Consider the following 109234-nt stretch of genomic DNA (forward strand, 5'->3'; position numbering starts at 1 on the left):
CGCAGAAAATTTTTGAAACCTATTAGACTATTTCTCAATATTCTTGGTGTTTCCTATTTGTTGATCAATAAAAAGATTATGATCTGAAAATTTTTTTGAGCACACACACACACACACATATATATATATATATATACATCTGTGTGTATGTTTGTGTATGCTCTGTGTGTTTATATAAACTTGAATTTTCTATAAGCAGATTATATATAAATTTATTAAATATAAATATATATAGATATTAAAAATTTGTAATATAAATGTGTGTTTTCATGTGTGTAATTTGTGTGTTATATATATATATATATATATATATATATATATATATATATATATATATATATATATATATATATATATTTATATATACATGTATGTATGTATGTATGTATAAAAAAAAAAAAAAAAGAAATAGGTATACAATATAGGTATTGCGCATATAAATAAATATAGATATAAATATAGGTATAGATATATATTTATATTTATATAGATGTATCTTATTATTGGTTAAGTTACGGTTTTTCTAAAAGTTACTTTTTTGAAATTTTTAATTAATTTTGTTGTATAATAGTATTAAAGTTTTATAAATGTATGTGGTATTAAAATTCAAGATTAAAAATAACAAATATAGATTCAGATTCTTTATTTAAAAAATAATGTTTTGAATATTTTTTGTTTTCATTTTTGGATTTTCTGTTCTCTTGTAGTGTATTAAATTTTGACAAAGAATTTGCTTTTTTATCTTCTTCTTTCTTTTTTTTTTTATGTCAACATCCATCCCTACATCATTTAGTTTATTTTTCATGTTTAAAAATATCAAAATTTTTATCTTAGGTTGATGAAAAATTTCAATAACATTAGTGATAGATTTACTAACCGGTTGAGCTTGCTTTAGTAAAAGGCAGTTGATTTTATTCTTGAGAGTTAGATTTTTAAACTATTAACTTAATTCCTATTTTCATATCCATAAATATTGTCCCATGGTTAAGAATGCACAAACCTTACAACAATTTTCAACTCATGCAACAAAAGTTTCAAAGATATCTCACCTAGTTATCCTGCTGCATAAAGTTGCATGAAACATGAGAATTGGAGCTTTTGTTATATAGAAAAAAATTATTTTCTAAAGTGTTTTTTTATCAATTTGAGCTTTAAGAACACTTTAAAATATAAAATAGCAATTAAATTCAACTAAAAATAATAAATTAAAATAAAACAAAAGAATTTTTTGTTGACTTGACTGTCATCTTGATTTCAATATGGAATGTATTGGAAAAATCAGTTCAAATTAAATCAAAAAACACTATATTTTTAAGAAACAAATCATAAAACTATTACCAAGCAATGCAGACCCTTTTTTGTTGGATCAATTGTTTTCCATTTAGCTTACAGTGACCCAGATGAAACTTAAAATGGCAAAAAGTCAGAAAAAAGAAAGATAAATTCTTTTTGTTTTTAGATTTGAAATGTGGAAGTAAACAACTATTTGGTATAAAATCAATTTTAAAAAATTCCCTCTTATGTTGATGTGTAATTTTAAATATATATATATATATAAAGAGATAAATACCATAACATGATATTTCCAGTCATCTTTTCTTGTAAACAATCTTATTTACCACCACCTTACAATAATTTGATACTTTTGTTATAGTACTGAGTGGTTATATTAAATTTAGGTTATATAGATTTTCTTTAGATTTAAAAAATTAAAATATGAATGCCCAATTTTAATATAAATACTATCCTAAAAAAATGTTCCACATTCATTTTGAAAATGAAACATAGCTATAATTAAATAAATCATACAGTATTTACTGCAAACTCCTTTAAGAATAATTTTTAATAGATTTACGTATGGTTTTGTAAAATGCAACACCCCCATCACTTTTCGTTAAGAAAACAGTTTTCGGATGTTGGTGTAATAATAAGCAATTTAATATTTACATTCATTTTGAAAATTAAAGAACCCCCTTACGTCTTATTACAACATTTGGTGATAAAGTAATTTAGCTTAGAAAGTGAAGTGATAAAGTTGAATCTATTTTTTAAAAGTCGAGTCTAAAACCAAATAATGAAGCACTGGCTGAACTCTCCTTTTAAAACTTGTTAAAATTTTTGATAATAAATTAGGTGAGCTAAATAGGATTGTGCATATTTTTACTTTAAAAGTATGGTGAATCATAAAGTTACTAGAATTATAATTTTAATTGATTTAAGTGAAGGTTCTAAAGTTGTAAATTCTTTCAAGATGCAGTCTTTCACAACTGCGTCTATTCAATCAGCAAATTCGGCGGACGGTCAAGGCTTGTTGGTTTTTAATTTGAAAGCGTTGCTCGGTGCCGGTGGATTATTAATCGTCGTTAATCACCGCAATATAGACATCAACCATGGCACAGTGGGCCAGAATTCACTTTTACTGGACAAAATTCGTAACTAATTTAATATTAGAGCTATATTCACTAAAATTAGTATGAGTACTAATATGATGTCTGTGCTTTTTATGAAGGTAATATTTTTTTATTTCGTTGCTATGGATACCTTTATTTTGCTTAGCAACAACCTATTTTGTTATCTGCAGATATTTTATAAGTGCTATATTCACTAAATTTTGGCATGAGTACCAAAATGAGATCACACTTCTTACAAAAGTGATAATTTTTTAAATTTAGTTGCTATGGATACTTATATTGCTTAGTTACTGGATACTCTCCTTAGTTACAAAGTAGTAAATTGATATTTGAATATTTTATCGGATTTTTGACCCACCTATATTGAATAACAATTGAGTATTTAGGTAAATAATGTTTTAGGAATAATAAAAGCAAAAAATAGTGCAAGAAAACATTGTCAATTTTAAATTGCATCAAAAAATTATAAAACAATAATATCGTTTGAACCTTCCCATCAATCATTGTAAGTTCAATAATACAATTCACTTCAATAGAAGATCTGCAAACCTCTAATAAAATCATACCCAAGCTTTCTATCTCACTTTTAATGTACTGATCTTCTTCAATCACAGATTCCTTGGATTCCATTTTGTATGCAAATCTTATGGGTCTACAATAGGCTGTGGAGGACGACTTTTGATTTCTCCAAATAGGCACCTTTTCGTTGCTGTTGTTAAATCCAGTCAAATCCAATGGTACTAGACAAGTAATAAATAATGATTCTTCACGCTTTAAATCTCTGTTAATGTCGGGTTCTGATAAAACTTGTTTATAAATGCTTTAGCCAGTAGCACCATCAAAACTAGCCTTACACGTTAGTGTCATTGTTTTTATTGTTTTGTCGTTCAATATCAAGTGCCTTAGCACAGGTGCCCGAACTGCACAGATTCTTATCAAAGTATGAATTATTAAATCTTTTAAAGGAACTGAAGCTGAATAGTCCTCCACTGTTATGTTTGCAGGATTACATTTTAATTTTGCATCTCTGACATCATTGTAAGCAGGGTAGATGTTATATTCTTTCTCCAAGGCTCCACTTCTAATTAATTGATAGGAAGCTTTTGTCAGACTTGCATCATATATTAAAGCCAGTGCTTCGTCTGCTGAATATTTAGTTGCTTTATCTGTATTTGAAATATTTAAAATGTTTTTGGCAGCAATAACAATAAATTCATCTCTAAATTTTTTATTAGCAGCAAAAAATAATTCATTGGATGAATGAGATTCAATTAAACAAGATACACGCCGTTTTTTAGTTTTATTAGAACTATTATCAAATGCAACTGGTTTTCGAACACGTCTTCTTGCAGTTGGTTCATTGTCTTTTTTTCTGACAATTAAATATTCATTAAGCCAGTTTACAAACTTCTTTTCAAAATTTTTGACAGTATAGTTTGCAGATTTCCACTTTTTTTTATACAAGTAAACAAATCGTTGAACAGCATGTCTAAAATCAACGTCTTTAAAATCAGCAAATTTTGGCTGAATAAATTTTAATATATCTTCAGTAATATTTTGTTTTGAAATACTAAGATTGTTTTTTTGGAGAAAATTATGAATGTCTAAGTTTAATAAAACCATATCTAAATAATTATTGTAACAAGTATTTTGTATTTAAAAGTTTAATGTTATAATATATATGCCGCCTGGACTACTAATATTTGTTAATAATTAAGTTACTACAAGTGTTAGTAATTAAAATTAAAAGTAATTAAATTACTGTTAGTGTTAGTAATTAAATTACTAACAACTACCAAAAATATGTTGCTGCTATGCTATGCAAAGTAAGGTATCCATACTAACCAAAAAAAATAATCTCATAAGAATTGTGAATCTCATTTTAATACATACCCCCAATATTGTGTACTTAGCGCAAGAAAAATACTTTTAAAACAACGTTAATGTAAAAATGAGTTGTTGCTATGCAAAATTTAGTACCATAGCAACTAAGTTAAAACATATATAAAATCTGAAAGGGGATTTAAGGGGACGAGCAATCAATTAAAACTCGATTGAAGCATCATATAAATCAAATAAATATAGGACAGCACATGGCAAATTGTGGTAATTATTAGTTATAGTGCGGCAAAAAAAAAATTTCGTAAGGAATTTTTTTTTTTAATCTGTGATTTTCAAAGTATAACTGAGATAGCATGCTATGACAAATTTATTTCACACATTGGTTTTTCTTATCTCTTAATACTCTAGAATAACATGTACTAATTTTTTGTTTCAAAAACGTAGATGTAACTGAAATATAACACAACGTTGATGTCACCGTTAATTACTTATTTATAATTTTTTTTTTTTTTTTTAATTTCAATATTCAAATGCTTAGAGTCCTGGTAACTAAGGGATTTAATATAAATAAGTTATCAATAAATTTCTCCTCATATATATAGATACTAAAATTAAATAAGTTTTCAAGATTAGACAACTAAAATTTTTCCCATTTTGTCCACCTACTGGCCCACTGTGCATGGTAAAAAAATATCGCAGTAATCACTCTGTGAATAAAATGAAATATTATTTTAATTTTAACTGAGAGTCGTTTCGAGGCTATCCCAGTTCAAACAATCATGCACTCTTTAGTTCTTGAGGACTTTATTTCTGTGGCGGTGAACACAACCACAGATTGCTACTCAAATTTCCTATGTACATCCAAAAAGACAATTTCAATCATTCACTAAACTACCGACGTTAAGATAACTGAAGAGTCAGTAAGCATCATGTAGTCGGACTGGCAGAGGACCGCTTATTAGTCAGTCTGAATTACAAATGGGTGAAGCTACCCAACTTAGCAGATGAAATTATTTTAAAAAATCTTAAAAAAGTAAGAGGAAAGTTTCACAATCGCATTCATCAGCCTCATTTTTCCCATGATCCCGCAATTGTTATCACCAAACACCTGAGTACATATTCAGGAACGAATCCCCCTAAAACGCAGTCTTACTCATTCCTTAGATGAACGTTTAAACCCTTATTAAAATACATTAACTTAATGATTTGATTTAATTAACATATCTTAAATAGTTTTTTTGAGTTCGGATAGAGGTGACAGATTTCAGATGACTGTGGCAGATGTTTGAAGGACCGTTGCCGATGCTGTGTACAACTCAGATGTTGCTAAACACATCCACCACTATGGACGGCTGCTAACTCGTATGCATAATCGAAGCCGCCGCACAGTGACTCAAAACAGCAAAAAAATGGTAATAAACCCCTCACAACTTTTCTATAAATTAAGTGCCCTTTTTTAAATAATATTAAATTGCAATAATTTTTTATTTCAAAAGTATAAATAATTGTTTCATAAAACTTTTGTTTTGTATTTTATAGTTAAAAGAAGTAAAAAAATTTGATATTATTTTCAAAGAAATCTGAAAAATGTGAGATTTTTATTTAACTAAAATAGAGTATTTTTAATTTAAATAAAAGTGTATATTTTTTTTAAAGATAATCTTTTGGCTCTATATATTTCAAATTTACTCAAAAGAAAAAAAAGTCTGATTTTTTTGTTTAAATTTAACCCTTTAGCGCCCACCATTGCTTAAAATTTTCAAAAAACTCCAAAAACTTCAAAAAGCAATTGTTTTAGGGCCTAGATTATGAATTAAAAAATAAAATTTTAAAATTTCACTAGCAAACCCAATTTTGTCATTGTAGCATATGTGATACATATAAATTCAGATAGCATTTTGTGTTTCAAAAAGAGGAAACTCTCTTAAATACTTCTAAAACTTACATGTGTTATTAATTTAAAATAAAATAAACAAATAAGCTTTAATATTCGTAAAAAAACAGGAAAAAACTCTCTTTGAAAATACCTTGTCTGACAGCAATCATCCGATTTTTAAAAAGACAATTTTGATGTGTTTTTAAGTCTTGATTATCTAATTATATTAACCTAGCTAAATCAGATCAACAAAAATATGTTGTAAATATGCTACAAAAGGTGTTTTTGAGATCACTGTGTTGACAGGATGGCCATAAAAGGTTTCTGAAGTTATGTAGCAGATCTGCTACACGGGCGCTAAAGGGTTAAAGACTTTTCTAAAAAAAAGGTTGCAAGAAATTGTATTTTTTCTGTTTATATATCAGCTAAAAAAATGTTCCACCGAGTTCCAAAAATATATACATTTTTTCTAGTTAATTAACATTTCTACTTTAAAATTATAAAGGGATTACTGCGGTCTCCTGCGGTATTGGAAGTTATTAAAGAAATAAAAATGTTGATAAACACTTTAAAACCTCGTTTTCCGCCATTTTTAAAAGTATTTATTTGATAAGTACAACATGTTTGAAAAAGCTTAACTGAACAACTTTAGTATTTCCTGTAATATAAAGTTAACTTAGTAATATAGTGTTATTACAGGATGTAACAATGTGACAATTGTTAAAGCCATTACAAAATAAAATTTTAAACAGTGTAAAGTAAAAAAATACATAATGTAATTTAAAATGTTTCTGATTTATTAGTTTTATTATATTGATGGTTCTTAAAAACAATAACAATGAAAAGATTAGATCTTATCCCAAAGATGCGTGAACTAGGAGTGGATAAATTAAGATTATGGAAGGATTTACTTAATGAAATAAAAAATACTGAAGAAGTTCGCAAAGAAAACTTAAAGTAAATTATGATACATTTATACAAAAAGAAAATCGTTGGCTTCAAAGAAATCTTATGAACAATAAAAATAGTCATTTTGGTTCTGGAAGGCCCCATAAGCAATTGAGTGTTCTTGGAGAGCAAAGCAAAAGAAAAAAAAATTAAAAGAACTAGCCACTAAACATCATGAAGCTCTATTTTTAGCTTCTGCAAAAAGTGCAAATGCTGCTGGAGAAAAAAAAAAGCTTCTTTTTTAAAAAACAATATGTCTGATGTTTTAGAGATAGAAAAAGTTGATAAAACTTTGGATAAAACCTTTCCCATCATTATGAGTGTAGAGGAAGCTCTTGCATTAAAAATGAACACTGATCTCAGCGATAAACAATATCAAATGATCAGAAACTCAGCTCTTGTTCACAATGTACATATTTATCCTACCTTGCACGATATTTTGGTGGAAAAATTGAAATGTTATCCTGAGAATATACATTTTTCTGAAATTTCTGCAAAGTGTACTCTTCAAAGCATGTTAGATCACACTGTGAGTAGAATAACTGAAATGATTGATATGCCTTATTGTGGTCAAGGTAACGAAATATTTGGAGTTTTATATGGAAAGATTGGTTTTGATGGAGCATCAAGCCAAAGTGTTTATAAACAGAAATACTTTGAGACAAGCATCACAAGTATAGAACTTAAGAGTGAAGAAAATCTTTTTAGTACAGCTTTTGTGCCTTTATTGCTCAAAGTAAAAGATGGCGAAATTTGGAAAAATGCAAATCCTTCAAGTTGTCACTTTTGTAGACCTCTTCATCTACAATATAAAAAAGAGAGTCCAATTTTATCCAGAGAAGAAGAATCAGATCTAAAAAATCAAATAAATACCTTAAAGACGTTTTGCAAAGTTTTTGATATTGCAGGAAGAAAGGTGACCTTTAATATCAGCTATAGAGTTGATCTTACAATGTTTGATAATAAAGTAGTTAATGCACTTACAGAGACAAAATCCACTCAATCCTGCAATGTTTGCAATGCTAAACCCAACGAAACGAACAATATTGGTTTATTAAAAGCAAAAACTGAGAATGAGTCAGCCTTGGGGCTTGGAATTTCAGCTTTGCATTGCTGGATAAAATGCTTGGAATTTATTCTTCATTTGAGTTATAAAATTGAAATTAAAAAGTATAAGCCAAAAACAATTGAGGAAAAATTATCTGTAGACTTAAAAAAAAAACAGATTCAGGTACTCTTCAGAGAACGGTTAAGCTTATATGTTGACATGCCTAAAACTGGGTCTGGAAATACCAATGACGGCAATACTGCCAGAAGAGCATTTAAAAATAGTAAAGCTCTTTCTGAAATTACTAAAGTTGATTGTGATATAATTGAAAGATTGCATAATATTCTCATAACCATATCTTGTGGATATTCTATTAACATCAATGAATTAGATTTATACTGCACTGAAACAGCTAAACGTATAGTGAGTTTGTACAACTGGTATGTTATGCCTCCCACTGTACATAAACTGCTGCTTCATAGTTCTTCCATATCACATAAATTACCTTTGCCAGTCGGGGTATATTCGGAAGATGCACTGGAGAGTTTAAATAAACAGATAAGAAATTCTAGACTTAAGCACACGGCAAAAATTTCAAGGTTAAAGACAATGATGAATCAGATGCACTACCTTCTACTAAGATCAGATCCAAAAGTATCAAGCATATCTTTTAGAAAACATAAGAGCTATCGAGGAAAACCGTTACCAGATGAAGTTATTAAATTAATTGTAATGTAAATAATAAAATGAATGTAATAAATAGTTTTTTTTTCTCTATGTATCAACCTCCTTTAAAAACCATTTTTATAAAAATATCAAGTAGAGTAATATATCAAGATAATGTGTTTGTCTTGAAGATTCTAAAACTTGAAAAAAAAAATTTTTGTACGCGTATAGTCACCTTAAACGCGCGTATACGCGCATAAGCGCGCGTTATACGCGCATAAGCGCGCGTTATACGCGTCGAAGCTACGCATAAAAAAAAAATTATTAATAAATTTTAAATCTTTGACCCAAAAATTATTATTTTGATATATAACATTATTGATTTACAATTTATGTCAAATTTCATTTAATTTTTACCGTTTTTTGATCGTTCTGAGTCACTGTGCGCCGTTTTCAACAAGTAGCAAAAATTTATCGTAAGCATAATCGAAGCCATAAAAACCATAACATGAATTCCATCGTGACGGAATCACCGATTTGAGCTTATTTTCCACATTTATGTTATAAAAATAAAAAAACTGTAATGTGCATATTGTTATTCCATATGATATATGTGTTTGTCACACATTGGCCTGAAATACTAATACCAAAAAACTATAAATACATAATAATCATATAATATTAATATAATAATATGCGTGACGGAATCACCAATTTATGGACAAGCATTTTATGGTATATTATTATAGTAACACATTTCTGCTCTCCTATTTAAATTTGCTTAACTTCACAAGTGTATGTGTGTGTTAAAATACATACCATTTGCAAATAATTAGAAACAATCATAAATTATTTAATAGATAATACTATATTTATATTAAAGTATGTGTGACGGAATCACATAAATGGTGTGACGGAATCACCTATTAGCCATACTAACAAACACCTACTGTCTACTCACTGTAATATTTCAAAAGGCGAGTCAATAACATGACTACAGAACAGTTAACCATTCTTAATCAAATTAGACAATTAGCATTCATTCAATTAATTAATTAACTATTTTATTTATTAACTATTTAAGCTTTAGGAATAATACTGACAGCATCCACAGTCGGTGGCGTAGAACCAGCATCCACAGTCGGTGGCGTAGAAATAAAATCCATGCTAGGTGTTATAGAAGTTAAAGCTGGAGTGATAGTTTCTGTTGTAGTTTTAATCATAACATGCTGTTTTACATTCACAGCATTTGTGTACATCTTACACTTAACGCTGTTCTGTTGCGGAATAACACAATGAACAGTTTGTGTACCTGGAACAGCCGGTACATCACCCCACAAAATATCAGCATTCAGCTCATTGCATTTGGTTTCAATTTTATTAGGTGAAATGACAGTAACATTTATATTGCTCTGTACAGATTTAACAGCAGCAGAAAATGATAAAGCATCTCGTATTACAAACTTTCTGGATAACACTTGACGATGGGCAATTCGCTTCGCATTGCCACCTAGCGCATCATTTGGCCCTTTGCCATGACTGGTTGCAAAGTAATTCCACTGTAGCTGTAGATCAGAAACTTCCTTCAATTTTTTAGACAGAATAAATACAAATTTACTTTTGTACTGACTACTTGGTCCATCGGTCCATATCTGCACAGTATCAACTGTGGGTAAAGACAGCTTGATAAACTCGAGAATTTTCGCAGTATATGCGGTGACGGAATGTTTTTCATGATCACGACAGTCTGAAACAAATATTTTTGAAATTATTTCAGAGCGATGCCAAATCATAATCGTGTATACAGTTATTTGTTTTTTTTTCCAGTGTACTGACTGGATCTCGTCCTGAAAAGTCGCAGTATAGTTTTCTGCGAAATCCATCTGCAAGATACAAGATGTACTGTCAGGCAACTGTGCGTCAGCTTTCTGTGATTCGTAAGATATCGCTTGTTGACGTTTTATGTAAACATGTTGTAGAAAGGCAATAAGCTGAGATGAGATCAAATCAATTGCATCTTGAACACTACCTTCCTGCAACTCTTTTACTAAATAACTATCATTGTCCTGATTCCACTGATACCAGGTCACTGAATCATCAGTATTCTCAAGTTTACTGGTGAAATTTTCAGTAAAAAGTCGAAAATCTTTGCACATACCGCATTTGTTAAACATGCAAGCTTCTTGCTGTGAATTACATACACAATTTGATACAAATTCATTTGAATACGTCGGAAATATTTGTGGATATTGACGATGTAAACAGTCCAGTAACAAAATAATGTTGCTATGGTATTTGCATCCGCATACGTTTTGTGGCATATCACTGGTTAAAAGTACGTTCTCTGGACGCATCGAGGCAAACTTGGATTTTTTGATAATGTAATTTGGAAATTCAGATTTAAAAGTCTGGTATGCTTCAGCAACAGTCATTACAAGATGACGTTTTTGCATTTTAATTTTGCCGCTATTTGAATAAACTGTAACGACGTCTGCCTTTCCGGGCATTACTCGTGATATACTATCATTATTATAAAAGTTAGTAACGCATGAGTAATCTGCTGTTGTCATTAATGAAGGACCCTTTACTTCAATATTCAAAATATCACTGGCCAATTTTCGAACTACGGCTGCTTTTTTTCGAGGACTTTTGGGAAGAGCGTTTTCCACTCTCCTTCTTGCTTTTCCAAAGGACGATAACGATTTGTAAGGAAGTTCATTTTCGATTGCAGTAAAAGGTGTAGCCAAGGAATGAGATTTATTAACACGCCATTTACGAGTGGCCAGCTTTGCTCGCTTTTTAAAACCAGCTGCCTTTTCGTCGTCCATTTCTGAGCGCCGTCTCTTCTTTCGTAAACAATCGTTTGCTCTAGCGGCTTCGAGCATAGTAGAGTTTTCTTTAACTTTTGCACGGTGTATTCGCTGTCTTTCGACAGCACTCTTTGGTGGCATAATGTTTTAATTAATAATTAATAAATTATATCTACAATAGAAAATTGATGCGGCATAGTTGTAAAGAACAATCCTAATAGTAGATATATTTATTGGCAAATAATATAAAGGTAAAACATTAGAAAACTCCGTACAAATTAAGCATGTAATATTGAAATTAAAAGTGTGTGATTCCGTCACGATATTGCGTGATTCCGTCACGCACATTAAACATTTATTCGAATAAACAATATATCCAATATTCATACAATTTATTCCAAATTTTAAATATTAAGATAATGTGTAGTTATTTACTTTGATGTTTGCCAGAAACAATAATAAAATAAAGTTTTGTAATTATTTCGTGACGGAATCACAGAAAATCAATGAAATACAATATCGATTTAAATTCAATTAAATTATTAAATTTACCTAATAGTTTCTAAAAGCTAATTTTACATATTTACTGTACAACATTTCTTCTTTAAAATGATACCATTCTTACCTGTTGATGTATTTTATAACATTAAATAATTAAAGATATATTGTTGTTGCATTTTCCACAAAAAATTCCCAGGCAATTTGTAAACATACCTCGGCTTCACTAATTACCATAAACATTAATTAGCGAACTTATTTATTCATTTATTTAATATTTTCTTGTGATTAGATACATATTAAAGCTAATTACGCCATAAATATACTGTAAAAAATTAGTTTATAAAATCAAGTTAAGGTTACGATTAGGCTGTGACAATTCCCGTTTTCCGGGAAACGAAAGCGGGAATTTTCGGGAACGGGATTCATTTCCCGGACTTGGAAAAAAACGGGAACGGGAATTCCCGTTCCCGTATTTTAAAAAGCGGGAACGGGAAAATCCCGTTCCTGTTCCCGTTTTTCACCTGGAACGTCTAATATTTCCTGTATTACTTTTCCTGGTATTTTTCCTGGTTTTTTTTCCTGCTTTTTTTTTTCCTGCTTTTTTTTTTCTTTTTTTTTCCTGGTTATATAATTTGTTTTTGTTTTTTTGTGGTTTATTTTGGTTTAGGTGTTTGTTTGTTTTTGGATTCTTTTTTATTTTTTTTTTTTATTTTTTTTATTTTTTATTTTTTAAATTTATTAACTTAACAACAGAAGATTTAGGAAATTACAAAGAATAAATCATGATACTACAAAAAAGAATAAGAATAAAGAAGAATAAAAAATAGTAATAGAATAGAAAAAAAAGAAAAAATAGAAGTATGGAACTGTTCAAGCAAAACCTGGCCAGTCAGTGACGCCTAACCTGTCCAACTCTCTGAAATTCTCCTTCATATAGACTAACATTTCAATGTTTCCTATATTAAGGTTGGTCCTTCGTTCGGAGATGTTCCCAGCAGTGGAGAATACTCGTTCAGAGGTTGCCGATGCGGCAGGGACACATAGGATTTTCCTTGCAAACCTTGACATAAATGGAAACTTCTAACGATTAGTCTTCCACCACTCCAGGACATTGGAATTACGAGGGACAACTGGTTCCTTAACATAGACATCTACCTCACAATTGACCTCTACCATCATAGTTGACTCTGGACCACGTTTTGTGGGGTTGGGTCCATAAGACTCACGCAACATTGCAGCCATTGGATCATCCTCATCCTCATCTATCACCAAAGGGGGTGTTGGAGTGCCAGTTGGGGAACTTCCATCACCATGAGTCAACATAAGGAGTCCTTGAACAACTAAATCCCGTGTGGCGTTGTACTTGTCGTACTTCTTGAGAGCAACACCTTTGTACCTTGGATCCATAAAATGTGCGACAGCATACTCAACTGTGTTTACACCACAGTCGGGGAACCTCGCATCCAACTCAGCCTTCAACGCCCAACCTACTTCACCTACTATCTCATTTGGCGGGGAGCGGGTCAAAGTGTTCAATTTTGCAGAAATTGAAATAAGTTCAGGAATGACGACGTGGAGTGTGGGACCTTTATCAGAACTAGCAAGATCAGAGAAACACTGAAAAAGTTGGAGGACATTGGCAAGGGCAGAAATGACTAGCTTATCACCCATTGATGGAAGAAATTCGTCCAAAGAAGTGTCATTCTCCGCCATTGTTTGCAACGAATCATAAAGATCAAGAACTGACTCAAGTTGTCTGAGGTCAGAATTCCAACGAGTGACAACACGCTGCACAAGTGTGGTACGATTGCAATTAGCTGCTATTGCAATTCGTTTGAGGACAGCAGTAGCCTTGGCGGAATGTGAAAAATGACCAACCGAACGAGACACCTTCTTACTTATTATGGACCAACCTTTGCATTTCTCTAGTGCTTTGGTGACGATGAGATGAATAATGTGGTCGACACATCGGAGGCCAGTGTTGATTTCAGGACAAATATTAACCGCTTTAACCACCGGAGCACCACCATCTGTAATGGCCCACCTAAACACATTCCTACCAAACTCAAAGCTGTCTATGATAACCGAAAGTTTTGAACAAATATTTTCAGCTGTATGTGACTCTGGGAAGGACTCGAGACGAAGCATGAAACGTTTCATAGCAAAATGTTTGTCAATGTAGTGCAGCGTCAGACTTTGAAAGGAAGCATTTGTCTTTGAAGTCCAGATGTCGCTCGTGAACCCAACACCGTCCATATCAGGCTTGTCCTGGTTAATTAGTGTTAAAACCTTCTTCTTCATGAAAGCATATAACCTAGGAATATATTTACGGGACACCTGACGGGCTGATACTGGATTGTACTGACCCTTGGTTGCCTGTCGCATCATTCGAAGAAAAGAGGGATGATCGACAATCCTAAAAGATTGATCACTTTCGACAACAAACCTAGTAACCTCCGTAACAAGACGCACATTTTCAAAATGATCAACAGGCCACTGAGGACGCATACCAAGCTTAGGAACCTTTGGAGAAGGAGCACCAGCAGGAGTGCTAGAAGGTCGCTTTCGCGCAGGAGTACCCCTACCTCTTGAAGGACCGGGTTGAGGATTTTCAATATCGGAGTCGTCATCAGAAGGATCATTTATTAGAAGACTAAGAGACTCAGTATTCTCTCTCTCGTAATCCATATACAACCTCGGGTGAAGAGAACGAAGATGTCGAATCAAAGCAGTCGTACTGAAGAAGTTAGTCTTTAAAACTTTATCACACTCAGAACACTTTGCCTCACTCTCATCGATCTTGATGAAGTAGTTCCAAATAAGAGATCGCTTACCCATCTTAGACAAAAAAGAAGATAATAGCAACCAAATAAAGCAAAAAAAGGACAGCAATGAAGATAACAACCAAAGAAAGCAAAGCAATGAAGATATCAACCAAAAAAAGCAAAGAAAAGATAGAAAATTAGAAATAAACAGTAAACTTACTTGCACACACAGGGGAGCTTTAATAAAAGCTATGTACCTCAAAAAAAAAAAGGAAAAAAGGTTAATTCTAACTAATAACTTATATTCAAAGGAAAATAAGGTAATTAACAAGAAAGATATCAAAGATACTAAGAAAGTTAGTAAAGAAAAGACGCAAGTTAGCAAAGAAAAGAAGAAATTAGCAAAGAAAAGAAGAAATTAGTAAAGAAAAGACGAAAGTTAGTAAAGAAAAGACGAAAGTTAGTAAAGAAAAGAAGAAGTTAGTAAAGAAAAGAAAAAAGTTAATAAAGAAAAGAAGAAATTAGTAAAGAAACGAAGAAATTAGTAAAGAAACGAAGAAAGTTAGTAAAGAAACGAAGAAAGTTAGTAAAGGAAAGAAGAAAGTTAGTAAAGAAAAGACGAAAGTTAGTAAAGAAAAGAAGAAGTTAGTAAAGAAAAGAAAAAAGTTAATAAAGAAAAGAAGAAATTAGTAAAGAAACGAAGAAATTAGTAAAGAAACGAAGAAAGTTAGTAAGGAAAAGAAGAAAGTTAGCAAAGAAAAGAAGAAAGTTAGCAAAGAAACGAAGACAGTAAACTACTTAAAAAAATTATAATTAGGCCTTAAACCTAATTATAATTTTAAATTATTATAATATTTATATATATTTACCTTATAGTTATAGTAGTTTGTTCCTAGTATTAGTACCAAATTTATAACATAAATCTTAAAATCTTAAAATAAACGGGAATATATGCGCGCGAATCATAAAATAGCGGGAATCGCGTAAAAAAGCGGGAAACTTGGTAAAAAGCGGGAAACTTGGTAAAAAGCGGGAAACTTGTAAAAATATGGCTTTTCCCGTATTTCTTATATTATATTATAATATATAAATATATATATGAATTAGAATTATATTTCATTATATTTTATTACTTTTTTAATAATTTTAAAAAGAGCATTTTAGTTTGTTCAATTATTCCCAGTGGGTTGGTCTTTTGACATTTCTTCAAAATTCAAAGTGGAAATTAAAGTCTACACTTGGATATAATGCCCATGGGGCTAATTTCCACTTTGAATTTTGAAGAAATGTCAAAAGACAAACCCAATGGAAATAACTGAACAAACTAAAATGTTCTTTTTAAAGATTTTTAAAAATGTAATAAAATAAATATATATTTTTAAAATGATGATGATAATGATAATGAAAATATTATATATTATATATTATAATATAATAATTACGGGAAAACCCCGTAACATCGAATGACGTACGGGAACGAGAACGGGAATTTCCTGTTCCCGTATTTTATTTATAACGGGAACAGGATCCCGTTCCCGTATTTTAAATACCAAAAGCAGGAACAGGATCCCGCTCCCGTAGTTCCCGTAAATACGGGAACTTGGCGCACTCTAGTTACGATTTTCGTGGAATTCATCATTAATGTTTTTAATTGAAATAGTCTGGTGTACAATTTAACCAAGGAAATTAGAAGTTATTTGGAGAAAAAAAAAAAAAAAACCTTCAAGTATGAGCATCAACAAACGAAAATTACCAAGGTAATACTAATGTATATGTTTGTGTGTTTTTTCCGTTCAATTCCTAAATACATCCGTAATTGGATTCATGAACCCCCTAATTACAGAAGAAAATAAGCAGCATTTTTTTAAATGAAAGTATTAGGAAATTTTTCAAGTCCGTTCCATTCGTTCAGTTACTTAATTTTGAGTGATTTTTGTCCTTAATTAGAGATTTCTATTATATACATATATATATATATATATATATATATATATATATATATATATATATATATATATATATATATATATATATATATATATATATATATAATTTATTTACCCATGCTATATGTTTATAACTTTTATCTTAAGCAATAAGTTAAAAGTTTAAAATTAAAAGTGAAGAACAGTTTCATTCCCTTTTGTTTATAATCGCCAAAAAGAGTGGAGAACCGGGGTATCGATCCCCGTACCTCTCACATGCTAAGCGAGCGCTCTACCATTTGAGCTAGTTCCCCCATGCAAATCAAGGAAAGTTTACTTAAAAATTTTTAATTTATTTTTTAATTATTTTTTTTTTTTAATGGAAAATTTTTATGATTCTTCATAATAATTCGAAACTCAATATTTTCTAATAAAGTTTCTAAAATAACGATAGCAAAACTGCAAATACCGCGAGGATCATCAACATATTAGAAAAATAACTGGTAATATTGATAAAAACAGTTGGCGAACTGCATATCACTCTTTACCCTCTTCGGCGCACTGAAAGAGCATATCACTGAAAAGCAAGTGAAACACTATCGTCCTTTTAGCTCGTCTAAAACATCTTGATCTCCTAATATGTGGTTGCTGCCTGTTTTAGAACAGCTTTGAGTCAAAATTTAAAACAAAATATTAAACTTAACTTACCATTACCATACCATTAACATATCATCAGCAATGGCAATAAAATGCAATGCTTTCTTAACCACTTTTACCGTTCAGCTTTATATCATCTTTATTATTTTAATTAAGCTTTAAATGCAAGAAAAAACTATAATTGTTTAGTTTCACACCGGTTTTTACAAATTTTTTGACTGCCACAAAATAACATATATTACACATATATATAACTTTTACTACGTAATATTCTTTTGGAGGTCGTCATCTTTTCCCACAAATGGGGATGATAATCTCGAGATAACTGTCTAAAGAAACAATTTTTTAATGAACTTTTTTTTCTGTTTGTTTCAGTTTATTTTGTTACATAGTGATCCATTATAACATTACGTCATCGTCTGATAAAATTATTTTTTGTATGACAGTTATAGAGTAAGAATTCGATATTTTTTAAAAAGTGCGTCATCTTTACCCTTTCCTTCCTCCCCCCCTCCCCTCCCCCCTCCCCCCTCCCTTCTTTCCCAAATTAAATTTTTTACTTAAAGTTGAAGTAAGTCGTTGGGAAAATATGAAAGAGAAACACCTGATGTAGGTGATTGGTGATTGGCTGATCGAATATTTTCATATCTTAGGATGATTTTACTGTAAGTACATCTTTTTTACAGTACGCATTACAACTGTCTAATGCATACTATAAATACTCATGGTTCTCGTATTGAGAAAAATAACGCTTTTTTATATTTTTTGCTTATTGAAAAAATGATAATTCGGTATTTCTTTCATAAAAGTTAAGCGAAAGGAGACGGACTTTAATCACGCACCGCACGAAAGTTTTTGGAAGAGTGAGGCTTTCTAAGAATAAAATTGAATAACTTATGACGAATAAATTAAAACGAAACTAAAAAATGCTTCAAACTTTTTCATTGACCATTTCATTTTTTTTTCATCGGATCTAACCCGCTCTTTTTTTTAGGGTTGAGAACACTCTTTTTAAGTCTGAGATAATTACGCACCATACGGGCAACGCTTGCATTTCGTTTATAAGTATACGTTTGGTAAAGAACTATAAAAAGATTGTTAAGAAATCGGATAAAATCGGAAAAATTGTTACATAATTGGTTATGCTGAATTTTTAGTAATATATTTTCATAGCATTGTCTATGCCACGTTGTTTTATTGCATAAACTAATCATCATTAAGTGAATAAAGTTTACATATCGCGAGGTTAGAATCATTTTGTTCTATCTTCAAGTTTAAGCGTTGGGAGAAAGTTTTTAATTTTTTAAAAACTTTCTCCCAACGTAAAAATTTTTTAAATTTTAGCTTTTATTTTTAAAAAAATAATAACTTATGCTTTAAATAATTTATGTTTAAACAAATTATTTAGAAAAAAATTAATAAAATAATGCGTATTTTTAAAGTTATTATTACTAACTAAAATTAATAACTCATTTTCTCCCAACTTTTAAAATTGGAGATAGAACAAAATAATTCTAACCTCGCGAAATGAAAAAACAGATAAATGACTAGCACACCCGCCATTTTATATTCTATGACATAAAGAGCTACGACATAAATACCTAGAAAGTTTATTTTATTATTATAAAGTTTAGTTTTTATTATTTATTTTATTATATGCTTCAATCTTGATAAAAGACTGTCGGTAACAAAGCGTTTACAAAAAAAACTGCAGCGTGCCTATTCTTCTATCCAGAAGAAAACGTTTTATTTTAAGCAGCTATAGCGTTGTGCATTATACGCCGTAAGCTCCTTAAAAACTACCCCCTCCTTGGTTGCTATAGTGATCCTTGCTATTTTCTCACCTTTGTTTGCAGTTCCTTATTTCAAGCTATCAAAAATATAACCGAAGATTTTGTAAGCGAAAAAATAACTTTTAACGAGATTGTTTTCATTCTTCAGGGGGAAAAAAAATTGTTATATTGAATACTAAAATAGATAATTAATCAAATTTATTCAACTTTTTTGCTGAATAGTTACATAAGTTCAAATCAAATATCGGAAATAATAATCGTGATAATGATTGGCTGATTTTTATACGCTGCGTGCAGCGTGTTTCCAGACGCTCAAATGAAATTCCACCCACTATTAAAGCTTTAAGCGGTTTAAAAAAGTATTAGAAAAAAAAACTTCTTTTGAATAGAGCCTGCATAAATCTGTAAACTTTGTAATAAATGACGCTCGAAGCAATTTTCAAAACATCTGGCTTCCATATTCCATGTTGGAGGACGTTTTCCCTATATTTTTTATGTTGGAGGACGTTTTCCCTATATTTTTTATTCTTTTATCTTCCTCAAAAAAAGAAGTCGTGCTGTAAGTTAACATTACATCATCAATAGCCGCAAAAAGTTTCAAATACCTAAGGAAGAATTTTAAAGAAAAAAAAATTAGGTTTAAATATGAAAAATAAACTATTGATGTTTATACAACCTATGATAGTAAAATAAAATGATTTGGAGAATGTTTTTGTAGAAGAATTTGTGAAGTCTTTAAATGGTTCTCCAAAGTTTATGATTAGTTTATCGAGTGGCCGAGTTATTTGTAGTATTTTAACCTATCTTTTATTTTTAATTTAAGTTTTGAAAATCTGAACACAGTTCTGTCAAAGATACTACAAACATAACCTGGCAATAATTTAAAATAATGCTGCTATTTATTTCGACTAACACCTGTAGTAATGCCGTTTTTAAAAATATTTTAAAAAATTCGAGAGATGCGGGATGAGTAAAAGCAATTCGAGAAATATGCAATGATACTGGAAATTCACTGCGGACAAGTAGAATAGAAAATCTTTAAAATTTTGATTTTCCTCACGTGCCAAGCGTTCCGGGGAAAATCGAAGTAATTTCATATGCAACCAAGTAAAATACAAGGGGAATACTCGATTATGATAAACCTCTCCAACACGTAAATTTGATGAAGCTGAAAAGAAATTTTATTTGAATAAGAGAAGACATATTGGTCCAGAATTGATTATAAAAATTGTGTCTGCTTTGTGTTGTTATATTTCAAACTAATGGACTTACCGTGTGAGGTCCTGTGCGACGGGGAGTGAAAGTTGGTTTAAATTTTCAGTTTGAGTAATTATAAGCGGAGCACGTGCAATCAGAGAGTGGTTTACATAAAGAGCAACTTTATTCTACATTTGAGTTATGCAAGGCCATCTTGCAACTTAACGCTACGTCGAACACAAAGTTGTATATGAAGTATTGAGCAAATTACACTTTCGAAGCCTGATAACTGATTTGAAGTCTCTATCACTGACCATTCAAAACTACTCGATAATTTTTGTCCTATTTTTGAAATTAAATTTGGAGTTTTGAAAATAATTCGTTATCAAAATGATGTTCTTAAGCTCGACCGCGGATGACGTTACAACAAAAACGATTTTTGGGAATCAGAGGGTATTGTTAATGAAATGATTGGTCTTCAGAACTTACCTTTTAATTAGGCTTCTTTGCTTAAAAATATCGTTTGAACCTCCATCTTGAATTCATCGAACATCTCAAGGTGCAATGACTTTTCAATTAAATTTTTTCACATGCACTTAGTTGTCGAGTCATTCCATCAAGTTTTTGGTTTCGTATTGTACTTTAAAAAATTACAAAATTTAAAGTTTAAAATTTTGTTAGAATATTTTTTTAAATTAATTCTTATGGACAAGCAGAAATAAAAGTAATTTCTATTAATAATGACTAAAAATGCTTTTAATTTACTTATTAATCCAAAAAACGATAATTGTAAAATAAATAAATAAAAAACACCAAAACTTGCTCATACTTTATTTGGTTATTTTCTCAACATGCATAGAAAAAATTTCGAATGGGAAAATTTTCGGTTTTTATTCAAAACGAAGTTTAAAAAAATATTACTTATATAATATTTATTATAGCAATTTTTAGCTACAAAAATGTAATTTATTATGATTAATTGGTGTTAATTAAATTGTGATTTTATCAATCATTTGCGTTAAACTTCTTTTAAAATTTTGCGTTGAAGCAAAAGCCAAACAAAAGTGTAAAAGTAGAATTTCTACGTTTTCGAAGGCTAAAGGAGATGTCTGTTATCTAAACGCACGACTATCTACGATTTCTACTCGTGATTAGCTTTATTATAGCTTTGTATATTTACCACAACTTTCTACTAGATTTTAATTATGTATCATAAAGCGTAAAAAACTATCAAGAAATACCAAATGTGGTATTTTTTGATAATTTAAATAAAAAAAGAGGTCAAAGCAGTTGAAAACCATCATCTAATAAATTCTGGGATAATGAAGATAAACGTGATGATTATGAAATTGATAATGGCGATAAAGAAGAAAACGTTTCTGACAGCCTTTTCAGGAGCAATTCTTTTAAATTTTCATGATTTCACGAAAAAAACATTAACATTTGCTGTAATTCTAATAATTTTACATTCTACCCAATTCTACCCCTTTCAAAGTCAAATCTTTCAAGAAAGGGATTGAAGAATTTATTTAATGGAAAGATGCAAGCACATGAAAATATATTTGCATAACAAAGTTCAATTCAAAAGGTAGTTCATGCTTTCAAAGAAATGATAATTTTCTTTCGCGTATACACTCCAATAGTAGAGCAATAATATTAATTACAAACTTGACGCACTTGCGTTTTTTTGATATTTCTGACAACTAAACAAAAAAGCAAAAAACAAATCTTAAAAATCTTTTGGAGCTATGTTAACAATACTCATGGTAACAGTAGTTTGACATCTAATAAATTCTTCAAAAGTAAAAAACTTTCAAACTTCAAACGTTACAGAAAATATTTTATAAAAAAAGGTTGATGATTAAAAATAATTTTAAAGTTACTCGGTTGTAATTTTATGCCCGGTTGTAATTTGATACCCGGTTGTAATTTTGTACCCGGTTGTAACTTTTTGTTTTGCTTTGTTTACTTTTTTACTTGCAGATCGTTGTCAACGGATTTTCGAACGTTTGCTTTGATTGTTGCGGTTTTTGTTTACAGTACTCTTAAATCTATTGACTTTTTTCCCATTACATTGTCAGTGCTCATTACTATCTCTGTTTTTGTATCTGCTGATGAGAATAGAGAATCGTTTTTTTTTGAGCCAATGACGCACGACGTGTGGTTTTTAGGCGCTAAGTTCGTGTACGTAAGAAATAAGGCTTTTTTTACGCTTTTCCAGAATTTCGCATCTTGTCTGGCATAAATAAAAACGTTGTAAATCCCATTGCTGATCTGAAGCAGGCGAAACCAGTTATTTAAACGGTGAACGATAGTTTCACTATAAAAGAATAAAAGCGCTGCATAAACAAACGTAACATCAAAATTTTGTGGACCAAGTCAGTGCACAAAAATGTGTGCTGAACAAAAACTAAAAGCAAAAAGATACTTCTCACCTTCCTCTAATACCGTAATTGCCAGGCATCCAAGAAATCGTGTACAGCAGATGTAACGCGTCACGTGGTACGACTGACAAAATGAAAACAATAGCAATTGTAACAATCATTTTCATCACCTTTAAGTCTTTCATTGGCTGTTTATTCGGACATTTTTGTAAAAGCGCTGTTTTATTACAACGGCAAAGCTTTAGATACACTGCAACTGTAGTTGACGAAAATACAAGAACAAAAAGGATTATCTTCATTAACGTGAGCACAATTAGCGGGTACGCGTAAGAAGGCGAGTTTACAGGTAGAACAGTGCAGATTCCGCTCTTGTTAACATAAAGTGCGTTAGCATAATACGATTCCCATAAAAAGGAGACGAGTACAGTTACAAATATAGATACGTGTATGCTTTTTCTTTGAAAACGACTTTTCAGAGGAAAAAGAATAAGTCTGCATCTATCGATTGCCATTACAAGTATAATTCCAGCAGATATAGTGGTAAAAACACGAAACAGGTAGGGGAATATTTTGCAACCAACCCATCCAAAGTCCCACCGTTTCCAGCAAACTAAAGTCCAATAAATAAAAACTGACGGGCCAAAAAACGAGCATAACGCATCAAATACTGCAAGATAACAAATTAGCAACTGTGTGATGGTTCCTTTCTTCCATTTCGACCGAAATATAGCTAAAACCAAGATGTTACCCCCAAGTCCAATAAGTATCACTGTGATATATCCAGCAATCAATAGAATGTCGATAGGTTTTAAATTACACTCTTGTGCTCTTGGCTTGGTAAAATTTGATCCCTGAAACGTCATTGGTTGCGGAACGGTAAGCAGGTTCATAACGTGTTTATCTTTCTACTAACTTAATGCAAATAAATTAAAATTTTAATAAAAACGTTGACATAATTATATTTAAGATTTCAATCAAATGCTGATCAATACATGTCGGCTGAAAAAAAGTTGTAAATTGATTTTTTGCTAGAAGTCATGTTTTAGAACCGTTTTTATACCAATGATATATTAAAGATACTAGAAGTCTAACTTCGATCCGAAAGTTGAAGCCGTGGAAGCCATTTCTAATTCGGGCAAAAAGCTTATCTACCTATATGACATTTTAAAAGTTAAGATTAAAATTTTAACATTGAATTCATAAGCTTCGTATGGTTGTTCTAAAAGATACATGAAAGGAAGTGACATTTTTTCACTGATTTCCAGTTTTTAACTAAGAATTTTTCATAAGGTGGACTATCGCATTAAAACGTGAGAAGTCTACTACATTAAAGCACTCGGTTTTTTGCAGAAATTATTTTTTACTTATTTAAGCCATTATTAAAACGAGTTTTCGAATGATCTTTAATTTATTGAGAAATTTAGATGCTCTCAACATTCACTTTTACTTTTATTTCACACGTTGGATATAGCACTTGCCCTTATTACAAATGGCGGATTAAATTTGCAAACAAAAAAAGCGGCTTCACTTTTCGTCCATTAAAATCCCGCAGTTAGACATTTAGTATATATAATATATCATTGTTTTATACAGTGGTTTCTAAAATGTTGGCGCATTGGCGTTTTTTGCTTTTATCTTGTTTTTTGAAAGATCATAAAAAAGAAGCCATATTTGATAAAGAAATTTGTCACCAACACTAGTGAATTACTTTTCCCTTATGCAGGATTAAAGTCATCGAGAACAGTCTTTTTCGTCAAGAAAGTGAAAATCCAAGGTTAAGTTTTCGTGAACTTAAAACTTTAAATGGAATTCAAAAAAAAAAAGAGAGAGCTTCTTCAACATCAGAAATTTTTTCTTATGAAAAAATTGGTGCGTACATACAGCCGTTAGAAAACCAACGACGACGGGTCCAGGTTAAGGTAGTGTAAGGAGCAAGTAGCTTACAACGATGAACTTTAAAGCGATAAGCAGGTAAAAGTAATGTTCTTATCAAGAGATTTAAATCCAAAAAGCATTATAAGTGATTTGTTCGTACCTTATTTTGTAAAGTTGAAAAGTGGTGTTGGACTTAAAGGTTGTTTTAAACTTAGTGGAATAGGCTTGTGTAAAACTTATACAAGCAAAATCAAATAATACATCTACAGAGAAACGCTCGAAAACAGCAAAGTTCCATCAGCAGACATGCTGATTAAAAGGAACGAAACCAAAAAAATGGTAGTTTCAAAAAGATACAGCTTACACACAGTTTGAATGGAAAAAATTAAAAAAAAATTTAATACTAACTTGTTTATAAGATTTGAAACCAATCGAATCTATTAAAGCTTAGGTGGGTATATAATTAGCTAAGATCTGAATAAGTAATTTAAAAAAAGAACTAAATACCATTTGGAGTAGGGTTCCAACCAAACTTTGCAACAATCCTGTTAAGTCAATGCAAAAAAAGATTCCATACCTTGCAACTAAGCACGTGGATGATGTTTTAAATGCTTTTGAAGTTTGTTGTTGTTCCAATTTTAACTTATCGCAATTTTTTAATTGACATTTATCTTATCGTGTTCGATATCATTATCTTATCGTGTGCGATATCATTATCTTATCGTGTTCGATATCATTTTAAAGTATTTTTTTTTTTGAAAGACCCTGATGCAAGATTTTTTAAAAATTATTTCTTGAAATTTGAAAGATTAGGGCATTACTTTCTTTATCTTTTATTTTATGCTACTTTAAAAAAAAAAGAATTTTAATACACCTATTTTTTGAAATCACTGTATATGCATGTGTGTGTGTATAGATGTGTGTGTATATATATATATATATATATATATATATATATATATATATATATATATATATATATGTATATATATATATATATATATACACACGCACACATATATGATTGAGATATGCACAAGCAATTTACATGTAATTCATGTTATTGATTTATAACGAATTAGTGCAATTTTTTTCTTGTCTTTTCAACATTTCACCAATATAAAGTAGTTTGCGTCATTTGTCCAACAACTGATACAAAAGCATATGTTGTCATTCTCGTGTGTTTTTGTTAATTTTGTTAAACGAGACCATTTTTTTGCTTTGAGGTTATTTTTATTTAAAATTGCTCTTTCTTAATAAAAGATAATTCCCCAATAAAGTAATATAGTTATTTCTACCTGGCAAAGCGAAAATATTTTACGATTCAATGTGCATTAATTCTTCAAATATCACGTGTTACTGCAGGAATAGTAGTCATACACTGGAATATTATTGCAAAAATAAATTGCACCAACGGGTGAACATGTTTATCAAACTTTCAAAATGAATTTGAAACTGAGTTGATGTCAGCTGCTTATTATTGATTGCAGGAATTTTTTTAATTTTTGTCGCCATTTTCTTTAAACATTTGTCAACAACGGTGAACCCCTTTTTTGCTTTTTTCAAGAAAGTTGAACAAAAACTCAAAGCAAGCTTTTACTTTTTACAGCAATGTAAATTCAAATTTAATTCCAACTTAATCCAAAAATTTATTATAAAACAACTCACATTTAATTCTTTATAATTCAATTACTGGTCAAATGAGACAAAAAAGAAAATTGATAAATTAAATTTCCTTTATGCATTATGGAATAATATACTGCTAGTTCTCGCCAATCATATTGTGGATTCCATAGAGATATTGTTTAATAAAGACGGATTACTATTTTTAACTGATAAGGAATCTTTCCATGGCTGACCTCCTGATGATATTACTCGTCATAAGCGTTAATCCATCGCTATAAATCAACCTAAAACTGTGTGTCGAAGATCCAGAATTCAATGCGTGATCCAGAAAGAGCTATTTAAAATAAACCTGGAAATATACATATATTTTTTTTGTACATTAAAATAAACATTAATTGTTGTTTAAGCACGCAGTTACTTTTCAGATATGTAATAATAAATTTGATTTACTTTAACCTAATAGGTTATCTTTTGTAAACACTGTTAGCGTTATTTTCATGTATTGTTTTATGATAAATGCACGTTTTTTCCCCTAAACTTTTAATTTTTTAAGTTTATTTTGATGCACTAATCAAATTATTTTTCATATATATTACAGTTATTTCTCATATATATATATATATATATATATATATATATATATATATATATATATATATATATATATATATATATATATATATATATATATATATATATTCCTATTAGAGTTATTTCTCATATATGTACTATTAAAGTTAAATTAAAATCGTAGAATTGAAGAAGATAAAAATTAATAATTGCTCGGGATAAAATAATATCATCGTATTAAGCCTGTTGAATCAAACCTCAATAAATATTTGGTATTTTTTCGTTTAAATGGTTCACCCAAGAAACAAAATCTTTCACCTTACAAGCTATCTTTTTATCTATTAGATCATCATGTTGCAGCAAGCTTATTCAAGTCTTAGTTTTTAATTTAAAGTTACTTATTAAAACTGTTTTTAACAAATGCAAAAACTTATTTGTTAATAGGAAAATAATTTTGTATAAAAGATAAATAACAGTTTCTTAAATTAAAAATATTTCAAACAACAAAAAAAAGAACAAAAAATAATTTAATCTGTTTTTTAAAATAAAATATTTCTGTAAATTTTTCGTAAATTACACAAGTATTTTCTTCCAAATTTGGAAGTTAGATTGATTCCAGGAAGATGCATTTTCGACTGCTGATTGTCAATATTATTTGTTTTGATATTATGTTTGTTTTTTAAATTATATTTCATTCGCAATTGGCACGCTCTCAAAGATTTCATGGCCCATCCCGAAAGTTTTCTTACTGAGAAAAGATCCTGAATATGGTTTCTGTTGTTTTGAAAAAACATCCGTTAAAAGAATCGAGTTAGTTAAATCTTAATCTTAGCTCCTGAATCGACATCGTGTTTGCTCAATAGATTAGTGTTTGTATGTTATAAGATAACTGGTTAAATTTATCAAATTTCCTCAGCCTCATTTTCAGGGAAATCTTCTCCTGCTTTTGTAAACAATCGCGCTGAGAACGAGGCCGAGGATTATCAACAAAATGAAATTTAAAAAACTGGAGTAAAAAAAAAATGATAACTTACTTTTAGGTCATTCAAGTTTTCTCTCTTTTTTATTTATGATAGTAAAGACGTATTTTTCTCTCATATATATATATACGATAGATATAAAACCATTATTTTTCATGCATCTATTAAAACTGAACTTGAATCAAAAAATTTGTATTGAATTTCAAATACCTCGAGAGGTTGGGAAGTTTAAAATCATGCGATTAGATATTGCTCTTCAATGTAAAAATATTTCTTATGAAAACGTTTTTATGAAAAAAAAGACAGACATGTCTTATCGAAGAAACCATGGTTTTATTGTCGCAAATATATAAGCCACTCCAGCCATCGTTTTCGTGATATCCTTACATAGTGGATAACAATTATGAGCTTTTAAAAAGATTTGATTATTCTTTTTCTTTGGTAGCCGAATATGTAAAGCAATTTACTTGAATAAAGAAAAAAAGATTTAACGTATACAATATGTTTTTCACACCAACCATATCACAACTGCTTTTTCGGTTTTTTATCAGAATAAGACAAATTTACGGATTTGCATTGAGGTTAATTGCTTCGAACAAGAATCCATTGAAAGCAATCTGATTTTATCAACTGTTTACAGAAAATCAGAGAACAACGCAGCTCCTTATGTAAGTTTGGTAGAAAAGGTTCTAAAATTTTATCTAATTATCTTATAACTGTTGGGATTTAATCTCATTTAATCTCATTAGAACTGACCGAATTATTGTTTATTAAAAACTGGTGGCCAGAGCAGTGCTAACAGACGGTTGTTTAGACTGAAGTATGTAAAAAAACGCTTTAAAGATCCAGAGGTATTAGGCATTTAAAACAACGTATTTAAATTTTTTACTTCGTTTGTCATCACAATTACTTCATTTGAGAAGAAACTCAATTTTTATGTTTAAACACAAAAGATATTCGAGCTTTATTATCTTTATCTTTACTTTCCTTTATCTTTGAAGCAAAAACGGTTTATGAGAAAATTAAATCAACCACTTGAGACATTAATTTGTTTGGATTAAAAAAAAAAGCATTTGAAACACAATTTATTTTTTACATAATACAGTGATTTGTGCCGCTCGTTTTGCTAACAATGGTATTGTAAGCCAATAAACTTAAGTAAATTTGATAAAATTTAAGAACAAATGTTAACAAAAACTTCGTAATTAAACTGTGCAGTTTGTGACCTAGTGTTCGTTGAGTCAGAAAATAATTTTTTTACAGGATAATTTAATTCGTAAAACTGCCCACAAATATCTCGCATGCTTGCAATAATACCTTACAAATATATGTCATTTTTAAACGCTCGAAATGCATCAATGCATGCTCATGAACGAATTTTTAAAAATAAACCAAAGGAAAATATAATTTAGGGAAAATTTTCGTATCGCGGCACCGTTGCTGCGTGCATCACTCATCCAATACTGAATGTGTCATACGTTCAAAATCCAACAGCAACCCTGAAACCATTTTTTTATCCACTTTCTTATTACAAACTTTAAAAAAGGAACGAAAAAAAAAATCAAATTGCACATCAAATTCAATTGGGCCATAAGCGCAAAAAGTTTCATCACGGCAAACAAACAAAAAACATTTTTAAGCTGGTATAAAATTACTCGCAAAAAAAAATTACTCTATTTTTATTATAAATAAATTATATCATAATAAAAAAATTATAATTTAATTATATTAATATAAATATTTACTTTAATAGTTTAAAAAAAAACTTTTAATTATTACGTTTCAAAAACAAAGTTCATTAAATTTTGCTCTCAATGTTTGATCGACAGTAAGGGATAATAAAACTACACGTAAGATATAGCACGATAAAGGTATAGTACGGTAAAGATAATAACTCATTATATGACTCCGAGATAAGACACGGTAGATAATGTCGTCACTGTAAAATATGACACTGGCGATGGTTTAAATTTTAAATTTGTTTATCAGCGTATATATTTTTTTTTTATTGAAATATTTTCACTTTCTTATTGAATGCGATTCCCAAACAATTTCGCCTTTGACTTTAATATAAAACCACAGTCTGCATTTGATAATAAACAGTTTTAATTGATATTGCATAAGCTGTAATTATTACAATACAAATGTAACGATAATTGTTAAACTAAGTCTTACCAAGGTGAATAACAAAAATATTTTATGAAAAAAAGTCAACTTTTGATATACATTTCTCATCTACGACACTTTCAACTTAAAATTAGAAGAATAGTAAATGCATTTGTAGAAGAAGAAAAGCCATTATTGTAGAGGAGTCATTACAGTAGAACAGCCATTATAACAGAAGTGCCATTGTAGTAGATGAGTCATTACAGTATAGGAGCTATTATAGTAAAAGGAGCTTAAGTTCTACAAGAATAGCATCTTTGAAACTCTGTCATGAAATTTAAGCGCTGCTTTGACTGATTTTACTTTTAATCAAGGTAAATTTGACCCCTGTATATTCTGTTTCATTCCAATTTTGCGTTATCGTAACTCTCCTGGTTTCTTCAGAATAAAAGCTTTTCCGCTGATCAAAGTGCGAAATCTGACTTTCGAACGTTCCCAAAGATTTGAACCTGCAATGCAACATCATCTTCAAACTTTTCCAAAAATTGTCATACATTTTACCGTAAATAAATACGTTGTAAATTCCATTACTGATTTGAAGCAGGCGAAGCCAGTGGTTTATGTGACCAACGCTAAAAATACAAAAAGAAAAATACTAAAACATATGACACGTGTAATGACATCACCCATTTATTTCAGCATTTGGTTAGGACCAGTTTTATTTTCGGAGCTTGGTTTTCGAAACGTCGACCGATAAGAGTAATCAGAACGAAACGATCGGTAACTCGATATTTCAAAACCAGATCGTTCCTATGTTTCATTCCCATATTTAATTCAAATTAAAATTTTGAAAAGTAATACGGTAAGAGTTAAAAGAAAACGCAGGGTTTAAATGTCTTTTTATTTTTATTTTTTTTCCTACGATAAAAAATTAAATTAGAAAAAAAAAAAATTATTATTCACACACGGTCCGCAAAAAGTTCTACTCCAGCGTAAAATTGTTTGAGACTCTTTTTTCAAAGTTGCAAATCACAAAAGTCAATTGAATAGCAATTTGATTTAGAAGTTATGAATTATTTAGAGAGCTCAAACCTTCAGTACGAATCTTTGTTCAGCACGAATCTTCGTAAAGAGTTTAAGAACTTCCTCAGTATAGATTTGCAAAAGGTTGCCATGATACCTTGATGTCTGAGATCTCGGACCCTTAAATCTCTTTGTCAAATTTTCCAATAGCGAAAATACAAAATAATAATTAAGACGGAAACAAAAAAACAGTTGTTTCACTTTATAATCTATTCAAACTAATGATACTGCATCTGATGGGCATTTTAATAGTGACATAGCAAGGGACTGGGAACTAACTTGAGTATTTTTCATTCTTTTCTAAACTATTGTGCAAAGGATTATCAACTCCTATCCGTAACTCACTCGAACCCAAACTTTATTACGCAATCAATTTGTAAGTTGAGGAAAAAACTTTTTTCGACGAAGAAAAGTGAAGCATCTGGTAAGTAGTCTGGTAAGTAGTCCGTTAGAAATAACTCAGCAAGAAACCTTACTAAAAACTATTTCAGATGGTTAGCAAATTACTCATCTTCCTGGAAAAAAGAACAAAGAATTTAAGACCTGATTACAGGATGTTTGTGACTTCACTAATCAGAGAGTTCACCAGTTCTTAAAGTGTAAAACTGAAAACGAAACTTATTCCCTCTGCTTCATCCATTACAAAGACGCTTCTGTTAAAAGGTCGAACAACTTTGATCGAACCTGCTAAGCAATTACTAATCAACACCAAATCATTGGGAATCAAATTAATTGATAATCATGTCAAGTTTAGATGTAAGAACAATCAAAATTATAAGGTTAATGAAGGAACTGATGAGGAGTATGAGCACAAGTCAATCGAGTTTGAATGTTCCAAATTTAAAAAGAGGTGCACATATTTTAGCCAATCAGAATAGTTCATGTTTTTTTTTTTGATTTTTTCTAGTTTGTAACATATCGCGAGGTTAGAATTATTTTGTTCTATCTCCAATTTTAAAAGTTAGGAGAAAATGAGTTATTAATTTTAGCTAATAATAATAACTTTTAAAATACGCATTATTTTTTGATTTTTTTTTCTAAATAAATTGCTTAAACATAAATTATTTAAAGATAAGTTATTATTTCTTTAAAAATAAAAGCTAAAACTTTAAACAATTTTTACTTTTAGAAAAAATCAAAAACTTTCTCCCAACGTTTAAACTTGGAGATAGAACAAAATAATTCTAACCTCGCGATATTTCAAATAGGTTAGGAATTCTTTCTTGGACAATTCTTTTTGAGCTTAAGATAAAGCTTCCAAACATCTAATAAGCATGAAAAAAGATGGTGGTGAAAGATTCTGATTGATTTAATGAGACAAGCCAATGTCAAGCTGTGCCTCTGCAGGGGTTTCCAGTGGAGCTTGAAACGTTGTGACAGACCGTCCGCATTCTTCATCCGAAATTTTTTAAAACCCTCCTCTTTGTACAATAAAACAATGAGAAAATTATAAAGTGGATATCTCAATCGAGAAGATATATCTTGAAAGTGAAGAATACGAAAAGAACAAAATAACTAAATAAAAATCATTTAAAAAAAAGGTTTGAATAGAAAAAAAACAAAAAACAAATTAAAAAAATATTTGATGTTTAGTCTTTCAAGAATAAAAATTTTTATAAAAAAACTCTAATATAAAATTCGGGTTATAAAAAAAATGTTGATGTTCCGACAAATATTTTGAAATTACCGATAGTTTACTATTAATAAAATCCTGAACGTTCGATGTTAATGACCGAAAAGTCCGATAGTTTCATTCCGGTTCTTCCAAACCTCTAAAGACCGAGCCTTCCAATTTTTTTACATATTTGAAATATACTACAGTTTGTAAGAACTATATAAAGGATTTATTTAAGAATTTTATATATATATTTACATAATTCTTACATAAAAGAAATTACAAAAGATTAATAAACTTACTTCCCCATGCCATTTTCTGTGAGCCAAGAAATTGTGAAAGATAAATGCAAAATATCACGTGGTACAACAGATAAAACAAACACGACGGCCATAGTTACCAACATTTTCATGACGTTTTTGTTTTTACTAGGGGTCTTTGAAGTGCTGCTTCTTAGAAGTGCCATCCTGTCACAGTTATGAAGTTTAACATACACGGCTATCGTTGTTGTTGAAAAAACCGTAATAAAAATTAATGCTCTGGCTGTTACCAGTGCGATAAGCGGGTAGGCAAAAGATACTGTATTAACTGGAACAACGGTGCAAACCCCTGCTGAGTTTATAATAAGTCCCTTTGCATAATATGCTTCCCAAATAATCGAAATTACAAGCGTTGCAAAGACAGCAACGTGTATGGTGGTTCTTCGAAAACGTCTTTTCAAAGGGAAGACAATTGACCGACATCTGTCGATTGCCATAATAAGAATAATACCAATTGATATGTTAGTAATTACTCGTGTAAAGAGCGGAAATATTTTACAACCAATCAATCCAAAATCCCATCGTCTATGGCACGTTGAAATCCAGTATATAAAAATCAAAGGTCCAAAAAATGAGCCTAACGCATCGAATATAGCAAGGTAAAAAATAAGCAAATCAATTATTGGTCCTTTCTTCCATTTGAACTGAAATATAATCAGAACCAAAATATTGCCAGCTACTCCAATGATAAGGACAGCAATATACCCAACAAGTAAAAAAATATCAGCCTGCAGCAACTGACATTTTAAAACCGATGTCGAATTTGAAACGTGTGATATCCTATTGATTGGTGCAGCTGTACTTGACAGAGGGTATGTAGACATTTTGGTATTTCTACTTTAATTTTTTGTTTTAGAATTCTTTGTGCTTCTTAATAAACAAAAAAATAAATACATGATACCAATTACAAACATATAGTTCATATATGTATTTGTGTGTGTGTATATATATATATATAACAACAACAACAATAATAATCATAGCAACAACACAACAACAACAACAACAACTACAACAGCAATAACAAAAGTATGATAACAATAATTTTAAAAGTTTGTGGTTTGTTGATTGCTCGGTTCTCTCACCATTGCTTGAAATACCTAAATAAATTAACAAATTATTGCGAATCTTTGTAAAAAGTGTTAATCAAACCTAAATATTGATAATTTTGTTTTGATACGTATACTATCCGCCCGTCTTTTAAGATTTCTAAAAAATTGAATTATCTTTGTTTTGTTGTGAACCATTTTAAAAGCCATTTTTACTTAAGCAAAGGGCGGGAATAATAAAGGATGTGATTTATATCTTAATCCCCCTTCTTATAAATAGAACTAAAACTCCAACAAAAAAAATTATTTTTATCAATCAAGATTTGAAAGTGACGTCAGCTGGAAGGATTGCTACTCATGTTAAATCATTCTTTTTGGGGCGTTCAGGACCATCTTGTCATTTTTTTAAATGCACTTGAATCTAAAAATAAGGTGTAAATGTTAAAAATCCTTTACAATGTAGAATGATAGTATTGGAAACGAAGAAGTAAAAGAAAAGAAAAAAAAATGCTTTTTATCTTTTTTCATTACACATTTCAGTCATTGGGCAAAATCTTCTGAGTTGTGATGATGAGCGAGAATGATATCCTCTGTATTTGAGGATGAAAACAATAGCAGATAATTTGTTTGCTTCCCCAATACTGATTGTTACTTAGAATCATGCGGTTGATCACATTCTTCGTTTTTCTCAATTTTAGATAATTGTAAACTAAACCAAAAAACCACTTCGCGATTGTCACGTTTAATTTAATTTTTAAATTTATTCATCCTTTGAGATAAAAAATAATAAAAAGCTTCATAGTTTGCACTTGCAAATGATGAACAATTATTCTTTATATATATATATATATATATATATATATATATATATATATATATATATATATATATATATATATATATATATATATATATATATATATATATATATATATATATAGAGAGAGAGAGAGAGAGAGAGAGAGAGAGAGAGAGAGAGAGAGAGAAAGAGAAACACGCACACATATTTAAATATATATGAAGAATGAAGTTATAGTTTGGGTAGGTATTTTGACAGCATGATGCCTTTAACATCATGCCGGTGATAAAGTTGGTTGATTGTTAACCATTATGACAGTTAATAAAGGTTTAACGTCTAATGAAAAGTAGATATCCTGAATGATCATCTTCAAGGATTTCACAAAAAGGAGCTAATTGATCAGAATTTTGCTGCGAAATTTTCCTGCACAATAACTAGCAACCTTCAAAAGTCTTTCACATTTTTTTGGATTTCTCGTTTTTTAATTCTGAAACATAAATTTTAGTCTACAAATTATCAAACAATAAAAGGTTTTACAAAACTTTACGTAAATCTCAAAACGATAAAGGAAGAAAAGAGTAAATGTTGACCATTGTTCCACCTGCAAACACCCCAACATTCATCAATTTAATTGCCACTTATTTGAGTTTCTAGTTTGCGGAAAACAAAAAAATATTGTCAAGCAAATGAAACTGAGTATTCAAGGCCGACATAAAATTACGTCAATAAAATTGCTTCATGAAAAAACGTTGTGAGTACGTTAATTGAAACGGAAAACAGCGAATAATAACAAACCTAATTGTAAATAATATATTTTTCAATAATTATTTTAAATGCTTTCGTGATTATAATTCTCTATTACTGATAAAAAAAAAAAAAAGTTTACTCTAAATATCTTCCTACCGATTGATTGAAGGTTTTATTGTTTTTTTATAAGTATATGAAAATTTAAGAAAAGTTTATGGGAATTTATGAAAAATGATGAAAACTTTATATATATATATAAAAATAATTAATCATTCTTTCGATTTTAAAACATACTCTAAATTTTTAATCAATGATTTATTTTGAGATTAAACTTATGGATAACAAGTTTAGTCTTAGAATTCCTAATTTTTGTTCCAATTAGTCACGTGCTTAGTTACGCTATTGGCCGTATTTTTATTGAAGCCATCCACTCAAAAGAAATAAAATGATAATAACTAAACAAATATATAAAGAAAATAAATGTTAAAAAGAAATAGATATGTTATACTACTTACCCACTTTGACAATGCCGAGTTCAACGGTTTTCACTCGACCTTGAAAAGCCTCATTGCGTACACATGTTCTTTAGTTAAGTGAAAAGCACGAATCGTTTTAATGAACAAAGATGGTCGTCAATGGTGCTTACAATACCGAGGAAAATTCTTCAAAGTTTTTTTTAGGTGTATTGTTAAAAGCTTCATTATTATAAGTAAAATTTAGCTCTGTAAATATTTAAGCTGATAAGTGCTATATTTATATACTCTTATTTGTGCTTGTGAAGTCTCTATATTAAAACAGAAAAAATATGAGACATTCGGTGTCTAAATTATTTAATAGCCTATTTTACCATAGCTGCAAAGCAATTTAAAAAAAACAAAATATATTTCCAATTCATTTTTTTCATCAACTTTTCATTAAAGGAAAATTTACAGTGTTAATTTTTTTTGATGGAAGAATTGCCCGAATAGAAATTTTATCAAGGTCTCAAAATTGTGCACAGCGAGCGAGAATCGGATGAGTAACCTCTTACATCATATTAACATAACAATAAAACAGCGTTTGCATTAATTAATTTTTTTTTATTGGTAAAATACCGAACGAAATGAACGAAGAACGAAATAACGATACCGTGGTTTTTTAAAAGTTTACAACTAACTGTGCTTCGTGTTTTTTTTACTCATGACGTAACGTATGACGTCATAGTAAGACCTATATGAACAAAAAAGAATAGGCAGGAAAAATGTTAACACCCAATTAAATTTTAACCTAACTGATCTGGAAAATTAAAAATCAATACTAATTATAACAATAATAGAAAAAGTAATAATAGTAAACAGTAATAATAATAATAATAATAATAATAATAATAATAATAATAATAATAATAATAATAATAATAATAACAACAATAACAATAATGATAATAATAATAATAATAATAATAATAATAATAATAATAATAATAATAATAATAATAATAATAATAATAATAATAATAATAATAATAATAATAATAATAATAATGATAATATAAAGGTCTACGATGCAAAACAAGTTCCGAAGATTGTTCGAACGTCTAAAAAAAAAAGAAACTTGTTTTACCTTAGACAATTGTAAGTTTTAGAGTATAAAATTATAAGTCGCAATATACTAAAAAATTTAGTTTATTATCATTTTTTTACTCTAAGACAGCCACAACAAATAATCTTACCAACACCTTGGCTGTTTGGATTTCATGCAAGGTACTGGTCAATTAGAATGAATTTGAATCTGAATTTAGATGAGATATTTCTTCTATTCCCATAAGCACTTTAAAAAACATGTTTTTTTCTTTTTAAAGCAAAGTGTAAAATGAATTCACATCAGCTTGTTATGAAACAAAGCTTCAAATGCTTTACGGCATCACTGCAGTTCAATAAAGATGGTTAACTGAAAAGCTTCTTATATGGAAATTTAAAAAAAGTCGCCAAGTTCAAAAAGCGTTGTTATTTTTCATTCTGTTTTTAATAAAATTGCTCTTAGATGATTGATTTGATTGATTTGATCATTAAGGTAGCTCTTTAAACCTATGACGAGGGGGTGTTAAAAACTAGGGGTGGGCTTAAAAAGGAGATCGAGCATCAGGTTTATTTAAGGGACATTATATAAAAACAACAGCACACAGATGATCAGCAAACAATCTTGTAAATCAACAATCAATAATGTATATAAACTTTTTACATAAAAAAAAATGGTTTGATTGCCAGTAAATGCGGTTTAAACATTGTAAAAATGAATTCTTTGACATACCATTAAACTTATAGTCCAACCTCTGTCTACAACCGTTTGGCAGAGATGACGTCAGGAAGGTTTTTCGGTTTTTAAAAAAAACCAATAAATTTATGAGGAGAAAAAGATAAAGAAATGATACAAAGCAATCAGTTGTTCATAAATCTCTTACCTCGAATCAACCTAATAAAATAAACCTAATTTTAGATGTGAAGACAAAGTATTTACATATCAAGTGACGCTAATACAAAGAGAAAGCAAAATTTAAAAAAAAAAAACAACCCAAAACAAGTTGAATTTTGGCTGATCTTGTCCGAATATAAAACTTTGATTTTTTAATTAAAGTTGTGTGATCAAAAAACAACAACAGCAACAACAACAACAAAACAATACTTTTTAAAAAGTGAAAAATAGTTATAAAGAAATATTCAGGATAGTAGAGGGATTCAGCATTCCTTAAAGAAGAAAGGCAGCGGGGGTGGGCGTTCTAAAATTATATAACTTTGATCATTTATGGAACTTTGACAACTAAAAAACTTTTTTTTTGAAAAAACGTTTTTCTAAGCTTTCTTAAGAAATGTGGGGAAAAAATTGAATTGCTGTAGCTGAGTGCTGCATCACTGAATTTTTATCTTTTTTGATAAAATAGTCTTTTTAAAAAATCATCAGCTAAGGACGATTCTAGCTAAGACGCTAAGATCGCTTAACACAAGAGTGCGCTTTAAATCCGCCGATGTTGCTCATCCCTTTCTTACTAACATTCCCGGACAAAGGTACTTTAGAAACGTTCAGGATTACGTCAACCTACATTTTTAAGTCGTTAATTTTTTTTATATACCTATGGGATTAATCTTTTTTGCTGTTGTTTTAATTCGATTCGCTCGTTTCTTTCTAAAAACTAAAAACGGATTGAAATTCAAATCGTCCGTAATAAATAAATAATTTTCTAGTATTCTTTTATTAGAGCTTCAGGTTATGACATATGGTTTTTTAAAACACACAGATTGTTTCTATAATTGTGCTGTTACCTTCTGTTGAAAGAGAAATACGCAAAGAACAGGTTTCAATAAAAGAGCGTTTGTTTTTATTTCTAATAAAGATTTGCGCTAAAATATCCACGAGCAAACCTTCCTAAATAAATATTAGCCGCAATAAAAAAAGAAGGAAAGGCTCTGTGACTTGTATTCGTGGTGCTAGAAGAATCAATCAGTTAGAACGTAAACGTTTCGTAGAAATTAAAAAAAAAAAAAAAAAAAAAAAATCAGATCGATTTGAAAAACTATAAACAGTTGAGTTTAAAACAAGAAATATTTTTAAGAAACTTTTAATATCTTGAATAAGTATGTCGATGCCGGCTGGCTAATATTAAAAAAAAAAATAGTAAGACATTCGAACAATGCTCGGAGCTTGTTTTTCATCATAGAATTTTCTATGGCACGTTTTTTTAATTTATTGTTAATTTGAGGTTAAAATTGCAGAGAACTGTCATCATAATATCTTGCATAATATACAAGCTATAATATATAATTTTGTTTGAAAAAGAAATTGATGATAATTTATTTAATTGGCACGCTTTTAGAACAACCTTGTTGCTCATGGTTACATTGGTTACTAAATAATTTTAGTAACAATTAATTTCAAAAACTTGCAGTTTTTTGTTAAAAAATATGATTCTCAGAAAAAAAAAAAAAAAAAATTAAACAAAACGCAGGGGTTTAAGCTTTTTTAAAAACCCAACATTTTAAAACAAAATACGGGGTTAATCCAGCATGCCTCATTTCAGAAAGGACGACAAAAATAGTCTTTACGAAAAAAAACTGCGAAGACAAACGCTGTGGATTGAAAAAAAGATGTTGCACCGTTGACGGTAAGCGTCTTTTTAATAGTACCCTATGTATTGGATTTGTGATAACATCTAAGAAAAATTTCTGTGTGTTTACATTCCAAGTTTCGAACTACAGATGCTGTAATGTCATTAACCTAGTACCCGACTTTTGTTTTTCTTCTTAGAATGATCACTGTAAAAAATGCTTAAATTTACCTCCCTGAAGACATACTTTTTTAATAAAAAGAAAAAAAAAAGAAAAGAATTTCTCAAAATTTAAGGCTAAAAACTGTTTATTATTCTTTAATTTTTGAGTAACTAAATAATATTGCATTTGTGTGAATTATTAATTTAAAATCATGTTACAATCAAAATACTACAATGCAGTTCGAAAGCTTAAAATTTTGCGCTAGAAGCCACAAACGCCAAAAATCTTTACATTCAACAAAAACACGTCGCGTGCATTTTTTTAGGTTTTTAGAGATAAAAGTTCGGCTTTTGATCGTCTTATTAAGAAACTGACCACCACGACCGTATCGTAAATTAAATATTCATCAAAACCATTTATCATCCGAATCCAACATGAGCAAAGCTTCATAAAAATTTGTTTTTTATGTCCGAATACAAATAACACTAGGAACCTTTTAAAATCTATAGGCTCTACAAAAAAAAGTCCGATGAGGGGGTTAATCTATAGATAAGGGGGTTAATCTATAGACTATTAATAGATTTGTTTTCAATTTAGAAAAGGATGAACTTGTCCAGTTTTAAAATTCATAAAAACAAGAAATATTTTGCTTATTAAGGACAAAAGCCAACATTTTAATATTTAATTTTTTTAAATATATTTTTTATATACATAATATATGTAACCTTTTCTCTTATCATCTTGATATCATTTTGTTGTTTTCCTGTTTTTTTTTTTTTTTGTTTTGTTTTTTATTTTTAAACATTATGATAGGTATCCTATAATTAGACTCTTTTACCTCCTTCAGAATCCTGTCGCAGATAAAAAAAATAATAAAGTTTAAAATTTCTTTTCCTGTTTTTTTTTCTTTTTCAGCCATAACATTGTAACAGAGAATCTTTTCATGAAGCAGCTCGATGACGCTAAAAAATATTTATAATAGGATTGTTTGCAAATACACAATACTAGAGGTCAGACTGTTGCATAAAGTCTCGTCACATCTTGTTCGTCTCGTTTAAGTTGTCGAGACTAAATCACGATATAAACAAGATGAAAAACGATATAATTAAGACTGTTAAAGTCACGTTTTTGTGAGTATACAATTCAGCATTTTTTACTCATTAATATAAATTATATTATTGCTAAGCTATATTGTAAGATAACATTATTGCTAAGTTATATATCGTTACTTTGAAAATGTAAATGCGACTAAGTTTTATGAGAAGAATTCAAACGATAATCTGGAGCATTCAGTTTATTGAAAAAAAAAATAGTTCAAAAACTCTATTAAAAAAAATTGTTTAGAAGAATTTTTTGATGAAAAATATATAAAAAAAAAAAAAAATAAGTTTAAAAAAATGATAATAAAAAAAAAAAAAAAAAATACTATCCGAGACTTGAGATAGAAATAAGATTAAGCAAAAAAAACTCGTGAAAAATTAATTTTAGTAGAGACCGTCACGTTTATTTAGTCGAGTCAGACACTGTTGGTATCTTCCATCTCGATATTGTTAATGTTGAAAGCTTGTCTAGTTACACTTTTTGTTTTAAGAGACAATTTGATTAAGCGAGACGAGAAAAGTCTCTCACGAGAATCTGGTCTCACGTCATTTTTCTTTTACACATTTTTGAGAAAATACTTCAAATCACCTAATAAAGTATTTTATACTCCTCAATTATACCTTTGGTTTAAAAGTTTATTTTATATATATATATATATATATATATATATATATATATATATATATATATATATATATATATATATATATATATATATATATATATATATATATATATATATATATATATATATATATTGTGTTATATATATATATGAAAAAGTCAATTTTTCACCTTCAAAAAGATTAACAGCGATTATCTTACTCTACGTGAAAAGTTTCACAATCTTTAAAGGATATTTAGAGGTCCCTCAAGTCTCCAAATTTTCATGAAAATCTTTAAGTTCATACAAGTTACTGGCCGCATTGGCTAGTTTTGGTAAAATCAGTTATTCTTACAGTAATTATATAAAAGTTTCAAATCTCATGTGACCATGCAGCCACTAAAAATCACAAGTTTATAGACATTTAACACTTTTTTAATTTTTAGAATACCTATACATAGATTTTGGATAAAATCTGTTGCAGGCATAAAGCTTAGTAAGTTATAAATTAAAATTGATATTTATGATAGTTTGGCTAAATGCCTACAAAAGCAAGCATACGAAAATCCAACATGATACTTGCTTCAGTAGCCAATGAAGTGGCTCCATATTCAACATCAGCTGTCGTGCTCTCAAAAAGTACAGGTCATCATCACAGAAAGAAACGTTTTCTGAAACTGGCACATTAATTACAAAAGAAAGTTAGCAGCTAATTAGCAAATTAGTAGTACAATGGGATGGAAAACCTTCGCAAAAAATGTTCCTGGTGACATTGGCATCAGTATTGACCGACTCTAATTACTTCGTTAAATGATGGTAATACAAAGCTCATGGGGTTTCAAAAATGACCTCTGGTAACAGGTAAAGCTACTGCTGATGTGGTTTTTAATCTTCTGAAATCATGGCAATTGGAGACAATCATGGTACCACTCTCTGCAACACAGGCAGAATGATTGGACTCTCTTCTTGAATCATTTATCAACCGAAATTTGCTGTGGATGGCCTGCTAGCACCATTGTCTGAGGTGGTATTGAGGGATGCTTTTAGTGTCTGCCAAGGGTGCACTTTTACTGAACCAGATGTTCTCATGGTTAAAAAATTCCGTGATAAAAGGTCCAAAATAAGCCAATATAAACAAAAAGAACGTCAGACTCTATTGATGAACGAGTCAAAAAAGCTGAAAGAATTCATTGCAGACTACTGTCAGCTAAATTAAAAAAGAAAAGACCATTGTGAGTTTTTGTCTCTGTTTTTAGACCAGAAGCAAAGAACGTAATCCGAAAGCTTTGTAGAGCACTATTGATAACTTTGCATAGTGAATGCCATCTGCTCGCTGATGATGAAATTGCTCTATGCTGCCATTGAAATGTACTAGAATTACTGCTCATAAATTAAAATTAACTACAAAGTTTAACTGATTTGTTGTGTGTTTTTATTCAGTCATGGTTTACTTGTAGAATTGTCACAGATGCTCCAATAAATAACATTCCGCTGACCCAGCAATTTCGTGAATAAAATACCAGCCAATGCAGAAGACTGGCCTAAAGATGATAACGAGGCATTTGTGGTATATTGCAGCCCGGAATTGGAAAATTTTCCTTTGTTTTCACCGCATCTTCAAGTGAGAAAACACAACTTCTAATACATTCTCCGTTTGATTGAGGAGAATATTTGTTAAAGTCATTGCCTTACAGTTCTGCAGAAGTGACCAATTCTTCACACTATGAGTCTTAATGATAAATTCCTAGATGTTCCCGTTAAATCGTTGCCTGAAAAACCATCATTGAAGAAGGCCTAAGGTTTTTGTAAAGAACCTGGCTAGTGATTGTACAGAGTGTGACATAGGGTTGATGCAGACATTCAATGAAACGATTACAAAAAATGAATCTCAGAAACAATATCTGCTGCATGTTGTAAAGCAACTGTTTAGTCATGTCTTGCAGATTGAATTATCATCACACACTGATTAAATTTTTGGCTTAAAAATGATACAAACTTGGTACAGATTATCTAAATACTTTAATTGATTTTGATACTTTAATTGGTTCTGAAATTTTTAAAATAACATCAGGTGATCACGAAGAAACTTTTCGCCAAACTTGAGTTCAATGTTTTCCTTTTGAATGATCTATTTATCAATTTTAAGGAAAGATTACAACAAATAAGTACAAGCCCACTATCTACTTAATACTTACTCAGTTGATAGAAAAATTAGTGTCAACGATGTCGTAAGCAGTGGCGTATCTAGGGTAGGGCAGGCAGGGCACGTGCCATGGGCGCCAACCTAAAAGGGGCGCAAAAGAGGCTAAGCATAAAGTGAGAATATACCGAAGAAATTGATTTTGACAGTGTTATTAAGAAATTTGCAGCAATTAAAGCTAGAAAAAAAAAGTTGTAATATATGTTACATAAAGAAATTGTTTTTTTATAACGAATAATGAAGTTTTATTAAAAGTTTGTGTCATCATTTATTAAAAAGATGAAGTTTATGTGGGGGAGGAGGGGCGCGAGATCGGTGATTGCCCAGGGCGCTATTTACCCTAGGTACGCCACTGGTCGTAAGTATCTGGCCGCCAAGACTAAGTAAACATTCAACGGGAGTACCTGATGACATGCATATAGTTTAGAGAAAAGCAGTGATTTTCCGTAGGGTAGTTAGACAGAAAACCTAATTGCGCGATGATTCAGTCAAAAAGGCCATCTTAGAAAAATCTGGAGCAGCCATTTATGTTTTCTTTGGAAAACAAAACCTGCCTTAAACAGCCTTCTTCTATTTCATTTGAATTAATTCACATCAAGTTTTCAATAAAATGGAAATAATTTCTTTGTGTTTATATGTCTAAAGGAAACTGAAGTTCTTTAAAAAATGCGAAACAAGATTATAACTGTTTTTTGCGGTTAATGCACAATGAGAAGGAATTGTTTGCGTTATACTAGGTTCATCTTCTTCTGTTCCGCAATTTACAAAAAATCTTTTTAAGTAATTAACTTGCTTTTTCAAAAATAATGCGCTATTTGCTGTGTAGTAATATTTAACTATTTGTTGAAATAATAATTTGTTTAAAAAAATATTTATTCAAATAATTATTTATTTAAATAAATAATTATCAAAAAATTTAGAACTTTGTTTTGAAAATCGTGACGATTTTCGAAATTCTGATATACAGATGCGGGATTTATAAAAAAAATGTTGATCCCCTTCGACTTTCTTTGTTTCTTGTAACAGACATTACGGAAACTGAGGGGCAAAAACAAACAAACAAAAAAGGCTTTAACTGTTTTTGAAGTATCATAATAAATGCAAGTTTACATATTTATCTTTGTATGACGTTTAATATTGGTCATGCTTAATATATCAAAAGTAAGTATATATGTCTATAAGTATATATGTTTATAAGTATATATAAGATTCGTTGCTGGAGTCAAATAAAGCATGTTTATCGCTAAGGCACATTTTTTGGTGAATATTGCAAAAATAGCAGGCATTACATCTTTAAAAATAATGAATCTTAACCAAAACTGAACAAACAATAATCGCAATAGAGAAGTTTTTGAAATAAATTACGAAAATATGTTTAACGCTGTGAAAAAGCAAAGTTACAAGCATCAAACAATATCGTATACAAACTTATATCATATATGTGAGTACTTACTGCGTAAATAAGCTTTATGCATTAATGTGCATTGTTGTTTTTAACTTCCAGAATTTGCAAGCAATCTTTAATACATTTGTATTAACTCAACTTTATTGACACAATATATTTTAACATTACTGACATGTACCTTGGTTAAGTGTTGAATAAAGTGTTTGTATTTCTTGAATTGCATTGAAAAGAGATGATAAATTTTATTGAAGAGAAATGATCATATTTATTCTTGATCAAAGCTCTTCAAAAAATTCTTATATTAGGTAATCAAAAGGATCTATAATCTATTCATCTTTTCTTTCGTAGCATTTTCCAAAGAGAACAAGAGATATTAATATTAGGCCAGATAAGAGCATTTTTAAGTATTAAAAGACGGGGGCTCAATTTATTAAATGCGAAGAGGATGAGGGGGGGGGGGGCCTAAATTTGTTGTTCCTGCCAAAGACAATTGTTTTTTCGTTGAATGTGTCGAACGTTTTTGTTCAACTGCTCCTTCCCATACCTTTATCAATTTCTATTACCTTAAACAAAAGTATACTCCTTTCTAAAAAATGGCTGAAATGTACCCCTCAGGTCTCATTATTAGAAATAAACCCGTTTAGCTCTGCAACTAGATCAAGGTAATATTTTCTTAACTTATCGAGGTTCAAAATGAGAAAAGATTTTAGTAAGGTAATATTCGTGACTCAGTGACATATTTCAACCTAAGGTAAAGAAGAATAATTTTTTCACTAGTTACGCCTTCTTGCTGGGTTTAGAAGCGATTTTTTTTTCTTCCTCATTTTAAAGTTTTAATTTTTGCTTCCATTTTTAGGTGATCAGTTTTAATGAGTACCGCAGATGTTATCTTCGTAATAAACTACATGGCAGCAATCAAAAGACAAATACTAATATTATGTCGGAACTGAATGATTCTTCAACTCGCTGAAAAATTAAGTTGATTGCATTTTGTGGTTTTCGATTGAAGGTTCCAAAACTAAGGCAAATTATTGTTCTTTTCAAAGAATAAAGAAAAAACAGAAAATCGATTTAACTCCCATCCTTTAATTTCCATCTAACAACTTCACTTTTAATGGTTCACAAAATTGCTTTAAGTAAAATTTTGGCTTGAAAAGTTGTTTTCAGGATTCAGATTTGACGATCAATCTAATTGTTGACGGTCATCTTTTAATGTTTGACCTTTAAAAAAAGTTTCTCCAATATTTTCCTGAATTTTGGAGAATTTTTTTTTATTAATACAACTTTTAATATGCTGCTTAAACGTTAAAAAATTTCGTAAAGTTTTCTTCGCCACGCAAGCGTATTACTTGCGCCATCATGACACCGTCTACGGGGTTATTCAAGTAAAAAATGCTTTTGGAAAAGATCTCTTTGTAGCAATTATTTAAAATATCTTTTGATAATAATTTTTTTTAAAAATAATTTCGAATTTAAGGTTATTTAAAAGACTTTCATTGCTACTTTATTAGACTCTTTTAAAATAAATTCTTTTAGCAGTTGGCAAGTTTTGGAGCGTTAAAATATTGTTAATGATGGATGGATGAAAGCGCAACGTTTTAAATCCGATTAAAAAAATTGAACTTGAAATTTCATATTAAAATGTCGCATTCAAAACTGATTGATATCTTCAAATCTCAGCCATAGATACTGAAACTTAGATTTGAAGTCTGATTCTAATTTTTAAGTTTAATTCTTGATTTCGGACAGCTTTCTGCTGTCCGACGATAATTTTAGAACAAAACTAAAGGTCATTAAAAAGTTAATTTAATAATTAAAATTATATTTATATAATATTTTTCAATAATAATCATCCTCGGTAGTATAGTGGTAAGTATCCCCGCCTGTCACGCGGGAGACCGGGGTTCGATTCCCCGCCGGGGAGCTTGTTCTCTTTTAATACTATTCATTTTTTACCTCTTACTCATATTTATATCATGGTTTGAGAAATTGATAAAAATACAATATAAATTCTCCAAAGTTAATCTCTGAGGGGTTAATATGAAAAAATGTTTTAACGAAGGTTTTTCTTTAACGAATTTAAATTTCAAAAGTTAAATGCCGCAGTAATTCCAAACTTACCACACTCCTTCTCAGGTTTTAAGATTTTTTTTTTGCCAGGTGTCAAAAAAGCTGCATTAAATTGGATTTTACCTGTAAACACCAATTTCTCTGGTGTTTTTAATAGTGTATTTAAATACTTCAATAAACCTCCTCTCTTTATACATTTACATTACGTCTCATTTTTCTACATGTTTTTGAATTATCATACCCCCATTTTCTGTCAGATGCTTACTTCCTCCCGAGTATTTATTTACCTTTTATCTTTGACTTTTGTTTTGAGGTAAAAACCAATTATTTTTGTCAAGCCCCAGTGGGCACCAACGTGATAATGACGTCGGAAATTTACGTCGAATTGCGATGTTAAATCAACATCAAAGAGACATAAGACTCATGGTTTTATCAAAACCCTTCGCACCAACATGAAAATGGGCATCGACGCCCTTTTCATGTTAGTGCGATATTGGTTTTAGGTTGGCATCAAAAATTAAAATTGCATTACATCGCATGTTAACGTCGATCCCCATCGCTAATTCGATATCGCGTTCGATTTCGCCCAAACGTTCTTCCAATGTCACCGTGCCAACTTGGCCAGAGAATGCCTTTTTCTTAATTTACTTTTTACAGGCTAATTTGAATTTGATTCAAACTACTGGTATCTGAGTATGGTACCAGACTTGTGTTAACGAAGCTATTGTTGACTTGTTCTAAAGAAATGTTATCCTCTCCTTGGAGCACAGTTGGACATTGCATTAACAAAAGTGATCGTGATCCATAACAAAAGATGTCATTTAATGTGGTGATCCATAACAAAAGATGTAATGTACCTCTGCTTTTAGTTTTTGTAATGTTAAATCCACCATAAGCTTCCACGTGGTGTTCCAAGATTTGTTCCAAGATTTGTTTCACTCAACCAACAATAACCGTTAGTTGAGTAAAACAAATCTTGGAACATCACGTTGGATCTTGGAACATCGTCAAACATCACATCACCACTATGTATTATTCGTCATTAAGATATTTCTAACGTAATTAAATATCTTAATGAGAAATAATACATAGTGGTGAGTACCTAAAAAAAATGTTTTTTTTTGCGTTTACTACTTAGCTGGAATGCACTCGAAATTTTGTATTCAAAATCTTAACAGCGCAACTTTTAAGAGAAAGAGGAATGGCAATAATATAAAGGTAATGATTGTACTTGTTGCTTTTACTGTATATACGGGTATTTTGGTTTACGTGCTTTTTTTTGTCTTAGAAATCCAATATCTTCATTTTGGCAGCAATTTTCTTAACTTATGAACTATTTTGGACTAAGGTATTTTTCTCTCTTTAAATTAGCAACAAATATCTTATTTGTAACTGCTTTAAAGACAAGATCAGTGTTTGCAATGTCCGTTGCGCAAGTTAAGTGCACGTAAATTTCTTTAGCTTTATTGCGATTTCTATCTAAGTATTTTTTCCTAATGTAGTGCCACTTCGTATTCATTTTCTCCTGTGTACTCTGGAAAGTATTGCATCAAGGAAGAGTGTTGGTACTTAAGTTCAAAAAAGTCTTTTTATTAAGAAGAATAACTGAAATACTAATAAAATGATCGTTATTTATAATTGAATCAAACTTTCAACCACTCCATTTCTTATATCGTCCTCAGCAAGACGCAAATCATAACAACTGAGGGCAGCAAAGTAACACCTGATGACTAAAAAATGAGACAACTTTAAAATTGTTATTATAGCCATAGTTACATAGCTATTAAACTTAATTTAAAATAAATTTATAAACAATTATATGATATTTAAAAAAATATATTTATTGGTTTTCAATAACATCATTAAAAGCAATTCGACCTAGACAAACTGAAGTCATTGAGGCATAACGTTTTGCCACTTCCGGATCCATTTTGTTAAGACAATTCACGATACGCCGTTTGAGTTGAGGAATGGTTCTTGCTTGCCAATTAGCCTCGTAGGCTAAGCGTTTCAACTGACCCCAAAAGTCCTCAATCGGTCGAGCTTCTGGTACATTGGGTGAATTTTTTACCTTTGGCAGGTATTTGATGTTATTGGCATCGAGAAAAGAAACCACTTCATTTGCATAGTGCGAGCTAGCTAAATCTGGCCAGAACAAGTATTCTTCATTTTTATAATATTCATCAATGAAGGGTATTAACCGCTTGCGGAGACATCCGATGTATGCTTGTTTGTTGATTGCCTGGCTACTTTAAAAAAACATTGGTTTTGAAGTCCCTTTGGGCAATATAATCAAAGAGACTAGCACCTTTTCCTCGTACTTTTTCTTTCTTTTGAATTTGACGTCGCTAGTTGTAGATGACACGTTGCTAGAATAGAAGCCATCGTTGCCAGCCAATGTTGTATTCGCATATGTGAAATATGATTCGTCATCCAAGACAAAATCAAAATTCCTAAAATTGCGATATATATGCCGACACAAAAGTTTGATTCGAGCTAGTTGGCTTTCGCTTCGATGTGGAATCTTTTTCTTCTTGTAATATCTAATATTTGTCTTGTTTTTAAGAATTTTAGATATATACGATTGGTCACAATCGAATCTTCGAGCTACTTGACGTTGTGAAACACCGTGATGATGATCAAATGCTTTTTTCAATTGGTCTATTGCTTTTTGTCCATTTTTTTCGCCTTTGGACCGCTACCTTTTTTTCGTTGATAGCCTAAATTTTTATCTACATTATTTCGTTGATAGCCTAAATTTTTTCGATGCTCCTTCATCTAGAAAGTGTTTTACTGTGAAGATTTTCGGCTTTTCCACATGCTAATTTCTAAATTGGCAAATGCGTTTTCTTAGGTCTTCTTGCAAACTTGTTTTATACGGAGCCATTTTATTTAATATTTTAAAACTATAATATAATTTTAATAGAGTATTAAATTCCCTATAAGTATACTAATATATTTCAATTGCATGATTATGAATAGCATACATATATTGATTTAAATTTTGTCTCATTTTTCAGTCATCAGGTGTTATATAGTTGGGTTTAAATAATATTATATATATATATATATATATATATATATATATATATATATATATATATATATATATATATATATATATATATATATATATATATATATATATATATATATAGCTGAAGTCCAAATGTTAGTTGTTAAAGCCAAAGCTTGAGTTTCTCCTCATTAACAACTTTTTCTCCATCAAGCTTGAGTTTCTCCTCATTAACAACTTTTTTAACATGATCACTAATATATTCATATAATTGAAGAATTAGAGTACGAGAAAGTGATCTTGAAGAAACATAGTTACACTTTTCTTTCGTTACTTGTTTCATTATTGAAAAGAAGATTTCGCTATCTATCATGGAGAATGGCAAGTTGTAAGTGATGACTCACTTTGCCACTTTAGTCACTAACTTAGTATTTTTAATATGATAATTTGCCCATGGTATTGCAACACGAGCTTGACTTGTTTTTAGAATTTTCGCTACTCGAGGATAAGCAGAGGCAGATGATGTAGAAGGTTAAGTATATGACCCAGGGACGGCAACAACTTTAGCTCTTTTTAGTCTACTAATGAATTCGTCATCTAAAGATTCATTTTCTGAAACATGACCCTTGGCAGAACTTCTATTTGTTTATTAAGTCTCTAGAATGCCAAGAAAGGATTTCACCTAAGATAATTAAGAAGAAAAAGATGTGCTTACCTGGATTTGGAACTAGTTCTTTATCACACTCATTACACTGGCATGATTAACAACAGTTCTTTCAAAAAAACTCCCATACATTTTTGATTTTTATGGGCATGATAAAGTTTGAGGCCTGAAAAAGAGAATTAATTTTGTTAAATGCTGTCAAAATATTGGCACGAACGAATATTATTCAAAAATAACATTCATATTTTCAGACACCCCATCTAGTTAACAAAAAAGACTATGACGTGACAATTGCAAAATGTTTACACAATATTATTTTTGTAAGTTTTTTTACAGTAAACTCAACGTAAAAAAGCAGAGATCAAAAAATTTTGTTTTAAAAAATCATCACCTGAAAAAACAACAAGTTTACTCTGAATAATTGTTTGTAGATTAAGTGTTGAACTGTTGTTAGTTCTAAATCTAAACCTATGCTATAAATGTCTTGCGCAATCTAATAATTTAATTTTAAATTCCCTTTATACAGTTTAATTATTAATCATTTAACTGTGCCAAGGGAATTTTATTTTTACTAGTGAAAAAAACAATTACTTTTTAGAAGTTTTAAAATGCAACAGTTTTTTATTACTAGAAATAATTCCCTCGGCACAGCTAACATTATTAACAAGTTAACTTTAATAAGAGAATTCGAATTTCAATTATTAAATCTCAAGGTCGTAACTGACGTTATTTTCGAACCATTTATCAGGTAAGAATTGTTATTAACAATATATGCGTACATTCGAAAGAATGATTACATTCTTTCGAACGAATGATTATTCGAGGAATGTTTGTTCAAAAAATACTCGTACTAGCTAATTTTTTTTTTCAAATTTCTTTAACGACTACTCGAAGGCCCACATTCCTTAAAAAGAATAGTTTACAACAAATATAATCAAATAGCTTGTATCTAAAAAAAACTCATCTACGCACATTTTTTAGAATATTTAATAACCTATAAAAACATGTTTAAATAGTCAGTAATCTAAACAGAAGATTGTTACATCATTCCTTAAATAACATTGTTAAACAACATATAGACTCAATCCTTCAAATTCACTCTATTCCAAACTTAAAGAAACCAACTATAAAATTTAATAACAACTGCTAAACTTTCATAACAACTGCATAATCAAGATGATAATATCTTTCTTTAAAAGGAAAAAAAATTAAAAACGCTTCGATGACCTAAGGCTCAAGTCTTTTCAGGAGAGAGAAAAATTCTATGAGAATATTCCTAAACATAAATATCACAAAAACAGTAAAAATTTATTTGAAAAATTCAAAAAATCTTCATGAATTTATTATGCGAAAAAATTAGAACAAAACATGCGTCGTCATAAAAAGGATTTATTTTACAGGTAAACAAAAATATATTTGAGAGATGGTTAACTAATTTATGAAAATACAAATTTAGCTGCAAATTAAGAGTAGAAATCATTGATGCGTTTCGAGAACGATTCACTTTAAAATATCTTCCAAACTCTTCAAAATGAAAAAAGAGCAGAAATTGATAAAATCAGCGTGCATGTTTTTTTTTAGTGTCCAATTTTTTTTTCAGCGTCCAATTTTTTTTCGAAACCATTGAATTTTCCTTTTATCAAGTTTATAAAATACGATAGAGTGATGAAAAATTTGGCGCATCGCGTTGATGTTTAGGTTTGGTAATGACTCACCGAACTCAAACTACAGGCCTATATCTGTACTTCCTTGTTTTTTCAAAAGATGTTGAGCGTAAAATCTACAAATAGACTTTATAAACACGTAACAGATAATGATTACTGTATAGCAAAGAACTCGAATTTTAAAAACAGCACTCCCCCAACTACAGTATTTGAACTGATAAATGACATAACTAATGAGATCTAGATGCAATATTTGAAGATTGATACAGTTCATAAAATCTTTCAAGGGCGATTTTAAAGATTCACTTTCTACATACTCATGCCACAAATTGGCAATTCTATCAAGGCTGGAGAGGGGGAGGGGTTATATTTTGCTAATATAAGTCATAAAATCACATGTCAATATCTTCGTTATCATATTCATCGTTGTCAATAGCCATTTCTGTTGGTTATAAATAACCTCATTGGGGACTTATTCAGAATAGGGGATTATATAAGAAATTAAGTTTTAGAGGCAAAAAGTTTTTTCGATAGACTACAAGAGATTTGAAGATGAGACAACTTGCATTGGATTCTAAATTCTCTACATGTTTATAGTAAGCTAAGATCAATTATATATACTAAGTGTTCAACTCGGGGAATTTTATTGGACGAAAAGTGAAGCCTCTTTTTTTGTTAGCAAATTTAATCCGCCATTTGTAATAAGGGAAAGAGCTATATCCAACGTGCGAAATAAAAGTAAAGTCATCAATATTGGATTATTTAACATCTTTTTACTCCCCGGTCACACTCACCAATCACTTTGCTAACTAACACAAAAACTGGCATAGTGGGAAGACAGCTGACAGCCTCGCACTTTTTCTTTAAACTCTCTTTAGAATAAAAAAGAAATTAAAAGTAAAAAGATAATAAATTGAAATAATAAATGGACTGTATTTTTCTTTTGGTCTGTTTTTAAACTTTCTCTTTTATCTCTTTTTTGCTTTCTTCTTTTTAATTCTTCTCCAGTTCTAAAATCTACCTCTCCATATCTTGAATATTTTTCTGTTATCGTTTTCCCGTTTGATTAACTTTGCTATATTATTTAATTTTTTTTTTTATAAACAGCAAAATATCTCGCCGAACCACATCGCTAAAGCAGAGTCTCATGAAATTTTTTAATTATTCCCCCTCGTGAAATAGTGGTATTTCCTGTTATCTTATTGAGGACATTAGCGTATGGATGTAAACTCGGTTGAAATGACTCATTTGTTGCGGTTTCTTTTCGCGAAGTTGAATGTTTTTCGGTAGAATCTGCTAAGACTAAAATCTCTGAATCCGTTAACCGATCAACTGAAAAATATCTATGTATAGTTACCTCGAGCGAGTGAAATGTCCATTCATCAATCGATGATAAGTTGATATCATCTTCGCTCATTCCATCAAATGGATCATCGAGTGTATCTTGTACTCCCTGCAAAGCCGAGAAAAAAAAAGTTACCAAAACCGAAATAAAATAAGGCGCCCATTCACTTTCGTTTTTTTCCCCTACAAGGTTAAAGTACGGAGATAAAATCGTCGGAAGAAAAAATATTAGAACTTTGTTGAAAGAACGAATTGAACGAGGAGACCGATACTCACGAACGACTCGGAGACGCTCGAATGATAGACAAATTGACATTAGCACCAAATAAACTCGGGCTACGAGAGGAGAGTTTAGTGGCAACTTGCTTGTTCGAACGTTCTCTATAAGTTGATTAGCATCGCTTAAATCCTCATACATTGCTCTTAAGATAATTTTGCGCCTAGAAATCTTTTTCGTTATTAGATATTCTCTCATATGAAAAAGCATACTCTTCAGTTTTTGGTGAACAGCTTGCAACCATATTTTATCTAAATTTGAATCGACTCTCCAATCTCTCATGCTAAAGAACCAAGACATTCCTGCAGACTTAAAATTTGCTATATCATCCAAAACCTTTTCCCTTCTTTGAAAGTCAGCATTGATGGAAAAAGCGAGGGGGAAAACTATCGGAGATACAAACAGATTTACATCAACATCAAAAGTTAATTCAAATCGGCTTGATAAATAAACAGAAACAACCGCTATAGCGATTTGGACAATAACCATGAAATTCAGATTTTGAGCGAAACTTTTCAAAGTGTCCATGGTGAACGTATACTGCAAAACCCCCCGATAATAAAAACTGCGATTACTTAACAGTTTGAGTTTTCTCTTTTCGGACCACTCTAAAATTTCTTTTCGTTCTTCATTTTGTGGAATGTCCCAAAAAAGAGATCCAGCAAGTCCAGCCTTTCGTTTAGCCATATTTTTCCTCTAATGCGTATAATATATTGATATTACAATTGCTTTTGGTTTTAACCCGCTGATTTAAAGCGAAACAAATCTTTAATGTAAAAAAAAAAAAAAATAACATGAAAAACTTTAAATTCAGATCGAAGCATTCATAAGAAAGGATCTGACATATTCTAGCAACAGTTCTTACAAATTAAATGGAGATTTCAATTGAATGGGTTAAAACAATAAAAATGAAAGAAATGTTAAAGAAATATTACAAGTTCAGAATTTATTAATACAAGGACTTAACTGTTCTGATAGAGATACTTTTTGTAAAACATGACACCACAACCTAACACCGTTATATATACATATCATACATCATATATATCATATCATCAGATATAATATGGTATGTGTGTATTATATATGTATACACACACCATAAATGTATAAATTTTTTGAGTATATATACTTGTTTATAAATATACATCCAAAAAAAAAAGACTTTCAAATTCAAGAACATCGTTTTAAATCAAAATAAGGACTCAAGTTTACTAATGAAGCTTCCTTCATGCTGCATCAAAACTGTTTTTTTTTCGTTGATGATTGTAGAAATTTTATCTCGGTCCAGACACAAACTTTAGGTTATCAAGATAAAAACAACCTCTTTGTTAGGCAACATCGACACGCTGTTTTTATTTGCTTTTTTTTTAAAAAAAAAAAAAAACATTTTTTATAAAACATTTTGATTTATTTTGTGTACTAATAATATTTTCAGATAAAAGTAACAAAGTACACGAGTGATGACGATATGCTGCAATTTACATGTTGGAATTTGATTTCTTAAAAAAATATCGGAGTATCAAATTACATCGGAAATTGTTTGTCGGTTCGTGTATAACTTAATTGTCGGCTTTATGGTTGAACTAAAAGTTCGATCATGTTTTAATGTAAATTCATAATGAAAAAAAGTTATTTATCCATTATGCATCATTGTTGCATAATTAACCCATATTTCGAAAATAACGATGAAAAAAAAAAAAATCATTAACCCTTTCGCTGGGTTGTTGTATAACAACAAAACTCAGCCTCCCCAATTCAAATGGTGCGTTCTAACCGATTGAAAACAATATTTTATAAAGGAGAGTTGAGAAAGGCTGTAGAAAAAATCTACTTTAACATTTCATAGTACCACTGTCATCTTGTAGATGATTTTTTATGAGTTATGTTAGTTATGGAAAAATAATTGGTGCATGAAAGTATTTTAAAAAGCAACAACAGCTTTACCAGGACCGATAAATTTGTAAAACAGCAATGAAAAACAATTATTTGACATGAAATAAGTTTTATTTTCCAATATAATCTCCCTTTACAAACAATTGTCAAACGCTTTTTCAATTCTTTAATATTTGCTGTCATGAAATGCATCCTTGTCTTGTGATAACGCGAGTTAGAAAAGAATCAGGGGCGGTGTCATTAAAAATGTCTTTATGTAAATATATATTATTTATGCCATATATATATGTGTGTGTAAATGTAAATATATATTATTTATGCCATATATATATGTGTGTGTGTATATATATATATATATATATATATATATATATATATATATATATATATATATATATATACGAAAAAATTAACAAAAATAAATGTAAATTTACAATCTAAAAAAGCGATCAACACACAAATAATTCGATTTTCCAGTTTTAAACAAGCAAGTATTTTCTAAAGGTCCTGAAACACATTTTCAACTCTTAGTCGATTCTGGTGAACAGGATAGTACAAAAGACGAAACATCTGATAGAGATGGCGTATTCTGAGGGATCTTATTCTTCTTCCGTTTAGGTGGAGCTGCTAGACGTCCTTTCGATTCTTTCTAAAAGTAACAGACAACTTATGACACGTTTCGTTTTCTTAAATTATCATCGTCACCTTACAACAACACCATCAACTATTTGAGAAAAAAATAAGACGAACTTCTTTTGAAGTTTAGAGTAAACGTACTTTTCCGTATCTATCGCCTAACGTAAGCACTAACTTTCTGATATAGATTCTGGCTTCGTCGAGCTGCGCTTCTATTTTCTCTCTTCGTATGCGTTCGAATTCAAGATAATCATTCAACTTCTTAATAACTCTAAACGGAAGATGTTTAAACCGTAAACTTAATACCCATAAAATAACAGCATCGACAGCTCTTTTTTAATGCAAATGCTTTTTATAAGGTAATATTTCATACAGGTCCTTTTCCTCCAATGCAGCTCGTAACATCTCCTCTGTTGATAAACTTAATTTTGTAGAAGTGCTCACTTTTTTCACTTGATTTTCAGACCCAATAAAAGTATCTTCTTTTAGAAACGAAAAAAATCTCATTTAGCATTTAGCATCAATTCATGATATAAAAAAAAGAGCAACCAACTTAAGAATATAATGACATTTGTTAAAAAATATCAAACCACCTTTATTACCCTCATCGTTTAGGAATGAAAAATTATTTTCTTGCGATTTCAAAAATAATAAGTTACATCAACCTTCAACTTTATACTCCTCGCCATCGCTGGTCGCAGTTGGATGATTTGATGAATCATTGGGAAAGATTGGCAACGAAACATCTTTTTCCCTTGAATCTTAAAACGAAAAAAAACAAAAACAAAAGAAAAACAAAACTATCAGTTTTAATGATCTAAATCGCCGGTAAATTGGAGATTTTCTAAATGAGAGCTTACTTTTAAGTTGCTCTGAAGCAGCTTTGCTATAATCTAAAAAGAACATACACAAAAGAAAAAACGAAACAAAAGAAAAAACCATGAACGAAATTTGTAGTTAATTTCATTCATGGTATTTTAGCAAACACGAACACCAATATCTCAGAGCTGCAAGTAACAGCTTTGACTTAGGAGGTGATTACAGTGAGCAAAAATATTTAATGGACTAAGAACTTTTTTAGTATTTTCTTTTTAAATATGGTAAAAGTTATGTTCATACTTTTGTTGTTTAAAAAGTTTGTTGAAATCATAAAGATTAGCATAATATTTTACTAATTTTATTTGCAACCTTTTAAATTTAGTAACACATCATATTAGGGACTTTGTTTTGATTTAGACCGAAATCATTCGGTTTTGATTTTACTATGTTTTTAGTCTCTTTTGGGTCAATTCGGTCCCAAGCTTTCGAGATCGTATCTTTCAGATGTTCTTTCTTTCAAAACCACTTAACTCCGATCTTACAGTCCGAGTTGCCTATAAATTCTGAATGGGATTTAAGCCTGGCAAATGTGTTGGCCATTCCATTACTTCTACAGTATTTGAACCATTTGTGTTTTTTCTTTGCTGTATGCTTAGGATTATTATCTTCTTGGAAGATAAAGTTGTTGCCTAATCTTAACATTCTGGCTGAAGGTTTAAGATTTTTTTTCCAAAATGTCTGTGTACACTGCGGCGTTCATGATGCTATCATAAAAGTTATTTTTCCAACTCTTCGCCATGATGTAGCACCCCAAACCATATTTCTGACACCAAACTTAACAAATTTAGCAAATACTAGTCTTCGGTTCATATGTTTTTTAGTTAAAAAATGTTTCTTACAAACAAGTCATCTTTGAAATCATTCATCTCTGATTCTGTTTTGAATAGTCAGTAGAGTGACTTTGATATAATGATCTTTTTCAACCTTCTCTGCTATCTTTCCTGAATTAGATAAATCAACTTTCTTGAAGATTCGATGCGGTTTTCTTTTACTTGAATAATGTTTTTATCAATTGATTCAGTAATCTTTCTTTTACAACCTTTTTCAGTAATAGCAGTTGTACCAAATAAATTATAACTCCTGTTAAACTGTACATTTCTCGGTAAGCTTTCCTGAATTAAATGAATCCACTGTGTTTTTCCTGAATTAGATAAATCAACTGTCAAATTTCTTTAATAAATTATGGCTTTAATAAAATTGATAGGTTAAGAATTATGGCATGTGGCCATAATTTTAAACCTATCAAATATCTATTCTTATATAACCTACCTATCAATGACTTCATTTACATATTTTTTTATTTATCATTATTTTATATGTTTAAGCAGATGAAACGTCAATTACAAAACTTTCAAAAACTTCCCTAAATCGAATAAACTAAAATTTTTCTTGGTTCAATATTTTTTTGTTTACATTGAATGCAAATATAAATTTCAAATTGTTCTAGAACAATAGAAGATTGACAGAAACATACCCGCACACAGTTATACATCATCATCATCATCATCATCATCATCATCATCATCATCATCATCATCATCATCATCATCATCATCATCATCATCATCATCATCATCATCCTCATCCTCATCCTCATCCTCATCCTCATCCTCATCCTCATCCTCATCTTCATCCTCATCCTCATCCTCATCCTCATCCTCATCATCCTCATCATACTCATCCTCATTATCATCATCATCATCATCATCATCATCATCATCATCATCATCATCATCATCATCATCATCATCATCATCCTCATCTTTATTCTCATCATCCCCATCATCATCCTCATCATCCTCATCTTCATCCTCATCATCCTCATCATACTCATCCTCATCATCCTCATCATCATCATCGTATAATATTATTGTAAAACAACTCATGAAAAATTGGAGTATATAATTTTATAATCTCAAATAAAAACTTACTTATCAAATATTCAACACAACTATGATTCAAATTTTGTATAGAAACCATTTTTGGTGTCTGACCCTTTAATAAATAAACAAAAGCAAAAATGTAATTGAGAAAAACCTCTTTAAAAAAAAACTTCTCTTTTGATTTAATATGAGAATCTGTCTTTGCCAGTAATGCTCTCCTAATATAATATACATACAATACTCTCTTGTTATATACAGAAAGTTCATTTCAATATGCATTAATGAAAACTTTATACCTTGTCATTAGGATTCTGGAGGAGTGCTAAAAAAGTATAGACTATACTTTCATTTGCAGCATCACAGAGAACCTTTAGGCAATCAAGTTGACCTTCACTGCAGCACAAATGAACTTTATTTAAAAATAATTAGTAGGCATAATTATGTGATTATTGATAATCTATTAAGAGTAACATATGATAACAGAAAATCTGGACAAACCTTGTAGCTTCAATACATGTCTAATAATGTTTTATAATTTTATAATCCTACCTATTATGTTGCTAATTTGATCCTCTACAATATACCATAGCCTTTATTTTTTCAGAACTTACTTAAACATGTCTAAAAGCTTTATTAACCATGAATTCATGAAGACCTTGAGGCACATGAGAGTCACACACATTAAGAGTTGTCTGGTAAATGTGGCAAACTCTTTCAGCCTGAAGAGCAGTCATCTGTCGGCCACACTTTTGGAGGCAGAGCATACAGACACACTTTCTATTCTGCTCACGTCAGCTGCTCATGACATCTTAAGTTAGTGGATTGTAGCTGTGTACCTAGACAAATTCAGGCATAATATGAAAATGAAGAATATGATTGACAAATATTAGGATTTCTGGCAATGTTATTTCATTAGACTCAAGTAGGTGTATTTCAAATAAATAAAATATTGCTACAAGTAGAGCTACATTTTTACCTAAATCACTTCTAATACTTCAGCCTAACAATTTGCATATTATAAAAAATGAAAAACAAAATTATTTTCCACATACAACAATTTTCAAGTGAAAGGCTTGAAAATTTTGGATATTTCTGCAAACGCTTTGACCCCCTAAACCAAAAGTGTTGGTAAGAACATGAAAATCCTTATTTTATAAAGTTATTGGTATATTCAAATAGAGCACATGAAAACTACCATAACTTTTGTTATACTGCAGGGATTGGGATACTGCGGGGATTGGGATAAAATTTTACCCAAATCTTGGTATTGGCATAGGGTAAATTACCACCAAATTTTATTGGTCTATGATTAATGGTATGGATTTTATAGCAGACGTACCTAAAAGATTTCAAAACTTGCACCAGGTAACCCTGGAATGTGTACACTATCACCCCAAATAGGTGGCATTCTTGGGCCAGCTACATTGGCAATATCGGATTCCATGATAACAGCAGCTTAGTTGAGAATTTTAAAGTGCCGAAAATTGGTTGCACGTTTTGGGAAAAAAATTGTGATCATTGACAAAAAGTCATATTTTTCTTTAAGCAATATCAACTTTCTGGCAATCAGGATATCATACTTCTGTCCCCAATGCAATGTAGGCATTGGGGACAGAAGTATATATCCTGCGTTGCCAGAAAGTTGATATTGAGATCAAGCTCAAAAGAAAAAGCAAATATGAGCCAAAATTATTAGTTTAGATAGCCTTTTCTGAGAAAGGAGTCACAAAGAATTACATTGCTCCTTTGGACCAAGCAGTCAACAAGGATGTGTACATTTCTAAATGTCTGGTAAATCTAAAGAAGTTCATCAGCAACGTTCAAAAAAACCAAAACTGCATAGATTGGCTTGGGGCGAGTACTTTTACAAGAGCTGACCATGTTTGGTGAAATGGACTGATAAATATTTTTTTTTTTTATTTTGTAAAATACAAGTTTCATGTTATTATGGTTTTTAATTTAATAAAATTGATAACTTTGTTCAAGAGATATTTATTTTCAAAGTTTTTTCCAGATTTTTAGTTATCATATATTATTTCGTATACTTCACTATAATTTAACAACTCACCTAGATTGTTTCCATCTCGATCAACAGCTTCTATGTCACAACCCCATTTTATAAGTACCTAAAAGATTAAATGAATATAAAATTATAACAAGCAAAAAACAAATGATGATTACTAACTATTACTTTAAAGTGTTAAAATAACAAATAAATTATAAACCAACACCTTTAAACAATCCAGAGTTCCGTGGTGAACTGAAGTGTGTGCTGCTGTCCAGCCCATATGATCTCTTAACTCTATATTCTGAAGAAAAAAGGCTTTGTATAGATAAGTCAAATAATTATCTCGAGTGCAATTGAAAACAAATAATTAAATCAACATTTAAAACAATAATAGCATCTTCAATCAATAAAGACTTCTTACTTGTCCTTGTCTTAGATACTCTTCTAAAACAGCTGAATGACCATGGGAACAAGCCAAATGAGCAATTGTTTTGTCTAGTTAAAACAAACTCATTTTTGGTTATCACTGATTTGAGTTTTTTTGCGATAATAAGAGCTATAAATTTACTCTAAAGATTTTTATTCTATATTTATTAAATATTCAGTGGCTTGAAAAATATTAGAATCAACTTCAAACTTTAGTGATTTCTTATGTCCTACATTTTTTAGTTTTTAATTAAAAGTTAAAAACTAAAAAGCATAATATATAACACAGTGCATGTGTTTACTAGGGGGGGGGGGGGTCATTTTAAGGAAATTTTAAAAACTCAAGTACATACTCAACTTAAGTTTTAGTAAATATGTTAAAGCTTACTCAAAATTTTTTTCAGGTTGATCAGATGACTTTTATGTCTCCCTCAAGAGCAAAAATTAAAAATATGTCCTTTAAAATAGAAAAAATAAGTTAAATTTGGGGTGTTTGAGGGTGATCAAAATGAAAAAAAAAAAATTTTTCTGGTTCATTTGTTATAAATATTTTCATTTTAAAAGGGTACATCCTCAGGTTTTTTGCTTATTTTCAGGAAAAACAATATTCATGAGAGGAAAAAAAAGAAACATTTTTGTTATGCAAAAAGGTTAAGTAAATTTGTTAATTATGCTTTTGCATACCTAAAACTCTTTTAGATGGACAGCTGGCAAAAGGCTAACCTGCTTTAAAAAGCTTCCTGAAAATTGAATAAAGCTTTGGGTTTTTAGACAACCTATTTAATAAATAAAAAGGGCCACTGCAATTACTTTAATTGTTGAACAAAAGTTTAAGTTTAAGGTATTATAGACTTTTGCCTAAAAACCTATCATGATAAACAGCTCCAGTTTTCCTTAATTTGAAATTGTTAAATGGGGATAAAAACTTCATGGTTATTTCAGCTAACTCTGTCTGCCATTCCTCACATTGCACTTTTTAATAACATAGGCCTGACAGTAATCCAAAGTATGTGCAGTAGGTTTACAATTAAATGATCTATGATGCCAATCTGCTGCTTCAAAATCTGTATCAAGATTAGCACTGGTGCCATTAGAACTGAATTCTAGTTCTGAGTTGACTTCAATTTCTTTAGGTCCATCTGATGGTCTTGTACTCTTCTACACACCTTCAGAAACCTAAAGGTAATTTGTTTTAACAAATAAAATGTGTATATACACATAATTTGTATGTATATTATTTATATAATGTATATTACTCATACTATATTTTAATGCAGTAGTAAAATAAACCCACCTTCTTCCAGGACTTTCTGTCTTCTAATCCCAAAGAGAGGTATCTTAATCCTTCCTAGTCTTCAAAAAAAACTTAAATCCTCATGCTTGTTATTAGCTGAGCATTTCTAGTCCCTCCCAATTTGGCTATTCAAATCTGCGCAACCAATCAAAAACAACTTTTTCAAAAAAGCAGTAAAATTTCCATGTTTAACTTTATATATATACATAAACACACGCATGCAGGTACGCACACACATGCACACATACAGTGTATACAAGCAAAATATGATATGGTTTAAACACCATTAAGGAAAAAAGTTATTATAAAGGTTGGTAAAACATTCCTCAGCTTAATAAGTATTTTCCAGCAAAGCATAAGCTGAACAACATCTTCAACAGAAACACATTAAAACTTGGAATTTATAGTAAACTCACATAACCACAAAATCATTGATGAAGTTTTGACCCAAATAAGAAATCCTGCAATTATACCAATATTCTGCAATGCCACCTTAATCAACTTTACCTAATTGAAAACACCCTATACAAAGCTGTTATCTAATTTGACCTTCAAAACAATATAGATAAAGTGTATATAGGTATTTGTGAACCACCATTGAAGTTGTATTATGCAAACCAATCAAGTTGTTTAAGATTGCAAGCTACAGAAATGATACTGAGTTATCTAAGGAAGTATGACATGTAAAGAAAAAAACAGAAAACCATCAATTAAATGGAATAGTATTAGGAAGTCAGCCTTAATAACTTACCAAAAAAAGTTCATCTAAAGTTTACTAAGTTTAAAAAATAAAAAACAAACAATAAAAAGAAAAGAAGTTTTTAAAAGTGTTACCACGAGAATCTTTCATTTTGATATCAGCTCCATTATTTACCAAAATCTAAGATGGAAGAAAAAAAATACTTTCATAGGAGTGTATATGACAATGCTTATTACTTTTAAAGCAAGAATTAAAAGAATAAAAACTTTATCACAGAAAAACATTACATCCTATAATTTACTTTTTTATAACACCAAATTTTTAACTTTGGTTTTAATCAGAATTATTCTTTTGCACAACAATTTCTATAACACAAAACCTTTCAAAAATTTACACTTAGAGACTAGGACTATTGATTTTTGTGTTAGTTTTAAAGAAACAGGATTAAAAGTGGTTCAAAGAAAAATGACTAAAATGAGTTGAACTAACAGCTCATTTCGGTTGTTTAGGTAGTGTTAGCTGACACTAACACACTAGCTAATGTTATCAAAAATTGTTAGCTAATACTAGCACTCTTTGTTTTTATAATGCTATTAATACTAATTATTAATGCTCTTAATAAATGTTGAAGCTTTTAGTCCTTGGTAAAAAATGCATAACTACAGTAAAATGTATATACTCTGTGTCACAGAGTATTAGCTGACACAGCAGATTTACACACTCTTACACTTCCATTTATGGCAATTAAAGATAAACTATGTAACTGTTCATTTGAGATAAAAAGAATTGAAGTCAATAAGGACACAAAGCTCTTGCCTGTTTAATCTTTAATGAAAACCAACCAATAATCAGAACATATCATAGAAAATGGTTTTGTAACTCATTTATCATAAAAAATTTCACCTTGAGACATTCGTCTCTTCCTTTTATTGCAGATATATGAATAGGTGTCCAACCTTTTTCACTTTTCAAATTGACATTTGCTTTATTTAGTATTAGCCATTTCAAACACTAAAAAATCAGAAAACTAAAAAAATATCAATTTAAAAAAAAAAATCAATTTTAGAGAATAAAGAAAGAATATTCTAAAACAAGATTTAAAAATTAAAAAAATGCAAAACATACATCAATTGAATCATGCAACACAGCCCAGTGTAGGAGTGTAAACTTGTATTTTTCATCTTGTTTGTCAAAAAGATTTTGATTGGCATGCATGATGCTTTTAAGATCAGCAACATTGTTCTTTATTACAGCATCAACTAATATATTGAACATTAGTTTTGAACACTCTTGCTATAAAAGTTTACAAAATTAAAAGTTTATTTATTAAACAAAATTTTTTATTGAATTATAAATAATTGTCGAACCTTCCACTAAATCAAAACTTATACATTTAGCTTGGTATTTGGCAGAGCCATTTTTAATTTCTCAAATCCAGCCAAACCACATTTAATTTCACAAAACTATAACACATTGAAACTTAGTGTTATTAATATCATCTCTCAAATTAAAATATTTAAAAACTAAAAATATTTCTTTTAACATAAATAGTGAAAATCCAATATTGTTCCTAATAACTTTTCATAAATATTTTTTTTTTTAGTAGCAAATTCATTAAATAAATTACAATTATTGTTAATTAAAACAAACCAATGCTGCTTCCATATTAACATCAAGAAAAACAAAATGCCAATGGAGCATTAAATCAGAAAATATAATAGTAACAAAGAAATCCAACTTGAAAAAAAAAAGTGAAATTGAGTAACTGGAAAAATACATCTTAAAATGTTTTTAGTAGTATAAAAAATAAACAAGTATTTAAAATAAAGAAATAGAAAAAATAAAAATAAAATAAAAAACAAATTAAAAAAAAAAAAACTCAAAATAATAGATTCATATTGGAAAATCCAAAAGTACAAAAAGAAACTTCAGAGAGTAACATGCAAACAGGGGACTTAAATTTAAAAAAGAATTTTAACCAAGAACAACAAATCAAGATTAATTTGAAATGCAAATCTAGAAAATGCTGCAATGAAGAAAAAAAACACAACTAATAATGAATTATTAAAGAGCACATTGTCAAACAACACACGTTCGTATTTGAAACTTGCAGTTTGGGATGACTTGATCGAATAATAACAAGAGAAGAAATTCAGCCTGAAAAAAAAAAAGTTTAATTGAAAAAACAAATAAAAATCAAAATATCAAAAAAAAAAACTGAGATTTTTTTTAAAAATCACCTGCAAGCTTGATTGGGAAACCAAAGAAAAGTCTCTTAAAGATTGCAGTGCTTTATCATCAAGATTTCTAAATGTAAAAATAGCATGTCCAAACGTGAGAATTGTTATTACATGTATAAAATTCTAATAATAACAATAATAATAATAATAATAATAATAATAATAATAATAATAATAATAATAATAATAATAATAATAATAATAATAATAATAATAGTAACAATAATAATAGTAATAACAACAACAACAACAATAATAATAATAATAATAATAATAATAATAATAATAATAATAATAATAATAATAATAATAATAATAATAATAATAATAATAATAGTAACAATAATAATAGTAATAACAACAACAACAACAACAATAATAATAATAATAATAATAATAATAATAATAATAATAATAATAATAATAATAATAATAATAATAATAACAATAATAATAGTAATAACAACAACAACAACAATAATAATAATAATAATAATAATAATAATAATAATAATAATAATAATAATAATAATAATAATAATAATAATAATAATAATAATAATAATAATAATAATAATAATAGTAATAATAACAATAATAATAATAATAGCAGTAATAATAATAACTATAATAATAATAATTACAATAATAATAATAACAATAATAATAATAATAATAATAATAATAATAATAATAATAATAATAATAATAACAACAACAACAACAACAACAACAACAACAACAACAACAATAATAATAATAATAATAATAAAGAGTACCTTTGCATCATTATGAAAAAATTTGATAAAATACACGATCCAAGCATTGCAACAGCCAAGAAAGGGTCATCACTGTTACATAATAAAGCTTTCTAAACAGCATAGAAGTCATATAACCAAAAATGAAGGTTTAATGTATGTTCATTATGATCATATACATACATACATACATACATACATACATACATACATACATACATACATACATACATACATACATACATACATACATACATGCTTTTTACAAACTTTCTCAAATCAGCTGAAATTATTATCAAATGTTCATTATAATTTGATAATTTAGTGGTTTGTATTATTAATTCAATTCATAATACAAACCACTAAATTATCAAATTACAATTGTTAATCAAAATTTAACTTTTTTTTTAAAAAGACTTCCGTTCAAAAGTTTAAAACAGTAACATAACCTGCAATTTAATCAAGTTTTTGTAAGCAAAAGCATAATTAAACGCCAAAATATTTGTGAAATTTAGTAACTAGATTATTTTGAGATACTTTGAAAGCAGTGAAGTGTAACTAATCCTTGAAATATGAGTGAAATTTTATAATTCAAGTTCATCATGATAAAGCATAGGAGAGAGGCTAAGGAAGTTTCAAATAATATAAGGAAATTAATTGTAAAAGCTGTGTCTTAAAGAAAGATTTCTGAGCTTTATGATGTTTCCACGAGATTTTGTTAGTGCAAAGCTTTTGAAGAGATTTCGTCAGTGCAAAGCTTTTGAAGAGAACCCTTGGAATGGAAGACCTAAAGTTACAACTGAAAAGATCGATATATTTTTGGAGATCCTCGCAAGACTGCTATTGAACTTAACACAATTATGCATCAGTTTCAAGGCATAAACTTGAGTTTCAATACAACTAAACGTTGATTGCATCAAAATAATCTGTATGGCTGACATCCAGTTAAGAAACTGTTGATATATGCAAGAAATTTGGAAGCCAGAATAAAATTTGCAATAAATCAATAGGTTAAAATCCCTTTCCTCTAACAAAGTTCAGAGTTCAGTAGTGTGGAATTAAGTATGCCAAACATCTAGTAGTAGGAGACAGACTTAATCCAAATGATCAGTTACCTACTATTAAACAAGGTGGAGAAATGTTATGATTTGAGGATTTTAGTCATGACAAAGTGGATCCCATTGATTGCATAATAGGTATTATGGACCAGAGAGTTTACTTAGTCATCATCAAGAATATTCTGTTGTCACATGCAAAGAATGAAATGACTCGCAAATGGATCTTTGAACAAGATAATGATCCAAAGCTTGTGCCGAATCTGTTAAGAATTATTTGAAATCACAAAAAATCAAAGTTCTTGAATGGCTCTCACAGAGCCCAGATCTAAATCCTCTTGAGCATCTTTAGAAGTACATTGACTGCCAATTAGATGGTAGAAAACCAACCAACAAAGGTCATATATATACTTTGATTAAGAATCTTGGTATAACATTCCTCAGGATGTTCTCATTAATTTAGTTGACTCGATGCCTCGTTGATGAGACTTTTGAAGGCAAATGGATATGCCACCAAATACTAACTGTCTTCTTGAAACTTTCTTATTAAAAAAATGTTCATAGTTAAAAAAAAAAAAGTTAATAATTTTTGAAATGAATTTTTATCAAAATTCAGTTGTTTCTAAACATGGAAGCCTTTTCAAATAAAAAATCAAATTTTAAATAAACATTATAATTTATAATTTTTGTGGTTTGTATTATGAATTTAATTAATGTAAAGAACATTTGGTATATATATATATATATATATATATATATATATATATATATATATATATATATATATATAAATATATATATATATATATATATATATATATATATATATATATATATATATATATATATATATATATATATATATATAAGGGTGGGTCATTAAATTACCATTAATTTTTTCTTATTTTCATCTAAATCAAACTTTTCAATAATCATGTTTGCAAATTCCTCATTGACACTTGTCATTTTCATTCCCACTGATCGATAAGAAAGGGACTCTAACAGATGCCACAATTCAGGAAAAACACACTTGGAAGATAACTGTTTTCCACAGAAAATTCCAGATAAAATAGGTCTTGTAAATATTACTACTGTTAACTGATCTGTTTTTATTGAAGGAGAAAATAGAAATGATTGAGTGTAAGATAGCTCATGCTTCTTGAAATATTCTAAACACATTGAAATTTTCAAAAAAGCTTTACATTTAATTTGATCTTGCTTTTTTTTGAATTGGAAGATTAAAAGGAAATGTATGAAGACCACTTACCATATTGAATCCTTGAGCAGTCAGGATCCCAATCAATGTCTCGAGACTGTCGTCCATGAGGAATTGTTTCTTCTTCAAAATTTAACTAAAATCAAATGCAATCTTTAGGTTATTTGGCTGGTAATTTTACAACCCTTGCACTCAAATGCAGCATAAGAAAACTGTTTTTGAGAAAACTTCTATAACCCGGTGCTGGCAAAGCAACATCAAAACCCTAAAACATTTGCAACTCATGAAACCTCAAAATAAAGGGTGAAGTTAGAATTACAAATTTTTAAATGTTAGGGGGTTAAATTTTTTTTAAAAAGTATAACACATGATAAAATCTGTGTAACTTTTTTAATAATAAAAAAAAAAATTCATATTTAAAAAAACTCACTTTGTGTATATATGAAAAGTAGTTTGGATAAAATATTCCTCCAGAGCCAGGACTCCGTTTAAAATTATCTTCAATAAAACATATCAAATCTCTTTGAGTTTCTGTGACTAAAATGAATATTTAATAATAAAAAATATTTATAGCAAATATACTTGAATGTAGATATGTAAGAAAGTAAAATCTCTTTGATATAAGAATATGTGAATGTCTTTAATTCTGTTTGATTCTTATTTAACACATGAGCAGTTTACTAATTTCAACTTCTGTATCCAGAATAGTTATTACATTCCAGATCCTTGATTTTCAAACTCAACAGAGAAAAAAAAAGGAAAAAAAAATAGAAGAAAACATAAAGTGTTTTTTCTTTTATGATTATTGTAAAACATAAAAAAAAGATTAATAATATTTAAAATAAAATATTCTAAACAAAGATTTAACATCATTAGGTTAAAACCTCATACCACTCCAAACTAAGCTTTGGTAGGAATCCCTAAGATCAAGTAGAAGCTTATTCAGTAAAAAAAAAGCATCAGCTCGTTTAAAAACTAAACGCATCCAGAAATCTCCATGGTCAAACTGAATAAAACAATACAAGTGCTGTGATAATATTTTGAAACAAAGAAAACTGCAACTGGTGTAACAGCAGCAGTTATAATACCAAATTTAACTTTAAAATCAAATAAAAGATTTAGAGAACTTAATGAGAAAACAAAAAATACAACAATAAAAAAATACCACAGGGAACTTTAAAGCGCATATTTGAAAGCCCATGCGCACCATTTTAACAAGAGCTTTTGAAATTGCTAAGATGATTTGAGAATTGTATATCATAGATAAGCCAACATATGATTGCTCATTTTTCAAAAGAAGTTGGGCCATTAGTGGTGCTTTACTGAGCTGTACTTCATATACAACATTACTAATATCTGAAGCATTATGAAATTTATAAGAATCTATTGGGGGAACATGTTCTAATGAAACAAAACTACTATCAGTTTTAGAATTGAACACTTTCAATAAACTAGAGAAAGTGTCATCAACTGGTATATAATGTTTACATGACTGATCAGGTAAAGTATCTCCATGAAGTTCATGGTGATAAAAGTATTTACCCATTAATTGCATTACATATTCAATATCATTGTGTAGAATAACATCAGAAACTTCTCGATCTGCTCTTAAAAAAACTAAAAAATCTTCCATTTTTTCCTTTAGTCGCATTATTTCACACTTGTCAACAGCTCTAAGTATCACCAAGTTCATTTCTTTCCCAATCATTTTTCTTGTATCATTTCCCCATTTTGTACTGAAAGGTTCATGTAGAACAAAGTCAGTTACTTGGGTTACTGACATTTGGGAAATATATTTAAACCCTAGCAGCTCTAAAGGTGGAATGTATAAGAAAGATGCTGCAGAGCTCTGTGAAATCTGACGCCAAGCATTTATGCAATTAAAAAATAAATCACCAAAGACAATTCTGAAAAAAGTTGACATACTTCTTACTAATGTTGTCCCATAAATTACAACAGCTATAAAGTTGAGTTCAGGAGTATATGTGTTCATTCTAACTTTAGCAATAACATCACCAAAGTCAAATGGAAATTGATCGGGTATTAATTCTGATGTCTTTAACAAATCATTAATGTGATCATTAAAGACCAAAGCTAAAACTAAATGTTTGGTAGAATGAGCTTGGAGATAAAAACTTTCATTTCTGTTATGTGACTCTTTATATTTAATGAGTTTATCATTGCACAACAGCTGCAGGCTTTCACCAGTTATAGGTTCAGTTAATATGCGACGTAATTTTTTCACAAGTCCAAGTAAACGGAAAGAACAACTACTTCCATGAAAAATTAACAAAGTCTGTTTCTTCTCACCATTGCTGGAAAGAGTTTTGCTATTTTGCTCTGTAATTATTTTCCATGCATACTGATCTTCAAGCGAAATGCAGAGTTTACACATTGCTTTTAACTGTAACCCTCGTTTTGCAGCAAAACTAATTATGAAAGCTAAAAATGAAGATGGAACACAAGAAGAGAGAAGTAAACAAGAGTAATAGGAGTAACTTGCTAGAAGAGATAGGTTTGAAGCTTCTATGCTCCATTTTTTCTTTTGGATCTGAGCACCACAAGTTATTGAAGACAGTATTTTATGTTCATTGATCATCGTGTGAGCTTCATTGTAATCTTTAAAATGTGGTCCAAACCACTGAACAACTTGCCTATAAGCTATCTTGCTATTGACAGCATAATTTATTATAGGTTCCTCATTATTATCAAGCAATGATTTATCTGTATGGAAATTTATAGTTAGTTTGTTTAGCTCTTTACAATTACAGAGAAGTAGTTTTCCTTCTTGGACTGTAGCAGCACTAACCTCGTTTATACAAACCGCAAGTATGCTCTGTGTGTTCTTAGCTGAAACTAAATAGTAAAAACTAATTTAGAATGAAGGAAATTTTATATTACTATGTTTAAAAACGTATGCCTGCTAAATACAAATATAAACTATAAGCTATTATAATCCTACCATTTACAATGTATCCTATTCTTAAACCAACTATCTCAACTGATTCATCTCGCATCCTCTTCATAAAAGAAGACAATTGTTTAGGAGACATAGACGAAATATTTTGAATTGTTATACATGTAAACTCTTGCTCAGGAATTGCAGAATCAAATCGCATTAAAGAGCTTTTTGCAGATTTATCAACTCTGTGAATAGCTATTGATGACTTCATAGCTAAAATACGGTGTAGAGTAAATGGATCTGGACTAATGTTAATAAAAGATGACAGCTTTCCATGGCCAGGTATTTCATATTTTTCCATTTTCCTATGTTCTAATTGTTGCCGAATTGTAGTGTCACATGTAATTGGTTTTAATTTTCCAATTTCTACAACATTCCATATTCTTTTTAAAATTTGTTCTAAATATGTTGTGTTTAAAAACTGAGATACAGCATGAAAAAAACTTGACCCAAGTTTTGATTTCTTTACCTTATGCTGATTTGTGTTCTGATTCTCAGTAATACCAACAATTAACAGAAGTTCGCCATCTAAATTCGCTTGAAGTAAGGAAACAACATCAAATGGTATTTCAGTGAGTTGAGAAGGAATCTCCCATTTACTTCCTTGCAACAAAAGGAGGAATAGAGTGACCAACCCAATGTAAATATCACTTGCTAATGAATCAACAACTGGGCAAACAGAATCTGAGATTTTCACAACACCTGGTGAATCCAAAATAATCTTTAAGGTTAAAATCTGTTTATTTGTATCTGGCATAAATGCATAGCCTTCTTCATACGATACACTCTAATAATAAAAAATAACTTATCAATAAGAAATTTAAAGCTAGTATCAATAAGTAATAGTGAATTTATTACAAAATTCAAATGTCGTAAAAAGTATTTACTCAGAGAAAAAAGAAAAGAAAAAAACAAAAACAATTTTTTTAAAAATTTATTCAAAACTATTTATAATCCTTTCCTTCTGCATATTAACCTACTGACTTAAATAACAAAATCAATTACGTATAACTGTAAACCAATATGAAATATGATACAAAATAACAAAATGTTGTTGAGAAAGAAACTTTGCTATATGCTATTTAAAATGTCTAATCCTAAATAAAGGAATTTACTTACTCAAAAAGAACTTTTAAGAACACAAAAATATAACTTTTTCTGATACTGTTAAACATAAAACAAAATGGCTACCTGATCATACAAAAGTTTCTTTGAATCTAAAGTATTTTTTTCTTCAGTGACTTGCGGATTTTTTACATGTGAACCATTTGTCAATGCACTGTTTGTATCATAGGAGAAATCTGATTGGCTTACATTGCCACTGAGTGATTTGTTTGTTTTTCTTTTTTTCTTTTTCTTTTTTTTTTTATTGGTGTCTGTTACATGAATATTATTAGCATTTAAAAGCTCACCATTAATCAATACATCATTATGTAGATTATCCTGAACTATGTCTTGCTTATTTTCTGAGATCATAATAAAACTATCATAAATGGTGTTATCATTTTCTGGTTTATTCAAAATTATCTTGTTCCTATTAGCGTCAGTATTACTAGAAGCAGGATCAAAATCCCCATCTTTGCAACTGTTTGAATTCATTTCAGAGATCTAAAAAAAAAATGACAACATAAATGCCTTAAACAACATTTAAGATCAAAAATTAATTTTCAGAAAGTCATTCTTCAAAGTCGTTCAAAGAAAATGATTATCATAAAATTTCAACTTTTACAAAGTTTATAAGCTTAAGAATTTTTGCTACATATATATATATATATATATATATATATATATATATATATATATATATATATATATATATATATATATATATATAAACACTATGTAATAATAAATACTATATAATACTATATAATACTATATAAAATACTATATAATACTATATAAATACTATAATAATAAATACTATATAAATAATATTATAGGGCAACTGATGATCACATAAAGGAAATGTTTTTATATTTCCTTTCACGTAATGAGAATCTTAACATGGAGTTTGTTTATGAAGTAGAGATAAGTGTTCTGTGTATTTGTTCATAAAAATATCTGCAACAATTTATAACATGCAACAAAGTGTAATATCTTCTAAATGGATACCCTGGCTTATACATCCATCTAGAAACTTAGCAAGACATCACAGGATAACATTTCATGTTTTAAAAAGCTTTATGTAAGTTTACATAAAGCGAAATGTATTTATTTCCCTCAACTTCTGTGTCAGAGTTTTTAATATGAATCATTCGTACTTCTGGAAGATTTCTAAGACGGAAGTGCAATAAAACTATAGTGCAGCTCTGTAAACTGCAACTCTGTTGTTCTGTATGTCTTTAAAGTAATTTTACAACTTTTGAAAAAAAAAAAATTTAATATAATCTTCTCAAAAAAAAATACTGTTTAATTTATATTAACATATAATATTATTAATTATTACATAACTATGGTCTAAATAATGAATGCAAATGATATATTAACACAACTCAGACATAAAAAAAAGCTTAGGTATAAATTAAGATAAACATTAACACACACAAAATTTTTCAACCTAAATATTAAATACTACTACCTCTTTTTTATCACCCTGTATATCTGTTGAAGAGTCAGAGATATTTTTATAAGTGTTGGAAGAGTATTCTGCAGAATAACTTATCTCCTTATCAATATCTTTGAAAAATGTTTGGTTATTTGTTCGTAATAATCTTTTGTCTATTCCAAATTCAGTGCTCTGTGTTTTTAAATTATTTGCTTTATTTAGTAAAGGAGTTTTTGGTTTATTTTTATTCTCTTTAGATATTTTATTTTTTGTTACTCCATCAGCTGAAAAAAATGAATCCGTAAATAAGCTCTCAAACACATCTTTATCTACATTTTTTTCTGGACTAGCAAATTTTCTTTCATTATCCCTGTCTTTTTCTAGAATATCAGACCAATCAACAACTTCTGTTTTCATATCATTATCTACATAACTACATGACACAGAACCATACACAAGGTGTGAAAATTCTAAATTGAAAAGCAAAACAAATTTTTAAAAATAATAAAATACTAAATATAATAAAATACTAAATAATCTTATTATTATGAGATTCTTTTTCACAATATATTTTACTTTTTCATCAAACTTGTGTCCATCTTTACATCCTTAAGTTCAATTCTCACTCAAAATCATTAACAAATAAGAGCTCAGTCGAAGAAAATTTGAGCTATTGCAAAAAAAAATGTTGTTTTGTTTTTGGCTGGATATTCCATCTCTTTTTTCTAATGAAATATAAATTTTTCTTTGTATTTTATTCTAGCTATTAAAAAAATTGAGTGTACCATTCTCAACTTCCTCAAAAACAGTTAATTGTTTAATAAGGTCATTACCACTCTGATGATCAACTGTGCCATTTTCCCCTGAACACTCATTAAATGGTAAGTCTTCAGCAGCTTTTAAAATGAGAACATTTTTATCATGATCAGGAGCAGCTTGACGCATAATGCGATTTACCTCATCAAGCATGCTATCAACTGTTTTGACCATTGAAGTACTTGTACATACATTATCTTGCTTCTCAATTGAATTTTGAACTTGACCACTAAATGAAAATTCTATCTCGGGACTTTTAATCTTTTTTTTAACAAAGCCAGGTTTATTTTCTTTATCAACTTTTACAGCTTGAAGTTCTCCTTTGCATTCAAAAGGAGTAGGACTTCCAGATTGCTTTGCAGTGTTAACAATGCTTGCACTTTGCTGTTTTAATTTTTGACGCATTACTTCAATGTCCTCTTCATTATCAACATCATTTGTGGAACTAAGTAAAAAAAACTTATTTTAGATTTTTATTTTTCAAGCCTATAAAATAAATAATGTAAATACATGAGTATAAGTCCAGAACAGATTTGTTAACAGCTCCACTACCATGACAGGTATACCCATCTTAGATTTAGTCTTCAGGGACCAAAACTGATGGGTATACTCATCTTGCCTAAATTCCTTATTTAAAACTATTAGGCCTCTGAACACACATACAATATTTTTCAAAATTCTGGCCAGTAGATTTCTTTATACAGTCCAGAATTGTGCCATTTTGGGCTTTTTCTTTTAAGGAGGTGTGGCAGATTTGTTTTGTTTTGTTTAAATCTTAATTTTTTTCTTAAGGAGAAATTTTAAGTAAGTATAACCCTGTTTTTTTTAAAACAACATTTCCTCCTGCCCCCCTCCCCTATTTTTTGAGATGATAAACATATGTATTCTTCATGAATAAATTAAAGAAAAGTCAATTCATTAATGAAGAATGTTAACCCACTGCTCCCCACCCACCCACCCTGCCCCCTGATTCTGTATGTGTTATTGATTTTTTTTCTAGCTTTTATCAGTAAAACAAAGAAAAAATCCTAAATAAATAATAGATTTAAAAAAAAAAGAAAAACAGAGTATTTTTGTGCTGCCACTAATAATATTGTGCAACTTGACGCAATAAATATTCAAAACAGTATTGCATTTATGTGACTACATATGTATAGTATATTTTATAAATGTATTATAAAAGTATATGTAATGTTATATTAAAAACCTCACCACTCTTTTCCGTACCGTGCCGTTACAGCTTGGTTTAACTTATTTTTTTGAAATTCTTCCTAAAATAATAAAATAGAAAGCAATAAGAGCTTAAATATCATTTTTTTAATAACTGTTAAAAATTATGTCTTTCACATGATTTTGTTTTTGCTAAGGCAAGTTCTTACTCTTTTTTTACCTTTTTTAAAGTTAATGAAAACCAGGTTCACTCACTTTTGCATTTAATTGCATAAAATTGACTATTTAAAAAATGTACAATAAAAGAGTAAACTTTATAAGAGAAAAACTTTCTTACTGCAAATTTTGAATTGGATAAAAGATTTCCAGAATGATTCTTTGATTCAAGATTGCTCAACTTTTTCTTGTTCTCTTCTTTCAGTTCAACCATTGTATGCTCAAGTTTTGTAAGAAGCGATGAACTACTACTACCAGATTCATCAAGATAATCTGATTCATCAATCACATACTCAGTTCCTTGACATGAAACAGGGAGTTGAGCAATTATACTATCAAGCTCTGACTCCGTTGGAATGTCTAAATAATTTATGCCATCCAAAAACTTAAAATTTTCCTCGTATATAAATTTACTGCTCTCCATTGAAGTTATTTTATCTAAATAAATCAAAAAATTGTGTTGAAAAGAAATGTTAAAGTTTTTAAATGTTAAAAATTTTGATCTTAAAAGCCTTTATAAATCATAGATAAAAGTAACTTGCATAAAAGTGACATCTCTGGGGAATCTGACTTAACATAGTAAATTTAAAACAAAATGAAATAAAGTATAAGATGAGTTTGTAAAGTCATCATTTCAGAGAAAACAAAATAATTTGGCTAATATCTTCACAATGAAGTTTAAACTTCAAAAAAATGTACTTATCAAAACTATAAACAAAAAAAAAAATATAAATAAATTTTTTTTTTAAATTATTCAACAGATCTTTGTGTTTATTATTATAATTACCATATTCTTCATCAAATCTATGATTATAACTTTCAACAAGTATTCCACTGTCTTTTTTTTCATTGACACTGTTTTCTTGATCTTCATTAAGTATCTGTATGTCTAAATATATTGAAGCAAAAAACAAGTATATAAAGAAGCTAAACTGTTTTTGGCATAAAACATTTGACCTTGATAGTACCATATTAATTTTATTATAACTTCATAATTTTTTGATTGAATTTCAAGTTAAATTACTACTAGTTAGTTTTAATTTAGATCAAGACTAAGAAACCTTTACTTCATTGGTAACATTAGACTTGACCCTTTGTTATTTTTAAAAATTACCCATTAACAATAAATAAAATTTAATGAAAAGAAAATTTATAATTGCTTATCAAATTTCTTTTAGCATTAAAAAAAAATCTTTTAGAAAACTTAATGCAACAACATAGCTATCACTCTGCATATAATTTTCATAAAAACAACTATAAACTTCTCAAAAGTATTTTTTAAATATCTGAAATGGTTTACTGGATGGATCAAATATTTAAAGTTTAATGTTCTTGTAAAAAAAGAAATCGTGTCATTTAAAGCACAAAGAATAAAAATATACACTAATTAACTATCATAAGATCCACCTTTGACTTTTCAGAAGATTCACTATTTAAAAGATTCACTATCAAAAAGAATTACTGCCCAAATTATTCACTAACCAAAAGTTTTAAACAAATAAAAATTTCGGCAAAAGAAATTATATACCTGTATATAATTTTTTTTGGTACATTTAATAAGTAAACTAGTGCACAATATTTTCCAGGGGTTGAAACAAAATTGTTTAAGGTATGTGATGTTTTTATTGCAAATTATTTAAACTTTATCACTTTTTATGTTTAAATATAGAGATTTTTGGAAAACTTGATTTAGTCTATGCATTTTTACTGAGGTGACTAATCTTCCTGCTTTAGGGAGGAGAGTCCTCCTTTTATAACTACTGCCCTCCTTCAAAAAAAATAAACATAATTACAATCTAAAATGTTGCAAGTGTTATTGTTACAATAAAATGTTTACTTTATTTACATTTTTTTTTTTTTTGTTTTAAAAAAGTTGGTCATCTTATTTTTAGATATCAAATTTATATCAAATTTATATTATATTCATATAATATTTAAATTATGTTTTCATTAAACTTATTTCATACTTATATTACATTTACATTATATTTATGTCATATTAGTACAATATTTTTATTATATTTACACTACATTTATATTATATTTTTGTTATATATTGTATATATTTTATAATAACATTTTACATTTACTTTTTATATTATTGTATATTTATAAACTTGTACTTTGTTTGTTACTGTTTGTCATTGATGAAAAAACCAAATGTTGATGTTTAGTTCAATTACTATAGCCATAAAAAGATGATCATTTATTTTTTTCTGTTTTTTCTACAATGATAATTTGCTTGAAAACATTTATAATAATTTGCTTGTAAAATAGTAAAAAAAATCTCTTGACATCCTATAAATGCTAACTTTATATCTATAAATTTATAAAAGTAATACAATTTTTCAACTGACCTTTGTTCAAAACTGGATGAAATACCATATCTTCAAATAGCTCGTTACTTTCACTATCATACTATGTGTTAAGTATAAAAAAAGCAATAGCAAAGCATATAAGAACTACAATCTAACCAACACTAAAATATTTTAGGCAGTTTTGAGTATTCGAATGTCAAGTTTTATTTCGTTAACAATTCTTAAGTAAATAATTTAATAATATTTTATGAAAATAACAAAGAATAGAAGTTTTTGTAAGAAGGAAGTATATATACCTCAAGAAATTGAAGTAGACACAAGCTTACATAAACTCATAAAAATATCTTACAGAAAACAGATATTAATATTAAGCAAACCTCTGACTCTGAACTGTATGACGGAATAATAACTGTTGAAAGTGCATCAGATAATTGAACTTCAAAACATTTGTTACTCATTATAGCTAAGAGTACACCATTTTAAATTGATAGTTTTAACCTAAGAAATGTATATCAGTTTATAATTCTTATATACAAAAATATTAATATTAATCACTTTCAGTACATTTCTTGTTTATAAAAATATAACAAAAAAACAGGTGATTGAAAATGATTTAATACTTTACCTTAATAACATCAAAAATAAATAAACCACGTAACAAAATAACACATAAAACTTGTCTAAGATTCACATATTAAAGATAAACAACTTTGAGAACAGATTTTTATAACCAAGAATTAAATTTGTGTGTGTGTATTTTTAAGTGTATAAAAAATTTGCATTTTTATGATTAAACTTTTACATATATTTATGATTAAACTTTTATGATATCATAATAATAATACAATGCATAAAGCGTATAAACAAAATTAATTGTACCTAGAAATGATATTAGATGTAACACAGAAAGAAAAGTGAAATATACATTTTTTGAAAAACCTAGCCATTACTTTCAGCCTTAAAATTAGTTCTCTAAAAATACTTGCAAATTTATTTTTAAAAAGTACCACTATGAAAAAGAGCAAATTTTTTTTTTTTTACAGAGTATAATAGTTTATGCATTTACAAAATAAGGAATTGTAAGATATATGTAAGAAATTTATTTTTACATTATTAGGCATTTAATACGTTGGCTATTGGACTTAGCTGATCTCAAATGTTTTTAAAAGTCTGAGTGTTGTATTCCTTGAACTATGCCAAGAAAAATTGCAATTTTGAGTTTTTAAGTATTTAAGTAAAAAAGAGAATTTAGATTTATTAACGAGGACTAAGGGCCATGGTTTGCTAAATGTAAATGCTACTTTTTTTTTATTATTTTTTAAGATGATTAAAGAATTTAAAGAGTAATAATTTTACAAGAAATCTTACCATTTAGTTTAACAGAAACCACTCTAATGATTTTTTTTTTTTAACGGAATTTTGTTATATTCATTTTCGTTACCATCAAAATAAAAACTGAAATAAGTTCAAACAAAAACTTGTGATATTTTTTTAAGAATTTTTTTAGAATTCTTTCTTTTTAGAGGCGTTTGTTGCTGGGTGGGCATCATTTACATTTTTTAAATAGTGGGGAGCAGTTTTAGAATATAGCTAGTGGTTGCATTTCGACTAAAATAGTTTAAAAATTATGAGCATTAGAATAAATAAAAACCTTCTAAAACTTCATTTTTTACAAATATTATATACTTGCAAAATGAAGTGCTTATGTTTCAAGCGATAGAATTTTTCATTATTTTAAATAATGATGACAAGGTAAAATAGTTTGCTTTCAAAACTTGTTTTGAAATTTATTTTTGCGCGGTAACCAGGGGTCAAATCCCTATAAGCTGAATTTCTAACTCCGAAAATATCGCAGCGTTCGGGTAAGATTAAGTATTCTGTAAGTATTCGCAAATTATTTCTCGACTTCCGGAAAATTTTTGAGCTAAGGTTTTGTTGTAGAAAAACGAAAAATACATTTTCTTCAATATTATCGTCACGTTAGCTTGTAAGGTTCAATCTTGAAACTTAAAACTAAAAGTAAATAAAGAATGACTTAAAAAGAATGCTCATTAACTTTAAAATAAACACTTTTTAAAACGTTTAGAGACGAGGCCACACGGTTTTTATGATTTAAAATTTTCGCAAGTCGACTCTTTTTCAAACCCACGCAATAAGACAATATACCTTGAAACACGAGCTACGAAAGACCGATAATTAAATGAATGTGTGTTAGAAGCTGAGCACGCAAGCTTTACACTAGATACGGAAATTGCCTATGGCATTATCTATTTCTGAGTCTAAAACCTACGCCCACTGTTTCGCCCAAATTTCAAAAACCAAAATTTTAAAATTTTAACGGAGCTGACCAAGCTAAATCGAGACAGAAAACGATCTTTCGGTCTTAGAACACAAAAATGCTGTAATGGAAAATTTTTATGTAAGCTAAGTAACTCATTCAAGTTTTTGTAAATCTAAATAAACATCAGTTTGAATTGTTTGAGGTTGTGTGACGTATTGTATAACGAATTGTGTGACGTATGCCTGTGTGTGTATGCTTGATTCCGTGTAATTTTGATGCAAGGCTCAAAGGTAGTGACAGAAGTTGTAGTTCTGATCTTTACATTTTTTTGATAAAATTAAAAATATATAACACGCCCACATAATACATGTCAATCTATTATGCTTACAAAAAAAATGCAAAATCTAACTACGTTTGAAATATAAAAAATTAATGAATACCCCATCTTTTAATAATCAACTCTGAAATGTGTACCCGCCTTTACAAACTAAGACTCCCCTAGATACTTTTCAAATTCTAAATAATGAAATAACTTTAAAAGAAAGAAACTTTATTTTAAAAAAAAGTGTATTTGAATTTTTCATGAGAAGATTTAAAATAATTTTTTCTTAAGTTTTCACCCAATTTAGCAGCAGCCATAGAAATTTTCTTAAGGCCCTTTTAATTCTCCTGCTCGGCAATAAGCTTAATCATTTCAGCAAACCTCTTGGTATGGTTGGTTTTTAGCTGGTACCTGGCAACAGAAGTTGATGTTTGACACCACATTTTTGGTAAGTTGTAATTGGGATAAATGTATTGTTAAAGTTTCTCAAGATAGATTCAGAAATGCTGAAGCTTGACTCGGCTTCTTATCGTTTGTCGAGAGATAGCTTTTTGATAAAAATTCCAGTTAAAAAAACTACACACTAATTCTACATAATATACTCTTCGTCTGAATGTCAAAACAGTGAAAGAGTTACGAAATAAACGATCCAAAGTAATTCCAAAATCAAGAATGTAAATAATTGCCGAAAAACCTCGCAACTAACTAGAAGCCATTATGTATCAGCTTTTGGCTGAACTTTTTAACTTTATGAACTAAACCATGGATCCTCCTAATTTTAGAAAAAATAATTTTACGTCAACCGATCCGCAAATTTGTATACGATTAGAGAGTAGACTAAATGATGGTGGATTTTACACATTTGGTCCCATTTTCGGAAACAACTATATGCTATTTTACGGAATAGTAATGATAAATGATAACAGTATATAACAATGAATAAAAATAAGTAATATTAAATGATAAAAATGATAAATATATTAAAAAAAAAAATCACAAATAATAATAAATTAAAATTGAAAAATAAAAAATGAAAACTCTTTTGTTATATACAAAAAAGTATTCGACATTTAAACCCCTCAGATTTTTTTCATTTTCTCGTTAAATCAAAATTATTTAAAAAAAAGAACTCTCTTTTTACATCACTTTCAGCCAGAACTTTGACTTTATAGAATAATAAAATGAAAGGTTCATATTTAACTGTTTATTTTGATTTGCTTTTTTTTTTTTTTTGGATGCTGAAGAAACTTCACAAAGTTTGGTGGGGTTTTTTTTTGAATAAATTTTTTAGGATTATCTTTTAAAGTAACATCTAAAACCAATAATTAGATTTTTACTTTTTCTTCGCTTTTTTTTTAACTGATTTTTTTAAGTTTCAAATAACGTGTTAGACACTTAACGTGAAATTAAAATTTTTTAAAAAATTTTTTAAAAACTTGTGATCTGAAAGACTTTTATTGCGTTTATCCTTTTTTTTTTTTAAATGCATTCATCCATCTTTAAAATTTATCTTCAGCGTTGGCATTCAAGTTTTGAAGATCGATGCACCTTTTATTTTTAGTGCGGTTTGTTAAAACCGAGGGAACAGACGAACATAAATAAGAACATTTGCTTCATCATTTCAATGAAGCAATCTTTGAATGTAATATTTTTCAAATATTCATACCAAAATGGCTTCCAAAAATACCAAAGTTTGTAAATAATAAGATGAGATAATCTTTAAGAAAGAAAAAGTCAGAGGTACAAATTTTGTGTCCAAAATTTTTTTTTTTTTTTTTTTTTTTTTTGTAGCTATCAGTTTATTTTTAGACGTAGGGCTGGTCCTCTCTCCATTAATATTTGAGACTGTCATTTTTTACAATTCAAATAAATTTTTCAAAGGTTATAAAGTAACGTTTCTTGCGTTCGCAATTTTAATACCTCGCATCAAATATGTTCCATTTGTAGTGTAGTATCACGTTTTGATAAATTACTTTTTATGGACCTAATCATCATCATCATCATCATCATCATCATCATCATCATCATCATCATCATCATCATCATCATCATCATCATCATCACCATAGTTAAACATTGAATTAGGGTTTTCTCCTCAACAATTAAACGTAACTATACAAACATTTAATAATATAATAGTTTAACGTAAACTTTTGTTTACTTTAGAATAAGCGGAAGAAGAAGAAGAAGAAGAAGAAGAAGAAGAAATGAGTAAAAGTAGAAAGAATATACTTAATCAAAGAAAAAAAGCTTTAGGTGGATCTCTATTTTGGGATATTCCACACCATGGCGCGAGAAAGGTAATTTTAGAGTGGTCGCACAACCGAAAACTTAAAATGTCAAGTAGCCGCAGTTTCTATTATCGAGGAGTATTGCAGTATACATTCACTATAGATACATTGAAAAGTTTCGCTCAAAATCTTAATTTCATGGTTATTGTCCAAATTATAATCGCGGTCGTTTCAGTGTACTTATCAAATCGATTTAAACTAACTTTTGATGTTGATGTAAATCTGTTTGTTAATCCGATAGTTTTCCCCCTCGCTTTTTCAATCAATGCTGACTTTCAAAGAAGGGAAAAAGTTTTGGATGATATAGCAAATTTTAAATCTGCAGGAATGTCTTGGTTTTTTAGCTTACGAGATTGGAGAGTTGATTCAAATCTGGATATGAACTGGTTGCAAGCTGTGCACCAAAAGTTGAAGAGCATGCTTTTCAACATGAGAGAATACCTCTTAACGAAAAAACTTTCTCGACGCAAAGTTATATCAAAGGCGCTGTATGAAGATTTTAGTGATGCCAATCAACTTATAGAAAATATTCGAACAAGCAAATTACCGCTAAACTCTCCTCTTGTAGCACGAGTTTACCTGGTGCTAATGTCAATTTTTCTTTCGTTTGAGCGCCTCCAAGTCATTCGGGAATACCGCTCTCCTCGTTCTATTCGCTCATTCAATAAAATATTCATTTTTTTTCTTCCAGTGATTTTATCTCCGTACTTTACTTACGTGGGTGAGACAAACGAAAGTAAATGGACACCTTATGTTGTGTCTGTATTGGTTACTTTTTTTTTCTCCGCTTTGCAAGGTGTTCATGATAGACTAGATGACCCTTTTCATGGTTTGAGCGAAGATGATATAAAGCTATCTTCAATTGAGGAATGGATGCTTCATTCACTAGAGGTTACAAAATATAGATCCTTTTTAGTTGAACGGCCCTCAAAGTAGTTCGAACTTTTTTGCGGTCGAAGCAGTTTTTATTACAAAAGAGCCGAGACGCACTTTTGAAACTTCAAAGTCGAAGTAAATTTAATTTTATTACGACTTGCAATAAATAAATTCAGCAATAATAAAGCATTTTATTTGATTCTTTATTTACATGTTTATACTATTTACATTCGCTTTTAAATTGGCTTAAAACTGAACGGTATATTCAAAAGTAGTAACTAAGAAAAAGAATGTTTTTTTCAAATTTTATAATGATACATATGTATATATATACCCTACAAATATGTAAATACTGTAAGCTGAGATTTAAAATATTCTATCGTTTTAAACCATTACAATAAAAAAGCTTAAATTAAAGTTTGAAACCTTGGAAAATTAGGTTTATTTTATATTCTATTTATTTTAGATTTATATAAGATTGATATTGTATTTTAATAAATAAATATCTATTGAATATTAGTTTTAGGAAGTGTGATATTTAAATCAACAAAAGATAACTTTAATACCTCTCAGGACCAAACTTATTCTCGACCAAAAATGAAATTAAAATTTAGTTATAATACACATATATAGTTTATATAGTTTATAACACACACACACACACACACACACACACACACACACACACACACACACACACACACACACACACACACACACACACACACACACACACACACACACACACACACACACACACAACACACACACACACACACACACACACACAAACCTAATATGCAAGGTGTTTTTTGAAACCAATTATCTTAATTGCTCTAACATGTAGACCTATCATAACGTTGGAAGCATTTTTTTTGGTAAGAAAAAAATTTGCAGGTATTTTTTGGCAAAACTGTTTTTGAGACTAAAGGGTGAATTTAACGTCCTGCTTTGAGACCCAGCATTTCGACAGGTGGAAAAATGGCGAGAGACACTAGGAAGAGATTGAAAGAAAAGCCTGGGTTATGGAGAAGTATATCTTATGTGACCTAACGTGGTGAACAGTTAAATTTTGTTGAAGTTTTTTTTTTGTTGTTTACCTGTAACGTGTTTTACTTATATACCCCTATATTTTTTATATACGTGTATATAAGTATAATATAAATTTAGATATTTTTAAATTTATAGTTGAACAAGCTTTTTATAGCTTCGTTTGTTTTTCATTATCTTTTGATGAATTTTTTTAATGACTATTCGTTTTAAAAAAGTATATTGTGAGATGAATGGTATTACATATACCTTCATACATTATGTATTTACAAATAACAATACCCAAATACACGTTGCTAAATATTTGATTGTTTAACGTGATAAAGGACCGCACGCACATTTTTAAAGTGCGCTTGAAAAATTGTGGTTCATATAACGACGAAATTAAATTTTATTTCTTCACTTTAACTAGAAAAATGGCTAAATCAAAAATATCTACACCAGGATGTCTTTATTCAGATATAGTAGACGAGGATGGACGAGAGATTATATTAGAGTGGTCGGAAAGAAGAAGGTTCAAGCTAAGAAATAAGGGGAAAGTTTACTACCGCGATTTTATGTTATATACCTTTACTTTCAGTACAATCAAAAGTTTTCTGCTTAACTTTAACTTTATGGTGCTTGTTCAAATGGTAATTGCGGTGGTCGCTGTCTATATATCGAAGTATTTCAATTTGACGTTCGATGTAAACGTCAACTTGTTCGTGTCGCCGATAGTTTTTCCGTTAGCGTTCTCGATAAATACCGATTTTCAAAGACGGGAAAAGGTTCTAGATGATTTGGCAAATTTCAAAGCTGCTGGAATGTCGTGGTTTTTTTGTATGCGCGATTGGAGACCGGTTGCTCAGTTGGATACATTTTGGATGAAAGCAGTCCACCAGAAGTTAAAAAGCATGTTGTTTTACATGAGAGAGTACCTTTTAACAGACAAAAGCTACCGACGGAAAATTATTCTAGAAGCGATGTACGAGGATTTCAGTGACGTTAATCAACTGATTGAAAACGTTCGAACCAGTAAACTTTCTTTAAACTCAGCACTTATTAGTAGATGTCAAATTCTTCTCAACTCTTTGTGCTTGGCTTTTGAACGCTTAAGAGTCATTCGAGAATACCGCTCTCCTCGATCCATCCGGGCTTTTAATAAAGTGTTAATTTTTTTTTTACCTATCATTCTTTCTCCTTACTTCGTATTGGTAGGGAAACAAAAGAAAAACGAATGGTCAGGTTATTACATTTCTGTATTAGTAGCATTTGTATTTTCGTCACTTCAAGGAGTACACGATAAACTTGATGACCCTTTCGATGGGATGAGCGAAGACGATATAAATCTATCATCAATTGATGACTGGGCATGTCAATCTTTAGAAGCTATAGCAAATAGAGCTTTTACAGTAGGTCGTTTTAATGTCGAACCTCAACGAAATTTAAAAGATGCTGATGATTTAGATACGCTGAATATATTTACATGTGCGTATGAAAAACCACAACACTTTGAAAAAATTAAATCTCCAACAATAAAGGTTTTACCTAAAACCCCCTCATTCAAGCGTTCAAATACTTTAAAGAAAATACTTCGGAATCATTCTTTGAAGAGTTTTAACAGGCAACCGGTTAAACTACACTCGAACGCAGATTTTCTTGAGAGAATAAATGGCGATACAAAAATCAGACGAGGGCGACCATATATTTCAACAAAGCAACTTGAGTTTGAACCTTCGAAAAATGCAACATCTAATAGCAATCCACACACAGTTACATCTTTTATTTGACAAACTACCAAAAAAAGACATCAATTGGTGGTGATGAGCAAGTACAACGAGTTTTTTTTTAAACAGTACCTCAGGAACCTTTATATCAACGATGTAAATCTGGTGTTTTTGACATGTTAACAGGTCGACAGGTTGATAGGTTGACAGGTTGACGTGTTGAGTGTGTTGATCTCAAAATTATTTTTGACAATTCTGTAAAATTATTTTTTATAAAACAAAATTTGAACGAAATTTTTGCTCCACATTTCAAAACACTTCAATTTGTTTTGTAAACAAAAAATGGGTTCATAATAAATATTTCATCGTTAAATAGTAGATCACCTTATTTTTTTTTAAATTTATGATCATAAAAATGCAATCAATGTATAAATGTTCTGCATTTGATTTTAAAATCATCTAAAATTTTTAAAATTATATTATTATATATGAAATTATTACTGCAGAAAGTTTCCAATCAAAAAACTTAAAAACTTTCGAAGGATCGTGTTACACATTTCGTATAATTTGTCGCTTTTGATTCTTTGATTTGAATAGAGTATACCTACTTCTGAGTCGTGATTACTTTCTAAAATATAACGATTAAAACATGCTTCTCTTATCTCAAAAAGGGTAACTCAACGACCGTTGTTCTTTTTAGAATAGAGACGATGATGAGGAGACGAAAAAACGCTCGAGGAGGAACTCTTTTTTGGGACATTATAGATGAGGAGGGTCGTGAGCCAATATTTGACTGGTCATTACGGAGAAGACTTAAACTATTAACCAGAAGAAACTTTTATTACCGTCGAGATTTTCTCGTGTACACATTTACATGGAACACGATCAGGAGTTTCTTTCGGCACTTTAATTGCATGATGTTTTTCCAGATGGTATTAGCAGCTGTTTCAGTGTATTTATCAATGTATTTCAATTTAACATTTGATGTATATGTAACCTTGTTCGTTTCTCCTATCGTGTTTCCGTTAGCTTTTGCTATTAATGCTGATTTTCAACGAAGGGAAAAAGTTTTGGATGACTTAGCTAATTTCAAAGCCGCGGCAATGACGTGGTTTTTTTGCATGCGAGATTGGAGAGAGGCGGCACATTTGGACAAAATGTGGATGCAAGCTGTACATCTGAAACTAAGAAGCATCCTTTTTCATACGCGTGAGTACCTTATAACAAAAAAAATTTCACGACGCAAAATAATTCTAGGTGCAATTTATGAAGATTTCAGCGATACTTCTCAGTTGATTGAATTCGTTCGTAAGAGTGACCTGCCAGCAAACACGTCTCTTGTTGCAAGAATTCATTTAGTCATCAACTCGCTTTTCCTGGCATTCGAGCGGCTGAGAATCGTTCGTGAATATCGCTCGCCTAGATCCATTCGCTCTTTTAACAAAATCTTTATTTTCTTTCTTCCTACTCTCATTTCACCATACTGCGTGTTTTTGGGGCAAAAGACAAAAAATGAATGGTCGCCGTTCTACATATCTGTGCTAATTGCATTTGTTTATTCAGCTCTGCAAGGTGTCCAAGATAAACTCGACGATCCATTTGATGGATTGAGTGAGGATGACATTGATCTTTGTTCGATAAATGAATGGATTTTTCAGTCTATAGAAGCAAATGTAGACAGGTTTTTACAAATAGAATAGCTTTAATAAAAACCCACAGAGAATTACACAAATTGATGGGCACAATAAGTGGCTTGCAAAATCCCTTCTATTGACTTAACCGACAAAATTATAGATTTCAATTACTACCGGATTGATATGCTCGGTAAGATTAACGCTTTCAAGGTGTTAAATAAACATTTATTGAAGTCTTTTGTTTTCTTAATAAAAAAATCTAAATAGTTAAGAAAAAAAAAGGAGGAAAATCATAACTCTAAGTAACCTCTAAGTTGTTTGAGTTGATGAGCTTTTTTGGAATTTGTTAGTTTTTTACCAAACGCAGAGAAAATCTTATATTTACTAACCATTCGAAGAAACCATCGTCAAAATAATTATTTGAAATAGTTTTATATTTTTACTGTTTTATATATATATTTAATGTTTTTTTATATATAAATTGCGATCATTAGCTTCTCCGGAAGAGAAAAAAGCAAATTTTTTTATTCTGAAAATAGTTCTGAAAAATAATTATGAGTAAAAATCATCTTAAAATAATAATAATAATTTCTTAAGCTTCAAATAAAATATTAAATTGAAGAATAGTTAGTCGAAAAGACTTAACGTATTTTAAAAGTTTTTCCTTACCAATTTCACTACGCAAATGATATCGAGACCAGATATCGAGACCAGATATCGAGACCAGATATCGAGACCAGATATCGAGACCAGATATCGAGATTATTTAACACAAGCAAATGTAAGAGTTCGTTTTAATTTAAAGTTAAACAAATGAAAAAAGGGTTAGAAAAAAATTTGGTTTTAAATTATACCAGTGAAGAACTAGAAATCCTATAACAATAGCACAACTTTTTACTAATGGTATTTATTCGTATTTTAAAACAAACTATTTGCTTAGCTAAGTTGTTCTATTTTATTTTCACGTGAACTTCAAATAAAGAAATTCGATCATGTTTCGCAAAGCAACAAAGTTTTAAGCTCTTCCGAATGATTTTTTGCTTACGTCAACATCCTCTGAGGGTTATTTTAAACGGTTGATAAAATTGTCTGTTTAAAAAGGACATTTCTCGACCCGAGTATCTAATTTTTGAGTAATTTATCGAATTGAAAATATTTATATTGAGAAGAAGAAAGAGAAGAGCACTCCCATGAAATTAACATTAAATAAGGCTTAAACTCCTTGCGTTTCAAAATCCGTTTTTGTAAACAAGAAGTATTTGGGAGTAGACATTAAACAACTATCACAACTCTGCGTTAATCTTTACTCATTTTCTCAATTACTATTATTTATTTACTCTAAGATCTTTTTTTATTTACTTAAGTGCGTCATATGATTTGTTAACTATGTTATTTAAAGCAATGTCATTTAGAATCCTCTTCAATAGAACTTTGTCGAGAAGTTTTAAGTTAATGAGAACACGATTGTCACAGATTTCAGGTTTGATTTCGCCTTTTATTGTACTTTTTAGCTTAATATACATTCATAGATGTGACAGTTGACTGAAAACTAAAACTTTTTAAATGCTGCTTTTAATTTCTTTTCCTTCTTTGAAATTTAATAATCACTAATTTTTGATCAAATAAAAGTCATTTATTAGCCTTCTGTATTCGTTTTTGTTTTTTTTTTCTTCTACATTTTTTCTCTTAAAATACTCTGTGCTATCATTTAGATTAATTTTGTTTATTTTTTACAATCTTTTACATTCTTTTCCTGAATACATCTTCACAAGTCAACCAGAGTTATCTTCTAACAACAACACTAACTTTAAAAAGTTCGTTCGAAACTGAAAAGATGGTCGTAATTCACGTCATTGTTACTTATATTCATGAGATGCACTTAGAAAATGTTGGTGCGAATAGTGTCAAATATATCTATTTATAAAATCTTTCTAATGATTATTATCATTAGGAAAAAATTACTACAAGAGAAGTGGTCTTTTGGTCGTGCAAAGTTTGTGTTCATTAAAAGTTGGGAAAGCTCAAACAAAATAATCGAGGCAAACCATAATCCGCTCATAACCAAACAAACCTTAATTTAAAAAGCTAAAAAAATGTAAAGAATTTGTGGCATTAAATTTAAAAAAGAAGTGAAAAAATTTTTTTATAAACACATCGTGTTCAAAAATATTTTGGAATTTAAAGACACATGATACTTTTTTCTTAAGGGGTGGAGGTGGGGGGTGGGGGTGGGGTAACCCTTATTATTAAATTAACTTAATAAAATTAGAATGTAATTTATTAGTATATATTATAAATCACGTGCGTGAATATTGATGAAACTTAATAATTAAGGATGAGAAAGTTTAAAACCTCCACTAAAAGTGCATGCGTTTGTTTCAGGATGGTGTCTGTTTAACCACTGAATGTCCGCTTCCCTTTATATCTATTATTAGCTTCTTCCTGCATTTCAGCTTTAGGTAAAGATTGAACTATTTATAAACATGTCAATCATCAAATTGTTTGTATATATACGCTAGAAACAGAATAAAGAAGGACCAGAAAATTTGTTGAAAAAAGTCTTTCATCCAAATCTTCCTATTTCTACTTATTAGATTTAAATGGCTGCATATAAAAATTAAGTTAAAGTGCTCGCAGGCATAAATTATAATTTATTTTCTTAAACTCTATCTATTCCTTTATTCTTTTAAATTCATTTTAATCCAAATTTTGACCGGAAAGTTCTGCAATTACAAATTTACACACCGTCTTGCAAGGTCGCTGACTATCCAAAAATTTACTTCATGGTTATATCAACACTTAAATGCTCCATAAGACTAATTAAGAATTAAAAATACAGAAACACCCTCTAGACTAATTTCTAGACGGTGTTGCTGTATAAAGAGGCAAGACCACCAGAACTGCCTACATTACATAGCCACTAGTTTGCTTTGTTTGGAACTTTTGAATGGTAAAATCTGGTGATCTCTTTATTTGGCGTCGGGATGTTCCAGAATATCTACTTTTGGCACTCTTCTTTCATATTTGGTGCTGTAAAAATTTTCACTATTTTTTCATATTTATAAAGGCGATTTCAATTTTTTAAATAATTTTTTAATTCCATGAACGATTTTTTTAATTTATAAAGAATTTATAAAACTATTGACGTTTTTAAATCAAAAAAATTTAAAATCTCAAAAAGTTAAAAAACCACTTTACAAATATGAACGGCATCTTTTGAAAACAAAAAGCTGACATTGTAGAACATGTCAGCGTTGTGACTATTAAAGGACTCTAATGGATGTGCTTTAGGTTTCCAAGGTGACAAATCTAAGTTATATTTTAAAAATGAGATCTGTCAATCTTTTCTTGCTCGCTTCTTTTCCACCCGTGGATTTTGACGATCCTTCCTCGAATGTAGCAAACATTTTTCTAGCCGCATAGCAAGTTCAAAAGCTAAATTACGAAGCTTAATCAATTTAACACATACATACCTTTAAAGCTCTAGTATAGCATTTTTTTAATAACTGGTCTTCCACTTCTTAAAACCTTAAATGAGACTGGTAGAATGGGCTTTAACTTGAAACTAACTATTCATTAGTTGTTTAGCTTATGCTAGTTTTTTTATGTAATATGGATCGGTTCCTATTGCTTGTTTGCTTATCTTTTGCTTTGAATTTCGTTTTGCATATCTTCAACAACTTGAACCATAGATTCTGGTCTCTACCAATTTTAGCTGTTGACAGACGCTTATATTCAAGGTTTTAAAAAGAAGAAAATAATCTTTAAATTAACTTGCAAGAAAAAAAATTTACAAAGTGCCTTTTTTTTAAGTGAATACTTAATGTATGCTTTTAATTTAACTTATGCTATCAAGTAAAAGTTATCACCTTTTTAATACTATTCCAAATTGATTTTGGTTTCATTTCGAATGATTATAAATCTAAACTTTTTATGTGAGAATATTGTTAAAAACATTTATGAATTATTTTTTGAAACTTCTGTTTGGGTTCCATACATTTTAAGCCTATGATTTTAAAAACTTAAAAAAATGCTTTTTAAAAATTAAAATACATCAAATTTTTCTGTCGGCCATCGGTTATTTTTTTTGTCGGCCATCGGTAAATTCAATGCTTGTATTTGGTTTCGCTTCACTACAATTTGAGCCACTCCGGTTAAACATGAATAATAGGGTAATTATTTTTGATTTTCTTTTTTTTTTTTTATTTCACACAGAGCAGATTTTAAATAATAGGTTTATTTACCATTTTTGTATGAGTTTTTTTTTTTGCTGTTTTTTAAAAACTCTATTTGCCGTAGCATTAGAAAGATTTGTCTTTTGATGTCCAAAAAATTTACGTTGTGCTTTTTTTTTTAGTGCTTTTATAAACTTTTTTTTATTGATACAAAAATATTGTAAAAACAACTAACAAAATGTGCTCCAGGTTTTATAGAAGATAATTTATGTTTCTTGAAGCACAGATTATTTCAGTACATGGCTATTTTAGTACGAATCTCCTCCACGATATATTTTTTTCTATGAAAAAATATTTTTTAAATTTTTATTCAGCTGTAATCAAAAACTGAGATATACCTGACTATAATTCCATTAATATTATTAGTGATGGCTTATCATTTTATATACACTTGTTCAATTTCTTTATAAGATTTAAATGCTGATTTAAATATTTCTAACTCTCTGCTTACTTATGACACAAATAATACACAGGTGGTTCTCTTTATTTAGGATTTATAGATTTATTAATAAACTTTTGTTGTAGATAATAAAAACTATGGCTAAAAGAAAAATAGCACTGGGTGGTGCACTTTTTTGGGACATAATTGACGAAGAAGGACGTGAGATAATATTAGAATGGTCAGAAAAGCGACGACTTAAACTGTTAAATAAACGTTTTTACTATCATAATTTTTTGATTTATACATTTACTCTCAGTACATTGAAAAGCTTTTTTCAAAACTTCAACTTTATGGTATTTGTACAAATGGCAATAGCTGCTATTGCAGTCTATTTATCGAAGTATTTCGACTTGAAAATTGATGTCAACGTCAACTTGTTTGTCTCGCCGATAGTTTTTCCGTTAGCGTTCTCGATAAACACCGACTTTCTAAGACGGGAAAAAGTACTGGATGACTTAGCAAACTTTAAAGCCGCAGGAATGTCTTGGTTTTTTTGTATGCGTGATTGGAGAGAGGCAGCACAGTTGGATACATTTTGGATGAAAGCAGTCCACCAAAAATTAAAGAGTATGTTGTTTTACATGAGAGAATACCTCTTAACTGAAAAAAGTGCTCGGAGGAAGGTTATCCTAAGAGCTATGTATGAAGACTTTAGTGATGCCAACCAACTTATTGAAAGTATACGAACCAGTAAACTCCCATTAAACTCAGCACTTGTAACAAGATCTCTCGTTCTTTTAAACACAATGTGTTTGGCTTTTGAACGTTTGAGAGTCATACGCGAATATCGCTCTCCGCGATCTATTCGCGCTTTTAACAAAGTATTGATATTTTTCCTGCCAATCATTCTTTCCCCCTATTGTGTATTTGTTGGACGAAAGAACGAAAATGAATGGTCACCTTATTATATTTCTGTCTTAGTAGCATTTGTGTTTTCTGCTCTTCAAGGAGTTCAAGATAAGCTTGATAACCCTTTTGATGGGATGAGTGAGGATGATATCAACTTATCGTCAATAGATGACTGGACATGTCAGTCTCTAGAAGCTACAGCAAACAGATCATTTACTATTGGAAGATTCAAAGTTGAACCTAAAGGAACATTTGAAGGTGCAAAAGGTTCTTATATATCATCTTCAAAACTTTCCGCATCAGCCGATCAAACGCAACATTACGATAAGAAAAAATTTAGTGGTGCAAAACCGCTTTCTAAAAGTGTCTCTTTTATGCGCTCCAGTATAAAGCGTGTAAGTACGCTGAGGAAAAACACTCCGAGTCAACCTTTCAAAGATTTACATGAGTCAAATACCGAATCATTTCATCCTGAGCTGCATCCGTACGCAGAAGTTCTTGATAAGATACAAGGCGTTACTACAATTTTGCGAGGAGGCGTTATTAAACCATTAAAGCAGTCTAATGAATCGTTAGATAAATCTAGAAGCGAATCTTATGAATCTTTAGACGATATAACCCTCAAATAAATTTTGAACTTAAGAACAAGGAGACGTCACAGTCGCTTCAAGGAGATGAAGTAGATTTTTTCTATTAAAATATTTGTTAGTTTTTTTTTGTTTTTTTTTTGAGTAGAGAAAATCTGCATAACTTTAAATGTTTGCTATTTAAATTTACAGCTTAAATTATTTTTTTAACATAATATATATTTTTTTCTTGTACTTTTCTTCTACATTGTTTGCTATTTTAAAAGTTGCTCACGTTTTTAATAAAATTATAAATCAATATGAAGTTAAAATTATATGATATTAGGTAATGTATAATTAAAATGATATAGTATTAATCAATAATAGTTAACATCAATTATTGTTAATTGATATGTAATTAAACTATACGACATGAATTAATATGTTATTATTAATTGATATGTAATTAAACATGAATTAATATAAATAATGACATGAAATAATACGTTATTACAATCATATGAACTAATATGTAATTAAAGTGAGATAATATGAATATACATATTATGAAGAATAATGAAATAAATGAAAAATAATATGAAGATTGAATTAGCATCTCGTTTACATGATACAACATTTTTAATTGACGTTGTAAATATGAAACTGAAATTATTTAATCGTAAATTAACTAAAGTTCATTAAATTTAATACAAAATCAATTAAAATAAATCTAACTAATGTTGCAATATGTAATTAAAATTAAATGATACGAAATAGCATCCAATTACTATTATATGATATTGATTAATACGTAATGAAATATGTAATAAAAAAGAAAAAATAAGAAAAAATATGTAGTTAAAATAATACAAATAATATTATCTGCAGATTATGATTTAAAAAAACCAAATAATTAAACATTCTTTTTAGAAAAAGAACAGAAAAAGCGGAATGGGTAAAAGAAAAAATGCCCTGGGTGGAACACTTTTCGGCGATATAATAGAAGAACGAGGACGCGAGCCAATCCTAGAATGGTCTCAAAGAAGAAGGCTTAAACTATTAAACAAGGGAAGCTTATACTACCGAGATTTTTTGGTGTATACATTTACCTTCAACACGCTGAATAGTTTTTTTCAAAACTTTAATTTTATGGTGATTTTCCAAATGGCATTAGCAGCTGTTGCAGTGTATTTATCAACGTATTTCAATTTAACATTCGACGTAAATGTAAACTTGTTTGTTTCTCCTATTGTGTTCCCGTTAGCTTTTGCTATTAATGCTGATTTTCAACGAAGGGAAAAAGTTTTGGATGACTTAGCTAATTTCAAAGCCGCGGCAATGACGTGGTTTTTTTGCATGCGAGATTGGAGAGAGGCGGCACATTTGGACAAAATGTGGATGCAAGCTGTACATCTGAAACTAAAAAGCATCCTTTTTCATACGCGTGAGTACCTCATAACAAACAAGATTTCGAGACGAAAAGTAATCCTCAGAGCGATTTATGAAGATTTTAGCGATACTACTCAACTGATTGAATTAGTCCGGAAGAGTGATCTGCCAGCAAACACCTCTCTTGTAGCCAGAGTACATCTTATTATCAATGCATTGTGCCTGGCATTTGAGCGTCTCAGAGTTGTTCGGGAATACCGTTCGCCTCGATCAATTCGTTCCTTTAACAAAATCTTTATTTTCTTTCTTCCTACCATCATTTCGCCTTACTGTGTACTTCTAGGTTATAATTCGAATAACCAGTGGTCACCGTATTACATATCTGTATTAATAGCATTCGTATTTTCAGCTCTTCAAGGAGTTCAGGACAAACTTGATGATCCGTTTGACGGAATGAGTGAGGATGACATTAATCTATCATCAATAGATGAATGGACATTTCAGTCTCTAGAAGCTACTAAAGACAGGTATTTTAAATTTGAGCAGCTAATCAAAGAGCATCGAGAGAGTTCAGATGAACCGAAAAATTTAACTCAAGCTCTATTTCCTTTAACATCAGCTGATCGAAAATTGACAACTTCTGTTTTTAAGGAAGATCAATTGTTGAATGTAGTTCCCTTACAAAGTTCAATCCAGCATAAAAGTGACAAAGGCTCTATAGCTCCTTTGAAAGGTATATTGAAAAAAGAATCATCAAGCAAATTAGTGAATACTCAGTTTCATCCCCATGCTGATGTTCCCCAGTCTAATTCATAGCCTCATCCCCATGTTGGTGTTCTTGAAAAAGTAATCGTTTAACAAACCATTACGATAGATAATAGAAAAACTACCTGCTGGTGATTGGAAAAACGTTGGAGGTAAACTATTAGACTATACATACCCTGTTACAGTGCTTCTATTCCATGGAACACCATAAGGCTGTAGAACCTCTTTAATTTGTTTCAAGATCGTCGTTGATTGGTGATATTCTAAAATTGATTGTCGTTGATTGGTGATATTCTAAAATGATAAAACACGTAAAAATCGTAAAGTGCATTTTACTTTTATCTAATTTGATCTTGATGAACAAAAAAGAATTATTATACAATGCACATTGATATTATATTTTTATTGTATATTTGAAAGTAGTTTTAAATAACGACATTTCGCGAGGTTAGAATTATTTTGTTCCATCTCCAAATTTAAACATTGAGAGAAAGTTTTTGATTTTTTTCTAAAAGTAAAAATTACTTAAAATTTTAACTTTAATTTTTAAAGAAATAATAACCTATGCTTTAAATAATTCATGTTTAAACAAGTTATTTAGAAAAAAGTTTTTTTAAAAAAAAGCGTATTTTTTTAAAAGTAATAGTTGCATGCTAAAATTAATAACTCATTTTCTTCCAACTCTTAAAAAGGGAGAGCAAAATAATTCTAAACTCGTGAATTATCTTAACAGCAACGTTATGTAAAAGGTTAACCATATTGTAAAGGGCGGGGTTTTCTAGATTGCGGAGATTGTGAGGGTGGTGATGTGTGAATTCCGCAAATAGTATGAGGGTGGCAATGGTGTGAGTAGCGCCAAGTAGAGTGTGAGGGTGGAGATGGTGTGAGTGATGAGAATATGTGAGGGTGGTGTTACTTTTCAATAAAAATATTAACACAAATAGAAACAATAATGAAAATGCTAAATCGAAAAATATATACAAAATGACAATACTTACCACTGGTTTTTCTTTTCTTACTTATATTATTTAACATAAATATTCTCAATTATTTATCTCATGAATTTATATTCTTTTAAAATTTAAAAATACAAATAATAATATACAATCCAAGTCACTCAAATATCTTCTCTTACCACCTTTGGACTCGTGACCTGAGTGTCTTTCCATATTAGAACTATTCTCATATTGAAATCTTCTCTTTCTCATTTTCCGAAAATCACTTAAGATTTTCTTTTAAAAAAAAAGATCTCTTTTTGACTTTTCTCCTAAAATCTTCACCAAAAATTTCTTTAAGATTTTCTCATAAGAGTCTTCTTCTTTTTCCCATAAAATCTCTCACAAAAAATCCTTCCAAACGCTCTGGAAAAAAATCTTCCAAGAAAATCCCCCAAAAATTCGCCAAATTTTCTCAACTACTGTTTTTACATGTCTGCAGATGTTTTCCTATCTCAGGTGATGTTCTGGCGTAAACAATGAATTTTATATTCAAATTAGTGTACTTATTTCGACCTCTAAGAAACGGGTTTTACCAGTTATCTTTTGATTTGCATTCGTCTCTGGTCTCGATTTGTTTGTAAAAATCATAAAAGAATTACAGAATTGTTGCGTGCCTTACTAATTGAACTAATACCATTTATCGTTGCGGTTACGTTTGAATTTCTGGTTGTTATTATGAAAACAGTTTTAAACATTAATGGTGTTTTTTGATTTATTTTTCACCCAATTGTACACGTGTGTCCATCTGGTGTTTCGGCCGTCTCGCACTTTTCTTCGATTGAAAATTGGATGTTTGAGTTGTGTAAAACTTAAAGATGTTTAAAATTTCTTTCGTCTTTCCTCCTCACTAAAATAATGAAAAGCTTAACATAATGAAATTGTTTGTCTATTTTTTGATGATAAATTTTCCTTTCTTCTTTGCGACTGGTTTTTGTGACAAATTTTGTCTCAGAAGTTACAATATTAGCTCTAGTAGTGAACGTATGCTAGACGAGGTTCAAAAAGATTTTGTAGATGAAAAGTTCAACGCAAAATTCACTTCACCAAATATTGAATATTAGTTGATACACGAGAAGGTTTGTGGATATGTTTTGGAGTCCATAACGCAGAAGTATGCTCAAAGCTCGCATCTCAGGTTGCTCGAACTTCTTACAAAATATGAAACTCAATCTACTATACACTCTGCCTTGAACTCAGTCTGAAACTATTGGTGCAAACTGCCTACAACTATTGACGATGGTTCAAGATCTAATCAGTGCGTTGAATGAGTAGATGAAGTGCGAGCTGGAAAAAAGTGAGCTTTTCAGTGTTTTGCTTTCTAATAAACAGATTAATGCATATTAGTAAGAAACTTTATTACGGGTTGCTAAAATTTTCTTACAATGAAAAGTATACTTTGAAATATACGTACAAAAATATACTTGTAAATTCACGTCACAAAAAACTTATCGATAATTTATATAAATAATTATAACCAAGAGTTAGAAATTTCGAAGCTATAAAGATAAAGAAAAAAAAAGTGGGAGATGAATTTGTTTACAGTTGACTTTTTGCATTTTGTAACAAAACAGCTCCGCATGTATAAAAATAAAAATATGAAAATTTAAAAAATTGTAAAACTTTGGGTTTTTACGTTAGTATATTTCGTGCGAACTTATCTAAGCAAAAAGATCGCTTTTATTGTAAAATGCGTTGTTTAAATTACTAAACACTACTTTTTATACTTCCGCGGTTTTATTATTCGATAATTTTCTTCCGCTTTTTTTTTTATTAAAAAGCAATGTTACCACGGTAACCGTGCAACAAAAGACAGTTTATAAAAGCATTTTTTCCTGCAAAAGTTATAACTTTATAACAAGTCGGTATCAAAAAACAAAAGCCGTTGATTTTTTGAGACATTCTTCTTCAATAAACTTCGCGTTATCACTGAGTATTTGCTCAGCATGATTTGTTTTCTAATTTAAACCGAAAGGTTAAAAAGTGTTGCTTAGTAAATGTAGATTACAATTGAGAATCGGTTTATGATGAAGTTCAATACATGGTGGAAAGAGGTATATTTTATTTCTAATGTCTAATAGTAATGTTTGGTATACAGCAACCTAAAAACAGATGCTAAAATTCGCTAGAGCCTTACATGCGGATAACATCTCTTATCAACTTAGTTAAATGATAAACTGGAAGAGAGGTTTTATTATTTTCAAAAAGTTAAACCGAAAAAACATTATTTCAAAGAGAGTTTTGTGCTATTTAAAAAACTTTCAATCTGCAAACATTTTAAAAACAAAAATTTTCAACCGCAACGAAAAAAAAATCACAAAAAATCTTACAATAAAAAACTGGCAAAAATGCCATATCAGAAAACCGCACAAAAATTTCCAAAGGTTCAAGAAATTGCCCTTCCATTCGTTAATTTATTGTGCTTAACACTTGAGCCGGAAATGCTTCTAAAATAATAACGTAATTAAAATGAGGGAGTACGTTTTTTAATTGTAATTTCAACCAGTTTTGTCAAGATGTTTCCAACTAACAGTTTCCGATATAACAGAGGCCAGTGTTTCATCACGACTCTCTACGACTTAAGTCGAATAGAAAAAGGTCGCTTAAAGTCAGTCGGTAAAACGGTCTTGAAGAAGCTTAACATATATAGTTTCTTATGACTAACATTATAAATGATAAAGCAAGCCATCTTCTTACATTTCAAGCGATACAATAACCTTATAAGGCTAGCATCGCGCCTTTCAGACGAAAGGCTATAAAAAACGTGATTATCGTAGCTTTGATATTCGTACGATCAAGTTTAAATTTTAAAACTAAAGGACGCTTTAATACAGGATTAAAAGGTAGTTCAGCGTAAATCTTTCAACGTAGAGGCAATTAAAACTTTTTAACAACGCTGTATTGTTCTAATGCTCCTTCAATATTTATCTATTTTATTCCTGCAAATAGCTAACTCTTTTACTGTATTATAAATTCTGATTAACGCATCGATGAATTCAAAAACAGAATTACAAAGAATGCACTTCTTAACAATTTAATATTATTTGACGCGCAAGTAAGAAAATCGTTTATTCTATTTTTTTTTTTTTTTCTTTTTAAAATAAAAAAGCATTTGAAACAATAGGGAATGCTTCATTCGTCTGTGAAATACCTTGTAGTGCTCCTTTTTCTTCTGTTTGCCAAATTATGTTACGATATTTTTTCGTTGACTTAACATGAAATTAAATTAGTTAAAATGTTGTCAAATTGGATGGCAACTGTGATTAAGTATTACAAACGATTCATCAATTAGACTTTTTGTCTAATTGATGAATCGTTTGTAATACTCTAAGATATTTTAAATACAAAGAATGAAAATATTGTTTTAATGGAATTGCAGCATTTTACTTTGTAAGGGGCTCAGATATTTTTCATGGTATCAGCAAACAATCTTAGATTTTTATAGCGTACCTTTCGCTGGAATCCATTAAAATAACAAGAAAAATTAACAATCAACTTAAGAAAGAAGATAAATTTGTTTGTATTTTATTTAGAAAATGAGGCAACTGCCTAAAAGAACGAAAATATATGGAGGCGGACATTTCTGGGATCTTCAGGATGAAGAGGGACGAGAGGCTATTTACGAATGGTCGCAGGAGCGAAGGCTCAACTTATCAACCAAAGCAACATTATACTATCGTGGTTTTCTTGTTTACACTTTTACTTTGAGTACTTTAAAAAGTTTCTTTCAAAACTTCAATTATATGGTCCTTGTACAAATGGTAATAGCAGCTGTTTCGGTTTATTTGTCAAAGTATTACAATTTGACCTTTAGTGTCAATGTCGGTTTGTTTGTATCTCCTATCGTTTTCCCGTTAGCATTTTCCATTAATACTGATTTTCAACGACGTGAAAAAGTTTTAGACGATTTAGCAAACTTTAAATCTGCGGGTTTATCATGGTTTTTTTGCATGCGTGATTGGAGAGAAGCAGCACATTTGGATATACTTTGGATGCAGGCTGTTCACCAAAAACTGAAAAGTATGCTTTTTTATATGAGAGAATATCTTCTAACAAACAAGACATCCCATCGTAAAGTTATTCTTAGAGCGATGTATGAAGACTTTAGTGATACTAATCAATTAATAGAAAATCTTCGCGTTAGTGATTTACCGGCGAACTCAGCGCTCGTATCAAGATCTCTCGTTCTTCTAACTTCTCTATGTTTAGCGTTTGAGCGCCTTCGAGTAATTCGTGAATATCGCTCACCGCGATCTATTCGCTCTTTTAACAAAGTGCTGATATTTGTTTTACCTATTGTTCTCTCGCCATATTTTGTTTATGAAGGTCAAAGGTCAAAAAATAACTGGTCACCGTATTATATATCTGTGCTTGTGGCATTTGTCTTCTCTGCTCTTCAAGGCGTACAAGACAAACTTGATGACCCATTTGATGGAATGAGTGAAGACGATATTAATCTATCAACAATTGACGATTGGACTTTTGAATCTTTAGATGCAACTGCAAATAGAACGTTTACAATTGGAAGATTCCGCGTGCAAACCCAAGTTAGTACCGGGGGTTCTAAAGAAGTAATTTTCCCTAGAAGCTCTTTTAGTTCGTCAATCGATCACATCGACAAATCCACGGCTCTAAGTCGGAAGTTTTCTACAAGGTATGTCTCGTTTTCTGGCGAACAAAAGCAACACAAAAATAGTTCATTTGAACGTCCATCATTTAGACAATCGGTTTCTAGAAAAAGCACTATGCGAAAACTGTCGGAAAGAAGTGAATCTCTGATTGATTCTTTTAACTTAGAATCTCATCCTTATGCAAATATTCTTGACAAGATTCAAGGTAACACTAAGATCTTTCCTGGAGGAGTCACTAGACCTGTAGATGATACCTATCGTCACAGTTTAAACTCTATCGGTGAGGATAGTGAAACAAATGAAGATCAAAACCCGCTGCCAATTTCTGATGATAGTACAAATACTCCTGGGACCAGTTGCAAAGAGTCTCATTCAGTTTCTACTGATGCGTTTGAATCTCCAACTACTCCCTCTAAGTTACGCTTGTATCAACCGAAAAAACCAAAGTTCGGTTTTAAAATGAGAAAAGTATCAAGGGGAAGTTCTAAAGAAAGAATTCGATTTTTAAAGCCTGAAAAAGAAAGCACTCACAGTGAGAACTTTGTTGTAATTGATACAATGAAAGATAGTAAATCCAACTCGGATCATAACAACTCAGATTTAGATGACAGCGTATTTGATGACATCAGCATGTAGCATCTAAATTTAATAATTATCGATTTATTTTTAGGATAAACACTGCAAGGATTCGTTTTTAAAATAGAAGTTTATGAGTTTTATTTCATTTTGTTTTATAAGTAATCGCAATTTAAAAGACTAGTTTATGGTGGGTTTAAATGATGGAAAAAATCTTAACTGCAGTAAAGCTCTAAATTTACAAATTTTGAAATTATTGCGTTAGCAAATTTTCAAAGTTTGAAATGATTTAAAGATTGTTTTTCATCTCAGTATCATTTTTCTAGTATCATCTTTCAAGTATCAACTTTGGCAGTAATAAAACTGTGAGCCACAATATTGGCACAAAGTTAAGAAATAGAAGGAAATATTTTGGCAATTTAATTTTTTATCTTTAAATCTTATGAACGGAACAATTTAACTTTAAATATTATTTTCTTAGGGGATCCAGAATTAATGATAATTTTGATAATTAATGACAATTAATGATAATTTTGCTTATATATCGTTAAAAAAAAATTTTTTTCCTCAAAGCATTACATTACGTCATCTAAAGTAATTAGCTGTGCGCAAAATAAGGATAGGGGAAAGGTGCCTATGATGGCATACTTAACTTTAACGTTTCTCTGAGTCATTACCTGAAAACTTAAAAAGTAATTTTTGACATGGGTGTATTCCCTCTAACATGCAGAAAGTTAATGAACCTCAGAATTTTTACTATTTTGCTTTTTTTTATAAGAATATACCATTAAAAAAAAAAAAATACAAGTATGCCATCATAGGCAACTAACTGCTCCTATGATGGCACACTTTAAAGAAAATAGACAAACAAGAATTTTTTTTTGTTTTTTATTAATGGAAACACAATTTATCAAGAAAACAAAATTAAAAATAAATATTTGGTCTATAAGCACAGTTCACATAAAGTTTTTTCTCTTTCTTTATATTTTGCCTTATCTTTTAATTCTTGGATATCCGGTGTGGTATTCAGTAGTCCAGTTTTACCACGTTTTCGTGCCTTTTTCAATTCGATTTTAGGGGTTGCTAAAGGCATCGGACACAACTTTTGTATACTAGATCTTATCCTTTCGTTGAAACGGAAGATCCAATGCATATGAAAGCTTCTGATGGGGCAGATCTCATTTCGAAATGTGTTGGTTTCTCAAGCTCTTGTATTTCATCTTTGGTATTAGCTTGATCACCTTTTTATGCGCATTAAAATCTATTTTAGGTATTTTTTTCAATTCATTTTGCAGACTTTCCTATGATGGCAACTCCTCGGTATGCCATCATAGGAAAGAGTCATACTTGTTAAAACAAGCTGTGTCTACCTTATTCTACACATAGCATTAAAATAAGTATTCTAATAAATGTACAAAGCTTTCAGATGAAATACATGAAAATTTCATTTCTGTATGATGTATAATAAAATTGTAATCCTAAATATATGAGAGCATTAAAACTACAACACCACATGCGAAAATTTATGTTTGTTGATTACAAAAAGCATTATTTATGACAGAGGGACGAATTTTCACCAGAAGTAATGAATTGCTAATATACACATGTTGGTCTAATCACTATTGATCAAAAACTAATATTTTTGGAAATATGACTGGTATGCCATCATAGGCACTATACCATCATAGGCACCTTTCCCCTACCATGTTTCATTTTGAAACTTCCATGCAATCAGGTAGTTAGTTTTCCAGCAAAAGCACTTTTTCAAAAAAAAAAAAAAAAAAAAAAAGTTTGTAATACCTTAAAGTAAGTTTGAATAATTGTAAATAACTCATTCAAGTCCTGTGTGAAGAATAAAAAATTATAGTTCTTTTTACTGATATTTACAACTTTTATTTAAAAGTAATCGTGTTTGTGAAAGTTCTAAAAGTAATCGTATTCACGAAAGTTCTAAAAGTAATCGTGTTCAAAAAAGTTCTAAAAGTAATCGTGTTCGTGAAAGTTCTGGGAAGGTTCTTTAATAATCTCTAATATTAAGAAATAATCGCAAATTATAATCCTACTCAAAAATAGTGTTGTTCGAACGTGGATTTTCAGTCTGCCAAATATCATGGCCCATTGTAATACTGAAATTGTCTGTTCTTCGAACCGTTTAGCAATTTAAAGAATGGATACAGCCCATAATTGACAGTTTTCTGGTTGGCTACTAGCTGAAGTACAAGAGACAAACACAGTTTAGTATCAATTAAAGCAATTATCTAAAAAAACAACACCTAACTGCGCAAAAGCGGATGGTTAAAAATAAGCCCACAGCTGGTTCTTAAAACTCATTTTAAGCACCAAGTTGTGTGAAAAACAGCCAATGATATATTAAAAATAACTAGATGTCTAACTTTCGCGTATTTTTTGAAGCAAAAATCGGCCATTATGGGGGGCAAATTTAACAAATCAAAAGCTTCGTATTTGTTTTGTTTTGATAAATAGTGTAAAGATTTTGCCCCCCATAATGGCCGATTTTTGCTTCACTTTTTCTTATACCGATTTACGGCAGTTAGACATCTAGTTATTCTTAATATATCATTGAAAACAGCATGCACAAAAACTCAGTTGAACGCTGGACACTAGAAAGCACGCCTAACATTCTGCGCGTTTGTCAAATTTTCGGATAGTTTAAGTTAGCGAACAGCGATGTTTAGCGATGAAACGAAAGTTGAAGTTGATAGCCAAAAAATCGGAACCTACTTGCGTATAAAGCTTGAAAGAATAATGTTGATTGCACTGTAGAATAAATTTGGTATATGGGCGTGCATGAATTACAACGGTGCTGGTTATTTGAAAGTTTTTTAAAATTGGCTCCATTAATATTGCTTCGGTAGCCGGAAAATTGGTAGCAGATAAAAGAGTACAAAACGGTATAGCTTAAAACCAATACTAATAGATATGTTTATACATATACAGCATATATAATTCAATTTGCTACACTGATATCCTTCAAATCAATTTGGTACAATCACTTGACTTCTTATCTTGCTTCTAAAACCAATATGTTAAGATGGTGTGTCAGCTACCCACCCGATATAATTCAATTGCATTCAAGACCTCTGATCATACTAAGACAAACAAATAGAAAAATCGGCACTTACTATTATATCATCAAATTAAGAAAGAATGATGATGTCTCTACCAAGCACTAACAGATAGTACCTAAAAAAATTGTACAAAGTCTTATGGATTTAATACCTTAGCGTAGCAATATACATTTGAAGAACAAAATTACAAAGTATTAATGATTTCTGTGTTTTTCCTAAACATTATAGTTTTACTTTATAGCTTTTAAAATCTGTAAGTGTTTTGTTGTTGTTGTTGCTGTTTTGTTTTTCATTTGTTAAATTTGTTTTTATACTGCCATTTTAAACAAAATAAAATTATTACTTCGTTTATGAGTTTTAAAGCTTGAAAGATAATTTATCTTTAAAGGTTAACTTTTCAATAAAAGTAAAATGTTTCTTTGTTTTTAATGGTCATTAGGGAATTTGTTAAGTTTTTTGTTTTAAAACATTTGTAAATCAAGTAAGTTTCATAAAAAACAAAAAATTATTGAACCTTTAAACTATTTTCGAATAATTCACTGTATGAAATAATATGCAACACTCAAATAAGGAAAGGGATCGGAAGATGTGTGACTTTTAACCAAAAAACTTTGACTCCACCTGATCCCTGATATACCCATTGTAATATTACTGCATCATTAAGTAAAGAATGTAGTTATTCACCGTTTTACAAAAAATAAATTTTTTAAGTTTTTATGTAAGGGTTTTTTTTAATCATACTTTCTCTTTTAAACTAAAAACCCTACGAGCGCGTCACTGGTAATTTAGTAGTGATTTAACACTTATTGTTAGATTATTGTACTTATTCCCTGGTGTTCATCGGTAAATTTTTGATAACCAGTAATTGAGTGACTTGTCACTAGTGAATTAGCAGTGATATTCACCGTTGATTTAAGACCAGTTCACTAGTGATTTAGTTGCGATTGGTAGTTGTAATTGCGTACTTATTCTATGGTTATCTGTAAGTCTTGCTTGTTAATGATTTCTAATGATACTTTCGTCATCTAGTTCTTCTTCATTTTCTTCAAAATATTTAAAATTACTCATACCGTTAGTACGCAATTGAATATACGTACGCAATGGTATGTGCGTACTAACGCATGATACAAAAGAGTCGCAAACGGAGTAGGTACCATTTTCAAAACTAACCTCTTCCTCATTAGCATTAAATAATTTTTTAAAACTTCTATAATCCCTCATGTAATTTTTCATATAGTTCTTACTCTTGTTTTCTCCCATATTTGACTCAAATTTTACCAGTAATGCGCGCATAGAGAAGGAATTCAAATCGATGAAATTTTTTTTTAAACATAATTTTTAGAGTTCGGAGTGCTAATCTAAATTTTATCTTTAAACTTGCCAAACTTTAAAAACTATGATAGATCAAAGCCAACGTTTCTAGCCTCGTTTAAAGCCGTTTTATTTATCTACAATTATAAGCTGTTACCATGGTAGCCATTAACAACTATCGTCATTAAAAGTTTTGTTTTTTTTACTAAAAAACTGTTTTATTTTTTCATCAAAAACTATATTAATTAAATGTGGAATTTTTTGTGATTTTCCTATTGAAATAATTCTTGACTGTTCCACTAAAAAAAAAACTTCACTCTTTTCTCGATTTCAAGAAGAGGTCTCTTCGACACTAATATCAACTATAGTTGCAAAGGAGAAGTTTCATTGTCTCCATCGCAGAAAAGTTAAATAATGTAAATACAATATAAATACCAAAGTAGCGAAAAAAAGAACGCGGTATGTAACAAAAAATATCAAACACATTTGATATTTTTTGTATTATTAGTTTCTTATTCTTCTTTAGAAGAAAAGAAAGGGAAATATATAAAGACTCGATAGCTCTTGATTTAGTAATGCAGTATTATCGCCAAATGGAACACAAGTGATAAATCTGAATTATGAAGACATGACAAAGCATATGCTTATTCGGTTTTACACCGTTTATATAAATAAAGGGTTGTACAGTGGCTTTTTACAAAGAATATATATAGTAGAAGACCACCATATAACAAGCCTTTATTTATATATATATATATATATATATATATATATATATATATATATATATATATATATATATATATATATATATATAATTTCGTTATTTTTATGTATTTTTGTTAAAATGTATGATATTTTGAATTTTTTGTGATACCCTTTCAATTTATGTCACACTAGTTTCATAAAATGAAAGGGTATCACAAAAGGTATTTTCACAGAACATTTTTTAGAGTTTAAAATGAATATTTAAAGGTAACTTAATGGTTGAAAAGTTGAGTAGAATTATTGTCAGACAATGTATTT

The 109234-nt window shown here is 29.6% G+C and overlaps 11 protein-coding genes, 2 long non-coding RNA genes, 1 other non-coding gene and 1 pseudogene across 33 annotated transcripts in view; 8 read left to right on the forward strand and 7 right to left on the reverse strand.

Moving 5' to 3' along the window:
- LOC149881532 (putative cytidine deaminase) overlaps positions 1 to 279 on the forward strand; it is an 846-nt gene extending 567 nt beyond the window's left edge. The window contains exon 1 of the mRNA XM_090067439.1: positions 1 to 279. This exon is cut by the window's left edge and continues 567 nt beyond it. Coding sequence (XP_089923565.1) covers positions 1 to 16 — 16 coding nt within the window. The 3' untranslated portion in view covers positions 17 to 279.
- LOC149881531 (uncharacterized) overlaps positions 1 to 1594 on the reverse strand; it is a 4605-nt gene extending 3011 nt beyond the window's left edge. The window contains exon 1 of the mRNA XM_090067438.1: positions 1571 to 1594. The gene's annotated coding sequence lies outside the window, so the exon portion shown is untranslated. The remainder of the gene's footprint in view (positions 1 to 1570) is intronic.
- A 20577-nt stretch (positions 1595 to 22171) lies between these two features.
- LOC149881533 (RYamide receptor-like) lies at positions 22172 to 28554 on the reverse strand. 5 transcript variants are annotated; one of them, XM_090067355.1, is made up of 3 exons: positions 27929 to 28554; positions 22875 to 23735; positions 22172 to 22759 (listed from the first exon to the last, which is right to left on the reverse strand). In XM_090067355.1, the coding sequence occupies exons 2-3, from the start codon at positions 23711 to 23713 to the stop codon at positions 22474 to 22476; spliced, it is 1125 nt and encodes a 374-aa protein (XP_089923481.1). In that variant the 5' UTR covers positions 23714 to 23735; positions 27929 to 28554; the 3' UTR covers positions 22172 to 22473. The 5 variants fall into 5 exon arrangements, with proteins under 5 accessions (XP_089923481.1, XP_089923483.1, XP_089923480.1 ...); XM_090067357.1 differs by lacking the exon at positions 27929 to 28554 and adding an exon at positions 27213 to 27231; XM_090067354.1 differs by lacking the exon at positions 27929 to 28554 and adding an exon at positions 26367 to 26811.
- Positions 28555 to 30259: 1705 nt separating this feature from the next.
- Positions 30260 to 33902, reverse strand: LOC149881534 (neuropeptide Y receptor type 6-like; annotated as a pseudogene). The gene is made up of 2 exons (XR_016445236.1): positions 32981 to 33902; positions 30260 to 30612 (listed from the first exon to the last, which is right to left on the reverse strand). The product of XR_016445236.1 is annotated as a neuropeptide Y receptor type 6-like (transcript).
- A 5693-nt stretch (positions 33903 to 39595) lies between these two features.
- LOC149881535 (uncharacterized) lies at positions 39596 to 46332 on the forward strand. Its single transcript, XR_016445193.1, has 3 exons — positions 39596 to 39728; positions 40750 to 40964; positions 46001 to 46332. It is a non-coding gene; the product is annotated as an uncharacterized LOC149881535 (long non-coding RNA).
- A 664-nt stretch (positions 46333 to 46996) lies between these two features.
- Positions 46997 to 47068, forward strand: Trnad-guc (transfer RNA aspartic acid (anticodon GUC)). Its single transcript has one exon. It is a non-coding gene; the product is annotated as a tRNA-Asp (tRNA).
- Positions 47069 to 50383: 3315 nt separating this feature from the next.
- LOC149881536 (uncharacterized) lies at positions 50384 to 51511 on the reverse strand. Its single transcript, XR_016445305.1, has 3 exons — positions 51286 to 51511; positions 50946 to 51060; positions 50384 to 50827 (listed from the first exon to the last, which is right to left on the reverse strand). It is a non-coding gene; the product is annotated as an uncharacterized LOC149881536 (long non-coding RNA).
- A 1876-nt stretch (positions 51512 to 53387) lies between these two features.
- Positions 53388 to 55561, reverse strand: LOC149881537 (uncharacterized). Its single transcript, XM_090067448.1, has one exon. It carries the CDS (start codon positions 54864 to 54866, stop codon positions 53691 to 53693), a length of 1176 nt encoding a protein of 391 aa, XP_089923574.1. The 5' UTR covers positions 54867 to 55561; the 3' UTR covers positions 53388 to 53690.
- A 924-nt stretch (positions 55562 to 56485) lies between these two features.
- LOC145191042 (uncharacterized) lies at positions 56486 to 65218 on the reverse strand. Of its 8 annotated transcripts, none has more exons than XM_090066496.1 (13): positions 65027 to 65217; positions 64805 to 64912; positions 64036 to 64081; positions 61903 to 61976; positions 61705 to 61782; positions 61542 to 61599; positions 59770 to 59882; positions 59522 to 59585; positions 57572 to 57604; positions 57377 to 57472; positions 57085 to 57190; positions 56853 to 56982; positions 56492 to 56724 (listed from the first exon to the last, which is right to left on the reverse strand). In XM_090066496.1, the coding sequence occupies exons 1-13, from the start codon at positions 65174 to 65176 to the stop codon at positions 56596 to 56598; spliced, it is 1185 nt and encodes a 394-aa protein (XP_089922622.1). In that variant the 5' UTR covers positions 65177 to 65217; the 3' UTR covers positions 56492 to 56595. The 8 variants fall into 8 exon arrangements, 4 of the variants coding, with proteins under 4 accessions (XP_089922624.1, XP_089922622.1, XP_089922621.1 ...); XM_090066495.1 differs by having other exon boundaries at positions 56494 to 56724; positions 57085 to 57193; XM_090066498.1 differs by lacking the exons at positions 64805 to 64912; positions 65027 to 65217 and adding an exon at positions 63618 to 63708 and having other exon boundaries at positions 56486 to 56724; positions 57085 to 57193; positions 64036 to 64083.
- A 740-nt stretch (positions 65219 to 65958) lies between these two features.
- LOC145191041 (uncharacterized) lies at positions 65959 to 80761 on the reverse strand. 5 transcript variants are annotated; one of them, XM_090066490.1, is made up of 18 exons: positions 80569 to 80761; positions 79578 to 79698; positions 79240 to 79300; positions 77670 to 77771; positions 77004 to 77320; positions 76709 to 76767; positions 75514 to 75941; positions 74714 to 75150; positions 73324 to 73740; positions 72133 to 72919; positions 70336 to 72026; positions 70062 to 70176; positions 69601 to 69707; positions 69222 to 69306; positions 68843 to 69123; positions 66921 to 67012; positions 66142 to 66208; positions 65959 to 66058 (listed from the first exon to the last, which is right to left on the reverse strand). In XM_090066490.1, exons 2-18 carry the CDS (start codon positions 79656 to 79658, stop codon positions 65981 to 65983), a joined length of 5205 nt encoding a protein of 1734 aa, XP_089922616.1. In that variant the 5' UTR covers positions 79659 to 79698; positions 80569 to 80761; the 3' UTR covers positions 65959 to 65980. The 5 variants fall into 5 exon arrangements, with proteins under 5 accessions (XP_089922616.1, XP_089922617.1, XP_089922615.1 ...); XM_090066491.1 differs by having other exon boundaries at positions 70336 to 72020; positions 74711 to 75150; positions 80569 to 80681; XM_090066489.1 differs by having other exon boundaries at positions 74711 to 75150; positions 80569 to 80681.
- Positions 80762 to 82064: 1303 nt separating this feature from the next.
- On the forward strand, positions 82065 to 85299 carry LOC149881538 (uncharacterized). Of its 2 annotated transcripts, XM_090067173.1 has the most exons (3): positions 82065 to 82251; positions 83365 to 83543; positions 83970 to 85299. In XM_090067173.1, exon 3 carries the CDS (start codon positions 84011 to 84013, stop codon positions 85028 to 85030), a length of 1020 nt encoding a protein of 339 aa, XP_089923299.1. In that variant the 5' UTR covers positions 82065 to 82251; positions 83365 to 83543; positions 83970 to 84010; the 3' UTR covers positions 85031 to 85299. The 2 variants fall into 2 exon arrangements, with proteins under 2 accessions (XP_089923299.1, XP_089923301.1); XM_090067175.1 differs by lacking the exon at positions 83365 to 83543.
- An 896-nt stretch (positions 85300 to 86195) lies between these two features.
- LOC149881539 (uncharacterized) lies at positions 86196 to 88555 on the forward strand. The gene is made up of 2 exons (XM_090067172.1): positions 86196 to 87830; positions 88427 to 88555. Exon 1 carries the CDS (start codon positions 86437 to 86439, stop codon positions 87787 to 87789), a length of 1353 nt encoding a protein of 450 aa, XP_089923298.1. The 5' UTR covers positions 86196 to 86436; the 3' UTR covers positions 87790 to 87830; positions 88427 to 88555.
- LOC145191619 (uncharacterized) lies at positions 88437 to 89892 on the forward strand. Its single transcript, XM_090067176.1, has one exon. It carries the CDS (start codon positions 88437 to 88439, stop codon positions 89424 to 89426), a length of 990 nt encoding a protein of 329 aa, XP_089923302.1. The 3' UTR covers positions 89427 to 89892.
- Positions 89893 to 90745: 853 nt separating this feature from the next.
- Positions 90746 to 98050, forward strand: LOC149881540 (uncharacterized). The gene is made up of 3 exons (XM_090066749.1): positions 90746 to 90840; positions 94121 to 95565; positions 96383 to 98050. The coding sequence occupies exon 2, from the start codon at positions 94133 to 94135 to the stop codon at positions 95513 to 95515; it is 1383 nt and encodes a 460-aa protein (XP_089922875.1). The 5' UTR covers positions 90746 to 90840; positions 94121 to 94132; the 3' UTR covers positions 95516 to 95565; positions 96383 to 98050.
- Positions 98051 to 99138: 1088 nt separating this feature from the next.
- LOC145191543 (uncharacterized) lies at positions 99139 to 103986 on the forward strand. Of its 3 annotated transcripts, none has more exons than XM_090066748.1 (2): positions 99139 to 99898; positions 102135 to 103986. In XM_090066748.1, the coding sequence occupies exon 2, from the start codon at positions 102138 to 102140 to the stop codon at positions 103866 to 103868; it is 1731 nt and encodes a 576-aa protein (XP_089922874.1). In that variant the 5' UTR covers positions 99139 to 99898; positions 102135 to 102137; the 3' UTR covers positions 103869 to 103986. The 3 variants fall into 3 exon arrangements, with proteins under 3 accessions (XP_089922874.1, XP_089922872.1, XP_089922873.1); XM_090066746.1 differs by lacking the exon at positions 99139 to 99898 and adding an exon at positions 100437 to 100655; XM_090066747.1 differs by lacking the exon at positions 99139 to 99898 and adding an exon at positions 101417 to 101656.
- The last annotated feature ends 5248 nt before the right edge of the window (positions 103987 to 109234 follow it).

This window comes from Hydra viridissima, unplaced genomic scaffold, assembly GCF_058129835.1.
Source record: "Hydra viridissima isolate aposymbiotic clone 2 unplaced genomic scaffold, HvirCarnegie_v1 scaffold_11, whole genome shotgun sequence".
Classification (NCBI taxonomy): domain Eukaryota; kingdom Metazoa; phylum Cnidaria; class Hydrozoa; order Anthoathecata; family Hydridae; genus Hydra; species Hydra viridissima.

What these genes read in the sequence shown, in the direction of transcription:
- LOC149881533 (XM_090067355.1), bottom strand. Translation starts at nt 23,713, where the DNA reads ATGAACCTGCTTACCGTTCCGCAACCAATGACGTTTCAGGGATCAAAT. An exon ending in AATTACGGTATTAGAGGAAG is followed by an intron (nt 22,760 to 22,874) that starts GTGAGAAGTATC and finishes ATTCTTTTATAG; the next exon opens with TGAAACTATCGTTCACCGTT.
- LOC149881537 (XM_090067448.1), bottom strand. Translation starts at nt 54,866, where the DNA reads ATGGCTAAACGAAAGGCTGGACTTGCTGGATCTCTTTTTTGGGACATT.
- LOC145191042 (XM_090066495.1), bottom strand. Translation starts at nt 65,176, where the DNA reads ATGTTCAATATATTAGTTGATGCTGTAATAAAGAACAATGTTGCTGAT. An exon ending in AGTATCTAAGACAAGGACAA is followed by an intron (nt 61,783 to 61,902) that starts GTAAGAAGTCTT and finishes TTTTTTCTTCAG; the next exon opens with AATATAGAGTTAAGAGATCA. An exon ending in TTGTGTTGAATATTTGATAA is followed by an intron (nt 57,605 to 59,521) that starts GTAAGTTTTTAT and finishes TGTTCTTTTTAG; the next exon opens with ATTATAGCAAAGCTGCTTCA.
- LOC145191041 (XM_090066489.1), bottom strand. Translation starts at nt 79,658, where the DNA reads ATGAGTAACAAATGTTTTGAAGTTCAATTATCTGATGCACTTTCAACA. An exon ending in TAGATTTGATGAAGAATATG is followed by an intron (nt 77,321 to 77,669) that starts GTAATTATAATA and finishes TGATTTATTTAG; the next exon opens with ATAAAATAACTTCAATGGAG. An exon ending in AAAATAAGAAAAAATTAATG is followed by an intron (nt 67,013 to 68,842) that starts GTAATTTAATGA and finishes TATGCTGTTTAG; the next exon opens with AAAGCTTTATTATGTAACAG.
- LOC149881538 (XM_090067173.1), top strand. Translation starts at nt 84,011, where the DNA reads ATGAGTAAAAGTAGAAAGAATATACTTAATCAAAGAAAAAAAGCTTTA.
- LOC149881539 (XM_090067172.1), top strand. Translation starts at nt 86,437, where the DNA reads ATGGCTAAATCAAAAATATCTACACCAGGATGTCTTTATTCAGATATA.
- LOC145191619 (XM_090067176.1), top strand. Translation starts at nt 88,437, where the DNA reads ATGATGAGGAGACGAAAAAACGCTCGAGGAGGAACTCTTTTTTGGGAC.
- LOC149881540 (XM_090066749.1), top strand. Translation starts at nt 94,133, where the DNA reads ATGGCTAAAAGAAAAATAGCACTGGGTGGTGCACTTTTTTGGGACATA.
- LOC145191543 (XM_090066746.1), top strand. Translation starts at nt 100,626, where the DNA reads ATGATGAAGTTCAATACATGGTGGAAAGAG. An exon ending in TCAATACATGGTGGAAAGAG is followed by an intron (nt 100,656 to 102,134) that starts GTATATTTTATT and finishes TATTTTATTTAG; the next exon opens with AAAATGAGGCAACTGCCTAA.